Below are 144,179 nucleotides of genomic sequence, written 5' to 3'. Positions count from 1 at the left end.
TGAAAATTAGTGCCATACAAATTCAAATGAGAAACGAGGCCCACATTGTTAACAGTGATAGTGATTCACTGACTGAACAAACTACCAAGGGAAGTGGTGGATTGTCCAGCTCTTGGGGTCCTCAGATTAAGACTAGATGCCTTTCTGGAACAAATACATTAGTGCAAACACAAGTTGTTGGACTCACTACAGGAGTAACTAGATAAAATTTTGTGGTGTGTGGTATACAGGAGGTCAGACTAGACAATTTAATGGTCCATTCTGGCCTTAAAATCTACAAAAGTGGGATTTACAAAAGCGCCTGAACTGGTTAGGTGTCTAACTCCCACTGAAATTATGGGGATAATCATCAAACTGCTTAGGCAACTTTGAAAATCCCACTTAGTGCCTATCTGCATCTTTAGGTGACAAGATACATTTGAAAATCTGTCCCCTTGGCCCTGGTCCACTAAGGTACTTAGGCACCTGCATCTTAGGTTTAGGCTCCACTGCCATCCACAACTCCTGTTGAACCCTGTAGGAACCCAAACCTACTTAGCACCTAAGTTTTCAAGGTTCAAGTTTTCAAGGTGCTTATGTTTCTGCATCTGAGCATGTGCACTACTACCTGCCTTTAGGTGTCTCAGTGCATATCTCCCACCTAAGCTCCAGAGTGATTCATGAACCAGGGGAAGATAGGTATTCAGCCACCTAAATTGTGTGCAGGGCCCGATTTGGTGGCTGTTCCACTGTAGATTAATAATGAAAGAGTGATTGGAACAGGGAGAACAGACCCTGGGTCTCTCACCTCCCAGCTGGGTGCCCTAACCACCAGGCTATAGGGTCAGTCTCACCCTATCTCAGCTCTGGCTGGCTATATGGAGCAAGGCAGGCATCTAACTCATTCCTGCAAGAAACTACTTAGGTGCCAAAATCGCCTGATTCCATTCCCATTCATGTTCACTAAGCAGAGATAGGTGCCTCCCCTGCAGCCCAAATTTAGATGTCTATCTCCAAGAGTGGGGTGGGGATTAGCAAACACCCCTCCTCAGCATCTCCCATTGGCTAGTTTAGGTGGCTCCTTGCCTACCATACATTTGTGGATCGCATTCTAAGGCACCTGCCCCTCCCCATTCATTACATAGGGGGCTTAGGCACCTAACTCAGGCTTTGTGGATTGCAATGTTGTTCCTGTGATTTTTTTTTAGTGTCTGAAAATTAGGTACCATGATGCTCAGTGTTGGAATGCCTAAGTCCTTTTGTGGAGCTGGGCCCTTGTAACTAAAGATATTTCTTGTCTTTTTTATAGCAAAAAAATCATAGCTCTGTGTTTACTCTACTGATATATAAAAGCCCAATGACAAAATAGTCTAAAGTAGGAGTATTTTTTTTCAATATTTGCCAGAAAGTTTTTGGCCATATCTATATGATACAGAAAATAAATTCTATTTTATACCCATTGTAAATAATATAGAACTGCAAGAAAAGATTTATAATAAAAATGAGATATCTTAAAGTATAACAACACTGTTTGATATAGCAACGATATTACAGCACTAAGAAAAAGTGGACTACATTTTTAACATCATTGCTGTAAGTATACATTTTTCATTTCAGTCACAGTTTCTTGCTATTCCAAACATGCTATACAATCTGAAGGGATCTGGGGAATTAATTAGGTGCATTTCATTCCTCCTTTGCCTTATCCCCTCAATTCCTTTAGTTTAGGGAGCTGAACACACCAATGACTGATAAGCCATGAGGGTCCTATTTACTTTGCAGAAGGTTCTGCAAATCCTATTGAGATGCTGGCCTGTGTTTAAATTTTCTTCACTCAGTCCTTGAGATGGTAGCATTTGACTGTAGCCCTTGAAATCAAAAGTAGCATTACACTTGGAAAAACAAATAGAAGTAGATTAATAAGAACAACAACCTTGGCAACTTAATAGCAACACGCTTCTTGTATAGCCAAGTTTACTAATATTTTCTATTTAATTAGCAGTGCATCAGAAGAGACACAAAACATTAATTATGATTGGCAGTATGAATCTTACCCATTCCACTTACTATACATAATAATTATAATGAGGCATATTTGAGAAACTACCAGAGCCTTCATTTCTTAAACAGTGTAGCTTTAGGTGCTTCCTTCTAGCTCGCACAGGGATAGTGCAAAATGCAACATGGTACCATGTCTTGAGGACATAATCTATCTATAAATGGGCCAAAATCATCCTTTGTATAACTGGATTTTAATGGTCCAATCCAGTTCTCATTAAAGCCAAAGGAAAGACTCCCATTGACTTTCAGTGGAAGTTGGATTGTCCCTTGTGTGCCTAAACTGGTTCACTGTGTGAAAATTGCAAGTGAAAATCACACCCCTTTTGCAATCATTTTCACTTCTGTCATTTTAGTTTTGGAAATCAGTGGGTGAAAAAAAGAAACAAAATGGTTTTTTGGGGAGACACAAAAATGGCAGCTTTAAGCCATCATTAATCTGAAAAAGAATGAGCATATGTGTGCATCCCAACTGTGTTTTGTTATGATATTGTATTTTATGCATGCAGCATATTCCCTCTTTCATTGCTCCACGGGCAAGCTATCTAGCATATTTCCTCTAGGGTGAGTACACTGCACTACCAAAGAGACAAATAAATTTGAAAAAACATACACTTATGACTTACAATCACTGCCATAGGCTCCCCATCCAATTCAATTGACCATGGTAAATTCTCTTATGTCTTTTCCTGCAGCATCTATTGTCTCCTCCACTATGCCAAAACCTTAGTTATGTGCATCATAGGAAGTATATATTAACTGAAGATATGCATAACCATCTGGACTGATTGTGAAGAATCAGAAGGCAAATTAAATCTCCGAAAGAGTCCTCTCTGGAGGCTCCTTGCTTTAGGTGAAATTACATTCCTTGAAAATTCATCTAAAACCTTCCTTCCTCCCCCCCTCGGACTTTATTGCCGCAGTTCTGAAATGCTAGGAGCCCTCTTAACCAATGCAGAGGCATTAATATATTCACTTTCATCATCACAATGAAACATGACAAATTTTTCAATATTGTTAGATTCAGATTAGGTTGTTACTGTAGACAGTATTAGAAGAATGATTTGTAAGCAATTGACTGGCTTTTCACAATTTCTGACATTACATATGCAAAATAGGTTGCCTGATAAATGTGCAAAACAAAAGTGTCTATGAAGTGTAATGCTCTGTAAGTTGCAAGAGGCATTTCTCTAGCAAAGTTTGACCTTCATTCTTATTGCGCCAATTGACAGTTTCTCCCAGAAACAAAACTCAGAACCTGTATAACATCTTTCTCTTATTGATCTTTCCATTGAGCATGGAGAAGCATTTTTATCCGGTGGCCCATTAATGTGGCAAACACTTAGACATTTATCTAGGAAAGAGTAATGATGTCATCTGATGTGCTTTATAATCACCTATTCGATTTTCCACATTTGAAATAGTGGTCCTCCATTTCCTTCTCTTACCTCAAGTAAGGCTGGGACTAATTATGCCTTCCTAATTTCCTTAGTTTTATTACATTTAAATAGCATACTTCAAGCGTTCAATGTTATTGGTTACCAGTGTGCATAAATATTAGGCAACCGTAAAAGTACTGGTACTTTATAGGGATGAGATAGCCTACATAGACTAAAATCTGAATTGCTCTGCTATTGTATTGCATTCTCAGTAACTTTCAAATTATAGCACTCACTGATAACTTCAAGTAAGTGGTCACACATCTTTAAAACTCTGCTACTGTGCTCGAGCAATTTTTTTTGAGTATTTCAAGATTTACAGCAAGATGCAGCTACATATACTGTTTTAGCTGTAGGTCTCTGCTTATCATTCCATCTTTAGGGTTACCATGGCTAAATAATAAGACTTTCCCTATGCAATGCAAAGAAACATAGTGAGGGTCCAAGTAGGAAATAATTTAGGATGGCTTTTGCAAAGAACCCTGAGGAGATAGGCACCCAGCTCCCATTTAATGTCAGTGGAATGTGGACACCTAAGACCTTAGCTTCCAATGGAAATACCAGCCTTAGTTTATGCATAAAAAAGATCTTAGAAATTTCACAAAATATGCATTCAATCTACTACTGTTTGAGCTAAGGAGTTCCTCACACTACAACCAACATCACTGTTGACATATCATAGGTGTATGACACAAGAACAATGGAAAGAAAAGCAATTGCCAGGAGTTTTGAGACTGTATTAATTATTATCTTTTCTGTTCCTTTATGTACATATACTATATCTTGTCTCACTAGCTTTTGCAAAGGGGCAATTTTAGTAGTTATAGTCAAAGCCTGATATAAAGAAAAATGAAGTTGTTTTTTACTATAAAAAGTGGACAACACCAAATCTCCACTTAGACGTTATCCTCCTTTTAAGGCTGGATCTAAATGGAAATGCCTTTTAATTTCAATGGTGTTTGGATCAGGTCCTTACTGATGTAGGGTGAAATTCACGCTGCACAGCGAGCCAACAATAAAAAAAAAGCTGAAGGCCCACTTAATCTAGAGAAATAACCATAGGCCTTGTGCTGGTCCCTGCTGTAGTTGGTAATTTCACCTGGCATGAATAAGGGCCTGATCCAAAAGCCACTGAAGTCCTGGGTAGCGCTGCTCCAAAATTTCCCAACGGCAGTGGTGGATTTAGCGTTAGTGGGGCCCTGTGTGCAGCTTCATTTTCGGGGGCCCCCCTCGGGACCCAGCCTAGAAAAAGAACATTCTCTCTTACTCCTCCCCATTTTTCATCCTTTTTTCTTCATCCTCCTCCTATATTATAGGTAATGGGAAGTAAATGAAAATAAAGTGAGGTGTCTTGACTGGGGCAGGGGGTTGGGGTGCAGGGGGTCTTCACGAGTTGCTGCCCACAGGCGCCACCCCCACAGCTCCCATTGGCCGCAGTTCCCAGCCAATGGGAGCTGCGGAGTTGGTGCTCAAGGCGGGGGCAGCACGCGGAGACACACCCATACACCCCTCATGGGCCGCGGAGACATGCCGGCTGCTTCCGAGAGCAAAGCAGTGCAGAGGGAGGGAGGCAGAGCGGGCAGGGAGCCATCTTAGCCATGCTGCTGGCACGTCTCTGTGTGCCCCTTGGGGGGCAGAGGGGCAGCAGGGCTCTGTGCACTGCTAGGGGCAGGGGCAGCGCGTGCGGAGCTGCCTCTCCTCCCCCTTTCCTCCCCGCCCAGCCAGGGGCACGTAGAGATGGCTGCTTCTGGGAGCAGTGTGTGTCCACCGGCCACAACATGCAGGCAGCCTGCTTGCCTGAGCCCTGCTGTGCTGCCGGCCGGGACTCGGGGGCAGGTTGTCAGATATTTGTCCTGCATTTTGGGGGCCTTCCTGTCATTGGGAGCCCCGTGGCACTGCACGGTTTGTTTCATGGTAAATCCACTCCTGCCCAACGGAGCATTTTTCTGTTGGAAAATGCTGATTTGATTCAATCAAAACATTGTGTGGGAACATGTTGATTTTTGTCAAATCGTCCAACAGAAATCAGGCAGATATCCCTGACTCCTCAACAACCTGCCAGGCACACTGCTGCAGAGCTGAAAGCCTGGCAGCCTTTGGAGCCTCAGCCCCAGCTGGGACTCCCAGGGCTTCCAGAAAGGTCTCCAGGCAGCACAAGGAGCCAGATCAATTTAATTTGGAAAAGTCAAAAACAAAATATTTTGATTTTTTTTAAATGAAATTTCAGAATTCCCATTCTGTGAGAAATTTCAGAATGCTGAGCTTTGATTCTGAGGCAGAATTGTTTTATTTATTTAATTTTGGAATTTCCCATGGAACAGGAATTCCAGTTTCTCCCCAGCCCTAATCATGTGTTTCTGCCTGCGAATGGGCGCACCACTAATTGATTGCACACTTTTCAAAACTTGCATTTCTAAAATGTTAATAACTTTAAATCACATTGAGACCTGAAAATCAAGTCAAGTTTGAAATAAATGAATTCAGTAATGTTAATACATTGAATGTTTAAAACAGGCACTTGGGAGGATATAGGGACTGGAAATGTGCCTGCCCCTTGCATGGTGACTATAGGTGAGAAGATTCCTTAAGCAACTCTCCCACTTGAACACTTGTACCATAGGCCAAAAGCAATCTGGTTCTGTATTGTAGCACATAAAAACAAAGAGGTAAAGCCATACTTCTGTATTTAAGCTTAACATTTGTATTTCCAGACTTTCGGTTGTGTTACTATCTCACCTTACCATGATACTAACATGTTTTTATATATTTTTTATTCAAAATATCAGATTAAATCATCTTTTCAGATTCAAATATTTGTAAATAGCTGAGCAGAGCATTAATTCTCCCAGAAATGCCCAGCCATTACCAATTAAAATTGCATCAATTTTTTTAAAAGATCTATGCACTTCACCCTTCCACAATTTTTATTTTATAATAGCAGTAACAACCTCAGCACAAGGTGTTTCCTTAGGGTTAATGACCAGTTGAAGTTAATGGCCCTGAGCTGCACTTTGGGACATCAGCTCCTCCCAGTTGGTCATTAATTCCCAGGAAATGTCTTGTGCCTTAAATTATCATTGCTTAATTAGGTCATTATGAAATTGCATGTTAATTTCTGTATCACAGGAGGCCAGAGATGGGCAGGTGGCTGCAAAGATCAGCAGTGTCATAGCAAAATGACCCCAATTTACACAAGTTTTACTACCTGATATTTTCTTCTTAGACTCTGTGGGCCTAATTCACTATTGTATTTCTCCACTTTTATACTGGATTAAAGTGAAAAGGGGGGGGAAAGTGGGAGTCAGTGGAGTTACACAGTATAAAACTGAAGTAATGCAGAGATAAATCAGGTCCTAAGGGCTGTACCTTCTGCCTTTTTACCAGAGAACCATACTTTTCCTCAGTCACCTTTCCCACTGGATTTAAGAATAATATGGTCCTGAGACAGCACAAAATGGCCCTTTATTATATTTTGTGTGCTTAACAAACTTTTTCTTGACTTTGCAAGAACCCTTTCATGACAAGGTGGATGTAGAACTGATGGAGTCATAATTAACCTGTGGAACTATTGCCACAAGAGATCATTAAGGCTGAAAGTTAAGTAGAATTCACAGAAAATTAGCCATGTACATGAATAGTGAGGCTAGCCACCGCTACATTAGATAGTTCCTGATGCTGATGGGCATAAACCAACAACTAACTTCCTGGAATTAGCCTGAAACTTCCAGTATGGGGAGGCTGTTTCATAATTGTCAGTTATGTGTTTTCTTGCTCCTTCTTCTGAAGCATCTGGTACCTATTATGACAGGATCCCCGGGGTGCAACCTGGGACTGTGGGTCCGCTGTGCCCCCTTAACTCTCCAGCCTGGGCTGTCTCTCACGATGCTTTGCTAGTGACAAGCAGCAAACCACTCCAGGCCCTGTTATCACTCAGCACAGCAGCATGTGGAGCTCCATACCCAGCTAGATTGTATGAATGCTCCCAAAGCCACTCATGAATCACACAGAGAAAGGCACCAGCCAAATCTCCTCAGCTCCCAGCACTGTACCTCAGGAATATACCATCTTACACTGCTCAAGACAAGCCATGCAAATGTATTAATCGTTTCACCACTTCATCAATGAAAAGTGGATATACACTAGCCTTTGCAAACTTGAGCAGATTTGCCACACGCTTCATACAAACTCACTGGTAAAGATAAACAGTAAAATAAGTTTATTGACTACAAAAGATAGATTTTAAGTGATTATAAGTGATAGCAAAAAAAAAAGTCAGAGATAGTTACCAATAGAAAAGAAAATATAAGCATGCAGTCTAAACACTCAACCTTATTAGACTGGGCAACATCTAGATTAGGCAGTTTTTCTTACCCTACTGAATATTGCAGTCCTTAATATAGAGGTTTGCCCCTTAAACCTGGGCCAGTGCCTTCTGTTGGGGCCTTCAGTCTTCTTCTGAGTGTCTTTGTTGCTTGCAGCATTGGTGGAGGCAGGAAAAAGGCCAAGCAGTGGGTCCCTATGTTCTGTTTTATACCCTTAGTCCAAGTGCTTGGAGAACACAAGTCCAGGCATGTCTGGTGGTCACTGCTGAGTCACCAGGCAAGGTTGAGCAATTCCCCTGGTATGGCCTTATTCAGGTGAGTCATTGAATTGTAACTCCTCTGCTGGACAATGGCTGGTCACATCTGCTGTTCAGCACCCACCCGGGCATTGGTTACCTCCCTTGTCATTGTCTCTGAAGAGCTGGTATCTGGGTGCCTCCCAAACCCACAACATATTTTAGTGACAACCATACAACACAATTCTCATAACTGCATATGCATTAATGATATACATATTTAGCTAGAACAGATCATAACCTTTCCCCTGATACGTCACACGGCCTTCTTTATTTGCAATATCACAATTATATATAAATGAGGAATAGGGAGGTTACAGGGTGCTCCCCCAAGGTATAGAATGTCACACCTATCACCACTGGAGACAAGATACTGGACTAGATGGGCCAATGGTCAGCTCCCAACCACCAATCCATACCAACATGTCACTACGCACATGATTCCTTGAAGAGTGGTGCTTTATTTTGTTTTGTGTTCTCAGAGTGGCTAGTATAGTAATCCACCAATCAAACTCTGACCGTTTCAGCAATCAGGCCAATTAATTTTTCCCTCATGATGGTGTTAATCCCTTTCCTTTTATGACTCATTTTATTACAGAATCAGAATTGCTAGCAGCCTGCAATATGTTAAAAATCAAGACATTTCAAGCCATGTCTACAAGATGGTCTAATACTTGCAGGAATTGTATTAACATGTGTTACACAAGAATCAGTTATGCATGGTCCAGTGGTTACAGCACAGGATTGGAAGTTAGGTGGAGCCAGCTTCTCAGCTGGTGTAAACAATTTCTTAGTTGGAGCTATGCTGATTTTTACCAGCTCAGACTCTGGGCCCAGGAAATGTGAAGCACATTCATGATCTCTCACTGACTTGCTTTATGACTTTGGTCAAGTCATTTAAACTCTGTGCCAGGATCATACATTTCAAATGTGGTTGAAGGTGAAGTTCAAAAGCTTTAGAGGTTCAGTACTATTTGGGGTAAAACCAAAATTAATGACTTCTTTCCTTAAATCATATTATTATTATTACTCACCTTCCTCTTGGGGTTTTACACTTAATGCATTACTCTGGTTGAGGGCTCCGGATACAAGGTACTAGAGCACTGCAAAGTGCTAATATTATTATTACACAATTAATTATAGATTTTAATGCAAGTTATCTCTTAGACTTAAATCCAGTTTTGATATATTTAAATCAATAAAAAGGTTAAATGCACTGGTTAGTGTTAAGGGTGAGATTATGTCCAATCCAGCTCCACACCGTGTGAGCCTTTCATTCAGTGGCAACAGGATCCACTAAGTAGTGCCTTACTCTGCGAATATTCTGGTTGATTTCAATAACTCCACTGGTAGAGTAAGGTACTGCTCAGTGGGTGAAATTCACCCATGTGACGAGAGTCAGCAAAGGGCTTAAGTACCACTTACGTCTCACTAAAGTGTTCAAAATAGGGATTGAATTAGGTTTAAGTGACACATAGGCCTAGAGAATTTCACTCACTCGGAGTAAGGATGTCAAAGTCTGAACCTAAACATCTGGGCTGAGGTTCCACCCCCACCTCCCAAGCATGCCTAATTGCCCTTAAACTCAGTGGAAACTAGGCATACAGATCCCCTAGGCAGCTTTGAAAAACTTAGCCTTGCTGTATAATACTTTACCCAAAACTCACACTGGACCCAAACAAAATCTTTTCAGAGATTCATTCCTCCTCCCCCTCTCATTTTTATATCTGCACATGCTGACTTCATCTGGTAACAAAGGTCAAAAGTGCCCTATCACCTTGAGAAAGGCTGTTCTTTGAGCAGCTCTTGAGCTGGGATAGATTGTCAAAGCCCCATTGACTTTAATGACTGGAAATATCATGAAAGAACCTTTTATAACAAAATTTCTAGTTCAGTGATTAGGCCAAACTCTTTCAGATAAGCATTGAGACTGCTGGTTGTTTCTCTTAGTACTGAACCCCTGACCCTTTTGAACTTCTCCTATCACTGTAATTGAAAAGCATGATATCAGCAATACTCGTGCAATCCCGAAAATACTAGGAAAAGCTCTGTCCTGCTCAGTGTACACAATATATAGTATCCTTTATTGATTTAAATAAAGGATTTGGGCCAAATTTTAACCTTATTTAACCTAAGTAATCGCACTAACTGCAGAGTGGGCTCTTCAAGAGCTTGGCTCTATATGTGTCAAAGTTATGTGTTCAGTTTTAATAGGTAGAGGTAAAACTTGAAAATATGGCATGTACATAAAAACATAAGAATGGCCCTACTGGGTCAGACCAAAGGTCCATCTAGCCCAGTATCCTGTCTTCCGACAGTGGCCAGTGCCAGGTGCCCCAGAGGGAATGAACAGAACAGGTAATCATCAAGTGATCCATCCCCTGTTGCTCATTCCAAGCTTCCGGCAAACAGAGACTAGGGACACCATCCCTGCCCATCCTGGCTAATAGCTATTGATGGACCGATCCTCCAAGAACTTATCTAGTTCTCTTTTGAACCCTGTTATGGTCTTGGCCTTCACAACATCCTCTGGCAAGGAGTTCCACAGGTTGACTTTGCATTGTGTGAAGAGATACTTCCTTCTATTTGTTTTAAACCTGCTGCCTATTAATTTCATTTGGTGACTCCTAGTTCTTGTGTTATGAGAAGTAGTAAACAACATTTCCTTATCTACTTTGTCTACACCAGTCATGATTTTATAGACCTCAATCATATCTCCCCTTAGCCTTGTCTTTTCCAAGCTGAAAAGTTCCCGACTTATTAATCTCTCCTCATACGGAAGCCGTTTCATACCCCTAATCATTTTTATTGCCCTTTTCTGAACCTTTTCCAATTCCAATATATCTTTTTTGAGATGGGGTGACCACATCTGCACACAGTATTCAAGATGTGAGCATACCATGGATTTATATAGCGGCAACATGATATTTTCTGCCCTATTAACTATCCCTTTCTTAATTATTCCCAGCATTCTGTTCGCTTTTTTGACTTCCACTGCACATTGAGTGGATACTTTCAGAGAACTATCCACAATGACTCCAAGGTCTCTTTCTTGAGTGGTAACAGCTAAGTTAGTGCTTGAGATAAATGTGGAGAACAGCAGTTGGATTCAGGTGTGAAAAAAAAACCACTCAAATGTATGGGGCTGATATTTTCAAAGGGACCTAAGGTAAAATTTTCAAAAATGACTAAGTGAGTTAGGATCCTGAGAATCACTGATTGTTAGCAGGTGTTAGGGCCATATTATTAAAGGTTTTTAGGCACAAAAAGATGCACACAGGCACCTAGCAGGATTTTCAAAAACACCTAAGCAGGCTACATACCTAACTCCCATTGATTTAAATCAATGCCCTAACCCAGGGATAGGCAACCTTTGGCATGTGGCCGATCAGGGAAAGCCCCTGGCGAGCTGGGCTGGTTTGTTTTCCTGCCGCGTCCGCAGGTTCGGCCGATTGCATCTCCCACTGGCCGCAGTTCACCGTACCCAGCCAATAGGGGCTGCAGGAAGCGGCGCAGGCCAAGGGATGTGCCGGCCACCCTTCCCGCAGCCCCCATTGGTCTGGAGCGGTGAACCGCGGCCAGTGGGAGCTGCGATCAGCTGAACCTGTGGACACGGCAGGTAAACACATCGGCCTGGCCTGCCAGGGGCTTTCCCAGATGGCTGAATGCCAAAGGTTTCCCTCAGATTGCTACCCCTTCCTGCTTCTCCATGTGGGCACCAATGATACTACCAAGAATGACCTTAAGCAGATCACTGCAGACTATATGGCTCTGGGAAGAAGGATAAAGGAGTTTGAGGCAAAAGTGGTGTTCTCGTCCATCCTCCCTGTGCAAGGAAAAGGCCTGGGTAGAGACCGTCGACTCATGGAAGTCAATGAATGGCTATGCAGGTGGTGTTGGAGAGAAGGCTTTGGATTCTTTGACCATGGGATGATGTTCCAAGAAGGAGGAGTGCTAGGCAGAGACGGGCTCCACCTAACGAAGAGAGGGAAGAGCATCTTCGCAAGCAGGCTGGCTAACCTAGTGAGGAGGGCTTTAAACTAGGTTCACCGGGGGAAGGAGACCAAAGCCCTGAGGTAAGTGGGGAAATAGGATACCGGGAGGAAGCATGAGCAGGAGAGCACAAGAGGGGAGGACTCCTGTCTCATTCTGAGAAAGCGAGACTATCAGCGGGTTATCTTAAGTTTCTATACAAAAATGCAAGAAGCCTGGAAAACAAGCAAGGAGAACTGGAAGTCTTGGCACAGTCAAGGAACTATGATGTGATTGGAATAACAGAGACTTGGTGGGATAACTCACATGACTGGAGTACTGTCATGGATGAATATAAACTGTTCAGGAAGGACAGGCATGGCAGAAAAGGTGGGGGAGTTGCATTGTACGTAAGAGAGCAGTATGACTGCTCAGAGCTCCGGTATGAAACTGCAGAAAAACCTGAGAGTCTGTGGATTAAGTTTAGAAGTGTGAGCAACAAGGGTGATGTCGTGGTGGGAGTCTGCTATAGATCACCAGACCAGGTGGATGAGGCTTTCTTCCGGCAACTAACAGAAGTTACTAGATTGCAGGCCCTGGTTCTCATGGGAGACTTTAATCACCCTGATATCTGCTGGGAGAGCAATACAGCAGTGCACAGACAATCCAGGGAGTTTTTGGAAAGTGTAGGGGACAATTTCCTGGTGCAAGTGCTGGAGGAACCAACTAGGGGCAGAGCTCTTCTTGACCTGCTGCTCACAAACCAGGAAGAATTAGTAGGGGAAGCAAAAGTGGATGGAAACCTGAGAGGCAGTGACCATGAGATGGTCGAGTTCAGGATCCTGACACAAGGAAGAAAGGAGAGCAGCAGTATACGGATCCTCGACTTCAGAAAAGCAGACTTTGACTCCCTCAGGGAACTGATGGGCAGGATCCCCTGGGAGAATAATATGAGGGGCAAAGGAGTCCAGGAGAGCTGGCTGTATTTTAAAGAATCCTTATTGAGGTTGCAGGAACAAATCATCCCTATGTGTAGAAAGAATAGTAAATATGGCAGGCAACCAGCTTGGCTTAGCAGTGAAATCCTTGCTGATCTTAAACACAAAAAATAAGCTTACAAGAAGTGGAAGATTGGACAAATGACCAGGGAGGAGTATAAAAATATTGCTCAGGCATGCAGGAGTGAAATCAGGAAGGCCAAATAACACTTGGAGTTGCAGCTAGCAAGAGATGTTAAGAGTAACAAAAATGGTTTCTTCAGGTATGTTAGCAACAAGAAGAAAGTCAAGGAAAGTGTGGAATGAGGAGGCAACCTAGTGACAGAGGATGTGGAAAAAGTTAATGTACTCAATGCTTTTTTTGCCTCTGTCTTCACGAACAAGGTCAGCTTCCAGACCGCTGCACTGGGCAGCACAGCATAGGGAGGAGGTGACCAGCCCTCTGTGGAGAAAGAAGTGGTTAGGGACTATTTAGAAAAGCTGGATGAGCAAAAATCCATGGGACCGGATGCGCTGCATCTGAGGGTGCTAAAGGAGTTGGCGGATGTGATTGCAGAGCCATTGGTCATTATCTTTGAAAACTCATGGCGATCGGGGGAGGTCCTGGATACCTGGAAAAAGGCTAATGTAGTGCCTATCTTTAAAAAAGGGAAGAAGGAGGATCCAGGGAACTACAGGCCAGTCAGCCTCACCTCAGTCCCTGGAAAAATCATGGAGCAGGTCCTCAAGGAATCAATTCTGACGCACTTAGAGGAGAGGAAAGTGATCAGGAACAGTCAGCATGGATTCACCAAGGGCAAGTCATCCCTGACTAACCTAATTGCCTTCTATGAGGAGATAACTGGGTCTGTGGATGAGGGGAAAGCAGTGGATGTGTTATTCCTTGACTTTAGCAAAATTTTAATACGGTCTCCCACAGTATTCTTGCCAGCAAGTTAAAGAAGCATGGGCTGGATGAATGGACTATAAGGTGGATAGAAAGCTGGCTAGATCATCGGGCTCAACGGGTAGTGATCAATAGCTCCATGTCTAGTTGGCAGCCTGTATCAAGCGGAGTGCCCCAAGGGTCGGTCCTGGGGCCGTTTTTTTTCAATATCTTCATTAATGATCTGGAGGATGGCGTGGACTGCACTCTCAGCAAGTTTGCAGATAACACTAAACTGGGAGGAGTGGTAGATACGCTGGAGGGTAGGGATAGGATACAGAGGGACCCACACAAATTAGAGGATTGGGTCAAAAGAAACCTGATGAGGTTCAACAAGGACAAGTGCACAGTCCTGCAGTTAGGACGGAAGAATCCCATGCACTGCTACAGACTAGGGACCGAATGGCTAGGAAGCAGTTCTGCAGAAAATGACCTAGGGGTTACAGTGGACGAGAAGCTGGATATGAGCCAACAGTGTGCCCTTGTTGCCAAGAAGACTAACGGCATTTTGGGCTGTATAAGTAGGGGCATTGCCAGCAGATCGAGGGACGTGATCATTCCCCTCTATTCGACAATGGTGAGGCCTCATCTGGAGTGCTGTGTCCAGTTTTGGGCCCCATACTAGAAGAAGGATGTGGAAAAATTGGAAAGAGTCCAGCAGAGGGCAGCAAAAATGATTAGGGGTCTGGAGCACATGACTTATGAGGAGAGGCTGAGGGAACTGGGATTGTTTAGTCTGCAGAAGAGAAGAATGAGGGGGGATTTGATAGCTGCTTTCAACTACCTGAAAGGGGATTCCAAAGAGGATGGATCTAGACTGTTCTCAGTGGTACCAGATGACAGAACAAGGAGTAATGGTCTCAAGTTGCAGCGGGGAGGTTTAGGTTGGATATTAGGAAAATACTTTTTCACTAGGAGGGTGGTGAAGCACTGGAATGGGTTACCTAGGGAGGTGGTGGAATCTCCTTCCTTAGAGGTTTTTAAGGTCAGGCTTGACAAAGCCCTGTCTGGTATGATTTAGTTGGGAATTGGTCCTGCTTTGAGCAGGGGGTAGGACTACATGACCTCCTGAGGTCGCCTCCAACCCTGATATTCTATGATTCTATGATTCTATCCCTGTCCTAACCTGTTAAGGGATTTTTCAAAAACCCCATTAGGAGGTAATCTGCATTTTCGGCAACTAGGCCTAAATACCTTTGAAGATCTGGGCCCTATATGCCTTTGAAAATCTGGCCCTTAACTGTAGTACAGATATACCTTTGAGAGCAAGCCTCCAAGCCTGGGTAGACAGACGTGTCCTAACAGATCTCGAGTTAGTGTGCTAAAAATAACAGTGTGGATGCTGCAGCTCGGGCTGGAGCTCAGGATCTGAAACCCACCCAACCCCCTAGGCCTGAGCCACAGCATCTACACTTTTATTGTTTCAGAGTGGTAGCCATGTTAGTCTGTATCAGCAAAAAGAACAGGAGTACTTGTGGCACCTTAGAGACTAACACATTTATTTGGGCATAAGCTTTCGTGGGCTAAAACCCACTTCATCAGATGCATGCAGTGGAAAATACAGTAGGAAGATATATATACACAGAGAACATGAAAAAATGGGTGTTGCCATACCAACTCTAATGAGACTAATCAATTAAGGTGGGCTATTATCTGCAGGAGAAAAAAAAACGTTTGTAGTGATAATCAGGATGGCCCATTTCAAACAGTTCACAAGAAGGTGTGAGTAACAGTAGGGTAATTACAGACCTAAAAGTTGCAATTCTCCAACAAAAAACCTTCAAAAACAGACTCCAATGAGAAACTGCAGAACAGGAATTAATTTGCAAATTGGACACCATTAAATTAGGCTTGAATAAAGACTGGGAGTGGAAGGGTCATTACACAAAGTAAAAACTATTTCCCCACGCTAATTTTTCTCCTATGAAGTGGATTTTAGCCCATGAAAGCTTATGCCCAAATAAATTTGTTAGTCTCTAAGGTGCCACACTCTTCGTTCTTTTTACTGTTATTCTTAATGCACTAGCTCAAATCCCACATGCACTAGCCTGAGTCTCTCTACCCAGCCTGGGCTGGCTCCCAGCTGCCATTGGATTTAGGAGACTAAGTTCCACTGACTTTCAATGAGACTTAGGCTCCCAAGTAATTTAGTTGCTTTTGAAAATGTCACCTCTAGTTCCGTGACTTTGAAAATCCTAACCTTTATCATTAACCCTAGACATATTCAGATCAAACAAGGGGATGGGGGAAGGGAAGAAAAAGCCTTGATAAAACATTTTGGAACCATCTAAATGGGTCAGTTCAATTTTGGGTCAAAAATTATCAAAAATGTATAGGAACATGTTTTCTGAACTGGTTCAGCCATCCCTACCTGAAACATAAGGCTATATCTATGTATGTTAAAACTGACATCACAAGGGGAGAAGATGGTTGGTTTTAAAAGTTCAGGATGATAATGGTACCTCCCATTTTGTTTTCCTTTCAGGTTTATTGTGACTAAATAAATCCTGTTCCATTCCTGTTTGTTAGTTTAATGTTTTCCGCATCTCCATTTCCCCTAAAACCACACTCATAGCTATTAGTGGATTGTTGTTATCCAGAACTATATCAATTAACAGAGCTAATGTGCAAAGAGCAGGATGTAAATCAATCTTGTATCTAAGACAGTGGCCTTGTAGATTGAGTTTTTCATATCCCCTAAAGCCTTCTCAGTAAAGTAATTTCTGATTATCAGGAAGAGTGTTTTTTTTTAAAAAACTCACTAACAAGACACACATACCAAAATACCTCAGCTTCAGAAAGAGCACAATCCACCTTTCCATTTGGGTCAATGGAAGTTGGATCAGACTCACAGAGGATTTTTTGTTTTTAGTTTGGAGTTAGGGTTTGGTTCAGATGTTCAAATAAGCACCCCAAAGTCTGGCTGCTTTTCTGTACCTCATCAAAAAAATAATTGTATCCCAACCTAAGTCTGCAAAATTTGGCAATACACCCCATGACCACAGGTGCTGTCATGAAATTTGTAGTCTAATCCTGGGTCTAATCTGATTGGGCACATGGCAGGTGTTTTGGCTATTGAATACTTCTGGATGGTTTTAAATCAATCAAATATTTCATAACCATCAAAAAGTTTGACTAGGGGAATAACTGGAGCAGCTGGTGAATAAAAGCCTCAAATATTCTATAAGCGCTGCTGGTAATAATAATAAAAACCTAATACTAAAATTTAGTGTTTCAAATCTGGGTGAGCACTGTTAGATGGGGGAAACTGAAGCATAGAGAGATAGATGACTTGCCCAAGGTTATATACAGTAAGTCAGTGGAAGAGCTGAGAATTGAATCCATTCTGACTCCTAGTCCAATGGCCTTCCTTCTATCCAGTCTCTTTTCCTTCTGTTTTGTGTTACTGTTCTTCCTTTATGGATTGTTTTGCTGGGTCCAGGAAGAGTGGAAGTTCTGCCTCTCCAGAACTTATTACCCAAATGTTTCCAGTAAAAAAAAAATCATCAATATATCTATCCACTAGAGGTCCTCAATCTGCTAAGGCTTTGACAATACATGCTGATTGGACAGGGAGAGGAGAGGCCTGTAGCTTTTCATTCAAATAGCAGCTGTGCAGAGTGGTTACAAAGAAGTGCATGTGCATACCTCTCTCTGTGTGCTGCAATGTTCTGGCATGGAATGCTGCAGCGGTGAGGGGCTCAAGTCAAGGCAGCAAAAGGGCTCAAGATCCACATGTTTGTGCACCCAGTGCCCCTTGTACCCTGAGCTTCTGATGTAGAGGAGATGGTGGGGACGGGGGAGGAAGAAGTTGCACAACAGTGAATTATTTTCTTTGCTTCTGGATTCTTCAAATACTGGGAATTTTCAGGTTAACATTTTTATTAAATGTCATTTCTACTTTAAATTCACACTGTGTTTTACAAACATAGCTTGAGAGCATTCCTCCCCCCAAAAGCTTGAAATCTGCGTTAGACACAACAAACAGACAAGACAGGGCACAGAACAATGGTTTTAGACACAAGGTTGCAGAGAGGAAATTGGAATGGATGTACCTTGCCAAACACTGCCTCCAAGCTATCTTAAAACAAAAAGTGGGTTCTCAAGGAGAATTTAATATTGGTTAGGATATAGGACAACTTTCCATTATTACTTAAGGAAGAGATGACCACACGTGACTAGGACCAAAAGCTTTTTCTACTGAAGAGTGGATCTGAGTATAATTTGAATCAATGCATTGGAATCTTTTCAATTTATATCTATGATTGACATGTTTGTTCTTGAATAATTGTTGATACACTGTTAAAATTGGTGTTACAGTTTATTCTTATTCTAGTATAACGTAATTATTTTGACTATAATGGAAGAAATCCTGTCAGATTTATCTGGATGAAGAGCCACCGTTTCATCGCCCCTTTCTCTTATTAATTTCCATTAGGCTGTTTTTGATAATGATGTTTCAGGGTGGTTAAAGGATTTTTTACCTCTCTCAAGTAGACTTACACCAGCAATGCTGTAAATAACAGTGCAGGGATATTTTGTTTTGCTTCATTTTGAACCTTATGAATGGTCTGCAGTGGTGCCCAATGTGCATGTCAGTGGGATTTGGGCTCCTAATTCCCACAGGCTCTTTTGAAAATCCCAGCTAGTAACTTTAGTGGTAGTGGCCTTACATGCTATATAGTCTTTTTTTTTTTCTTTTTCTTAAAATGATACCAACATACTGTTTGGTTCAGTTTCACATGTTGAAATGAGCCCAGCTTTGAATAGGACATGGTATCAGTGTTGTTATATTTTTTCATACTGGTTTGTTGACTGCTAGTTTTTTTTTTATATGCAGATATTTTTTTCTAAATAACAACACTAAGGCAAATTATTTTTGTGTGTGCAGGCCAGGAAACGTGTAGATGAATTTTTTTAGATTCCATCAACTCCTGCATCAATGAACTTCAACATCTATTAGGATAGCACACAGCAGAGCAGAACCATAAACCAGTATCCATTCTTACTACACTCCACATCCTTTTTGAGAACTAGCAGTTGCTTAGGCCTGGTCTACACTGGGGGGGTGGGGGGGTGTGGGATCGATCTAAGTTACGCAACTTCAGCTATGTGAATAATATAGCTGAAGTCTACGTACTTAGATCTACTTACAGCAGTGTTTTCACTGTGATAAGTCGATGGCTGACGCTCTCCCATCGACTCTGCTTGTGCCTCTCACCCTGGTGGAGTACTGGAGTCAACGGGAGAGCGCTCAGTGGTCGATTTATCTAGACGTGATAAATCGACCCCCGCTGGATCGATTGCTGCCTGTCAATCCAGTGGGTAATGTAGACAAGCCCTTAGACTACAGTATTACTGTTGTGTGGTGAGGTCCACCAGGAAGTGAATTGAGGCCATTTAACTTAAGACCTTTCAAAGTCATCTAATGATTTCCTTTTACTCCACACAAGGCTGACTTCCAATTCAGGCCTCAGAGCCAGCTCAATATTTTAAATGTAGTACCATATCCTCCCCCACCCCATCCCCCGCATGTCTCCACAGAGGTGAAAAGGCTAGAGACTAGTTCATTGAGCTGTACTTCAGTGGATTTCAGCCTGCAGGCAAGGCCCCATTGAAAGTAAACAAAGAGTTCTGATGGGATACATAAGTTTCCTCTGACCGTATGTGGAGAAAACATTTAAAACCCAAGTCTGCTGTCACTTGCACCAGTGTAAATTGAAAGTAATTGTACTGGAGTTACATCAGTGTAAAGATGCGAATCACAGGCCCTAAGTGTATGAGTCAACTATTCTCCATGTCCGCTGAAGGTCCACCTCTACCTCGATATAACGCTATAGGTGAAACCGCGTTATATCGAACTTGCTTTGATCCACCGGAGTGCGCAGTCCGCCCCCCCCCCCGGAGCACTGCTTTACCGCGTTATATCCGAATTCGTGTTATATCGGGTCGTGTTATATCGGGGTAGAGGTGTAGCACAAGTAGTAATTAGTTTAATCTGCAGCACAGAAGATTTAGATTAGCCATTAGGAAAAACTATCCAACTATAAGGATAGTTAAACTCTGGAACAGGCTTCCAAGGGAGGTTGTAGAATCCCATCTTGGAGGTTTTTAATAACAGGTTGGATAAGCACCTGTCAGGGATGGTCTAGTTTAATTTAGCCCCGCTTCAGTGTGGGGGACTGATCTTCGTGACTTCTTGAGGTCCCTTCCACTCCTTGATTGCTATTATTCTATGAGCTCAGGACTTGGGAATATTCAAATACAGGATATATTATAGCTGTCAACTTGTGAGTGATGTATCAAAGGATGTGTTCAGCAACCATCTGCTGACAATTCGTATCTCTATAGGAAGGAATTACAAGTAAAGAACATTAGTTTTCTCCTTCTCTCCCCCAGTTATGTACTTTCAGTCCTTTGTAATAAAAAGTAACCTTTCTTCTAATAGGACTGTCATTTTGTATCTAATTCTTCCCTTTTTTTAATGTCATGCTTGTTGTTTTCTCCTTCAGCATGATAAAAGCAAAGTAACACACTTTCACTAATTACGTTGCCGCGTTCATGTTTCTTGCTCATATCACCTCTAAACATCAGTTCCTCGCATTTTAAGAAACCGAATTCATTCCACACTTTACTTCCTAATTTGTTACAAGTCCTAGGGCTGCAGGATTTATAATGTGACAAACAAAGCACTCACTCCAAAACCCCCACAGTGCGTTAATTAAAGAATGCTAAAGGGAGGTAGGAGATTATTGTTAAGGTTCAATTGATTTCATTTTGGGTGGTCCACAGACACTGAATACTTATAATCCTTCATAAACAAATGCACATGTATGCAATAAACTTGGCAATTATTGAAAAGAAAACATGATTTAGCATTTTGCATAATATCTATTCATAAAATGCCATTTCCTGTAACAAAAGAAAACCATTCCTTTTGAAGAAAAATGCAAATTTTATACTATTACATCTGAATTTTTTTCTAAAGTGGTTGTGTGTATATATGCCTATAGCTCAGGTGCTGGCAGCTGTTCTATTACCAACTGCTATTTATGGGCTTATATAACCTGGATAAAATAGGTTCATACTAAAGCTGAAATATAACACACAAGAACTCTAGAGTGGCTAACAATTATTTTTTCCTCTGTTTAAGTTTAAAACCTCGTTTCAGTGTTTGTACTAGTAAGTTATGTGACTGTTAAAAATCAAACATACTTTTTTCTCCATTCATTTTATTTTACATGTTTTTGTCTGGAAAGTATCCATGCTACTCATTCCTGGACTTTGATTCATTTCAGCAGATGCAAAACTAAGAGATAATTTTTAGTGAGACTTCCCTCCCCCCCATTATAGTAGGAACCAAGTTGAGATGTTCAGTATTGCCATATGTATATTGTTGCATTTATATTGATGTTCTCATCATATTGCTTCTTTGTTTTCCCTATGCATGCACCTGCAAATCACCATTTTTGGAGTATTATTGCTCTCAGGCAGAGGACTTTAGCCATAATCCTGCTTCCAGTGAAGTCAGTGGGAGTTTATTTATTGACTTCAGATGGAGCACTTTTGGGCCCTTTTTGAGGCTGTGAAGACAAACTGTTTGCTTGTTGAATTAGATAGAGCTTCCACCAGCTGAGGATCTGACTCTGTATATTCAGGTACAGGATGTGGCTTTTAAAACATGACCCATGTTGTGGGCCATACTGAAGGGCTTTGCTGAATGGGAGCCCCAGAAAGAAATTCTCGATAGCTCAGCCAGAATTGCTCCTCTGAAGGCAGAAGAGTAAATCCTACAACAGCAGCTCCATCTTCCTTTGAAAAGATGCAATTCCCATCCATGACTGGCCATTTGTGGTTTCATTGTCGCTCTGTCTCCTCTTGCTCCCTTTAGGAGGCTAGCTGTACTGATGACTAGCAGGAAGCAGTACCTCCCTTCCACAGTGGGATTGTGCTCAGCCTCAGCACAAAGGCAGAAGCTTCAGGGAAAAGATCCTTGCTGTCCACTCCACCCACAGCAGATCTGCTCAGGGCCAGGCACAAACTGGCTCTCCATGTTTATCTCTGGGATTATAGCTCAGTGTGTGTATATATTGCAGGGGTCGGCAACGTTTGGCAACAGTTTTATTTACCTGCACATCGCTCGCCCGCGCCGCTTCTCGCCGCCCCCATTGGCCCGGGACGGCGAACCGCGGCCAGTGGGAGCCGCGATCAGCTGAACCTGCTGCGTCAGCAGGTAAATAAACTGGCCCGGCCCGCCAGGATGCTTACCCTGGCGAGCCGCGTGCCAAACGTTGCCAACCCCTGATATATTGAATAAGCCATAAATGCATATATAAAATATTGGTTTAAAAGTGAAACATTAATGTGTTTCAGATGCCTTTGAGTTTTTTCTATTCTGGGCTGACAACTCTGCATTCCATTAAATGCAGATGGACTTTGGAATGAAGATCTTCACATGTATTGTGCTGCATTTTCTTGGTCTAACCTTCTGTTGTTTCTGATTACAAGGATGGCCTTGAACAAAGTGAACTAATCTCAGCTGAATTTACAGCTGTTCTGACTGAAGAAATAACACCAAGAAAACTTACATCAATTACTCCCTTTTATCTCAAGGAGGCACTAACGTTCCAGTTTGATTTCTATGGTTAGTGTCCATCACATTTATGGAATCAAGAACAGAATCACAGAATCTTTTTACTTTGAAGATTCTTTCTTCAATCCCCAGATCTTATCTGATTCTTTCCTTCCTTTTGAGCCAGATTCAACAAAGTATTTAAGCATGTGCCTACCTTTAAGCACATGAGTTGTCTGATTGATTGTATTTTACTGAATCGGGGTCTTTACCCTGTGTGGGGAATCTCTCTAATACCCAACTTCATCTCACATTTCTCTGAGTCCCATGAACCTCCCAGCACCTTATGCTTTCTCTCTTCTAATGGTCCTGCTTCACATTCTGCAGCTTGTACAGCCCTTATAATGCAAAATCTCTAATCTAACAACATACTTGTGACATGGAGCTGCTATCCACACCACGAAGGAGTGGTGTGTAGCTGACGGCAGAATCTGTGTGGTACAGCAGTGGAACAGCAGTGGAACATGAAGGCAGATCACCATCTGCAGGGGAAAAATAGTGGTAGATATTTGAAACAATGTGATAAATAATGAGCCAAACACTGATGACCTTACACATTTTTTATTCTTCACTCAATAGTCTTTTTGCTAAGAAATGTCTAAAGATAAACTGAGTGAGGATCTTACTTTGATCCATTATTTATTTTAGATAGTTATATGGAATATTTTTGAAATAAATTGGTTAGGAGAAATGCTAAATTGACAGAAGCAGCAAACAAAACCCAAAGAAGAGAACATCTCAGACTGATGCTGAGCTGAATTCACACTCCTCTGTCTTTTCCCTTAGAGTCAATGTTAGCCTCAATTTTCAATGTCCTGATTTCTCTCAGTTTGTGTTATAACCATAACATTTTTTCTATGTGGTTTATAACTTTATTTAAGACAAAAAAATAATACTGACTTCAGTACCACCTGCCATTTCAGATATCACCTATATTTCAAAAAGTGAGTTCAGTTGCCTATACAATATGCTGACACCATCAAGTTAAAAGGGGTAAATTAAAATCTCCCAGAAAACTAAACCTCTGTCTCCTGGAGGATTTGTATATCATTCCACGATAGTACCCTAAAGGAAAAACTACTTCTGCATGCTAGAGACCTTTCAGGGGGATGTAAGACAAACTGCACTATAAAGAAGATTAAAGATTTTGACTGGAAGGTTCGTGGCTAGAAAACAGTTCTGAACCTATTGGATCATTTTGTTTGAACCCACTGAACTATGGTAATTAGAGTTATTGGGAAAGAGCATTCATATTTTAAGAGACCAAAGTGCTGACTCTACTATGCTGTTTGCAATATGCACTGCTGATTTTTCCTTGGTTCAACAACATGCATCATCTCCTTAAGCAATGATGCTTTTTCATCTCATCTAAGGGTAAATACTGATGAAGCAAGTGATAGGTGAAGTTACCCTAATCTGCACATTGCGCTCCAAGAAATGAGCTTCATAAAACATAACACAGTGTCCACTATCTCCCTGTGAAATATCTGGCATTAACAAAGCAAGGAATTCAATTAATAAAAAGCACAGCTAAACATCACCCAAAATTTTCTCTGTGTTTTGGGTTATTTGAGATGGGGGCCGAATTCATGACATGTTGGTTTTTTTCACGTATCTTCCCATTGATCTTCTTCTAACTTGGCCCTTTTCAGCTGGTAGAGGCCCTGGTTTTAATGTCACTCAGCTAAGTGTTGTTTCCAGAACATGCTACTATCAGCCAACCAATGTTTTCTGATTCTAAGTTCTTCCTGGAACTACCTCTTTATGAGAGAGAGCTTTATGATCCTGAAACATCAGTTCCCGTGGCCATTTTAGGTTACCTTTGCCAGATCAAAATGGATGAAAAGCAGCTGGAAGGCCTCTCATGGAAAATACAGCTGAGGTAGGGCTACCCCAGCAAGCACAAGGCTGTGTGTGCTGGCTCTGAGTCCCGCTCCACACACACATAAGACGTGAGCTAAAGGAGGGAGGAACCATCACTGGGCCTCAACTCAGCACAAAGAAGACACAGCTACCTCTTTCCAATCTCAATGCCACACTCAGCACCAGTGCAGGAATGAAACACACCCAATATTTCCAAGGAAGACAACACCCAAGATGGGTCTACATACAATGTGGACATAAGTAAGTCAGGCAAAATATCTTACTTTGCCACAGGACTCTGTAAAAAACCCTTTATTTGGAGATGCAAGACATTTGCTGAATCACACTTGTGGAGCTCATCTCCAGCTTCATTAATCTAGAGCCTGGAAACCTTGAATTTCTAGCTGTCCTTCAGAAAAGGAGTTTCTCTTGTATAGGAGCTCAATATTAATCAATGGAGTCTCCTCTGCAGAGCGCAAAGTCCCATTTAGGACAGGTCAAATTTGTAGGCTCCAGAACTGTATGCCATTCTACTTGACTATGCTTTAAAAGAAGGGGGAAAAAACAACACATTTGTTTTGGATTTTTCTTTGGGGATTTTTTTCTTTAGTATATAACAGCATGGAAGGCATAGAGATCCATTTTTCTCACTAAAAGAGTCATTAAATGCTACACTTTAAAAACCACATTGCAAATTGTAGCATAGCAGGTGACGTGAGGGTAGTAAATTGTCTGTATCACGATCACATTGGGTATTGCAGTTTACCTGTGTTAACTAAAGTAACCTGTCTTCAGCACTGGTTCTCAGTATTTTTCCATCTGGGAACTACAAACAACCTGTAGCTCTTGCTGCATTCCACTTAAATCTCCTAATCCTTTGTGGCCACAAAAGGTCGTGTGATTTGTGTCAAGGCAAGAAGCCACAGACTTCTTAGATGCTGAAGTGGGGAATACTAGTGCTGCTGGGGTGTGAATGGTATGTGGATCCTGGCTTGGGTTAGTGGAGGGAGGTTGGTATTAGTATGTGTGCTTCCTGATCCTCAGTAGCACAGTGCTCGATTGCTTCTTAATGCATTGCTTCTCCCAGAGCTGGACACTGTACAGATAGAAAGGGAACAGGAAGAAGGGAAAGATGAGGAGCTGCTCAGTGACTAAGTATGAAAGAGGCCAGAACAGAGGTAGCAGCAGAGAATGGATAATGAACGCTTTCTTTTCCTCTCTTGATCATGCTACTTCTGGGTCCTAGCAACAAGCGATTTTGCAACTTCTTCCTGCTACCCAATCAGTTTGATGGTACCCAGTGGGCACACCCCTCTGACTTTGCAGCAGGTTATGACTCCCCCAGGTGAGATGCCCTGATCTGCAGCATATCAAAACTTACTTGCACAGATACTGTTAGGACTTGAGGTACCATGAGTTGCAGAGATATGCAGCACAGCCAAATGCAGCTTTAAAATGTATACGTGATTAATATTTGCACTTTTTGAAACAGGGAAATGCTTTAGAGGAAAAGGTGTTTTGTAGCTATGTTATTATCATTTCATATGCAGGCACTGCTCTGCAATAGCCAAAAATATTTTTTCCTTCTTGAAAGCAGCTTGTTGTTAACTATTCTTTTATTACTTAGATTGCAGTAGCACTGAGAGACTTAATCTGAGATCAGGGCCCCTGTATGCTAGGCACTGTACCTCTAGATAGTAAGGTACAGTCTTTAAGATGTGATAGACAAGGAGGAACCAGGACCGGCTCTAGGCACTAGCAAAGCAAGCACGTGCTTGGGGTGGCACAATTCCAGGGGTGGCATTCTGTCCACCTTTTTTTTTTTTTTTTTTTTTATTGGGCAGTTGCGCTCTTGGAGCTTGGGGAGGCAAAAAACCTAGAGCCAGCCCTGGAAGAGAGAGATGGTTATTCATCCAAGGTTGCACAGCCAGAAACTGAATCCAGACTTCTTGAATCCTGGTCCATGACCTTAACTACAAGATAATCCTTCCTCTCTAGTCTTTTTTCTGTCCTCCTTTTCAGACTGTAGGAGAGATCTGCTCTTCTACCTGAATTGACAACCTCTTTCCAATCTCTCCAAAATCAAACCAAATTGCACCATGTCATTGACATTTAACTCAGCATAGGTTTACAGGGTTTGGACATAATGCAGCACAATGTTTATCCTTTCTTTAGGGACAGACAGAAGTGTCACAGACCTTATCCAAAGTAAATTAAGGTGACCATTGACAAAAAAGATGGTAAAATTCATTAAGCTTATCTCCTTTCCTGACTATCCAAATTACTATGGGGTATGTTGACAGATTTCTGTGTGAAATGTTTGTGTTTCTCATGACTGCTTTTCCTATTTAAAATAAGATTATGCATAGAGCAGTGCAAGGTAATTCCTAATGCTTTTGAGAGCTGAGTGTGTAAGTATATAAGGTTTCCTTTAATAACACACTTTGTGAAGAAGAGCACTATGTTAACTTGAATTGTAATGCACTGTATAATAGTTTGGCCACGTGGTTGGTCACGTCACTCTAACAGGAGAGAGACTAGAACTGACCTTCACTCAAACAAAACTCCCAATGCTGTCAGTAGGTTAAAGTCAATCTGAGTGTATGCCATCATAAACCCTGGCTCCTGCAGCAGCAAACTCACCATGCAAGGAGGTTTTGCTGGCGGAAAGAGGTCGCAACTTCCCCTCTCCCAAAGTAGCCCATATTGGGTCAGTGCAGCCTCAATAGTGGGCACTGCAGGCTGGAGAGGGAGTATATATGGCCTTGTCTCTGTTCTTATGCAGTGTCCATCATCATGGTATCTGTATACCTTTTAATTAATGAACACAAAAATATCTCTGGACCTCTTTCTCCTTTCCCCATTCCATAGGGATTTTAAAAATATTCCATGTTTTTCATGGGGTTACAAAGAGAAGGATAGATTGAAGAAGTGGGGTTTACACTTTGTTCTGAAAATATTGAGATTCATGGTCTTTCTCTTCTCTTCTCTTCTCTTCTCTTCTCTTCTCTTCTCTTCTCTTCTCTTCTGGAAGTGAGTTCTCCAGTCATGGACCAGTCACCAAGAAAATGGTGGGATGCTCATGAGTCTCACCCTAAGGCCAGTAGTTTAATTGTACTGGTCTGTAGCTGTCATGGGAAGTCATGATCACACAGGGTGAGGGAATCTCTCGAGTAACTTGAACCGAGCTTAATGGAGGCTTCTGAACACAAGGGAGGATCAAAACCTTGAATTTGACCCAATATTCCATGGGAAGCCAGTGAAGAGAGCAGGACATTGGTGTGGTGGGCCTCTCAATGGCTAGTGTTGCTTCAGTCTTTTGAAGCAATTCATAGTGCCATCCCACCAGGATATGGAGCTGGTTGTCATTTGCTCATTGCTGACATTTAAGTCAGTGCTGCCTTGCCATCTCCCATAGCAGTTTCAGATACACGTCAAACAAGATGGAGGAGAGGATAGTTCCTTGTGGAATCCCATAGTAAGCAAATCCCACGCAGCCAGGGGATTCAACAACACTGCATATCCTGTCTAGTAGACTACTAGCCCAGGATGCTATCTAGCACTGACTGAGCACTAAAGCAGAAAGCCTGCAGGACGGGTAATGGCAACAGTACCTGTCCTCCCGTAGGGTGAGTTTCTCTCTAGGGCTCAGAGATTCTTGACTGCCACAAGGAAAGGGAGTTTATACCTCCTGTGCCTATGTGATGGCTGCCAGGTTAGCTTTGGAGGTGAAAGCATCTGTCTCTACAGCTTTAGTTAAAATCCAGCCTGTGTAGCTGGTTACTGTAACAGACTCACATTCTTTGTGGATGAGAGTGGGACATGAAACACACATTGACCAGAGGTTATACCAGTTTCACTCAATATGATCCAATGGGAATTTTATCTGCAGGACTGCCACCCCTGTATTCATCTCTATCAGTTTCTTAGAATTTTTGAAGCTGTATCTGTTACAATCAATCAAATAAAGTCTATTCCAAATTTCCACAAGACTTTACAAGTGTCTGCAGGAATTTTCATGAATATTTAGTTGAAGGTAGCAAAACTAATTCAATATGCTTGAAAATGTCAGATGATTTCTGTTTGTTATTCTCACCACTACCCTCAGAAGAAGCAGGTAAGCCGTCTTAACTGGCCTGCTGGCTCCTCATTGGTCCATGCAACCTTCTGGCCCTTCTAGGCCTCTGGAGGACTAAGTCTTGTTGGTAGCCCCAGCTGAGTGTGCGTGTGTGGGGGTCGGGGGGGGGGGAGAGATAGGGAGAGAATGACAGAGTGCTTATGCCTCCAGAAGAAGGCACACAAGGTCCGATAGACTGTAACACCTCCCTAAGGTAACTCTACTAGTTTCAGTGGCATTGCGCCTGGGATGGACTTCTTCAAGACGGCTAAATCTTTCAGTCCTTATTCAAGGTCACATTGACTTCAGTAGGTTATACAGAGTGAGCATTAGAGGATATATCATGTCCTCCCATGTCCAAAATTTCAGAAGGGCCAACATTAGGTAGAGAGCTCTGCTGACATAGAGCTGTGTTGTTGCATGGAATTATCCGGTTAATGGGAGTTTATGGGGCTCAGATCTGCCTCACTCTCTACAGAGTGAATGAGGTGTGTGGTCCTCCAGGGAAATCCTACCTATCTTGGATCATCCAGGGAAGGCTGGAGTATTTGTGCAAAGTCCAGGATCTCAGTGCTACTCCTGAGTGCAGAAGGGCATGCACCTAGGCTTTTTAACTGCACTTGTGCCTATCAGTTAAAGTACATGGAAACAGATTTGGTGCTCTCACTGCACCTGCCAAGGAGGAAGGAGACCTATAGAGAGAGTGCTGTTCCCCAGGCCAAAGGGAGGTGAGAGCTCTCTCTTTGCAAGCAGCAGAAGAGGAGCTGGCCTCCCTGTTACTTTAAGCCCTGCTTGACCACAACCCTCTCTCAGGATGGGGTTGATAGAGCAGAGGGGACTCCACATCAAAATGTCCACAATATGTTACATGGATAAATTCCCAAAGGTGAGCAGCAGCCCAATGCTGGTCTCCTGCCCCAATCAGCCATTTCCCTCCAACCCCTTCCCTGCTGTATACTATGCTTGGAGTCTGAGGCATGTGGAGGTAGAAGGTAGATTATTGAATGAACCCAACTACCCACATGCCTTTCCTTTGAAATTTTGGTAAAAATCCTAATCCTTTTATATCCTATTCAGCAAATCAGCAGACTAAGGACTGCAAGCTTTGCAGAATACTAATTATATCAGCTTATACTTTATAAAACAGAGCTCAGGTATAGGTGAGAACATGCTGCATGAAAATCTCAGGCACACATGACAAGCAAAGTAGACAAGCTGACACTTGGAGAAGAAATAGACAAGTCACAGCCTTGTGGGCAGAAAATGCGTGGGAGAGAGTGTGCACAAAGACTTTTTCTTGTTGTTGTTGTTATTTCACATGTATCACATCTGATTCAGTTGTTTCCACCATCTTAGAATCTGTAACATTATAAATAATGCACATAAAATAACAAAACAATGGCCACAATGTAAACATGGCCCTGAGTGAGCCTTGCCTACTCTAGTGTCAGTGGGGATTTTCATCCGATTCTTTCTATTTTACTTAGTTTAATCGATTTTAGGGGTTTATACTGCCTCTCATCCCCATAGCAGCTGAGCACCTTCCACATAAAATCGATAGAAATAACAAAGTTCCAAAGTCCCTATGGAGTCTTGGCTCTTACCTTTTGGGGTCACACTCTGCTTGTTTTAATTTAGTTAGTGTTTTGGTTGGTTGGTTTGTTAGTTACAGGTTTTTCTATTTATTTATGTATTTTTAGGGGTATGTGGGGAATTTGGGTAGATGTGGAATGCATGGGTGTCAGGTTATTCTGCTTTCTGATATGGTCGTGCATTTCCTGTTCCAATAATATGCTATACGAAGGATCTGAGTGCAGAATTTGGGCAATGATTTTTATCAAAGGTAGCCAAAATGCAGCAGTAACCTTGTATGTGCAACTCATTATATTTCATGGAGTGAAGTTCAATGTAAATCTCAAGCTGAATTCCAATATTCCTTTGGTTTTGACCAGCCCTAAATTGCCCTCTATTTGCTACATTTATTTAATTAAACCTATAAGGAGTGGCTCATCAATCTTCCCTGGCATTCACAACATGAATTGCTGAGATGAAGGATAGGTAGATAAATGTCAATGGAGCAAAGAGAAAGCAATCGAAGAACTCTTTGCTCATCTTCCTTTGTCAGAAAGGAAATATTTCTTTCTAAAAATAATAGAAGCCAAAACTGTTTGTGTTGATGCTTAAATCCCAGCCTTTGCATTTCTTGGAGTTCAATCACAAGATTACTCATTTGTATAATTAAAGTAAAATGTGGGCATTGACGTAATATGTCCTTCTAGGGGACTGACAGTGCGTATGATTAGAAGTTGGAAGTGGGCCACATATAAAATGAATGCAGGTAAGCTTAGGTGTTTTTTTCTTCCTTGTCTACTTTTCAGAAATGCCTCAAATTGACACTAATTTGATAGTTTCAACTCCCAAAGCCCCTGCAGATAGTGAGGGTGGATGTAAAGAAATTCTCCCTGGTGTCAGTCAGTAACTTTTTCTTTTCTTTATGTTACAAAAGGTGATTGATGGGAATAGAAACACTGCTCACTGCTACAATGATGTCTAAACTGCAAGCTAGATTGATAGGCAACCACTGGATTTTTTTTTCTCTTTAATTTTGAAAAGCAATGATAATGAGCAAGATGCAAAGAAGAGTTCCTTGATAGATCTGTTTAATAACATTTTTTCTTACCTGAATGATAAAGAGTACCATAGTAATATACATTCAAAATGTTAGCCCATTAACCAAAGTTTCTTTTGCTCTCTCAGTCACACATGCACACACAGAGAAAGATTTATAATCTGGCTCCATGAGTTGAAAAAAAATAGCTGACGGTGAGATATATGATTCCCAAAGCTGCAGGCTCTAAGTTCAGCTGCTACCCACTCTATTGATATTAATGTGTTAGTGTTTGTAAGGCTTTGAAGGGCTGAGGTTTGATTTGCCTCCACCAGCTCAGGGGCGTGAGTAACTTGCACTCCATTGCTCAGTGGGAGAGTGGGGCGTGCTGCCCCTCAAGGAGGAATCTCCACTGGGAGAGGTATTTTGGAGGGCAGCTTTCACTTTCAGCTATTTCTCTACAGAAGCCTCACTGGTACAACCTTTGATCAGCACATTCCTCAAGCACTCTGGCCATGCTCTCTTCTCCAGTCAGTGGTACCTTGTAACACAGGGGTTGGCACCCTTTGGCACGCGGCTTGCCAGGGTAAGCCCCCGGAGGTCCGGGCCGGTTTGTTTACCTGCTGTGTCCGCAAGTTCAGCCGATTGTGGCTCCCACTGGCCATGGTTCACTGCTCCAGGCCAATGGGGGCGGCGGGAAGCAGCGGCCAGCACATCCCTTGGCCCGCGCTGCTTCCCACAGCCCCCATTGGCCTGGAGCGGCTTACCGCAGCCAGTGGGAGTCGCAATCGGCTGAACCTGCGGACGCGGCTGGTAAACAAACCGGCCCGGCCCGGCCTGGCCCGGCCTGCCAGGGTGCTTACCCTGGCGAGCCGTGTGCCAAAGGTTGCCGATCCCTGTTGTAACAGTAACCACATTTCAGTCAGGAACAGATGCCACATGAAGATGAATAACATCTGCCATGTAGGATGCACACTTAGCAATAAAATAATTTGTCTAACCGCAGGAAGTGCTGAGGAAAACATACAAAGGGCAGATTGTCCACTCTGATCTCCAACCTAGGTGTCTATTTGTGTGATTTATTAATTGATTAGATCAGTTTGCAATGGTTATTTTTTCTCATGCTGTTGAATATTGTTATCTTCTCCCTCCCCTGAAAAAATAAATAAAACAAAGGCAAAAGTGACTTCCTTCAGAAACTCAGCAACATTAACAACCTCCTTCAAAACGCCATCCATGCCATCAGACTGGTGCCACCATGGATTTCACCTCTGTATACACCAACAACCCTCACCAAACAACAGAATTGCTGACTGTCTGAAATATTTACAAGGCATTAGACACCCCTAAGCTATCCACCCCAAACTCATTGCCGAACTCATCCTTTTCATCTTCACCCATAAGAAGCTTACATTCAACAACAAACACTTTCTCCAAACCATAGGAACAGCATGGGTACTCAGATGGGTCCCCAATATGCCAACTTGGAGGTCCTCTTGAGAAAGAATTTCTGGAAGAAAGCACCATGAAACCAACAATATTCCTGAGGTACATCAGTGACATTTTCATCATCTGGAGAGATGACCTAAACTCCCTCATAGTTTTCCACCACAACTTCAACAATCGCGGCCATTCCATCACCCTTTCTTTAGGACACTCCCGCAACAGCATCAGCTTCCTGGAAACCTCAAGATTTGGCTGTTTATTCTGAAATATGTGTGTTCTTCTATGGCTTGTGCATTACCTCCTTGCTCACAGAGTCACTACTTTAGCTTCGTAACGTTCCGCCAAATCCTGAGGTCCTCACTCAGGTCTCACTCAGTCAATATTTAGTCAAAGCTCAGTAAGACTTTGCCTGGGCAGGGGCCTCAAGATATATTAATTTACTTCAGAGATTTGTCTTAACTCATGTGAGCAAGGGTGGAGGATGAGAGTGTAAGAAACCTCCTACTCTTTGCAGCACACACACAATGATCAGCTACAATCACAGCCTATCCTAGTGCCCTCCTTAGCTACAAGTTTCCATAATGTGGGTAGGATGAGGCTGGGCTCCGGCCCTATCCCCAGTCTGCAGCAGCTAGGAGAGCAGGCCAGGCACACAGGGAGGAGCCTGGTGCACTAATTGAAGGAGTGTAGCAGCAGATGCACTCCCCTGTGTGCTGGTGAGCACAGTGCCTTCCAGTGCTCCTGTCCCTTATGCAGTAGTGTTCATAAAAGGCACAGATGAGTCCTTGTACAGTGCGCTGCAGAGCAGATTGTCTACCTCATTGCTGTCTGCATTATTTATTGATTATCATTATACTGTAGGTGAATATGTCCACATGAAAAATAGTTGCAAATATATTAATTAGGCAGCTGAATTCACATCCAGCAAGTAACTGTGAATAGAGAAAAATGATCCACATTTTCTAGTATACAGAGTCTTTGTCCCACCCCAGGGGAGATTTCAGACAGAGTCCAGCTAAAGCCTGGAAGGCCACATCCTACAGGCTTTACTCAGGCAAAGTTCCTATTGAAATCCAATGGAAGTTTGTTGGGTTAGTCATTTTATAAGGTTGTCCAGCATGGATCATGCTACTGCATGCTTTCCTCCATGGCTTCTGAGGGCCCGAATACTACCAGCAGCTCTTTTATCTCCACCTGAGAGGTCTCCCCCAAGACCTCCCTGAAATGCCAGTCTTACTAGGACTGCCTCAGGATCTGGAAGGAAGCTAATCTCAGCAAGCAGGTCAGTACTGGCCACTGAGGGGAAGGACCTCCTCACAGAACCCCTACTACACAAGCTTCATCCCCATTTGCAGGTGGCAGAGTCCCCTTTGGTGCACCAGACTTGGAGATCGCCTGGACTGTGATTGGAGGGACTGGGTAGACCCTGTGGCACTCAGACAGCACATGGGACTGTCCACCTTCCACATCCCCTGTTGTGTGCTGCAGGAAGAGAGGGTAGCCTTGCCACCTGCTTCTCTCACTTTCCTTGAATGGGCCCTGTGGGATGGTGCACCCGCTGACACCTGTCCCTCCAGAACCCATCATCAGGCTCCTGCCCCACAAGCCTCCCCACCTACCCCCAACATGCCACCTGAGCTGGCTGCATGATATCCATCCAGTCCGTCTCTGAACCGCGCCCAAAGAACGTCTGTATGTGCTAGTGCTTGACACCATCCACTTCCTTGTGTCCTGCCCTGACAGCAAGGGCCGGATCTGTTGCTACCTAAGGAGGGTGAGGAACTCCCGTGGGTCAGTCTGTACTCCATTATGATTCCATGGGTGTGTATCAGAAGTGGTTCACAAAATCCCCTGACACATGTCCCTTTTGTAGGAGGAGGGAGACTTTGGCACACATCTGTCTAGGGCAGTGGTGGGCAACCTGCAGGCCGCACGTGGCCAGTCAGGGTAATCTGCTAGCATGCCGCAAGACAGTTTGTTTACATTGACCATCCACAGGCACGGTCGCCCGCAGCTCCCAGTGGCCAGGAATGGCAAACCACAGCCACCGGGAGCTGCGGGTGGCCATGCAAATGTAAACAAAATGGTCTGGTGGCCTGCCAGCAGATTACCCTGATGGGCCGTGTGTGGCCCACGGGCCACAGGTTGCCCACCACTAGTGTGAGGTGTGTCAGGTTGCAGCCCCTCTTTTGGCACTGCCAGGACCTTTTGCTGGGTTCCGGCTGCACTTTTCCCTGCACCTCCTGAGCTATCACACCCTATCCATAGCCTCACAAAATCATAGAACGTCCCTGTCAACCTTATCCTGACACTGGCCAAGACAGTCATCCATCACACCAGGAGGAGGAAGCTACATGAGGGGTACTCTGCAACTGTGGGGCCTATTTCTGTTCCCTTGTTTGGTCACGTCTCCAAGCAAAGTTTCTCTGGGCTGTGTCCACTGACTCCTTAGATGTCTTTGAAGAACAGTGGGTGCTGTCCTAGATTCTCTTCTTAGTGTCCCCTTCCTGTTCCTTGATTTTCAACCTTAGACCGCAATCCCATTGCCATTTTCTCCTTTGTTGTCCCCCATAATCAACTGGAGCCTGGACTTAGTGGACTTTCCTTCCCTGACGCCTGGACTGGACTTTCCTTCCCCTAGTTGATGAGGAGGGCCTTTAGGTTTGGGTGGGTCTAGACCTGCCTGTTTCCAGTACTTCAAATAGTACAAACCTTCCAAATTCTCCAAAAAATGAGGCAGGGGTACTAGAGACCACAGTCTTTTTCACTACACCTCCCTGATCCATCCCTAGAGCAACTCCACCCTGTCCAGAAGCAAGGGTCCTGTGGGAAAAGTGTATGTGATGATGTAATCAAAGACTGTATCATAATGAATATGCAGAAAGGGACCAACACTGGAGGGAGATGAGACATTTTGCCAGTGGGTTTCACAAATATTTGCTGATAGCAGGGGAATGATGATGTACACTAGGATTTTATGGTTGTATTTTGTATAATTTAGAATGAAGGATTTTATGGTTGTATTTTGTATAATTTAAAATGAAGGATAAAGAATAATAATGTAGCATGTATTAAATGTATTGATGTATGATATGATTTGACCATATTTTGCCAGCCACCCTTTCTGAAAGCAGAAAGGAATGGCCTAGTGTGCCATTGGTAAAGATGCATCAGCTAGGATCTTGTGTCTGAAGCTGATTTCAAGGCAGTAATAGACCTTTAGGGTCACCGCTTTGTTGTAGGTTTAAAATTAGCATTTTGAAATAAGTAAAAGAATGCAATGATTGTTTTCTCCTGCATTGCAATTTGATATTCCTGTTCAAATGTTCTGTGTAAATCAATCCTATTTTGTGTGTGAATGAGGAATGTGTGTGTTTGAAGATAAGTGTGAAGGCCATCACTGGACCAGTTGTTCTAGGGAGGACAGACGTAAAGGTGCCAGGAGATTGCAACACGCCCCTATTGAGATGTCAAACGAGGGCAGATTGACAACTCTAAAAATGAGGCAAGCACCTATCAATTGGGACAAGATAGCTGTAATCAAAACCAGCCTGGGTAATTCCCCAAAAAACGAATTAAGAAATAAAATAAAAAATTTTAAAAAGCAATTGAAGAAACCAAGCACTCATCAAATGGCAATTAATTACAGCATGACGGTGCAAAACTCATTGGTCTCAATGAAGGAACATCACTATATAAACAGGGTACTTTGCCATGAAATTTTGGGTTCATCCTGCCAAGGCTTCCCCGGAGCATCGTGTCGCTACCGACAGAACCTGGATCCTCCCTACCTGCGATCAACCTAGCTGGCCACTAGGTTGCTCCGGACTCTGGACTGGTAACTATAATATTGACTGGCAGGACAGTGTGTGTGTGTATGTATGTGTGTGTGATTGAATGCATATGCTAATTGTTGTTTCCCAAATAAATGCGGCATATTGCCTTTTCTCCTGAAAAAGATCCCGTGTACTACTTATAAGCATAACAATGAGACATTAGAATCTTGGGTTCCATTCCAAGGTCTGGAGTGGAGTGTGCGCTGTTGGACAAAGACTCTTCTGCCCATTCCGCCAAAGCTCGGCCTCTTCTTCCCTGTTCTGTTCAACCCCCCCATCTCAGTCCTGTCTCTTCTTTATCACAGGCTTTTGTCCCAGTCTCATTTTTCTCACCTAACCAGTTCCAGTCTCCATTCCTCGGGCTTCTTATTCCAGTCCCAGACTCCTTATCCAGCACATCCTAGTCTCACCCCTTGAGACTCTTCACTCCCAGACCCAGTCTCTCCCACACTCCAAGGTTCCAGTCTCCTTTCCAAGCCATTCTCAGATTCCTCCCCCCGCACCCAACCCCACCTCCCTTGCACCTTGTCCTCAATCTATGTGCCCAGCTAGATCCAATCCCCCCTGGGCTTCTTGTCCAATCTGTCCCTCTCTACTCCTGGCCTCTAGACACCTCCACTTCCCCCACTGGTTCCCAGTCTTCCTCCCTGGGCTTATTGTCCAAATCTATTTGCCCAGCCAGTCCCAGTTCTTTCCCCTGCATCTCTGCTTCTCGGCAGGTCTGTCTGCCCTTCTCAGCACCTCCTTCCATTCAGCCTGCTGATTCACGGTTCCAGTCTTTTTTCCCAGCCTACCCCCACACCAACTCACAGTCCAAGTTTCTCTCCCTACCCTGGCTCCTTGTTCCAATGGACACCCCCCACATACACACCTTGTTCCCTGATTCAAATCAGGGAGGTTGCGCCTCCACATTGCCTGTGACCAGCCTGCAGATACCTAGCCTGGCAAATGTCAGCCCAAACAATTGAAGTGTGTTAAAGTTAAAAGCAACTGAAAACGGTCTTATAAAGGGATGTGTTGGATAACATAAATAATAGCCCCACCTATATTATGTGTGTGTACAGAAATATATACAGTGATATATATTAACATACAGTTTTCTCACCTTCTGAATTCTTAGGCCTTGAGAAAGTAGAGCTGGAATTATTTCTGCTGTATTTGTCTCAGCTGCTGTGAAGAGGCTGAGTTCATCTTTGCAGCTTCAAATCTTCTGTTAGTTGATCAGGGAGTGGTGTGTGAACCTCAGTCACAGAAGAAGCTGACTCTTCTGCTTCCCTGCAACAAAGGTGAGTGCCACACTTACACTGAGAGAGTTACTCAAAGGAGACTAAAGAACTAGAGCAACAAAGAAGAGAAAACAAAAGACTTCAACTCCTCTTTGCCCCCCGCCCCCATAGCAGCTCTGTCACTCAAAGATGAAAACCAGAGAGGAAGGAAGGGATCATGCTCTGATGCCACCAGACCATCTGCCATCAAAGCAAAACAAAGAAACAAAGCGAGATTAAAAAAACAAGCACAAAAACTTCAGGCTGGCTAGATTGTGCTGGCTGGGCCTTTTATTTTGCTCCATGTGAACAGTTTTCAGAGATGTTTGCAAAGGGAAAATTTTCATAATATTTTTCCAGTTTAATCCAAATACCTCTGAGGTAGGATTTTCCTACTGGTCACTATTAGGCCCATGCAGTTTATTGGCTGGACTGGTCCCCAAGTTCTCAAAAATGGCATTTACTCTTCATGCAGCCCACAATGGAAGTGGCAAGGGTTTCACCAACAAAATTCTCCAGATCTGGGGAAATCTGACAGAGACAGAAACACTTAGGGCCCATGCTGCCACTCTGTGACTATGACCCTCCATTCGCTGGACACCTGACTCCACACAGCCATCCTTCTTCTTCAAGTATTGTCCCTATGGGAGCTCTACTTCAGGTGCACGTTAGCAGTGTCCGTTCACACTACGCATGCTCCCTACACATCATTGTTCTTGATGCCAATTTTTTATAGAGGGCTGCATGGGCGAACCATCCTCCGTTCCTTCTCAGCTGCCTCAGCCTGGGACAGAGCTTTAGTGTGTCTGCCTTGAGCGTGCCTCAGCTAGATTATTTCTGCCTAGTTGATAGTTTTAGTTTAATCTAGTGATCAGTTAGCTTAGCTTAGAATGGTACTTTAGAGGATTTTTTTCTCCTTTCTCCTGCCTCTGGGGAGGTTTGCCTCCTTTGGAAGGGATTTAAATGGTGCCTCATTTGCCAGGAGGTTATCATTGCAGCCCCATCGTAAAAAGATCGGTGACCACAACTTCTATTGCTTTCCGGAACCTGTGCTATCAAACAGTCAAAATGTTTGATATTTAATATAACAGCACATCATTGATCTTCCCAGCCATCCGGGCATAAATCCTACCACGGTTGGATCTTGTTGTGTTTTAAATTCACCGCAGCTGGCAGTGTAAAAGCCAGTAGTGTCGAAGTCTTACTCTGGTACTGGTGAACTGTAGAGTCAAAATTGTAAATAGTGTCCATTAATTTTCTGCCCCTCATTTTCTGGGTGTCCAATTTAAGACAGGTAGGCCTGATGTTTCAGAGATGCTGTGCACTTGAAGCTTCCATTTTCTTCAGCTGGAGTCCTGAGTATACAACACCTCAGGAAATCAGGCCCAAAGCATTTCAAGTTGGGCACTCAGAATCAGTAGATGCTTTTGGAAAGTTTTGGGTCACTCTTCAAGTGAAACAGCAGGGACATTTCTGGACTGATCGGTGGATCACAGGAAGTTGCATAAAGTTTTCTTTCAGGACAAAGAAGCTCCAAAAGCTTTCTCACTCTCTGTGCAGTACCTCTTGCAGGAGGGTCTCAAAATACTTTACAAGCATTAATTAATGAAATCACATAGCTAGATGGTAATCTAATTGATTCTCTCTGCCTGATTCAATGGAGGGATTTGAATCAACATCTCTTACCTCCCAGGTGAGTGCCATAAACACCAGGCTCTAGAGTCACTCATGCTTTCTCTGTGGTCCAATAAATAGTTAAGTATTTATATAAAATAGAACAGCTTCAACAAGAGAGACTGAGAACAAAGTAGCCTAAAACCTAATGGTTAGGGCACTCACCTGGCAGAAGGGAGATTACAGTTCAACTCCCTGCTCTAGAGTGGGGCTTCAAACCTGGGTCTCCCATATCCCAGGTAAATGCCCTAACAACTGGCCTAAAGATTATAAAGGGCTCCCTTCTGTCTGCTCCAACCAGGGAACAAGCCATGAATTCATTGGATGAGCAACTCCTGCTTGTAGGTGAATGGTTTATGCAATGGAGTAGATGGTTGGCAAGACTCTGTATGGCATTTTGGGAGCATTTTCTGAAATGCAGAGGGTGGAGTAATTGGAGGACAATTTATTCATGGCAGAGCAGTCAGGAATGGCAATGGAGACCTATCTAGGGTCGAGCCCAGGCACCTGCACCTTTATTACCGCCACACTGTAAAGTGGATGGGTAGAGGGGCGGGTTACAGCACAAGTTGTGTTCTGTCCCATGCCCCCAAATGAGCAACCAGCTTGGATTCAACACATCCCTAGATGCACATTAAAGGGATGATAGGGGATTTAAGGCAGCTTCTGTTTGCCAGATTCTGGGAATGGGTGACAGGGGATGGATCACTTGATGATTACCTGTTCTGTTCATTCCCTCTGGGGCACCTGGCATTGGCCACTGACAGAAGACAGGATACTGGCCTAGATGGACCATTCGTCTGACCCAGTATGGCCATTCTTATGTTCTAACACAAGGTACAGCTACACATATTCTTAGAGCCCCAATAACCAGGGAGGTAGAGAGAAACCCAAGCTTACTCCTGTGGAGGAGGACAGATTAATTCTGTGCTCCACTCAGCATCGGTTCCCTACTGAACACAGAGTCCAGTTGAAGCTTTCTGATAACCATAGGATCAGCCATAGCCAACTGGGAGATCACCTCTCTCATCGTAACCAGGATCTCCCATATTCCAATGAAATAATGAGACCGTCAACAAGTAGGGAGGCTTGTGAGTGCAGGAAACAAAACTTTCACATGTGCTGGATCTATGGAACTCCCTTCTGCAAGAGATAAGACAGACCACAGAACTATGTGCTTTCAGAGCTCAGTGCAAAACTCCTTTCTTCAATAGCTTTTCCTTATTAATTACGTCACACATACAACACGAGAGAATTGCTATTCCTCTTTTTAAATACTTGGGGTGTACTCAGGTACCATGGTGATAAGGCCCTGTAAATAAAGAGAAAATCAGAGGGAGATAATATTTGAGTCTGCTTTTAAATGAGTACATATGGATAAGTCTTTTTATATCAATTTTACAGATTGTTAAAGTAAGGAAGAGAGAGGTTGAATGATTTGTCACAGGTCATATACCATATCAGCATATGGGTCAGAGGTGGGAATAGAACCCAAGATTCCTGGCTCTCTGCTCTAATCATTTGATAACCCGCCCCCAGAAATCTGTTTTGAATCTACAGCCTATTACAGTAGCCATGCAAAAATAGAATGGTGAAACTGCATGTCTTAGAATACAGTTAGGAATCATTCACCTGTGCAAAATAAGCAAATACATAAATATGAAGAATAAAGAAAATTATGATCTAAAACCTACTGAAGCCTGCTACTCAGCAATTTTCCCTTGAAGACCTTTCTAAGAAAACAAAACAAAAAAAGAAACAGGGTAACAGGAATATAAAAAAAAAATCCACAGCCAGTTACTAAGCAGAGCACACAGACAGCTTAGTATCTTTTCCAAAAAAAAAGCTAACCTTTTCCATTGGATACTGCAAGAGTTTTAGAAAATTGTTTGTTCATAGTGCAGAGCCAAGATTGGCTATTTTCCAGACACTCCAAGGTTGTTGATAAGCTCCGATATTGTCTTTTATTAAACCTAGAGAGAGAGATTATGTTGTATTTTACTGGTGATAATAGCAGGCAGCCATACAGAAGGTGCTGAAATATCAAAGGTTCAAACCTACAAATGACTGGATTCATCTATTGGGTGATGGGTAGGACTGACAGAGTGATTGAATACAAGTTCGGTTGGAAAAATCAGGTTAACCTGCTATCATTAGCTTTCCATTAATGTGGCATGGTTTGATTTATTACACCACCTAAAGAGCAGAGCTATTCAGCAGTGGATAACTCTAACAGTTAATGGCCAGATTAACTAATGCTGCTCCAGAGACATTACAATTTAAACCTCACTGCACCATCCTGGCCCCTTGCAGCATGGAAGGATTTATTCAATGGGAGGGCTTGTGTTGATAATGCTGTTGCCCAAACCAGTTCTCTGCTCAGGGAGGTAGCTTTGGTTTATGTCTTGGGCCGCACAGAATCATTGCTGTCAATGCTGTACAAGAGATGGGCTGAATCACCTACCCTTGCCCAGTACTAGCTTCTCTTTTGGCCAGTCCTGCTTCCCTACATGAAGTGGAATCCTGGTTGCATTGAAACCAAGGGGCATTTTGCAATTGATTTCAGTGGATCCAGGACTTCACAAATGTCCTCCCATAGAGGGGAGGTTGAGGCTGCTTTCTGCTGTTGCAAAAATGTTCCTTCCCTCCTGTAGATGTTTCAGCTTCAGAGGGGTCCTTCACTAAGGTTTAGGCTCTCAGAAGTCACCACAAACCCAGGGTGTAAGTAGCCCCAAATGATTAGTTCCCATTCAGGCTTTGCAAATATTGAAAAATGTTTTATTTTGGCTTCAGACCTAAACCCAATGTTTCTCCAACATTCTGTTGCCCTTTTTTTCAGAGACTTGAGAACAATTCCCTTGTTTTTCTGCATTTTTTAAATTTTCTGTCTAAAATGAAGAAAGTCCCAGGAAGCTACCATTGTCTCTTGGGTGCACAGTGATCTGAGCTACTACACAGATGTTTTAGATAGTCATAAAATAATGATGCATAATGAGTGTGTTTAGCATTTCATGCATGTGAAGGATCCCAATAGCTCAAAGGCAGAATTGTTCTTGATTTTCTAGGTCTTTCACACTCTTGGAATAGCCAAGCTATTACAAAGCTGTCAGACAACCTATGTAATTGTAAAAACCCACTTACAGAATGTTTCTCCCTAGACACAGTCTCTTTTTCAGATTACTTATTATTAATTTCCATAAAGAAACAATGACAAATACAAAGAGTAAATGACTTATAGTTTGTTTATGTTACCAAATATCATGTTTCACGGGATAGTCAATAAAATCAGGTAATTATGCAACTGTACAAATTGTCAAAGCTACAAATCCAGCCAAGACACAATCAGCAAATATTACACAGATATAACATGTTAGAGTGGAGGTAATAATGACAATTAAAAAAAAGACATACCCAAATATGAAAAAAAGAGAAGAGGCCTAGAGGAATGGGAGGGAAAAAGTAGAGAAGTCAGGTGAAATGGAAGTCTGGCATTATTTGAGCTATCTCAGCATTCTTTATCCAAATGTATCAATGGATCCAAATTTCCTCAAATTCATATAATCGCGCTCTACTTTGAAAAGCTACATATTCTCTTTTAAAATAAAATGTTCTTCTGTATTAAAAGGAAACACACAAGTCCAAATGAAAATTTGTTCTCTTTTTTTGGTAAGAAACATTTTCCCCAGATTTAATCTATTTACCTTACTTTATGGTAAAAAACTAGTATCTTGTAGGGAGGCTATTAGTGTCATCTTTTCCTGGACCAAACTTTTAAATCTCCATCCGTAATGGGTTTCAAACTGTCCAGCAGATTGGATATTATAATATTTGAAGTGTACAAAGTATAATTTAGACAGTTGTTATGCTTGTGTCTATAGAAATACATTACGTTGGTAGTGTAATATCCCTTGGTTTATGAAAAAGTCACTCTACTATAAACTGAAAAATATTGAGTTTCAGTGCAGTATTTGAAAGACCAGACATAATTGGTTATATGGATCAGTAAATGTACAATTCAAAGGCCTGATTCTATATTCTTAATTTACCCAAAATGCCCTTTTAAGCGACTGGCCATCTTAGGTGCATGAAGTATGCAGGATTGGATGCAAAATTATCTACCTTCCCTCTTTTCTTTGTGTGTTTACAAGCTACCTCTTAGCTTTAAAAATACTATTTAGTGCACTGGCTTCCAAATATAGCCCATTATTTTCTTGAGAAACCACACATACATCAAAAACTGACAGATGTACGTACCTGATTGTGAGCTTTTATTTTGATGAAGATATGCTATAAAATTACCTTTTATATATAATGTATATGACAAGAGCCTAAAATCAATTGTAACTGAAGAGAGAGAGGAAAGGACCAAAAAAATGAGCAAATTAGAAATAATCGTGAGCCAAAACCCCAGAACTGAACACCCTAAGAATAAATCTAATGTAGGTTCCAAATTAAATTTAGCAAATGATCCCTAGTGTTATCATAAACCAAGCTAACCCCTGGATTTGCACACGTCCAATCTCTGAGGTATTCAAAACTGAGAGCCAGAGCCAAATTTTACAACTTGAACATCTCTTTAAAAGAAATTTCAAAAGTGAGATATAGGGTCCAGTGTAACTCTCTTGCATAAGTCCTTGAAACCATGAACCAATACTTTCTAAGTAGTTGGCTTGCCTACTCAAAGACCCTTAAAGCACAAGTGATGATTTGAAGAACAGGAACTATGATGTAAATAATGCTGGCCTACTTCAGGAACTTCAGGTGAGGCACTATTTTCAGTAAACCAGGCAGTGGAATTAAAAGGGAACCCCCACCCTGCTTCATTTTACTTCAGTTTTCAACAGATCTTCAACTCTAGAAGTTTAGAGTACTGTCAAATCCATTCTACATCAACAAATAAATCAGTAAACTACTGGTGCCTGCCGGAAATCATGTAGAGTTAGTTAATTATCCTTTGACTTGAAATGGAGACAGTGCAGTAGATCAGAGCGCAGAAGAACAGTTGGGGGTATCCTAACTAGCAGTTAATAGGACTCTGTTACTTGCTGCATGCTCTATACTTGCCTTCTTATACACCTCTCATATTCATTGAGAAGCAGGAAGGTGGTGTGCAAGTGAAAGAAAAACAATCTAAAAAACAAATGCATTATGAAGTTATAATCATCATCATCATCATCATGAACAAACAAACAACAAAAACAACAACAACAAAACACCACAGTGGTAGGGACCAGACTGCTCCCGTAGATGAAGGGAAAGATCTAGTAGCATGCACAATTAATATATGCAGTCTTTCATGTAATAGTATCCACTTGGAAGCAGTGTTACAGACAGGATAGATATGTAGAAGCAGTTCTGTTTGTTGTCATGCTATATACCAGTCATGGGGCAAACATCAAAAGGTGAGCAGGTTAGTTCTGTTTGCCCATGAGCTGAAAAGTTTACATCTTTATTATAGGCAAGTCAGGTAGCACTGCCTATTACTAAGGTTGCCTGATGCTTCCCATTATAAGACACTGTTTTCAGTTGCTTATAACTATACCAAAGTTTAATCATTTGGGCTGAACGTGTTCATGCCAGGTATCTGCCTCAGGGTGAATATTTTGGAAATTTCAGACAAAACAGTTCATCTGTGTTTGAGAACGAGGCTAGCAAAAATTTCCTTGTTTTACCCAGGTTACAGGTTTGAGACCTTTTCTTTAATTCACATAGTATTTTTAGTTCCTTGACTGCCAATTAGTGGCAATTATGGTAACTGTTTTGTGATGTAGGCCTCTAAGGAATGGCCTGAGGCTACCAGTTTATTTCATATTTGCATCAGTAGTCATCACGATAGTGATTTTAATTCACTACTGAACTCTTCTAGATTCAAAGCAATGACCTATGACTGAATGTGTCCATATCTATGGCCTATTGCTACGGCAGTGCATACAATCCCCGAATACAAACACTTCTTAACTCCCAAGGCTCCATTGAATCTGAGGCCTGGTCTACACTAACCCCCCAAGTCGAAGTAAGGTACGCAACTTCAGCTACGTGAATAACGTAGCTGAAGTCGACATACCTTACTTCGAACTTACCGCGGTTCAGACGCGGTCCACACGCGGCAGGCAGGCTCCCCGTCGACTCCGCGGTACTCTTCTCGCCAAGCTGGAGTACCGCAGTCGACGGCGAGCACTTCCTGGTTCGACTTATCGGGTCCAGACCAGACGCGATAAGTCGAACCCGGAAGTTCGATCCCCAGCCGCCGAACTAGCGGCTGGGTGTAGACCAGCCCTGATATTACTCAAATCAGAAATTAGTCTGTTAAATGAGTGGAATAAAACAGATTTGAATGAAGGGCTGGGAAGAAGTGGTTGAATTACTTGTGCATGTATATATCAGATAAACATAGCCATTTTTCTGTTCATGAATAATGTGCAGATGAATCCTGATTTTAATTATTATTTTTTAATTTACAATTGTTCATAAATAATTGGTGTGAGTATATTTGAGCATTTGGCGTTTTGGTAAACTGATCACTATGGCTGGGATTTCCAAAGGAGCCAAGGGATTTAGGCATTTGGATTTGATTAGACTTCTTTGAAAATCTCAGCCTATGGGTTCTAGTTGCTTGTGCCACACAATAGGCCACTTAACTCACATAGTATGTTTCCATTCTCGGTGGATGGATGGGCCTTCTTGTGCTGTTTGGAACTTATTCATTCATAATTATTCAGTGAATCTGGCAGTTGTGATGCTGGCAAACTGGGTGTCAGCTCATGCCAAGGCCCGGGGCCTCACAGTACACTGGCAAATGCATAGCTGGCAACCAGTCTGGCTCGTCTATTTGTTAGTATTGTTAAGATCGACATTAGAGTTGTAAGAATGTTTTTGGTGTTTAGATCTTATGAACAGCTTGTATTAGTCTCACTTATCTGTACCTCATGTTATAAAACAATAGCAAATGTTTGCATTGTAAACCTCTGTAACTGTGTAACTCATAAAAGAGGAAAGAAGCCTTCTCTAATGCAAATACTGGCTATCTACAGAAGATGTTAGGGCCTGCCCAATGAGAAGGCCTTTGAAGCCAAATGAGACATCAAAAAAACTAAAGACTTTTTAATTGCACTCCTCCCCCTTTCCAAGAAGAGGAGACCTGCACATGAACTCATCCCACCAGTTTAGGGTCTGGGGACAAGGGGATAAAAAATCCCTGAAAAGGAGAAACTTGGTCTTTTTTGCAGCTTGGATTCTAAAGGGGCAAGAAACACTAAGCAAAAGCAAAAGACCCCCAACTGTTATACCTGAGTTAGCCCTAAAGGATATATGGAGTTTGCTTATTATTGAAGTTTCTGCTATCTTTTGGAATCTAAGACTGTAACTCATCCGGGTGTATATGTTATCTGCTTTAACCTTGTAAATAACTATCTTATGTCCTTTTCCTAGTTAATAAATCTTTAGTTAGCTTATTACAGGATTTGCTACAAGTGTTGTCTTTGGTGAGAGATCTAGGGTACAATTTATCTGGGATGAGTGAATGCTCCTTTGGGACTGGGAGAAACCTGAATATTGTTGTGATTTTTGGCGTAAGGAACCATCTGTCACAAAGACAAGCTTGCCAAGGTGACAAAATAGACCAGAGTGCCCAAGGGCCCTGTCTGTGACTCCAAGTTAAAGCTGTTCTTGTGCTTTAGGAATTCATACTTGTTACTTGGTTGGTGAAATGTAATTATAGAACATACAACCAGTTTGGGGTTTGTGCCACTCCGGACAGCATGGTAGTAGTGAATAATGACAAGAACTTTTCATTAGTGGCCATGTAAAGTACACCCAGTGAGAAATATTTGTAGGGCAGAAGCAGTCAAAGCAGGGACTGTGGCACTGGGGGTGGTACGGGGAATAGGGCCCCGCCAGGGCCAACCCTACCCCCGGCATGCCCTGGACCCAAACTATACAGGGGAGAACACCACACACATTCTGGGGGCACTTCAACCCAGGTGTTGTCTCCCCTCACCCCCCACCCCCCGCCATGTGGGCTTGGGAAAAAGCTGCAAAGAGGAGCCAGCCCGAGATTCCAGCAGGTAGGGGGTAGAAGCAGCCAAAGAAAGGACTGTGGCACTAGGGATGTGTGGGGGGAATGGGGCCTAACCAGGGCCACCTCATCCTCCAGCACCTCCCGGGACCCAAACTGTGCAGGAGATACCCGCCCCCGTACACATACACATATATACACTCTGGGGGCACTAGGATCCAAGTGGTGTCTCCCTTCCTCCCCCACCATGTGGGCTTGGGAGAAAGCTGAAGAGAGAAGCCTGCCAGAAACTCCAGCAGAAGCAGCCAAAGCAGGGTCCTCTGGTCCTTTGGAGAGTTTTCTACAGTTTTGACTGGACTTCCTCTGCCCTTTGCTCCAACCCTCTCCTCCATTACAGTCCCTTTACCTCAGCGTCTATCCCCTTCTCTGTCTTCCTCACCCCTTTCCCCACAATACCCCTTCTTCTTTCCCTTTGGCTGATCCCCTCCTAACTGAACCCACCCACATATCAGAAAATAAATTGTAGAACTAACATGCCATTTGCTGTCATCCCATTGTTCACTCTGCTTGTGTGTTCTCCTCCTCCTCCTCACCCTGTGTCTGCTTTGTCCATTTAGACCAGTGGTGGGCAACCTGCGGCCCACAGGCCGCATGCGGCCCATCAAGGTAATCTGATTGCAGGCCGCAAGACATTTTGCGGATGTTGACTATCCGTAGGCACGGCCCCCCGCAGCTCCCAGTGGCTGCGGTTCGCCATTCCTGGCCAATGGGAGCTGCGGGAAGTGGTACAGGTGTGCACCACTTCCCACAGGGAGCTGTGGGCAGCCATGCAAATGTAAACAAACGGTCTGGCAGCCCACCAGCAGCTTGCCCTGATGGGCCGCATGCAGCCCGCAGGCCGCAGGTTGCCCACCACTGGCCTAAGACTTTCCTAAAATCTGACCCTTTTTCTCCATTTTCACTCACCATACTACAGACCCTACAGGAGGATGGATCAGGATCAAATCCTGGAATGGGAGAACCAAGGGACTGGGCACTTTTTGCATCAGGTATCCTGCCCAGCAGCTGGACTTCCACATGGAAGTAAGGAAGTAAAATAGGTAAAACTGGGACAATTTTGTGGCTTGTACTAAGAAACTGCACAGGGACACAGCCAATGTGGCTTGGCTCCTGCAAATACAACAGAGCAGCATGGAGGCATAAGTCCTCCCTACAGAATAGCTCTGGTCTTCACTAATCTGGAGTGTCCTTTCCCCAGAGATTCCGAAGGCCCTCAGGATTGAAAAGTCTTGACATCTGTGAACTTCATAGGGCCTCAAACTATTATGCCACGAGGGGATGCTTGATAGGTGCTGGAGATCTTCATATCATTTTCCTTCCCTGTGGGTCCTCTCAGTAGCTCAGACCATGATACTAATGGGGGACAGGTTTGTTTTTGTTCTTTTTTTTCTCACAGGTTTTTCTGCTTGTGGGATAGGGAAGAAGGGGTCTAGTTTCAAGCTGAAGTTTTGTGTGCATTGTGTATGTCCTAAAAATACTTTATTTACAAAAAAATTACTGTCAACTTGCAAATAGTAGTTAGTATTTGTAAAGATTATAATAATTCATATCTGTATACTTATCAATTTACATTTAATACATTATGCTATAAGTATTTACTTTTTGCAAGTTATTCATTTTGGATACTACTTGCTAAACTAGTTAGTTAGTGTTCCTATTCACAATCAGTTTCACTTCAAGTTCCCAGGGACTAGCACAAGGCATTGTGATTGGGTTTCCAGCACTGCTGGGGAGTTCTTATTTATTTATTTATTTATTTAAAATTGGAAACAAATATGGAAATGTTTCTGTTTCTATTGGCTTGCAAAACTCTTTAAACAATTTACAGTTTGGGCCTAACTACATTACATTGCTGTGACTGAACTTATAAGGAGGGACAATGTTCTGCGGAGCATGTTTAACAATATATGGGGACAGTAAGAGTAAGTTGTTTTTTATAACATAGACAATTAAAAAGCATTGATCATGTCACCTGCAGAGAATCTGGTTGCCTCGTATAGTTTGAGGTGTGGTCCCCCACAAAAGTTATTGGTGCAAGTCTTCAGTGAGGAAAGCATGATGAGGTTGTCCGACTGCGTTTAAGGCTTGTCTGCATGCTGAAGAACAGCACAGCACATCCTTGCAGCTTTAGAGAGTGGTGTGGTGCACTGGTGGAGGGCTTTGTCTTTATTCACAACACATTCCTGTGCCTCGGCAGGGGATGAAACGGCACAATTCTCTATCAGCTTGTCCTCTCCCACCGTCTGCAGAATAAACTGAATGCTAACTCACCGTTAGAGAGAGAGGGGGAGAGGTAAAGAGAGAGGGATGCTCTCCGACTCATTCATACATTAGATTTCTCTGCAAAAGCAGAAGGAACAGCATCAGCAACCTTGCAAGCAGTGACTGTAACTGTTCCCATTAATATGGTCTGAGATACTTTGAGGAGCCAATTTATTACTTTGCATGTAACACTTGAGCTTTGCTGAAAACTGGAAGTGCTAAGCGCACCTTTGCTTCTAATTTATTTATAAAGACTTGCATCTTTCACAGAACAAACCTTTTCAAGCAAGGCTCACCCAAGGCAGGTAAGAAATTTATACATCTATGACACCTTTATAAAGTGATGTACCTTAATGATGATTACTTTTTAATTCAAGGTCTGGCTGTTATTGAACACTTAGAAGAACTGTGGATGCTTATGTCATGCTACATTTGAATAAGTTCATTTCCAAGAAAATCTGCAATATACTTTGAAGATGATTTAAATCTTTGCTAAGCACTAAAGAAGATGATTATTTGTTTATCTTAAAACTTAAACATCACAGTTAAGGAACTTGAGCTCAGAATGTGACCTGAGATGCATTGCTTAATGTTTATGTTCAGTATCTATGGCTTTACTTATGACAGTGTTTATAACCATTAATTTCATAAATACGGTACCCTAATGTAAAATATAATGGCAGAGTGGTGACTTTCGCTTTTTGAACTCCTACTCCACCGCAACCACTAATGGTCCACTTAACCATGATAGTTTTGAGAGTTTAGTCATACTCATCCCATTTGCAGAAATGTGTGTTCTCATCATGTACACATGACAGAAGTGATTTTTACTATGCATAATGAGCTGTTTCTTTAACATCATCGATTGCAGGTGGGCAGTTTTTAAAAATATTGAATTAACAAGTTAAGAATTTATAATATTGTATCTTTGAAATATTTCAAACAAGAAGTAACTTGGTTATAATTGGCACTCAGATGATTATGCTGTTAGTTAGCAGGTTAAATGGTAACTTTTTTTTTTGCACAAACTTTAACAAACTTCCAATAAATGAATAATATTGAGCATTTTCTACTTTGAAGCTAAGAGTAAATGAGTGAAACAATTGGCAAAGGTTTTGACTTTCTGAAGTTTATAAGGGTGATAATATCTAATACTTTAGCTACTGGCTGGATATATCCTTGAATGTCACACCATTCTGGGAATTCTTTGTGCTTAATATAAAAAAGAGTTCAAATGAATCACTATTGTATGACAAGAAAAGAGAGCTAAGGAAAGTGGAAGAGGATGGATAATTAAATCTGCTCTAGGGACATTGAACATTAAATTTAAACGTCACTTATTCCAGTAAGTGTCTAAATAAGTCTTTTCTCAGTTACTTGCTGCCAATCTGTAACTTTCCTATTTCCAGCACTTCCTAGTAACACACCTTTCACTTAAGTGCTGTTCCTGTCTAGTTACTTCACACAAGACTCTCAGATATACCAATCTAAAGACATTGTGGTGACACTTTTATGCTTTCTGGGTTTAACTTTGACACACCATTAATAACGATGACAGGATTAAAGCAAACTCTAGTAACGCACATGTTTGGAGATTGTATCCAGCACTGAGTTACTGTAAGAACATAAGGATTCTTGCATGGAAGAATTTTCTGATACATATGCTGTCTTTTGACCCTCTTTTTTACTAGCTTTCGTTTCATAATTGTGTTGAACAGGTTTCACTCCATGGGCAGTCTCCATAGTGTACCATAGGGCTTCACAGGAGGTAGGCTGTGATGCTTTTGGGATTGGAGGGATTCCAGTGACTTTCTCCAGCATGCTGTCACATGTCCTAAAGGAATGTCCTATTAGAGAGAGTAAACTTGGAAGCTGTGGTGAGAAATGCTCAGCTTCAGCTTTTCAACGAAGCTGAGAGAAAGGTATGAGCAGAGTAATTGTAGTGATTGGAATAAATCAGGGGCCCAATCCTCTCCCATTTAAGTCACTTCAGCCCACAGTACAAACGAAAGGTGGTTTAAAAAGATAAAGTTTGCAAGTTCACAAGGGTTTCCTTCCCACTCCCCAGAGCTCTGTGTGGGAGGCAGTGATAACGGTGCAGCCAACACTTGAATGAGCACCTTTAGCAGGTGCAAGTTGGTGTAGCTCCATTGACTTCAGTGGAACTATGCCAATTAACCCCAGCTGAGGATCTGTTCCCATAGTGCAGAGTGTGTGGATGAGGGTTTGCACATGTGAATGGGGTGCTAGAGTTCCTAGTAGTGCTGAACGCCTCAGTAGGATTGTATTGGAGTAGGTTAGGGATATACTCATGGAGTCCGGACACTAGTATCTGTGAGGAATACAGGCTAAATGAGGAGCAAGGCAAGGACTGGTCAGTAAGTGCACTTTTCAGGAGCCTCTGGACACATGTCTGATTCTCAGTTACTCTGGTCCTGCACTTGGGGTGTGGATGGAGAGGGAGCACAGGAGGCCTATGCACACCCCAGGACAGAGGCTAAGGTAGTGTAAATTGTCCTAGATCCATTGAAATTAATGGCTGTAACCTCACACTATGTGGGGCCATGCAGGAAGCTACAGCCTATGCAGGAGGCTATAACAGGCTATACTGCTCCTGGAAATGCTGTTCAAACTTTTACTCTGCTTCCCATGGCTCCCTATGACCCCTGAGAAGCGGAGCATAGCCAAAAAAGTGCCATGTACTTTGGCTCCTCCCCTCAACACATCCCTGATCGATCCCCAGTGCTGGGTGCAGGGCTAATGCACAATCCTTATGGCAGCTCTGTACTGCCCAAGAAGGCCCATGAATAGGGGGTATTTTCAGGGGGCCATTTCTGCCCACTTTACACCACTCTGGCAGCATAAAGGCATCTTAAAGGATCTTTAGTGTGACCGAAGATCAGTGTGCCATCTCCTGCCCTACTATGTTACAGCAGAAATAATGCTTCCTGTCCATCTCCAGGATAATACACTTTCCTCAGCCACCCCAGCCTGGTTCAGGTTCTAGGAGCTCTACTTCAGTCTGTCTCATTATGGCGTTTTCCCCCCAAAGTGCTGTGGTAGACTGGTTAGTCAGCAGTGACTTGGCCCTTACAAATTCCTGTCACTTCAAGGTTGGCACTGAACAGCCTGAGAACAAATTTCCTCCCCCTCCCTATATAAAGAAAGTCCAAAGGATTTATCCTTTTTAGTTGAATGTATTCTCCTGGTAGAAGCAATAGTTTTCCTTACCAATACATAGCAACACGTGCAGAGAAAACCGAATTACTTTGAATGTACTGGTGATACTGAAGGTTTCTCATTATGATTATAAGAATATCTGTTTCCTATTCTCTTGTTTGGAAGATAGGCGAGTTGTGTGAGATTTTTGCAAACTGTTTTACAACATGTCTGTTACAGTCTGCTGTTCAATGTCACCTGATTGTCTGTCTGCAGTGGTACTCTGAATTTGTAACTCATATACACACTGAATTCTGCAATCAAAATATCTGTCCCTTCATTTCCAGGTTATAGGAAGGAAAATAACAAATGCTCTGACTTTCCAGTTAGCTTTGCACTCCAGTTGAAATGTGAAGCCCTTTAGGAATGGTCAGCCAATCAGAATGTTTGATTGGAAAGAGTGCCACATTTTTCACTCAAAAGACTTCTCTCTCAAAGTGTAGATCTGCCACTTCACCCAGAATGTATAGTTTATTGAAGACAAATCCAATCTTTTATTTTATTGAGTTGTTTATTGAAGACCAATACAATCAATTCCCTTCTGTCAATGATATTTTCATCAACAATACTCTTAACATATTTGATTAAAAAAAAAACTGAAAGGGCAAGCTTGCTCTGCTCATGCATAAGAGTAGTCTCGTATAAAGATGAGAGGATGTCTCCTGAAAGAAAACAAACTGGATTTATACCAAATGACCAAATTCAGAGGGGCATTTAAATTCAAATAACTTAAACCTAAAAGGCTCTCTTAAGCAGCCTTCTTTAACTTACTCTCTTGTTAGCTGCGTTCCCTGCTGCTCCCCGTTATTTCAGTGCCTCAGGATGTAATTAAACCAATCTAGATACCAACAGACTCAGTGGGCCAAATGTAGAAGTGATGTAAGTTGCATGCTTGTAAGCAGGTGCATGACTAAATGAGTCAAATTGAATGTGAGTCTTAGTATAATGCAATGGTGAAGTGGCCAGAAGATGCAAATGTATTAGTTCAGACTATCTCAGATTCATTATAAATTTAGCTTCACAGCTGTAGTTGATCTCAAATGGTTACAATACGAGTCTTCTGGTTGGTCCTCAGGATCCTTTTAGTCTCAGAGTGGACCCTAACGAACTCTAACAGTGACCATAAGCAGCAGAACTGAACTCGGCAAAGGAATTATGTATATTCCAAGTCATTTTAAGTCTTGTTACACCAGAAGGGGTGCTATTTTTGTGTGCTATTAAAAAGAGGCTGCATTATTACTCTTGGTGCTGTCAGAAATAAAGTTTTAAAGCAGAGAGGTGAAATAGTAAAAAGCAATGGTTGTGTGTGTACTAACTACTGTTCATACTGACTTTCATTATACAGTCAGTAAATATGGATCTGTAGCACATGTTCCTTACTCTTGCTATTAAGCGTTCACTCCATACACTTGATGGTACTGAATAAGCTGTTGTAGTGAATGTTGTGAATATGTATTAAGCATTGCCAACCTGAAGCAATGGGAAAATGAGCCAGGCACCCCCCAAAATCATAAGATTGGCGTAAAAATCAGGATTTTTTAGAAAGTTTTGACTTTTATTTAGTTTGTCTCTCTTTGTTTTCTTTTTTTTTCCTTTGCGGTGTATTTGCAAGCTTTTCTCCTGTCATGAGGGCAAGAGACTTTTTTTAAAAAAGAGATGATATTTTTCACCTAATCACTAATAACTTCTTGAGCTGTGGATTTTAGAAATGTATTAACTATCAAGAGAGTTGGCAATATTGTGGATTAAGAAATAATACATAAGACTCAGACATCTTACCAGGTTTCGTCATGGAACTGGTGCAATGAAGCTTTTGTCCTTATTGCATGTTTGGAGTCCACAAAGACTTCTCTGTTACATACTTCTATAAATTAAAGGAAAATAAGCCACAAAAACTTTAAACTCTTATCTTATCCCAAGGGATGGAGCAAAACTTATGGGGGGAAATTTGGCAGTTCAGAGTTTTGAGTGCATCCTCTACTGCAGGAAGAAAGGGATTCGTAGCCATGAAAAGGATGTACACCTTATACTGATGCAGTGTAGCTGTAACCATGTTGGTCCCAGAATCTTAGAGAGACAAGCTGGATGAGGTAATATCTTTTATTGGACCAACTTCTGTTGGTGAGAGAAAGTAGCTTTCAAGCCACGCAGAGCTGAAGAAGAGCTCTTTGTGGCGCGAAAGCTCATCTCTCCAACAGAAATTAAGTCTTCTACATGCACCTTGTCAAAGGAAATGAAAGACCCTTGGGGCAGCCAGATAGAATCCCCTTTTCCACTCTGTTCCATATCCCTACTCCAGGCTCCACTCAGAAGCCATACTGATATTGGAGAGCAGCTTGTGGCTTCATAATTCTCTTCTGTCTGAATGTGGAGTACAAGCCACCACATGGGAGTTAATACTGTTATGACTTTGTTGGGAAATGCAGAGAGCCTCAACCCCCGTTGACTCCAGTGCAAATTAAAAACACACACAGGAGGAAATTAGCACTTGGTAGGATAAGATGCATAGTTTCCTAGATGAGACTAGTATATAGGGTGGCCACATCCCAGCTACTCCCCCTTCCAATGTGATACAGAGATCTGAATATGGATGTTGACTCCGGAGACTTCTGTGGGATTGGAGCTCATGGATGACAACTCTGTATTGGCTCATCTCTCTGCTCTCCGCTACTGGTGAAGGGTTTGGTTCAGAAATTAAAGTTTGCTGCTTTGATTCTATGCATGCCACAGAATGGAAGGATTACTTGACTTTGCTTTCTTACAGCAGTAATAAATGCACATGCCCCAATATGAGAGAGATGAGTCAGAGGAACCTAAAATACAAATATTTGCAAAAAAAATATTAAACTCTGTGTGTTCAGAGATGATGGGAATGAGTGTGGTATAAAAATGACAGATGGCACCCGATGTTGGCATTATATTAAGGGCTTTAATCTCAAACACAAGGCAATTAAGGCACAGTTACATCAGATGGGGATCTAACCATAGCTCCACTGAAGCCAATTTTCACCACCCGAGTATCTGGTCCTGAAAGGGACGGCTAAAATGTAATAATTATTTATTGTTTTCATTGGTGCCAAATGAAATAGGTATCAGTCTGTTTATGCACTGATACCCCCAATGCAGCACTATCTGAGCCTATCCCAAGTGTGATCATATTGCAACTGGTCACCTAGAGCTGCATGCATGTCTTCACAGAATTGAAGTATCATTCTGCAACCAATAAAATGTCAGCGAATAAAGAGTTTTTTTTTTTTCTGTCATGAACTTTCTTTATTTGATTAAAGGGTTCCTGACATTTTAGAAAAGTTCTTTTCAAATTAACTCTCCGTGTTTTCCTTTAATCTGCACAGGGAAATATTACTGGCTTTAAGGTTGTTCTGAGACTGAGACAGACTCCAATTAATTAGTTGCTGCTGACAGATAGATATACTGTAAATAAAACCCATAGGGTTCCTATATGAAGATTAATTCATTTCCCACAAAAGAGATGTAGAATCACTATTTCTCTGTGTGTGCATGTGCATGTGTGCACACACGCACATGTACGTATATAGAACTTGAATCCCAGGTAGTCATTTAGGGAAGTAAAAATTACTAGTTGTAATTAAATTGTATTTTAATACTGCAGTACATGTCAAGCAGCTTGATACTATTATAATATGCATTATGATAAACAATTGGCTTTGTACCGTGATTAATCTTAATAAGCAATTACACCTTTCTCTAATCTTCTGAATGGAAATATTTCTGCTTTATTATAAAAATTTTAGGGCCATATCCTCAGCTCTGTTGGGACCCCTTTGCACTGCTCTGGCCTGCATGGTTTCTCTCTGTGTGCACTGAATGCCCAGGTAATGCAGAACTGATGTAGTGGGTCTTCAATGATCCTCCTAGCTCCTTGTGTGGGAAGCGTGGTCTAGGAAAGGGGCGAGTGCCCAGTTTCAGTGAGTCTGAGCTGCTGGAATGGTCTTTTGGGGTCCATAGTCATCCAGGCACAATTTTAGAGCTGAGTTGGAGGCTGAATTGGCCCTCAGATGGCCCCAGGATCAGGGTCATGGGTGGAAGTAGGTATGGAATAAAGGTCACATTACGGCATTTTTATACCTCTGTCTTCCTCCCCACCAGACTGGCACATGCCTTTAGTTTGTAAATTGGAACTATTTGAAATAACTATACAGGTTAAACAATAATATTAGCTAAACTGTTATTTAAACTAGGGTTGGATTAAACTGATACCATATATAAAGCTATTTTGTTGGAGGTTCTAATAAGCAGCTCATCTCCAATTCACTCCATAAACTTCTAAAACCCAAACTTTTGTGTATACTTATCTTAGAATGCACTAAACAGATGGAGGCTCATCTTCATTTCCCCCCTTTTTAATACTCATCACAACTTATAAATGATGATTTTCTTCCAGTAAGAAACATGTGGTGAGTCCAGATGTTCAAACAAAATGACTCCCAACAGGCCTGCAATACAGGTTAATTCAAGAATGGATATGTCTAAATACACAGAACAAAACTTAACATAATTTTAAATGAGGATGTAGGGTGTGAATTGCAGTAAAAGGAGAAAAAAAGAGCTGGAAACAATAATTAACTGCTTTCTGGTGTTGGTTTAAAGTCTGAGGACCAGATTCTGTGCCTTTTGTATAACACGTTATGGTTCTGAGTGAATCACACATTGTATAATGCAGGTGATACAAGTAATCGAACAGCAAATCATTAATATGACCGAATCCAAGAAAATCCTTATATGCAACATTAATTTTGTTCACTTCTTTCAAAAAGAACGTTTATTTAAGATTTCCCAAGATTGTATGTAAATGCTTTCCAGTTGAAAGTTTTGGAGTCCAAAGCAATTTCATCAAATTTATTCTGGTAGCAGTCAACAACTATGGCTAAAAGCAGAAACTGGGATCTAACATTCTTAGTTTGATTGGTTTGATATCCTATGGCAAAGGCAGACTGCAAGTGCGTTACTTGTCCTTCAAAAAACTTAAAACTGTTTATTTTCTGGCAGCTACTACGAGACAGTGGATGGAGAAGCTTGATCCCTCCTCCACCTGTGCCATTTCTTTATTAGTAGACTTCTTGTAATATATATCTTTATTTATTTTGATTTACATAATGCAAACCTTATATATTTGCAGCTGCAAATGATTGTGGTATGTGGCCATTAAAAAATTGGCTAGATACTACCATCCATATGAGAAGCATGCCTACCTCCATTATGCTAGTCAGGCTATCATAATGGCTGACTAGTTAGTTACTGCTCATTCATCTGTTTTTAGCCTGAGCACTTAGGCCGAGATTTGTAAAGGTATTTTGACCTAAATCTAATTTTAAAAGGAATTTAGGCACTTAGGAGGCATACCATCCACCGTCAATGGGATTTTGGCACCTAAGTGCCTACATTTGTTTTGAAAATGAGATTTCGGCTCCTGAATCAGTTAAGTGTTGCAATACTGAGCACAGCAATGCCAAAATACCTTTACAAATCTGGACCTTACTGCTGGCAACTCACTAGACTGGCACATTATCTTTGTCAACTCCACAGAGTTTGGTACCAAAATATTCTATTGAAGAGTTAATCCTCATTTCAGCTGGAGCCTGGTTTAGTCTTTGTAAATCGGCTTCACACAATATTGCCATTAATTAACTGAATCATGTCTATTGTCTGAGAGCCTAATCCTGGGAGCCATTGTGTCCTTGTGCTTAGGACCCTCGATTCCCATTAAATTCAATGAGAGCTTATGGTGCTTAGCATCTTGCAGGTTTAGGCCCTAAGTAAAGCAAATAATTACAAACAATAAAAAAGATACAGTACAAAATGTGTTCAGGCACTCATCTATAACCATCTCCACTTACATCATAGTTCCTTTTCCTTAACCATAAAACTGTAAATAATAGCTCAATTTTTTTTACAGCCAACCAAGCTTTTATGAGACATACAATATTTTGAAGGTCTTTCATTTTCCATATCTTTTTTTATAATGTTTGAAGGTCTGCTATTGATAAAACATGCATCACAGAAGTCCTGGTACCTTTATTTTGTTTTCATGAGGCCCATAGGAGGCAACAAGACTTGGTCATGCTGCAGGAAACTGTAAGAGATCTCAGAGGCGTTACAGCCAAGAACAGTAAAACCAATCAGGAAAAAGTAATTGTTATCCCAAATCTTAAACTGACCCAATTCTGTAATACTCAATTATATCTTCTGTGAGATTGAGTTGCCCTGGGGATGTGGAGGAGACGCACCACTCAAAAGGAGATAACTGGAGGCACTAGAGAGAGTGTGCTGAGAAGTAACACTTGTATGTAACCAGTCCCTCTCTCAGTACAACTAGCTATCATGCAAGCAGCTATGGCCATGTATCCACCTATCCCGCTCTCACATAACAGCTAACATCCACTAATAAGGAAGAGTAGGTTGCATTAATTGTCATATTAGCCTACAAAACACATGCTGGTTATTTTTTAAAGAGTTTTATGTGGTATCAAACCCCAAAGAAAGAGGTTGAATGTATTCATTGGGAGCCCTGTGTGTATACAAGTACACTTCCATGCCATATTTTCAGTATTATTCCTATTGTCAGTTATAGTTCTGAGGGCAAGAAGTGCCTGTGCAACACACATCATTGTGTGCAATCTCAAAAAAAATGTAGAAAGTTAAGCCATTTTCAACACCTGGTGATCTGACATGAACCACAGACATCTTAAGCCTGCATGTGAGGGATCCAAAAACTCATTCGCACGGTTTCCTGTGAAAGAGGTTTGCTCTCTGATCTAAGGAAACAACTTTTTAAAATTCCAGGATAGGCCCAAGAGTTTCCCAAAGTAAATTTAAACTCTAACAGTCTGAAATGAGAAATCTGATTAATAAGGATGTTTTTGAAAAGAGCAAGAAAAGAGAAATATTTGCTTTGAATTTATGGCAAGTGAGAGTGTCTGGGGAATGTGGATTTGGATAAACTATGATAGAAGTCAAAGAAACAAAAGGTGACTTTGAAATATTTTTACGACTAGGCTATTTTTAGCATGCACAAATCACTCTCTGATTCCAAATAAGACTGAGTAATGTTTGCAGGTTGGGAGAAGCAATCAGAAAAGGTGGTGAAGGTGAAATGTGCACTCTTGATGCAGGAAATTCATCTGCCATTTGCAATTCAGGGTCACATCCTTGGAGTTCTGTTGGGTCCTGAGATTTTCTTGGGAGCTCAAAGATTGTAGCAAAAACATAACATGTTCTCATCTTCATTTGCTTATAAGAGTAAGCTTCCTCTCTATGGAAGAGGGGGCCTTTCTACCATCCAGGGTGGATTGATAAAAATCATGATTTAAATCACTGAGAGAAATACTTTGATTTTAATTAACTTTTTTCTATTTGTACTTCAGTTATCTTCTAAAGAGATCTGCATTCTCATTGGCTAATATGACCATTAAAACATGCTGACTTACAGGTAAATAGAGCCTTTACATGAGATTTGGTATGTCTTTTTGCTACCTAGGAAGGTACACTATAACTATATACATTTATTTAATCAATTATAGAACTTAATATTTCCAGATTCTTATTAAATGTACATTTGTAGTATGTTTAGAAAATGGTGAATGATATATTGCTTATTTACTAAACTTTTTGCTCATGATTTGTCAAGCTGCATTAGGATTGTAACAAACTGGAATTTAATTAACACACAAAAAAGCATATAAAATGTATTTTTATTAAAAAAAAAACCTAACCCTTAATACGGTACTTGACCTACTGTGCCATGTTTATAGAGCTTGACCTCAAAAGTTAGATGTGTTTCCTCTGATTCTTTCTCTGTACCAAAGTAGCCTTTTAATGAAAAGTTTTGATAGAGGCTTACAGATTCACCATATTCATTTTTTATTTAAGTGTTTTAAGATATTATAAGTTTAGGCCTTTACATATTATGCATTAAATTTGGATTTTATTTTAAACAGGTTTATTTCTTAAACAGTAAACTTACTATAATTTAAACAGCAAAATAAAACAATTTTTTTATTGTTTTTAAAAATCACCAATTTCTTTATCCACTAACATCCCTGTTGCCTTTGCCACCTCAAGATTGGACAAGTGTAATGTGTCTTATGTGTTGGGACCACCCAAAGTGAAACCAGTGCAGAAAGAGGCTATGCTTGCAGTAAATATTGTTATAATTTTATGTACCTATGTTAGGTACTTCTATGGCCCATTATCATAGTATCTGAGCCCATCATGATATTTAATGTATTTATTCTCAGAGCAGTCCCCATAATGTAAGGAAAACTGATCCACAGCGGTACTAAGAGACTTACCCAAGGTCCCACAGGAAATCTGTTGTGAAGCAGGACATTGAATCAGGGTCTTCTGGGTCCCAGGTTAGTGCTGTAATCGCTAGTCCAGCCTTTCCCTCAGTAACAACAATCCTTTACCACTGAAATCCACCATTTCATTAAAATAACCTGAAAGGCTGCATAACAGCACTATTGCTGAATTGCATGGGACACAATCAAACCCTCAGCAAACACTGATTGCCATTGAGGGATGGAAAACCACAATCATCTCAAAATGTACATAAATAGGCGATGGGGGAGTCCTTCATTGGTTCTGTTGTATACTTCAGAGTGCATGTGATGGCTGGAAGGGGGATCGTGTATTAAAATAGTAATTTCAAGCACAAGTGGTAGGGATGCTGAAGGTGACACATGGTATGTGATCTATATGTACCAAGAAATCTCAGCCTTGAAAGTGCCCTTCAATAAATTCAGCTCCACAAAGCGGTGATGATGAGACTCCAACAAGAAAAAAAAAATCCATGAATCCATCCATTGATGCTGAAATTCTTATTGTTTGCAGCCTGACTTACAATGGCAAAAAACATGTGCAGTCACTACAGTTCATGTATTAGCCAATGGTTAGGGAAGACACTAGTCTTGGATTGGATTACTTGTCAGTGAAGCTACATAAACTTCCAGTATTAGAATATTAAATGCATAGTGAGAAAATATTGTTAAATGTCTTCAGAGACAACAGGGTAGGATGCAGGGACAAGCCCAATAGGACTAGTTTCTGAATACACCTAATTACAAATGCAATAACCTATTTGTATGCCAAAGCTCCAGCGGGAAGTGTGTGAACTAGACATTTCTCCCTCTTGCCGCTGTTATTTCTAGATTTATATTAATAGTTACATGTGTAAACAGCTGAATAACTAAAAATATACCTGCCAACTTACAGTATCAATAGCCAACAGATGCAAAATGTTGAGAATTTATCAATTTGGGGAGACTATCAGTACAATAAGGAAATATCACCTGTAACTGGAAGGAAAAGAGCTGTCAATCAGTGGAAGTACTGGAAGGCATGCATGTGTGGGAATTCCACAGGACTCTAGCTTTTTGTATGATGTAGCAGGGGAGCTTCTGCCATGTTCTAGCTATGTGGTGGGTCAATGAGGAACACTTTATTAGAAGTGCTCCCTACCTAGGCTGATGCCTCAGCTTTGTATTTTCCACTGAAAAATGTCTACATATTTTGCTGTACAGAAGGTCCTAGTTACAGGATCTCTAAAGACTCCCTACAGCTTTGCACCATAAATACCCATTGTCTATGAAACACGCTATCAGTGATTATATACATCATACATATCCTTGGTTCTGAGTGACTTTGATTTAAAAAGTAATTCCTGCTTTCCACAAAGGATGGTAAGAAATAATGCTGCCTAGGATAAGGCATATAATCGAAAAGATAGTCATTTCATTTAGCAATCTATTTATCACATCTGTCACTTTCATCATAATTATAATCTAATTTCTGTAAAACAAGCAACTTCAGAAGAACAACAATACAATAACTTGTTAGATTGTGCCATTTGGGAAAAAATGTTTAAATGGCTAACATGAATTATGACTTGTGTATGAGTGTACTGCTCCTGGGTTCTAAGATTTAATATGAATAGCCTTTCAGAAATTGAAAGCTATATTTCAGAGGCTCAGAATATGGGCTGTGTGTGTGTGTGTGTGTGTGTGTGTATGCGAGAGAGCGAGATTCGTGATCAGATTATTAACTTAATGAGCTATGCTCACCAATGTGATTGGTGAAGACACAGTTCAATAGTTTTCTGTTGATTAACTGTTTCTCCATGCCAATACCATATTTACCTTGAAATATCAAGGTAGTTGTGTACTGACCAATTGCTCAGCTGAACTTCAGATTCTTCCTATGAATCCAATAAATTAACTGGATTTTATGGCAGCTATTCTTTCAGACAGGGCAGACTTGAACAAAAGATGATTTTCCAATAAAGCTAGTTCTCATTTGGACACTTAACTACACAACTAGTGTTATCTAATATGAGTAGATATTTTTTTATATGAAACTACAGATAATCTACAATAAATTTCAGAAGCAAACAACTGGGACATTTCTAACACTGCCTACAACTGTAGCAAGACCTTAACAACATACTGAAATAGTTGGGGCTTGTTCCTGATCTAGCATGCTGATGTAGCTGGAATATGTTCCTAATACAAGTGAGGCAGGTAGGAACATAGGAATTGCTATACTGATGCACCACAGCTGAGGCAGGTAGGAACATAGGAATTGCTATACTGATGCATCCACTGTCCTGCCTCTGACAGAGTCTGATGGAGTCAGATACTTCTAGGGAAGATACACTGCACCCTGTAATGGACAACTGTGGAATTACCTGCCTGTAGGGGAAATTTTGTTCCTAATTCCCAGCAGTTAGTAGTTCTTTCATGTACACTAATGCAACCTCATTGATCTCACTGGAACTCTGGATTAACCCTTAGTGCCATTATGAATTACTAGTTATGCAGCTGGGGAATCTGACATCCTATCAAAATATTCATCACTTCCAGCTAAAAACATCAAATTAATAATGATTGTCAAAGCCCAGTGAATTCCACAGCTCACTGCCCCCAAATTCTGCAGCAAAGCTTTTCCTGTGGCAGTCTGCAAAATCTCTGGCAGTTCCAGGTGACTTTTTTTAATAATGGAGATTTTTACTGAATTAAACATGAAGATGAATAATTTATTACTCCTGAGGGACTTCTGCGCCAAAAATTTAAAAATTCTGCAGCAAAAAATTAAAAATTCTGTGCACAATATTTTCAAATTCTGCAAAATTCTGCATATTTTATTTGTCAAAATAACACAATATAATCACACCAGTTTCAATTTTTGGTCATTTATTTCAAAATACCTGTCAGCAAGTATGTCTGTAACAATACAGACAACAAAAAAGATTCAGAAAATGTTTTTTTGACAAATAGGTTCCTTACTAGGCATACTACTACAGAACTCTGAGTAATAATTAATTTAAACTACAATACAGAACCATATTTCCTGCACACCGCAGAGGCAGTGCAAAGTTTTGGGGGAATCAGCGATGAGGGAGAGGAAAATAATTGCTCAGAAGGAGCCTGGGTGTGAACTTGAAGGGTTGTTGGATATGGGTCGGAAAAGTATGGAACAGGTTTTTTTGGAGGGTGAGGGCCTGTTAGGGAGCTTCCCCAATGCAGACCCTGGCTGACCCCTAGATTCTCCCATTCAGTCAGGCACATGTGTCCCTCCATCCTCACTCAGACACCCACACTCCCCATCCCCATGTGGTCCTGCACCACCTCACCTCATCCCCATGTGTCTCTGTGCCCCCACTCAGCCACCCCCTATCCCTATGTGGCCCTGCACCCCCTCTCCCGTCCCTATGTGGCCCTGCGTGCCCTACCCCATCACCATGTGGCCCTGAGCCTCCACTCCCATTCAGCCCCTACCCCAGTCTTTCCTCCCCCACTATCCCTTATGAGCCCCTGTCTGACCCCCCCAACACCCCACACTGTCTGTCTCCCCATGTCCCCTGTCTCCCGACCTGGCCCTACGGGTGCTGTGAAGAAGGCTCTGCAGGCTCTTTCTCTTCCCTAGCTGGCTGTGAGCAGCTGATATGTTCTATCACCACAGCACCCTCTGGTGGGAAAAAGGCACAACTGCAGCAACTTTTCAGCAGAAGCTTTTTTCTGTGCAAAAAAATTAAAAATATGCATGTCTCATTAATTATGAGCACGCACAGTGGCACAGAATTCCCCCAGGAGTAAATAATGCAATCTGTAAAGCATCCCTTGTGTTTATTTTTATATTAAAATCAATTTTACTCTGCCCCTAAATTTTCAGATTTCAGAGTGCCACAGATTTTTCTATTGACATTGCAGAAGTGGTCGGAGGAAGATGAAGATTCTGGTAACTAAGTAGGGAACAGCTGGGCCTTTTGCCACATTGGAAGACAATTCGGGGCTCTGGGATGAGCATATTGGCTGGATATTTTTGCTAAATGTATCAGTAGTAAATAGTTAAACTTTGAAATGTAAAGATGACTTAAATATAAAGTTTAAAATCCCCACTGAGATGAGTGGAACTGTTAATGTCTTTTCACAGAGCTATAGTTTCAGGCAATCTGCCGACTCAGGTGGACATTACTGGTTACGCTCTGTTTACATTTAGAAAGTTTTCTTAAGTGGCCACATTCTGCCCTTGATTACACACACTAACTTGCATACATAACTGGTGTAGAAATCTGGGCCCTCTCATCTGAGGACTTGCTGTTCTTAACCAAAATAGGTTTAAAACCAACAAAAAACTAATTGAAAATAAAGTGCTTTGCTTATTTTGTGACAGTACTGAAGGTAATATTAGTTTTTCTTTCTGACAGAAACATAAATTGTCCACTGAATGACAAGGAACAGCACCCTTTCCTGATCCTTATCACTAAATATAGATGTTTCAACTGGAAGTTAGACTAGTTAATTTGTCTGTAATAGCTGGATTTAAACCAGAGTTGCTTGTATTGATGAGTTCAGCAGCTATTAAAAATTACTCCAGTGTGTTGGCTGTTTTGAGAGCCTATGTGAAATAAGATGGTTGTCTCAGCCAGTTAAAAGTGAACAGGCAGTCACATGACAAAAATACCACAACTTGGGACACCTTTGTTGGAAGTCTCAGGTGAGACTCAGGTCAGGGAGGCCAAATGACCCCCTTCACCCTTCTAGAGGGTCCCTTTCGGTCAGAGTTGTGATCCATTAGCAGGACAGTGTGGGGAAGCTTATACCACCAATCTTGTATCACACAGCATGCCATTCTGTGCTAGGTCAGATCATGCAATGCTTCTGCAGGCAAATTTTTTTGATGAGAGTTTTTTTGGCCATAATACACACTATGGGGATCTCTGAGTGAAACTTCATCCTTTTTCTGAGGGCTAGACCACATTAGTCCTATTTAAACATTAGAATTTCACCTTTTGTGAATAATCAATAGAGTTGACTCATAACTTTCTGTCAAAAGTTTTCCCCCCCTATAGAAAATGGCTTTTTGACAAAACCAATATTGTCATCAAAATCTTTCCATTTTGGTCAAATATTTTCAGTTTTTGGTGAAAACCCTGCCCAAAAAAGTAATTTCCAGACTAGTGTTATTAAAAAGGGATTGTCCATTTCCATGGATGTTGGTTTGGCAGCTATGCCCATTTGTGGTCACTGCTAAGTGTCCCCTACTGGCACCTTATGACACATGATTCCTTCCTGCTTTTCATTTTTGTCCCCCATAATTAGTTCATCCCCATTTCTTTCTGGTCTTTCCCCTCTGAGGGAACCAAATATGCTGGCAACTATTACTCATCAACATTCACTGCTTGGTGTCCCCTTCTGGTTCCCTCATTCTAACCCTATGACTTTCAGCTCCATCCCTGTTCATGTGTGGTGTCTGGTTTTGTTTGTTTGTTTGTTTTTGTTTTTGTCCCCTGTATTTAGTAAAATCCTGTTCCTGTTATTCCTCATCCTTCCGCTAATCCGAGGATACAAAGAAGCTGACAGCTATGCTCATCTGGGTTTCTCTGCTTGGTGTTCCTCACTTGCACTCTCCCACTATGCCTCTCATATTGCAGTGTCCCCTCCATGCTACCAGCTTCTTTTTTCTCGTCTCGTCACTTGTCTGACCCTAATTTCTCTGTGGTCCCTCTCCTCCATTTGAAGTGGCAACTCTTGTGTCCCTATTGTGGGACCTTTGTCAAGGGCCTTTGTGTTTTCCCAAAGGAGGCTAAATAAGTTGGCAATTTTTGCAGACATTTAATTCACTCTTATTTAAAAAATAACAACAAATAAATCACAGATTAAGCCCAAAGCTGATTATGTTTGTCCTCCCTGGCAGTGGTTAACATTGAGACAAGGGAAAGATTGAAGCACTTAAACCTTATTTGGTGCCTAAGAGACTTCATACATAACCACCAACCACTCGCATTCTTATTTATCTTGTTAAGAAGGAAAATGAACAGGGGCTGTAAACAAAGAAAAGTGTGCGCGTGTGTGTGTGATATTTTTCCATAAAGAGTCACATGGAGAATTAACTCAGGAGAGTGCAATAACTGAATAGCAGTGGCTATCTATCACGGTGAAATTAATTACTTATTAATTATTACCCAGAGTTTCTAATATTTTATCTTGGATTCAAAGTTTATTTTTTCCAAGGCCTAATTACTTTTTTCTCCCCACTAGTTTAATTAACTGAGCTGTTGGATTTTCCTTGACAGTAAAACCCTATTCCCTGAGATTTATTCCACTGTGTCCCTGGGTCCTGTGAAAGTGCATGAGCTTGGGAGGGGACAAGGAGCCAGCTGCTAAACCAGTGCTTCCACTCCTCTGAGTGAAAGACAAGTGCACCTGTGTGTGTGTCACCTCCCAAAAGGACTGAGAAGGAAGGGACCACAGAGATTTGTGTCCACAAAAGGAGGAGCACCTTGCACTTTCCTAAGAGATGGCAAAGTAGCTGTGCTCTGCAGGAGCACTGTACAGTGTCTGAAGCATAATGCCTCCTATCCATCCCTTTGGGATGCTATAGATCTATCTGCTTCATTCTCTGGGCTGGAATTTAATGGCACAATCAGGCCCTTATCTTCTGCACATTTTCTAAATAGTAGCCTCCGCAATGGACCACATTGCAATCTTATTTACCCAAGTGTAAATGGAGATACTTCAAATTTATACATGTATAATAAATCCAGTCCATTTAATCAGGGCCGGATTAACCTTTTTTGGGCCCGGCACCAAACATATGTGTGGGTCCCTATGGGGGCAATGGAGCATGGCGCAGGGATGTTGGTCCCCGGAGCTAGGGGATGGCCAAGGGAAATGAGACATGGCATGGGGGTGGGGGGTGGCCCTGCTCCGCCCAGCCCAGTGCGAAGGCACTGTTTACAAACTGGCAGACACTGACCTGCCTGGCCCTGTGCTGCCAGCGTGGCCCATCCTTTGTCTTTGTTAGTAACAAAAGGGGGAAAAAAATCACCACAAACAATGAACATAAACAAATATAGCTCATCATTTTACTCATAGGTCAGATCATCCTGGTCACCTCCTGTCATGTTTTGGCACAGTCTCATGTCACTTAAATGTAAGTGCTGCCTTTATAAATTAATAAGTACACTTGCTAATTTTTGTCCTTTTGTGTGAAGACAAAAGGCCATTAAATGTTTTAAGCCAATCAAACAAATTAACATCTTGAATTGTTAATAGGGTTTTTGACAATGACTGATTTGATTGCCCTTCTTTCATTAGATACAGGAAGGATTGGAGGTTTTCAGGAGAATAATTTCATAAGTATCAATCTTTACTTTTTAATCTACTGCTTTTCATTAAACATGCTTGGACAGTATATCTGATTAGCAGTCCTTCAAATGAGTATTCAGGCAGAAATGAACATTGTTTTTACACAGAACGGGATCTTCCAAACAATGGCTTTATTCAGAAGTTCAAGATTTGATTTTTTTCCCCCGTTGGTGATAGGAAAAGAGCAAGGATTGGTATGAGGGTGAGAGTGTAACAGAGAGGATGGGAAAACAAAATCTTCTGAAAGTGATCATTTTCTGGCAGAAAGAAGATGAGGTGCTGGTCCTGACTGGAGCTTCTAGGCCGCATTGGAATATAAATGTTCAATAATAACTCGAGCTGAGTTTGAGTCAGCTTGCTGGTTGCATCGGAACTACCATCACCTCAAAGCTCCTGAGTGGCTCTGAACTTCATTCCATTTGGTTAGTAGGATTTTAGAGAAAGTATTAGCTCTATTTCTTAAAATAAATAGGAATTTTCTGTGCTTTCTTCAGAGTATGTTCCCAAATCTGGTTTAACAGTATTTCCAATTTCACGTTGTTGAAGATGCTTTATGTACAATTACATTCTCTCACTTTAAATTTTAATTAGCTTTTAAAAGTATCAGCACATGACAAATGTTCTAATCAGTAATTTGTCTTTCACATGAAACAACCTCATCATTCCCATTTGGGAAAATATATTAGCAGTGAGTTGCATATAAGCACTTTGATCCAAACAATGTGACTTAGAATCAGCTTGAATTCACTCTATATGCATATGCTAAACTAGAATGTGTGCAGACTTAGTTAAAAATCTTCTCTCCTATCTGCACAGTTCTCAACTCCCATGGTCTGCTCTGCCTGTAGGCTTTCTCATCTAAGTGTGGAGCCCCCCTTGTGGAACTAAGAGAAGAAGGTTGTTCTTGGTGACTAAAAGAACTACAGAAACTTTGGATTTTATTAAGAACAAGAAAACTGTGTGAGAAGTTGCATTGAACAAATGTGTCAAGACACTAAACTCACTTTTCTAGCACATTGGGATGGCAATGTACGACTCTGCTAGTACAAACTGATTTAACCAGTTATTTAAGTATTCCCTGGTAATAAGGAGTCCTCTGGTGATTCAGCTATGGGAAAGATGACATGGTCCAACTTCCTTATGGCTGGCCAATCCCCAATTGCCATAATATCATCTTGAGAGGGATGGCAGATAGCCTAAACCAGAACGGATTTTGGGCTGCAGTAAACTACACTGAGGACTGGGCTGGTATCACCATAGCTCCAGAATAACAGCAATGCAAAAGTTCTTTGTAGTTACCATGATGCCAGTCACTTTTGCTTTTTAAAATATATATAAATATATAAAAATGAAGTATCCCAAGAGCAGGATGTGTATATATATATATATATAAATCCTGCTCTTGGGATACTTCATTTTGAAGTGTAGAATATAATTCATCAGTTAGCCAGCCACTTGGCATGAGCATTTTCTTTTATTTCAAAACATTTTGGTAATTTGCCATAACTATGCTTTCTGTGTTTTTGGTTTTTTTTCTGTAGTGATGTTACTGACTTGAGAAATGCACGGTTCACAGAAAGAAAAGACAGATTAGCGCAGTGCAAACAACCATGTGGGTAAAATTTCATTAAGTCTATTATTTCCAATTAAAGCACTTAAGCATGTGCTTAACTTTAAGTATCTGTGTAAATGGGACTTTAGCACATGCTTAAATGCTTTGCTGAATCAAGACTGGGGTTTACAAAACATTTTTTCCACTTTCCTATGATTTTTACTGAGATCTGTATTTTCCCTTTGACACAAAGTAAAGTTAAAATGCTACAAATGAAAAAAAAAAAGTTGGAGTGGAGGACAGCAGACTGGCAAAGACACGTTCATTAAAAACAGATTAGCTAAAAACAGACTCTGATAATCCTGTAATCAAAACTTGATACACAAACCCAGGCAAATGCTAAGTGAGTGCTGTAAATAAATAGATGATTAATTTCTTTTTTCTTCAAAATGCTGTGTCTTAGTGAGAAATTACATTTATCATAAAAGATGATTTTCTTATTATTTTAACTGTCTCCTTTGCACCTGCACAGTATGTAGAAAATACAGAGATAATTGATAGTATGAAGATACAGCTAGTCCCCTGAGATAGAGAACCTCACAACGCAAACCACACGTCTGTTAGCAAATATTGCTACAACCAGCAGATATTAATGCTCATTGATGAAACATTCCTTTACCCCTCTAAATGGCTAAAATATTGCGGGGGTAATCATGGATTTGCCTGTGCTAACTGAATGCCCATGTAGAATACACATTGATATTTTATATCACAGTGGGAATCTTTTTATTCCTCCTGCTTAATAAATTTGACTGAGCTTCTCAAACATCTGAGGTGGAATGAAGAGGGAGGGAGGCGTGTCTTGTCTGAAAAATTTGCTAAGATTCATTACTAGGGATTACATTTAATGAAATACAATCCAGAGCGTGAAGCTATGTGATTGGTGTGCTTAATATGTACAAATTAAATTTCCTTCTGGAAATATACTAATAAAAACAATGAATTAAACATCAGGGCCAGATATGTTGGTTTATTAATACAGTGTAACCCTATGTAGTGAACTCCAATTTGCTGAACACAGATGGTGCCAGTAAAATAATTAGTATAGAAAAAGTGTATCCACCAGAATATCAACTGTATTAAATATTGAAGTTTAACAAAGATTTAATATCTTATTAAAAGTTAGGTAAAAGGATTGTGGTGAGAAATGTTAGCCAATGTTATGGTATTTCACATGGTTAAACTCTGGAGAATGAAACTTACTGTACAGCAACAGGTATCAGAGGGGTATCCGTGTTAGTCTGAATCTGTAAAAAGCAACAGAGGGTCCTGTGGCACCTTTAAGACTAACAGAAGTATTGGGAGCATAAGCTTTAATGGGTAAGAACCTCACTTCTTCAGATGCAAATAATTGCACAAATACAGACAGAGCCATTACTTGCATCTGAAGAAGTGAGGTTCTTACCCACGAAAGCTTATGCTCCCAATACTTCTGTTACTCTTAAAGGTGCCACAGGACCCTCTGTTGCTTTGTACAGCAACAGTGCATGTAAAGGTGTATATTGAGGAAGAACATGCCTTCACCTTCATTGTATTATGTTTATTCGTTTGATTTTTTTTTCAAGAAACTACCCTTTACATTCAGGAATCCTGCAGTCAAAGGGGGAACTGTGAGAGGACACTCTGGCATCTCCAAAATCTATTGGAGCAACAAAAGCACCTTGGAATAGTGGACCACATCTTAATAGAAAGGTATTCTTGTAGATCTAGTTGTGGTCACACAGACCACCTCTCCTCCCAGTCACGGGCACACAGATCAGTTCCCCTCCAATATAAAATCTCTGTGGCAACTGCTGACATGGAAGAGTGATATTAAGAAAGTACTGAGTGTATTTTTAAGAGTCTTAAAGATTGTTGCATCCTTTTGGAAGGAAGTTAAGCTCCTTGCTGATTCCTAACTGAGCTTTGAGAGTGGTGCAACTCAAAGGGAGTAGCCTGTGGGATGCTTGTGGTAAAGGTAGCAGTATGCTACTGCTGCCTCTGAGGTTACCTATATTAACCTTATGCTGTCTTGGGGAATTCTGTCTTGGTTCTGGCCCCTTTAGGTCATGACAAGGATCCAGCATGAGGGCCATTGATTTTTTTAATCATCATTTTGTCTTCCATTCTTACCTGTTCTGCTTCTCTCTTTCCTCCTGATCCCTGGCAGATGCTTCTCTGCTGCCTGGAACAATTCCCCTTTCTTCTCTGAATATATGTCCTGTTTTCTGATCCTCTTCTCCCCCTGAATATGTTTCCCAGCCCATGGTTCCCTTTCTCCTGGACATGCTGCCAAGGCACTTGGTCCTCTGTTCCCTAGGACACATTATCTGACTGGTTTATTCCCTTCTCCCTGGGATATTCCTTTCTTCATGGTGCTAGCACTTCCCATTCACTTTAGCTTCTACTGTCTGAGGTCACCTCCTGTTTTCTCCTCTTTTCTTCTTATGCAGCGGCAAATCCCAGCAGAACCACTTCAGCTGGCTCTGCTTTGTTTCCAAATACCTTTTACAGATCTTCAGTGTCTTTGCAATGAAGAGCCAGGAAATCTATAAGAGTAACTAAAACACAGAAAAGGGGCCTAAGCAGCCTCTGTGAACTCATGAAACACCAGTATGTGTCTTCAGACCAACGTTTGGAAAACACTGCTCTGGCCTCTTCTGTCTTAACCCATCTATGAATTAATTCCTAATAATCTTTTCATCTCACACATTTCACTGGTCAGCCAGCCTGTCTGTACAGAGCAGACTCTATTAATCAATAGCTGTTGGTGACTTTGCCTATATTTAAGGTGATGAGGCTATTGTCGAAGTAGCAATAATTATGAATGGTGACAAGTGTGTGTGTTGGGATGGGACATAGAATGTGACTCTATGGAAAGGATATATTATCTTAACATATCTCTTTTAAAACTCTGGCAGATTTGCAGGCCAAAGTGATGGGATCCAAACAAGTCCTTGCTAACATTGTGGGGGCGAATGTCACAAAGGCCCAGTGTATTTAGCCAGAAGTATTGCCCAGGGGAGAGGTTAACAGGTATGAGCATTAGCACCAGCAAGCATTAAAAGAGGAAGATGAGAAAAGTTATAGATGATAGGAGGATGCAGATGTAAAGTTTAAAAAAGATGTAGAAGGAAATAGATGGTTAGAGAGAAGCCTTAGAAGAAAAGATGTGTTAGAATACAGTAAACAGAGAGAAGAGGGATGACTCTGTGGGAAGCTGGGGGTGGAAGGTTGGGAGAATGGAGGCAAGACCTAAATTATGATAGAGAAGGAAAGAGATAAACATTATTTAGGAATCATGCTACAAAATGTGATCTTCTTACACTGAAATAGACATTTTTCTTATTCTGAGCAATGTTTCATCTACTTTATTTTAATTTTAGAATATGGTTTTCATCTTGGGAAACATCTGAACTTTTAGTCTGATTCTAAGGCATGAATCTCATCCATATGACTTTAGACTCTAAGCTGTCACTCCTCTGAAGCTTTTATCAGCAAGTCGTAATGCTAATTTGGTCATTTTATATATCATGGATGACAAAGAATTGCTATGGAGAGGTAGTTTCAAAAAATATGCCAAACCTGAGACTGCCCAGGCGAGAATGAAATAGAGGGAATAAACTTAGATCCAGTCAAGGTAAAGCCATAGCCAAAACCTTGCAATTTGGCTAGGTGGTCTGGAGTGCACAGAAACAGCTGCAAGGAATTGGCCCTAAAACAGCACATTCAACTCTGAGAAATCCCAGGACAGAGATTTAGGAAAGGAAAAATTTATTGCTGGCAGGAATACTCATCAACTTGGAATTAAGATGCATTGTTGTAAGTATGGAAAATGAGCCTCTGAAAGAAAGCACCTGTGGAGTTTCAGCCTTGTACTGTGTCTACTTACCGGGTCAAGAAATTCTCAGATGAAATTCCATAAATTGTCCAGGTGCCAACTCTATTGCAGCATTTTGAATAAACCTAGCATGTCAGTTTCCAAATACTTTCTTGTAAGCTTTTGTTTCCATTACTGCTTCCTAGTCTTAGTAGCATCAGTATTTTCATCAGCTAGTAATAGGTGACACAACTGGAATCCCACTTCTAGGCGAGATACTCTGTTCTAGCTTCATATTACAGACAATGGGTTAGTTTGCTAACTTTTGATAATTCCAGCTCATTTCGCATGCTATTAGCAAATTTGGATTGAAAGTTAAGGGTCACTGATCAGTATTACATATGTTTTACAGATGCTTCCTGTTTTTAAAGATAGAAAAAAGCATTTGATTTATATTTTTATGACAGTTTTTAAAAAAAAATACTTTAACAATGCAGGAAAATTAACCTCTGAAAACATTGTTAAAAGCTTGCCTAATTCCTGTGCTTCCATGTTCTCAGCGGCATTCTAGGTTTAACTGGGTTAGCAGAAGCAAACGTGTGGACTGCAAGAGGGGCGGGAGGAAAGGTAGATGGAAGGATAGACACATCATCAGATTGTGCTTGCACCTCTAGCTGTTCTGGAGTTCTCAGAAATGGTACGGCTTAGTTTATCATTTCCATATCCTTGTTGAACAGCCCAATTAGCTTAAAATATTCCAAAAGGGATCCCTTCCCCTGTCCCTCTTTTCTGCCCCACTGAGCTTCAATGCTTCAGACTTCCACAAGGCCTTCTACTGAGCAAGTTAATACATGAATTTTGTTTTTTTAAATGATGTTCTCACACTGCTGTTTTCTGCAATAGGCTGTAAAATGCAATGGCTGGAATTCTGTGCTGTACAGCACACAAGGGTATGTCTGGATTCCTCCCTGCTGCAAGGGTCACTGTAGTCCGACCTGTGGCCCACCCATGCCACAGCAGCAGTGAACAGGAGCGATCCCTCCCCTTGTCTATATGGTAGTCAAGCATAATTCTGACTCTTTTTATATTAAATTTTGAAGCATGTGGATTTGTAATATACTTAGGGTATGCTGTATATAGCACTGCATTTATAAATACCTCAAGCCTACGACCTCTTTTAGGTCGTAGGCTTGAGGTACTGGTATTGGCCTTTTAAATCTGGCAGAACCAAGCAGCTCTAGCCCTACAGTAGATGTTCTGTGGTTGACCGTTGCTTGTTGCCTCTCCCTGTATTCCAGTTGGTTAATATTGAACTCCTGTTGTGAAGCTCTCCTCCCCTCCCCCGCCTCCATCATGAGGAGATGACACATTCTCACAAGAATCAAAAGAACCTTTGCTTCATGTGACAGTTTAGTCAGTCCTAATAAAACCATTCTGAGGCTCAAAAGGGCCCTATTCTTCCCAAGTTTTTGTGCAAAATGAATTGGAGATCTGAATGTGGAACAAGGGTAGAGTTTAAAACTTCTGGGGCAAAGGAAGGTAAGGTGAAACACTGCCACACTTGAGTTACAGCCTGAAGTTAAAGATTCAAGCCTGTTTCTAGCCACAGTTTAAAATAATCCTAACATTGTACTGTCCTGACAGCAACCAAGCATGGCCCCTATCCCCCCAGAAATCAAAATTTTTTGCAATGAGCCCTCCCTTTTAATGTATCTTCTCTAAATTGCCACATGCCTTAGCTAGGATTTGTTCTAACTGCACTTCTTGTGGGAGGAGGAAAAGGTGATGGAAACAATTGTTGCTTTTTGAGAGGAGATCTGTAACATTCTACCCTTTTGAGACCTTGTTTGCAGCCCAACAGTAGTGTTCACTGTCTTTCCAATAAGGTCATTATTATGTTTGATCAGGTACTTGCTGCATATTTTGCATAAAAGTCAGCCGCAAGAATCTCCTAGTCAGTTGTTTGTGGAACATTTTACAGATTCCGGAGCTCAGTGTTAATCTGAATGACATTACACAGGTTTGATGGCCATTCAGAAGTTTTAGGAAAGGTTTTCCTTGCTAACTACAAACTCAGATGGTTGTGTTTTAAAATATAAATAAATAGAAACCCACACAGCTCATTAAATAGATCTATTGACATTTAAGATGCTACTTCTAATTGTCCTTTCATTTTCAAAGCAACAACCTTAGCTTCTAAATGTACACAATTTAGGGATTTAGTGCCCAATCCTGCAGATCATTCCAGTAGTCCTGCTGCATTACTCCAACCTAACATTGGTGCAACTCTATGTAAATGAATGGAGTTATATTGTCATAAAATTATTGTATCCCTGTAACCTTTATTTGTATCCATGCACAGTTGTTTCTAGGACAGAGTTACTTACTACTTTCAGTAATGACAACAAAGCAACACAGATGTGTGGAAGTCAGTCCACTGAACAGGTTCTCCTGTAATATCTCTACACTTAGTAGCCATTATCAAGTTGTCTGTCTTTTTCCCCCCAAGGCATTGTACATAAGTCAGCTGATGGAAGCTACTTAGAAATCCTTTTTATTTATGCATATGCTGAAGGTAACTTGTACTTTATATAATTGGGATTGCATGAGCTCCACTATATGGAGAAATGTAGGAGATATACAGATCTTGGACCTTCAAGCTGCTCTCTGTGGGTGGACCATTGTGCCCCTGCAGAGAGCAACTGCCTTCCCTGGAGCTCAAGAAGGGTGCAGAGATCCTCCACAGGATCTTGCAGGATTAGGGCCATGGAGAATAGTTGGTAATAATAATACCTAGCTCTTTTATAGCACTTTTCATCAGTAGGTCTCAAATTGCTCTACAAAGTAAGTCAGTAGCATTATCTTTGATTTTACTGATGTGGAAACTGAGGCACAGAGAGGGGAAGTGACTTGCCTAAGGTGACCCAGAAGGCCAGTGGCAGAGCCAGGAATAGAACCCAGTTCTCTTGAGTTCCACTCCAGTGCTTTAGCCATTAGATCAATATGCAAAAGTCTAACAGAAGTAAGAATGGCAGAGAATGCAGTGACTGTGGCTGGTACAGCACCCAAAGCCAGTTATCATTGAGGGATGAAATGCCACCTGTCTAGGCACAATGGCAGCTGCACAGTTAGCTAGAAGGCAGCCTTCCTATACAATATTTTTATTACTATTTTTAAAGTTCTTTTTCTTCTAAATGAAGACAGCTGTCTCTTAAAGGCAGAACTGAACCAATTGTCAGTGGGGATCTACAAAGGTAGGGGTTTTTTTAGTGAAATTGTACTCTCATCAGGTGCTCTCCACATATTGAGCTGTAATGAAGAGGCAAAAATGATGACATTATTTTTAAAATTGCTGCTTCAGCTCTAGTGAGATGTTATAGTTTAGCTAATAAGTGCTAGGAATAATGTTTTGCATAAATATTCCACAATATTGAGCAGATTTTGTGTCTATAATTAGAGCTTTGATTTACACACAGACAGAATTAATTAGGGAGTAATAATTGTACTGTAATTCTTCTATTATAATCCAAGATGAATGATCCAGTCCCTTGTTAAAATCAAAGGTGCACAAATTATTTTATTTGCTTTCCTTAAAACATAATAAAATAAACCAATTGGGGAATGTTTTACATGTTCTCATATGCTAGGATGGGCATGCTTTACTTCTTATAATCCAGATACTATAGTTCATCTAAGTACAGGTAGAGAATTTTGCAAAATCAAGGCCACCAAAACTTTTGAATGTGGGTGTTGTTTTGATTCACCTGTAGAATGACCAAGGAAATCCTCACTAGCCTATTGGAGGCCATTTCTTTCACTGTTTTCAATGCTCAAAGGGTTAAATTCACCTCTGTGAAGAGGGCCTACATGAAGTCTAAGAAGCATGTAAGTCTGACTTAAATGTTCAGAACATAAGTGGTATATAGGCCCTACGCTGACCCGCAGTAGAAGGGTGAATTTCACCCACAATGAACAGGAACTTCCAGGAAATGTTTTGCCAGCACATTCTGGCTAAGGAGAACAAAGAAAAACTGAAACAAAATTTGACAGAACTAAATAGAAAGTTAAGGGGAACCCTTGTTGAAAAGATGATTGATGAAACAAAAGCCAACACCATGACAATCATGGTCATGAAAGATCCCATTAAACTACTTGTAAGAGTCAGGGTTTCCCCCACTTCCCCCATGTTACTGGCCAAAGTTTAATGGCCTGCCTAAATTTCCCCTTGCAGATTCAAATGATTACAATTGCTTTCCTCACAGCCTTCCCTTCTGGAAGTATTGTATAGTGTTGCTATGCCTTCTTACTCATCAGTTGTGTACACCCAGGAAATAAGTGTACTTAACTGGATAGTGGAAGTGAATCCTAGATATAGAAGATGAGCTGAATTTTGAGTAAAACTTCAAATAAACTTGGGTAATTTTGGTTTTGGAGAAGCATTTGGAAGATGGAAAATCATCTTTTGTCCATCTAGTTGTATAGCTTATATTAGTCTGTTAATTAATGACACGAAGTTTGGTTATATTCAAAATATGGCTGTGTCTGAAATTCAGGCATATGAAACTCAGAGGAAAGAAAAACAAGTACAATGAAAAATGGTAAAATTGAGTGAATCTTTAATCACACTGATATTCCATGTATTCCCTCTCATGCATGCACTCACAGATCTAAAAGCAAAATTCTGACTTTGATCCTATAACTCAGGGGTGGGCAAACTTTTTGGCCTGAGGGCCACATCAGGGTTCTGAAACTGTATGGAGGGCCGGGTAGGGAAGACTGTGCCTCCCCAAACAGCCTGACCTCTGCCCCCTATCCACCCCCTCCCACTTCCCACCCCCTGACTGCTCCCTGCAGAACCCCTGACCCATCCAACCTCCCCTGCTCCTTGTCCCCTGACCGCCCCCTCCCAGGATGCCCCGCCCCTAACCTCCCCCCGGGACCCCACCCCTACCCAACCCCCCCTGCTCCCTGTCCCCTGACTGCCCCCCGGAATCCCCTGCCCCTTATCCAATCCCGCCTCCCCCCACTCCCTGCCCCCTTACCATGCCGCTCAGAGCACCAGGACTGGCAGCCGTCCCACCCAGCTGGAGCCAGCCACACTGCTGCGCTGCCCGGCAGGAGCTCGCAGCCTCGCTGCCCAGAGTTCTGGTGGCACAGTGAGCTGAGGCTGCAGGGGAGGGGACAGAAGGGAGAGGCCAGGGGCTAGCCTCCCCGGCTGGGAGCTCAAGGGCCGGGCAGGAAGGTCCCGTAGGCTGGATGTGGCCCGCGGGCTGTAGTTTGCCCACCTCTGCTATAAGCCATGTTCAGTGCAAGGCATGGAGTGCTTATGGCTGAGTGGAAGATGCTTTTGCCACTCATCCTGCACAGTGCAGGATGGCTTTGGTAGGGAGGAGTCAGCATGTTCAACAACAAACCTGATTCCTATTTCAAAAAAGTATGATGCACACCCCAGCAGGTGTTGAGACAGTAGTGTGGGTGCAGGGGAAACTGCAAATTAAAGTGCTGCTGGATAAAACAACTTGCCAAAGGAGCATTAGATCCATAGCTTGCTCTCTGACAACATGGGTGCACTGGGAGGGTGGAGAGAAGTTCTCTGTGACTTCTTTCTTTCCAGTACAGTCATGCAAGATGGGGCAGAGCTTTGCCAATAGTTGGTTCAGGAATAAAGGTGTTTATATAAACGTAAGAGATTATTATGTAATATAGTAAATGTAAGGCACAAAGACTGGAGGGAAGGAGTGGTTCATACAAGAGTCTTATCTGACCTGTTCTTCAGTGCTCACTCTTAAGGGGGGTAACTGGGCCTGATGGAGAAACACTAGAAGTTGTAATTGCAGAACCTCCAACCCCTTTGTCTGAGGGGTTGAAAGAACTTTCCCATCTCTCAGGACTCTAGCTTTAAGGATGGTGGTGGGTAACCTGAATGAGTTCCTGATCACTGCCATACACCTCTTTTGTCCTTTCCCTACATGCCTTTGCCTCTCCAGTCCCATGCTGCACAAGGTAGTAAACAAATGAAAATCCATGCATTGGCATTTTACATATAGGAATGCACCTTTGCCAATTTTTTTCAACTTCATTGAGTGTGTTCTTTACAATCACTTATTAGTGAAGTAACATAGAACTACTGTCCTATTTAATATCAATTCAGTTATCTGGGAGACACAATTCAAAGTGTTGATCATAATTCAAGTAACTTTGATTTTTCTAATCTGCCTTCTGGAGACTTTAGTAAAAAGCTGTTAAAATTTCTGTGCTTGATGATGATTGTGGCCTGGGTGGAATTATCTTTGTTACTAACATTTGCCAGTTTCTGTTTGATCAGAACAATCACTTAATAGTTCATTCCTGACTCCCTCACCATCCAGTGCCAGGAAGCTCAATGCAGATGCTCTAGGCCCTGATCCAATATCTTAGCACTGAAACTTTAGATCTCTGGAGGGTCTCTGCCTTTCACCATAGGACAAAAAGTAGAATTATATCTCAGAGAGGAAAAACTAGAACAGTATAAAAATGTCCAGGTCTAGCCATCTGACCATCCACCCCTCTTCAGGGGTGGTGAGTGCAATGCATTTTAATGTGATGGTGCATCGGTATAACAAATGGATACATAATCCTCATTCATACCCAGAGCAGTTTGCTTAGCAGAAGCCCCATTTTCAAAGTCTGGTGCCTAAACTGAACACACAATTACACATGCATTCCATACCCTTTGAAAAGCTGAATGTAATAAATATTTGCATGCAGTTACCCACTTCATGCAGCTATTTTGGGAAGTGCACATGTTGTGTGTGGATGCAAGTTCTGCAAGGGAAGCAAACATAGTGCAAACCTTTCAAAATCTGCCTTAGATGTCCATCCTTTCCTTCTTCTACCCACTTTTCTCTTCACCCTGCCACATTATTGTTTTCCTAAACTACAGATCCTGCCATGCATTGTTACGCTGGTCGCCATTACAATCTTGACAATTGCTACTTGCAAGTAATTCATGTTACTGTGATGTGTATGGTCAGCTAAGCATATGGATATACTGGGTGCTCCTTGCTAATGCTAACAAGGCTAGAGGCCAAATTGTAAAGACATTAATGGTGACCACTCTCTTTCTACATTTTTTGCACACCCAAGATTTCCATTTAGATGAACAGAGGCATGATCCAAACACTACTGAAGTAAATGAGCTTTGACCTAGATGTCTTGGGTGGGAGAAAGGAATGCAGGAGCAAGCCCTTTATTATGTAATTATGTACTTAACCTTATTAATGATGCACCTTTTCAAAGGTTGCTGCAGCAGTCAGACTCCCTGTAATTCACAATTCAGCCGTTTACATTTAAAAAAAATATGCCAATGAGAGGCACTTCCATTTAATCAAGTATTCATTACTTGATACATTTGGAGGTAGCATGCTGCTTGCCTGGTAATGGAACCCATATCCCAGTCCCTGCATTGCAATGGTGAAAGGTGACATATGAGAATTATTCTAATGGGTCAAAAGTTTTTCAGTTTGACTTTAATAGAAAAATTGCTAGCAAGTACTTGAGATATGACTGTGTGAGCGTCTAAGAATGCATGCGTGTGGTTTCTGTACTTCACGCTTAATTCAGGTTTTGAGAACTGAATGTAGTACTAGAAATATGGACATAATTTACAAGTTGCTTCAAAACAGTGATGAAAATGCATGTGGTATAAGAGCGATATATTGGGCGAGTCAGTCATAAATAATAAGGAACTCCTCTGAAGGTCATACAGATTGCACTTGGAGCTCAAATAGTTGATGATATTATGAAAGCTGTTTAAGTTTGGATTTAAGAATGGATATAAAATTATTTTTTTTAAATATAATTAACCATACCTACTTATGGAATTCCTTTTTATTTCTTAAAAGTGAATTTAGTGCTGACGTAACGTGTCAGACTGACAGCACTGAAAACAGTCATGTTCCATCTCCAGATATACTGCCAACCTCCTAACATTCCACAAATGACATGCCTGAGGAATAGAGAGGACTATATCAATTGTCCTTGGCTTCTGTGCTGAGATTGCTAACAATGGCCAAGATTTTCTAAAACAATTAGTGAGTAAGGCACTCACCCTCAGGAAATAAGATAGCATTAAAGGTGTCTTAAGATGGACAACCAAAAATCGAGGCAGCCATCATCACTAGTTACTTTTGAGAACCAGTTAATGTTTGTTTTTATGGCAGTGGATTCAGGACACAAGAAACAAACCTGGATTTTGAGGAGCTCCAGATATATGTGTTGTATTTGATGTATTTAGATCTGGGGTTTTGTTTCAGCCCATTCCAAAATGGGACTGTTCCCATGGTTGGAATTAACTGCGTTGTTAAAGACCAGATTTTCAGGGGTACTTTGGCACCTAAAGATGCAGGTAGACACCAAGTGGGATTTTCAAAAACACCTAGCCACCTAACTGCAGCATCTTTAGGTTCCTAAATCCCTTTCAAAATCTGGCCCGAAGTGCTTCGCAGGATCAGAGACTGCAGGCTAAGCATTTTGTGAGCACTCCATAGTGACAGACAGTCCCTACTCTGAAAAGAGCTTACAAACTAAATAATGTAGTTAACTACCTTCTAGGCACGTCTGTCCCAAACAGGATTGTGGGATATAAGAAAACAGTTTGGGGAACCCGATGTTCCAGCAGCCAGTGTTGCTTCAATTCTTCAGATAGGCTGGGCTATCAATCTGGCATAGTTTATAAGAAGTTAATGCAGATATTAATTTCACTCTAGACATGCGAGATAGCTAAACAGTAAAGATTTTAGGTTACTACTGATGTGAGTTGAATTAAGTCCAGTGACATAACGCTGAAAGGGCATAGCTCTCATGGTAAAGTATATATCCTGTGATCTTTGTCTACTTTTTGATTATTTTAATGAGTCTAAACTGTAAAAAACCTTTCCTAGATGAGCACCTTCTAAGAATCCATCCCCTTGCATAGCCAAGGTTGTGTTTCACTGTGTGCGCTATACATTATATCAAATTTTAAAAAATCAAGTTTTATTGATTCACCAAAACTTTTTGCTATGCAGTAAAATATATTTTAAGTCATTATATGGAAGATAAAAGGTAGCTACAGGCATAAATATAATGTACTCTTCACTGACATGGAAATGGTAATACACTTATGGAACTTAGAGTAATCAAATCATTACATAGCAGAATGGGCCAGATTCTTAGGCCTTGTTATGTCCCTTTTGCGTTTTCAGAGAGTATAAAAGGGCCATAATCCAGCTGCAAATCACAAGCTCAGGATTCACCTGGAGTAGGGAAACTCCCTGCTGGCCCAGCTGTACTCTGATTGCGCCCTTCCAATACAGGATACGTGTGTCGGGCATGGTGGAGCTATGCTATATCACATCAATCCTCCAGTGGTGTAAGGCCCATTAAAGAACCTATACCAATGGCATACATTAGTGCTCCCTGGCAATATGTCTAAGTGGCATCAGTTTGGGTTAAATATTCATTGACTCCTGGATGCCCCAATGGGTCATAGGTTCCAAACAGGGCTCTGGCAGAGTACAGAATCTACCCCAATATGTATATAGCAACAATCATGCAGTGATATGGCAAATGCATGGTTTAGTGCCATCATCTGATCTAGGAGCAGGATAAACTCTACTTTTTGTTTTTGTTTTTACAGAAAGTAATTACCCAGTAATTGGGAGGTAAATTATTAGCTCATACTTCACTTACCTGGTATTTTATGGAGTAATGGAAAATTGGTAAAATTATTTATTTAAATGTATATTTAGACTAATCTTTTCAGGCCACAGAAGCTTGGCTCCACACAGGCTTTAGAAGCCTGAGTTGGATACCTAGGCTCCATATATAGTGCATGGGGGGGAAATAGGCAGCTGAGAGATGCCGATGAGAGAGATGCATCCTAAGTCCTGCCCTTCTGTGACATTCCCCAGGGTGCAACCTGGACTGCTGTTCCTCCTTAGCTCTCCAGCCAGGGATGCCCTTTACACTGCTGTGCTGACGAACAGCAGCCCTTCCAAGTTCTCCTCGCTGACAGCCACCAGCATGCAGAGTCAATCCCAGCTGAGTAAATGAATGCTATGCCCAGCCATTCATGAATTACATACAGGGCAACACCCATATATCCCTCAGCCCCAGCCTTGCTCTCCAGAAATGTGTGTCTTGTACTGCACAGTAGCCCACTGGACAGTACAAGCTCATCATTCCAACAATGTGCAATGATTACACACCAGGCTAAGTAGAGATTCCCAAGCACTTCAACCAAAACACACTGGTTTAGATAAAATAAAACAAGTTTATTAACTAGAGAAAGATAGATTATAAATGATTACAAGTGATAAGGCAGAGAAGTCAGAATTGGTTACAAAAGAAATAAAAGGATAGCCAGTTAAGTAAGTGATAGCCCACTTGACTTTGTTGATACCTGTCTGGTGTTGCCAGTGTGTCTTTGTCTCTGAAATATAGTTTGAGGGTATTACCCAGACTTACAACATATTTCAGTAGTAATCATACAGTAAAATCTCATAGCTTTACACATAGTGTTGCACATATCTTAACAGGACAATGATATTCAGCAGATTATGAGTTTTCAAATGATTACCCCCCCCCCCACAAGGCATACTTTGTACAAAATATAACACAACCATAGAAAAGTGAGATACATGGTGTCACACCCTCTCATGGAGTTTGTCTCCTAATTCTGAGCTTCAGGGATATACCTCTCTTTGCTTGTGACCCACAACTGGGAACCAGTCCTGGAGGGGAGGTGGTTTAGGTACCTAAGCAATTTCTTGCCCAAAAAAAAGCATAGGCACGTACCTAACTCCACATGAAAGGGAGTCCAGCCTCCCTTATAATCATTAGCCCAATGACTATCAGACAGAAGGGGGAATTGAACCTAGGTCTCCCACATCTCAAGTGAATATCCTTAGCACTGGGCTACAGGTTCATTTGTTTGTTTTTTGGGGGTGGGGTGGTCATGAAGTAGAAGCAGCGATATCAGGAGGTAGTGGGTGGAAGTTTTGTGAATGTGGGACTTAGATACTTAAATTCCTTTTCTGGATCTGGGCCAGACTGTCTACTACTCTGTTTGTAAAGCACCTAGCATACTGGAGCCCTGTCCTTGGTTGGTCCCTAGGCAATGCTCTTAAAAACATGATAAATAATAGTGTGATGTCATATTCCTAATATTTTTGGAGAGAGGCATTGGAGGTTTAGGAAATTTTTGAAAATGAAAATGATCAATGAAACGTGAAAAATTGATCCCATTTTACAACTAGGAAATTGAGGCTTAGAGGAATTATATCACATTATGATATGGCAAGTTAGGGTCAGTAAGACTTGAATCCCTGCTTCATTGTGCCAAGGCCCATATTTAAGCCATTAGACCATGGTGCCTGTCAGGCCAGGTGTGTTATGCTTCTGATTCTATTTCCTTACTTGTAAAATGAAAACAATGATATCTACCTGTATCAGTTCTTATCTGAGACTTCATCACTATGCTATTGGAATACATGCGGCCTAGGCTCTTGTGAAGTTTAATTAGTTAAGGTATATGAAGTGCTTCACATGGGGTTCATCATTAAAAGTCTGCATTTATCCATTTACCACACAGTGATATGTGAGAGAATTATGAATGTTCCCGCATTTAAACCATAACCATGACGACATCAGAGCTACTCCTGTGTTGGGACAAGTGGGCTTTTAAATAGCAACCAATGAACATACAGAAATATTACAGCCGGATAGTGGTCCAGCTGAGATGAGAATAGAGTACCACCTGGTACTTAAGATAGTACTCATTCCTTTAGTCTGTGCAGCTTTTCAGTAGCTTCATCTGCACAGGCACACAACACCTCACACATTTTCAACATTTATAAGTGTGAACGTTGGAGAGACAAGGGGGGGGGTAGTTCTCCTAAGGTTTGCACTCATCCAAGTGATGAAATAGTATAAAATTGTGTCAGTACTACAGGTTTGCAAACTGAGAAATAGGCAAACTTCATTGAAAATCCTTTCACAATGAGTATTTAACCCAGGTCTAATAGTTCATCATCTCTCTTTGATAAGGTAAAATGTGACTATGTGGGAACTGAAATTCTGCAGCACTTGATGTAATTAATGAGATGTCAAACTCCATTAAGGAACTTTATTACTTCTAGCTGAGAGGAGAAATTGAGGCAAACTTTCTGCTGCAGTGTGTACTTGGTAAGCAAACTCTACTGCAACTGAATTGGGACATATTTATTGTACACCTTAATTCCTGAGGAGCTACAAAAAATCTTAAATCTCCTAAAAAAAGCTGAGTTGTCAAAGTGCCTTCTTCCGTAACATAACCTGAGAGTGTCCAAAGTTATGAAGACAGACAGAGCTTGAGCTGAGACCAAATTTTCTGAACCTTCTTTGGCCTTATACAAGCTTTTCCAGAAGTAAAAAACCCAAACTGTTCATGCTCAGAAAGACAAAAGCTCTTCTCAGCTTTAATTCAAAACAAGCTAAGCTCTTTGGCATAAAACAAGCCTTTTGTGATTTACTGTAACAATGAAAGATGCTCATCTCATAGGTTTACTCTAATCACAATTCTCCAGAGGATTTGACAAAGCTTGATCTGTTTCTGAGCTTTCCCAGAGCACAGCTTTCACAGCCTTTTGGTTATCATCCATGTAGTGTTCCAGTTTGGCTTAAGATCTGGACATTGCAAAAAAGTCTTGTTGGTGTTTTCTTTGACTTGGGTTAAGAACTATATTATTATGAAAATAAAATTGTCTGAATTTTCAGACTCAGTTGATCCTTCAAGTTTTTGTACATGCAAAACTTGCCTGCAGTTCTCATAATTGTGTTGCATAGGTATGTATTTGTGTTTCTTTACTGAATTTGATTCTGCAGTAGTATGTTTTTATTTGTGCAATTAACAGAGCACACATGCTGGCCCAGTTTTTGCGAGTGTATATTGGAGACTCAGTTTTTAAAATGTGGCCTGCAAAATCTAAATTTATCAGAATGTTCAAATGCATCTGTTCTTAGTTTTAAAGGCTCTGAACCTTTTTACAGTATATCCAATTTCAAAGATGAGCACCCTGGTTATTTATAGTGTATGTGGAGCAGCTATGATAACTCTTCTACTGGAAAGATCCTAATAGATCTGCAGAAAATGTCAAGATGAACAATTGAGGAGGAGAGAGAGCTAGGAGACCTTTTTCTGGGCTCAAATTTGTTCTGTGTCTTCAGTTAAAAAAGTGCGTGCTTAAGTGAAAAGGTAACAACAAATATACGCAAAAATTCTCATAAATCTTATCCTGACCCAAAAAAAAAAAAAGTTTCTTCCATTCAAATGTGATTGTGCCAATCAGATTTGTTGTATTTCAGCTATGGTTATGAGATTGGCAACCTGCTGTTTTTTAGCGGATTAATCACCTTGTAGTTAAAATCCCTCATCAAGATTGCATGCCAATATCTGCAATTAAAACCACCCTGAAGAGACTGCAGCAAACCATAACAACTAAGAATGTTCACAGTAAATCAATAAACTTCCCTAGCTAGGTAATAAAGGAGTTTAGATACTTGTATGAATATCCAGTCATCTCTACACCACCAATCTACTGTATCCTCGCAATAATGCCATGAGGTAAGGATATTTTACAGCCTCGTAACAAGGTATATAGTGACTTGCCCAGGGTCACACAAAAGTCTGTGGCAGAGCTAGGAACTGAAGCCACGCCTCTTGCATCTCAGTCTTATGTGTTAACCCCTCCCCCGCAAGATGATTCTATTTTATCCATTGCTGCAGGCTAACTAAAGTAGTTAATCCTTGTAGTGTTTGGAGCTGTGATTATTCAGTGGGATTTTGGCAGTGGAGATTGCATTATGGATATCCACTTGAGTAATAAAAAATTCTCTTAATTTCTATTTATTTTTAATTTGAATTTATCTAAGTAATTTTGTCAGCTATTGAGTAATATACATTTATTTAGCAATTCTCTTAAATGGCATACTGTTTAGTAATCGCTATAGATTTATCTAATGTCCAATTAGTGTAAATGCATATAACACTGTCATAACAATATAAAAAGGAAGTAGAAAGTGAGAGAAATCTATCATAAGGCTGTTTGGTTAATTTATAGAATCATTTTGTAGACCTAAGGGAATTTTGATAAGGTTTGAGTAGCTACCCATTTTTGGGGTGATTATCCAGACAACTGCATGGACTTGATCCTTCAAAAGGATCCATGCAGGTGTAAAGGCCGATGTGGATCCAATTGCAGGAACAGGCATAAACAAACCTTCAGCCTCTTGGAAGTTCTTCCACCAATAATATAAACTCCTGAAAATATGAACTAACAATGGGAATGTTGATAGACCAGGAAGGAAAATGTTGCTGTTAGAGCAAAAATTGCATAGCTGCAATTTATTGGTTGCAGAAGGCTAAGACTTCAGTTTTAACTTTCTAGAGGAAGTTAGAATATTATTTGAAGTGTCCTAATGTAGGTGCTTTGCAGGCAAATAGAAGAACACAATAAAATAGGTACCATTAATAAAGAAGGGGAGATTAGATGCTGCAAAATATAAATCTGCGTGTAGTGAAATTTAATAGGTATTTTGTTAGTTCCACTTTCTTTCCTCCTCTATCTGATGATGCTTCAGTGAGGGGAGAAGTGGGATTTAAAGGCCTCATTGAAGAAGGGTGTTCTGGCAAGGAACTTGAAGACTGTACAGAGGCGTGTCAGGTTCAGTTGGGAAGGCATTCTTGGCTTAAGAATCTACCTGGAAGAAGGCACAGAGGCTGGGAGTTTCAAAGGAGCCCAAGGGAATTAACAACCAGCTACTATAGAATTTCAATTGTATTTGAATGCCCTACTCCAGTGTTTCCCAAACTTGGGATGCTGCTTGTGTAGGAAAAGTCCCGGGTGGGCCGGGACGATTTGTTTACCTGCCGCGTCCGCAGGTCCGGCCGATCGCGGCTCCCACTGGCCGCGGTTCGCCGTTCCAGGCCAATGGGAGCTGCGGGAAGCGGTGTGGGCCGAGGGACATAAGGGCCGCCGTTTCCAGCAGCTCCCATTGCCCTGGAGCAGCGAACCACAGCCAGTGGGAGCCGCGATCGGGCGGACCTGCGGACACGGCAGGTAAACAAACCAGCCTGGCCTGCCAGGGGCTTTCCCTAAACAAGTGGTGTCCCAAGTTTGGGAAACACTGCCCTACTCCCTTAGGATTTGAAAATCCGAGCCAGAGACATCAATGGGAGAAATGCACAGAAGTGGAAGAGTCATTAGCCAAATTATACACGAATTTGAAAACTAAACCTTAAAATCATTAGCCAAAGAGCAGACATTAAAGAGTTTCCTTTCTTCCATGCACAGAAAGAAGGGCCATTTTCTGTTTCTGAGGTTAATGAAAAAGATACAAAGACCCTGAAATCACACTTTCTCTGGTTTAAGATTTAAATTGATCCAACCCCGATATGAGCTTGTCAACTGAAAAGAAAATATTACTGCAGCTTACTCAGAAGTATGATACTAGTTTTGAATGGTTTCCAGAAACTTGCCACTCACTTAAATAAAAGTAAAGGAGACAGAGAAAAAGGGTTGCTTGGTATCCATTTTGTGTGTCTGGAAGCAGATCACTTTCTTTACTTAGATGCACTGTTTCAAGCTATAGTGAAACACACACTTCACCCCTCCATGTTATATAATTCCAAACTTTGCTGGAGAAGAGGCCTTATTTAACTGAAGTCTTCATGGCTGGAAGGTTTTGGATATCATCAGAGACCTTTTGGATATTAAGATAATATAAAGTGCCCTGAGATCCAGGTTTTCCTTCTACAGACTGTGCTGTTCCTGTGATTTCTGCAACCAGGAACAAAATATATGGTTCAAGTTGATGTGTGTCCCATTTATAGCTATTGCAGTGAAAGAAGAACGTCATCTGCAATCCATACTAGTGGCCTGTTTCTGCAGGTAGTATGAAGAGTATTTTGAAGGCTAAGGAACCAACTCACCTCTGCATGCATGCTGAGACTGGTACAAGAATTAAGATGATTTTGCACCTTGCTTATATAGGGATAGTAGGGAGATTGTCCTGACCTGTGCTAGGGGCTGAACAATCTTGAGTGCTGTTCCAGCATCTGACAATGGCCTGGTGAACAGTTCCACAACCATCCCCCAGCTCTCCTGGGTATTAGAGGACTGGCCATCCACTGGGAGAATGCCTTCTTGGATCATTAAGTAGTGGCTTTGTGTTCCACCAGCCTAAAGTGGTAGCAATGCCCCCAATTAATTTGGCTCTATGATTACACTTATGAAGGCAGCTTACAGAGTTAAATCAGAATGCTGTATATGCAAACACTTGTCTGGCTTCTCTAAATTGCACAGAAATATTGAAGTTAGATTCACTTATCTTGTCTAGCTTACTGCAGCACGTCTGTCCTGAATTAGCTCTCAGCCAAGGAGGCCAACATTAATTTGTTGACAGGTACGGGGGTGTCAGTCTATGATGAAATACCTACTATACTGCGTTGATCAAAAGATTACAGCTTTCATTTATAAATACAAGGGAATGAATATATTGATGGCATTGTAGCTTACTTACCATCTCTTGATTTCACACTGCATACTGGCTGTATGTTTTAGATGTTTATTTTCCTCATCACTCAGAGGGAGATAAAATAGCAAATGCAAGGCTGGAATCAAGTGGGCATGTAGCACTAGTCTTTTGTATTCATAAGAAGAGCTACTTTGTGCATTCACCTATTCCCTCTGGATTCTATCTGCTCCTTTAATATAAATATTATCCCAACATATATATGTTGTTTGTGTACCTACATGTATACATATGCTGGGATAAATTCAATATTAGAAACATAACTGATGGCATGGCAACAATGAGAAGGGGAATCCTAATGCATTTTGATGGCTGTGCTCTGTTACATAGTAACTTTGGAGTGAAATAAGGACTTGTATTAACATGACCGTAGGAAAAATAAATAGATCAGACAGCAGCCACCTTACCCATAAAGAAAGAGAGAAAAGCAGCAACATACACTATGTATACCTCTTAGTAATGATATTTTGCACTTTTAAACTGCACTCCTCCAAGGTGCAAATAACTTACAAATAGAGCTGGCGAATAACTGATTTTTCAGTTTGGTGGCCATTTGGGATGACATAACAATAAATTATCTTACTGACAAATATTGGATAAACTCCCTTGAGTAGAAAGCATTGTGCGCCCTCAAGGTCTATGCTGCCTACATGCAGCTCGCTCGATATGCATAGAATGCAAGAAGCAGCGTGGAAAATCATTGCATTTTGAGACTGAACTCTGGTGTCCTACATTCAGACTGTACCAGCTTTTAGATAAATATGTGCTGAAAATGGAAACTCTGTGCACTTTGGAGATGTTGTCCTGTTTTTACCTCTTCTCTGACCTCTGCGTGTTCATATAAAATTAATCTCAGTGCAGTTTCCAAAGGACAGATGTGTCCACCATAATCACCAACCACCAGAATTTGGCAATAATTGGCAACCTTAGTCCAAATCTTAAACTGGTGTAAATCACCATACCTACATTGCGTTCAGTCAAGCTATGCTGATTTACACTAGCTGAGGATCTGGCCCTAGCTGTCAGTCTGAGCACAGAGGCCCAGAAGAAGAGGGCTGTGAAAATCAGTAACATCACTTTGGTGGGCTTTGCTTTAGTTTCAGTCAGGACCACCGAGAGCGGGTTCGGGCCACGGTGAAAAAAAAATTTCGGGCCCCCTAGCAAGGGTGGACCGGCTAAACAGGGCCGACGAGAGGGCAGGGGGAGCTGGGGAAGCTGGGCCCCGGGCCCCCTTCAGGACTGCTGGGCCCCAGTAATTTGTACCGGCTTCTCCCCCCTCTCCCCCCTCGTCGGCCCTGGTTTCAGTCTGCTGGAAAATGAAAAGGTTTGTGAGCCACTTAATTCCTCCACGTCCCTTTAGGATTTTAAGATGAAATTCGTTCTGATAGTGTGTCTATAATACCCTCTGCACAATACAAACTCCTCAGCAAGGCTTCATTTGTGGACAGTGGCCACACAGGAAAAGGCCTCTAACTTTTGTGTGCCATGGAGATAGTCTCTGAATCAACCCACATATGCTGGCTTAGAAAGCAGTATTTGGGGGTGAGGGGGAGGAAGCAGGGGGGAATGGGCCAAATGATCTGTGATCACACCAATCCAATAGATCTAATGCCGCATGTAAGTGGTATGAAGAGTAGAAGCCATTATTCCTGACAGATGGGAGTGGAAATTGTGCTTTGTGTTGGTAGATTTCAAACCTCCAGCCCCCACATCCTCCACACTTGAGCCTTAGTGCTTAGACATAACTTTCACTTTTTAGGAGAATAAATAATAAAAAAAAATGAGGCTGGAATCTGTGGCACCTTCAATACCAAGATGTTCCTCTCTGTGTGATTATATAATAACCCCCCAGGATATTGATTCCCCAACCACTGTGGTACATTTTATTTACACTCCACAGTTATGATTTTGTGTTAAATCTACACTCATCTTGCCACTGATATATTTGAACTCCTACTCAGGGGATTTCAGAGGTTGTTGTTATGCAGTATAACCTCTATTGACATAATTTTTTTCCTACAGATTATTGATTTTCCAGTTATTGTTATGTCATCCCACATGGGTTTTTCAGAGACCTAGGGCATGATCCAATTCCCATTGAAGTAAATAGAAGAGCTCTTATTAATTCTATGATTCTATGAACTTCAAAGGGGAGTTGGATTGGGTCAGTAAGGAATGTTGTCATTTTCTTCTGAGCAAAATATCATTTAGACCCAGACATTATTAACCAAGATCCTGCGTGTCCTACCCATGCAGTCTGAGGATGCCATGGCTGAAGCCAGATAGACATATTTAAGGGAAAAGTGGAAAGGTAGGGGTTGCTGTTGTTATCCCAGCAGAGTTGAGAATAGAGAATGACACTGAAACTAACACTCACACTGGCATGTGATTTTTATTACTCCTGCCTTTTTTCTTCTTTTTCAAATTCTGATGGTAACCTAACTTACCCTGGTGGAGGGAGGGGAGCTATTTTGTAAGATGGATTCATGCTAGCTCCTGTTGGTAACTTGCTGGAATGGAAGCCATTGCAGAAGAGATTAGCTTGGTTGAAAGCATCGGAGTTCTGTGATGAGCCTGACCAGAGTTAGGTTGTCCACTGAGGGTATGTCTACACTACGACATTAGATCGAATTAATAGAAGCCGGTTTTATAGAAATCGGTTGTATACAGCCGATTGTGTGTGTCCCCACATAAAATGCTCTAAGTGCATAACGTCGGCGGACCACGTCCACAGTAACGAGGCTAGCGTCGACTTCCGGCGCATTGCACTATGGGTAGCTATCCCACAGTTCCCGCAGTCTCCGCTGCCCATTGGAATTATGGGTTGAGATCCCAATGCCCGGATGATGCAAAACAGTGCCGCGGGGGGTTCTGGGTACATGTCGTCAGGTCCCTCCCCCTACGTCACAACAACGGCAGACATTAGATTCGCGCCTTTTTACTTGGGTTACCTGTGCAGACAACATACCATGGCAAGCATGGAGCCCGCTCAGCTCAGCTCACCGTCACCATATGTCATCTAGGTGCCGGCAGAGTTGGGACTGCATTGCTACACAGCAGCAGCAGCTAACTGCCTTTTGGCGGTAGACGGTGCAGCATGACTGGTAGCCTTCATCGGCGATCTGGGTGCGGGCAGCTGTGGGGCTGGCAGCCGTAGGGCTGCATTGCACCAGCCCCTTGCCTTTTGGTAGAAGATGGTATATTACGATTGGTATCCATCATCATCGTACTGCAGTGGCTGTCGATCATGGGCACCTGGGCAGACAATGATGGTTATCAGTCGTAGTATGCCATTTTCTGCCATGCGCCCTGTTGGCTCATCGCACGTTAGCAGAGTCGTAGTATGCTATTTTCTGCCAAGTGCCCAGTATTGTCTGCTAAGCACCCAGAAGAGGCCGAGGGCGATCTGGGTGCTGGCAGACATGGGGCTGGTAGACGTGGGGCTAGATTGCTACACAGCAGCAACCCCTTGCCTTTTGGGCAGTAGATAGTATATTACGACTGGTATCCATCGTTGTCATACTGCAGTGGGTATCAGATGGTGCAATAGACCTGAAGGCTTACTGCCAAGCGCCCAGTATTTGCTGCCAAGCACCCAGAAAATGCCGAGGGCTATCAGTCATGCTGCACCGTCGTCTTAAGATGTAAAAAATAGATTTATTCTGTATTCATTTGCTTCCCCCCTCCCTCCTGCTAAACCCTGGCTTTTGAGTTCAATCTTTGGGGGGGGGGCATTCTGTGTGACAGTTGTTTGTGTTTCTCCCTGATGCAAAGCCACCTTTCTTGATTTTAATTCCCTGTACCTGTACGCCATGTCGTCACTCGCCCCTCCCTCCCTCCCTCCCTTCTTCCCCTGGTCCGTCAGATACTACTTTTGCGCCTTTTTTCAGACCAGACGCCATAGCTAGCACTGGGATCATGGAGCCCGCTCAGATCACCGCGGCAATTATGAGCACTATGAACACCACGCATATTGTCCTGGAGTATATGCAGAGCCAGGACATGCCAAAGCAAAACCGGAACCAGCCGAGGAGGTGGCGGTTAGAGCGCGGCAACGAGAGTGAGGAGGAAATGGACATGGACCTAGACCTCTCACAAGGCACAGGCCCCAGCAATGTGGAAATCATGGTGTTCCTGGGGCAGGTTGATGCCGTGGAACGCTGATTCTGGGCCCGGGAAACAAGCACAGACTGGTGGGACCGCATCGTGCTGCAGGTGTGGGACGATTCCCAGTGGCTGCGAAACTTTCGCATGCGTAAGGGCACTTTCATGGAACTTTGTGACTTGCTTTCCCCTGCCCTGAAGCGCCAGAATACCAGGATGAGAGCAGCCCTCACAGTTGAGAAGCGAGTGGCGATAGCCCTGTGGAAGCTTGCAACGCCAGACAGCTACCGGTCAGTCGGGAATCAATTTGGAGTGGGCAAATCTACTGTGGGGGCTGCTGTGATCCAAGTTGCCAGGGCAATGAGAGACCTGGTGATATCAAGGGTAGTGACTCTGGGAAACGTGCAGACCATAGTGGATGGCTTTGCTGCAATGGGATTCCCAAACTGTGGTGGGGTGATAGATGGAACCCATATCCCTATCTTGGCACTGGAGCACCAAGCCACCGAGTACATAAACCGCAAGGGGTAATTTTCAATGCTGCTGCAAGCCCTGGTGGATCACAAGGGACGTTTCACCGACATCAACGTGGGCTGGCCGGGAAGGGTACATGATGCTCGCGTCTTCAGGCACTCTGCTCTGTTTCGAAAGCTGGAGGAAGGGACTTTCTTCCCGGACCAGAAAATAACCGTTGGGGATGTTGAAATGCCTATCGTGATCCTTGGGGACCCAGCCTACCCCTTAATGCCATGGCTCATGAAGCCGTACACAGGCAGCCTGGACAGGAGTCAGGACCTGTTCAACTACAGGCTGAGCAAGTGCCGAATGGTGGTGGAATGTGCATTTGGGCATTTAAAAGCGCGCTGGCGCAGCTTACTGACTTGCTCAGACCTTAGCGAAAAGAATATCCCCATTGTTATTGCTGCTTGCTGTGCGCTCCACAATCTCTGTGAGAGTAAGGAGGAGACATTTATGGCTGGGTGGGAGGTAGAGGCAAATCGCCTGGCTGCTGATTACGCGCAGCCAGACACCAGGGCGGTTAGAGGAGCACAGCATGGCGCGGTGCGCATCAGAGAAGCTTTGAAAACCAGTTTTGTGACTGGCCAGGCTACGGTTTGAAACTTCTGTTTGTTTCTCCTTGATGAAATCTCCGCCCCCCCCACCCGGTTAACTCTACTTCCCTGTAAACCAACAACCCCACCCTCCCCTACTACCCTCCCCCCTTCAAGCACCACTTGCAGAGGCAATAAAGTCATTGTTACTTCACATTCATGCATTCTTTATTACTTCATCACACAACTAGGGGGATAATTGCAAAGGTAGCCCGGGATGGGTGGGGGAGGAGGGAAGGAAAAGGACACACTGCAGTTTAAAACTTTAAAACTTTAACACTTATTGCTCGGGAAATCATCTGGGCTGGAGTGACTGTGTGGCCGGAGGCCCCCCCACCGTGTTCTTGGGCGTCTGGGTGAGGAGGCAGTGGGACTTGGGGAGGAGGGCTGTTGGATACACAGGGGCTGTAGCGGCGGTCTGTGCTCCTGCTGCCTTTCCTGCAGCTCAACCATACGCTGTAGCATTGGGGAGGAGGGCTGTTGGTTACACAGGGGCTGTAGCGGTGATCTGTGCTCCTGCTGCCTTTCCTGCAGCTCAACCATATGCTGTAGCATTGGGGAGGAGGGCTGTTGGTTACAAAGGGGCTGTAGCGGCGGTCTGTGCTCCTGCTGCCTTTCCTGCAGCTCAACTATACGCTGTAGCATATCAGTTTGATGCTCCAGCAGCCGGAGCATGGACTCTTGCTTTCTGTGTGCAAGCTGACGCCACCTCTCATCTTCAGCCCGCAACTTCCTCTGTTCCTCCCGCGATTCAGCCCGCCACCTCTCCTCCTCAGCCCGCGATTCAGCCCGCCACCTCTCCTCTCGCTCATATTGGGCTTTTCGGTAATCAGTCATTGACTGCCTCCACGCATTCTGCTGGGCTCTGTCAGCGTGGGAGGCAGTCTGAAGTTCTGTAAACATTTCATCACGCGTCCTTCACTTCCTTTTTCGAATATTCACTAGCCTCTGTGAAGGAGAACGATTTGCAGCTGGTGGATGAGAAGGGAGAGGTGGTTAAAAAAGATACATTTTAGAGAACAATGTGTACACTCTTTCACGTTACATTTTGCTGTTCACACTACACAGCAGATGTGCTTTCGTTACAAGGTCGCATTTTTCCTCTTATATTGAGGGCCTGCCTGTTTGGTGTGAGAGATCACTCACGCAGTGCCGGGTCACAGATTTCAGCTTGCAGGCAGCCATGGTAAGACATAGTCTTTTGCCTTTTTTAACCTTCTTAACATGTGGGGATGGTTTCAAAGAGTACTGCTATCATTAACCATACCAAGCACCCATTGGGTTGGCCATTTAAAATGGGTTTGCAATGTAAAAGGAGGGGCTGCGGTTTCAGGGTTAACATGCAGCACAAACCCAACTAATAACCCTCCCCCACACACCCAATTCTCTGGGATGATCACTTCACCCCTCCCCCCACCGCGTGGCTAACAGCGGGGAATATTTCTGTTCAGCAGACCAGGAAGGGGCACCTCTGAATGTCCCCTTAATAAAATTGCCCCATTTTAACCAGGTGACCATGAATGATATCACTCTCCTGAGGATAACAAAGAGAGATAAGGAATGGATGTTGTCTGCATGCCAGCAAACACCGGGACCATACGCTGCCATGCTTTGTTATGCAATGATTCCAGACTACGTGCTACTGGCCTGGCGTGGTAAAGTGTCCTACCATGGCGGACGGGATAAGGCAGCCCTCCCCAGAAACCTTTTGCAAAGGCTTTGGGAGTACATGAAGGAGAGCTTTCTGGAGATGTCCCTGGAGGATTTCCGCTCCATCCCCATACACGTTAACAGACTTTTCCAGTAGCTGTACTGGCCGCGATTGCCAGGGCAAATTAATCATTAATCATTAAACATGCTTGCTTTTAAACCATGTGTAATATTTACAAAGGTACACTCACCAGAGGTCCCCTGTGTGCCCACAGGGTCTTGGGTGAGTTCGGGGGTTACTGGTTCCAGGTCCAGGGTGATAAACATATCCTGGCTGTTGGGGAAACTGGTTTCTCCGCTTCCTTGCTGCTGTGAGCTATTTACATTATCTTCAGGGTCATCTTCCTCGTCCCCAGAACCCGCTTCCCTGTGTGTTTCTCCAGTGAGGGACTCATAGCACACGGTTGGGGTAGTGGTGGCTGCACCCCCTAGAATGGCATGCAGCTCTGCGTAGTAGCGGCATGTTTGCGGCTCAGCCCCGGACCTTCCGTTTGTCTCTCTGGCTTTGTGGTAGGCTTGCCTTAGCTCCTTAATTTTCACGCGGCACTGCTGTGCGTCCCTGTTATGGCCTCTGTCCTTCATGGCCCTGGAGACCTTTTCTAATATTTTGCCATTTCGTTTACTGCTTCGGAGTTCGGCCAGCACTGATTCATCTCCCCATATGGCGATCAGATCCCGAACCTCCCGTTCTGTCCATGCTGGAGCTCTTTTGCAATCCTGGGACTCCATCATGGCTACCTGTGCTGATGAGCGACCTGTGCTCTCCACGCTCAGCAAACAGGAAATGAAATTCAAACGTTCGCGGGGCTTTTCCTGTCTACCTGGCCAGTGCATCTGAGTTGAGAGTGCTGTCCAGAGCGGTCACAATGAAGCACTGTGGGATAGCTCCCGGAGGCCAATAACATCGAATTCCGTCCACACACACCCAATTCCGACCCCCTAAGGCCGATTTTATCGCTAATCCCCTCGTCGGAGGTGGTGTTAAGAAACCGGTTTAAAGGGCCCTTTAAGTCGAAAGAAAGGCCTTCGTCGTGTGAACGTGTCCAGGCTTAATTCGATTTAACGTGGCTAAAGTCGACCTAAACTCGTAGTGTAGACCAGGCCTAAGAGTAGGACAAGTAGGGGTGCCTGACAAGAGGAGGTCAGACTAGACCACTGCCATCCTGAGGCAAGTGGAATCAGTGTAACTACTGTGATGACAATACTTTAGATAGATGGATAAACTTACTTTGAGAAAGTTACAGGGTAATGGGTTTCAGTGTAGCAGTCGTGTTAGTCTGTATCCTCAAAAAGAATGAGGAGTACTTGTGGCACCTTAGAGACTAACAAATTTGTTTGAGCATAAGCTTTTGTGGGCTACAGACCACTTCATCAGATGCATAGAATGGAACATATAGCAAGAAGATATACATACATACAGAGAACATGAAAAGGTGGAAGTTGCCATACCAACTCTAAGAGGCTAATTAATTAAGATGAGCTATTATCAACAGGAGAAAAAAATGTTTGTAGTGATAATCAAGATGGCCCATTCCAGACAGTTGACAAGAAGGTGTGAGGATACTTAACATGGGGCAATAGATACAATTTGTGTAATGACCCAGCCACTCCCAGTCTCTATTCAAGCCCAAGTTAATGGTATCTAGTTTGCAAATTAATTCTAGTTCAACAGTTTCTCATTGGAGTCTGTTTTTGAAGCTTCAAAAATCTATTCTCCATGGTAAGTATCCTCACACCTTCTTGTCAATTGTCTGGAATGGGCCATCTTGATTATCACTACAAAAGTTTTTTTTTCTCCTGCTGATAATAACTCATCTTAATTAATTAGCCTCTTAGAGTAGATATGGCAACTTCCACCTTTTCATGTTCTCTGTATGTATATATATATATTCTTACTATATGTTCCATTCTATGCATCTGATGAAGTGGTCTGTAGCCCACGAAAGCTTATGCTCAAATAAATTTGTTAGTCTCTAAGGTGCCACAAGTACTCCTGTTCTTTTTACAGGCTAATAACACTTATCAATAAATGATTCATCCAGAACCCCTCATAATACCAGTAAAGCATTACATAACATACTGTCTTTGTTTCTATACACTTCTCAAGTGTGAATGGTCTCTGTCCCATAACTTGAGGGCCAAAGCATGTTCACCTTACCTGTACAAATAATTACACTGTAGTTCTTACCTCCAGTTATATTATATACTCATGTAGCTGGAAACTTCTTCCCCCAAGTAAATTCACACTTTCATAACACTTATGTGTTAAACTCACTGCAAAGAATTATTTTGAATGTGTGTTTCTCTGTCTAGGTATAGGTATTACTGACATTACAATTATAAAATACCATTTCTTTACACTGTAAAAGTATATTTGCCTCCTGAGAGGTCATATACAGCATTGGATTATGGCTAACACTAACTCTTCCGTAAAGCATGTGCTTTATAGGGTAATAAAATATACTGTAGCTATTTTAGAAAAGGAAAGAAAAACATTTTTATGGTTAGCAAGTGCTTATCGAGTGTGATTATTATTCCTTTGTTACATTCTATATGCTACAAGAAGTCTCAAAATGACAAGTACAAATGTGGGGGAAAATACATACGTTCCATATGTGCGTGCATGTATGTATGTATGTACACACACAACATACATCATACCACTTGGGTTGCTAATTTTTAAAACAAGCTGAGAGTCATATGAATGCCTTTAACTTGGAATGTCACAGCCAAAACAAAATTCCTGTTGATTAGAGCTGGGAAGGAAAAAAAATTGTCAAAAGTTTTTGGACAAAAAGTAGCTTTTTGCAGAAGTTGAAATTTTCACAAAAAAATCAGTTTTCCTCAAAATGTTTCAGGTTTTTGGCAAAATGTTTTAATTTACATTGAAATTGGCCATGAGGGGAAAAAATTCCAGACCAGCTCTAATGTTGAACAGCTTTTCCCTCTCTTATGCCTGTAATAGCAGAATAAAGCAATTTGGCTGAAAAACTGGGAGCCACTGTATGCCTGCAGTCTATTCATAATTCCAAATGTGCATGCAGGTATAAAATGGGGTTACAGCAGTATCCAAAAAGGATCCATTTCCTACCTGCTGCATGCCTACAGCCACCATAACTCTCTGCTGATGAAAAGTATCAGTCAAAGAGCTGTTTATTTAGTTTGATAAAGAGATGATTAAGAGGTGATTTGATCACAGTCTACAAGAACCTACATGGGGAACAAATATTTGATAATGAGCTCTTCAGTCTAGTAGACTGTCAGTGAACTAGAATGAGGGTGGTCTAGACTAATGGTCGGAACAGACATCGGCCGCAAGGACTGGATCAGAGTTGGAGTCAGTAGTTGGAAGCTGGAGCCAAAGGGCAAACCAGAAGCTAGATACAAGAGCTGAGGGTCAAGCTGGAGATGGTAGTCAGAAGCTGGAGCCAAGGGTCAAATCAGAGGTCTGTAACTGGCGTAAGCAGGGTAGCAGGCAAGGAGGGGTTCAAGGAAGGGGCAGAACCAAAGCAAGGCTGGATGTAAGACAGGAGCAGCAGGAACAAGGTAACATAGGAGCAGTCACAGAGGTGGGCATGAGCATCATGAGCTGCTGCTGGCTTAAGAGCCGGCCTGCTGGCCTCTTCAGTCAATTAGGTGGCATGGTCAATCAGGCAGCCTGTTGCAGGCCAGCTGTACTGATGAGGGTGCCAGGAGACTAGCTCTGTTGCAGGCCTTGGTTCCTGATACAGATAAAGACATAACAAGATCCAGTGACTGGAAGATAGGTTGAGACTGAAATAAGTGCAAATTTTTCTCAGTGAGAGTGGACAGTTGGAAATATTTACCAAGGGTCATGGTGGATTTGCCATCATTGACAATTTTAAAATCAAGATTCGATTTTTTTAAAAGATATGTTCTAGTTCAAAAAGAATAATTTTGGGGAAGTTCTATGGCCTGTGTTATACAGGAGGTCAGATTATATGATCACATTGGTCCCTTCTGGTCTTAGAACCTATGAATCTGGACAAGCATGGCTCTAGAGAAAAGTGCAGCACTCCAGGGTGTTAGAAGCTCACTTTCCCTCACAGCAGCAGCTCCCTATCCCCTGTCAGCAGCGATGGATCAAGTGAGGACAATAGATCTCTCTAGAGATTCTCCTACATGTTTTAAAGTGGGTAAAGAACTTTACAATCCTCCTGAATAAATGATCCTGTATAAACATAAGTTACTGTCCTTCCACAGTAAGAGTGCTAGGAGAAACTTCATATTTTAATTTCCAGTTTTTATATAATGCTTAAATGAGGAGTTGCTAGCTTTGATTTTAAATGTGACATTTGAATACCTGTGGAAGGCAAAAGCTGTTATTCTTGTGAGTAGGAAATTGTGTGTTCATGGAGGAATGCACTGTACACAGGGGCGGCTCCAGGCACCAGCGCACCAAGTGCGTGCCTGGGGTGGCAAGCTGCGGGGGGCGGCCTGCCGGTCGCCATGAGGGCGGCAGTCAGGGAGCCTTCGGCGGCATGCCTGCAGGAGGTCCACTGGTCCTGCGGCTTCGGCGGCAATTTGGCGGCGGGTACACCGAAGGCGCGGGACAGGAGGACCTCCCGCAGACATGCCGTCGAATCCGCGTTACCAGCGACCGCCCTCAGGCGCACCGCCGAAAGCCTCCTGACTGCCATGCTTGGGGCGGCAAAATACATAGAGCCGCCCCTGACTGTACACACATCTTTACTTGTGTGTGCTGAGGTACAAAGCACTATGGGTGTCCCACCAGCCCAGTGCTGCTTTGCTCTGAAGAGCTAAAGACTTACTTTTAAAGAATAAATTGCAGTTTATTTTTACTTATGCTGTAGGAAAATCAGATCAATAGAGCTGGTTGGGAACTGAAGTCATTCCATGGGAAATTCTGGCAGGGGAAGCGGGGGGTTGTAATTGAGGTAAAAAAGCTAAAATTTCAAAAATTCCCACAAAACAAAAAAATTCTGAAAAATGTCAGTTTGGGACCACTGAAACATTTTATTTCCAATGTGTCAATCTTTGGTTTTTATTAGTTTCATTTTTATATTATACTAAATATTAAATATTCTAATGAACATATATAAATAAAATGTATCAAATTCATATTTTAATACAATATAAAAGTTTAAACAAAATTAATCATAATGATAAATTTGAAACAATGTCTCTACTCTTTCCCACTGAAAAAAATGTCAAAATTGACATGCTCCATGAAACATTTCAATTTCAATGAAATGATTTTTCAATAGAAACTTGTTCCATCAATTTTTTTTACCAGCTCTACACCTCAGTATTTCAGCACTCCGTGACAGGTGGATGTGCTCACACTGAGACTTGTGCAGTGTTTTGGGGATAGGGCTGCTTACCACAAAAGAGAAAGGAGTAATAGGGGAAGATGGGAAGGAAGCAAGAGAACAGCAGACTGGGAGGTCTTGGCTATTTAACAAAATCTGCTATAGACCTTCCTCTTCTTTTGGACATTAGCAGCCTCTCAGGAACCTGTGCAGCACAGTATATTTTAAAGATTTAAAATATTGTAAAAGGCCTTTCTTATGCCTAGAAGCAGATTCCTGAATTACATGTAGATGAGTGAATATACATTCACCTCCTACTGGCACTAATCTGGCTCTCTACAGATGTGTATAGACACATCTGACATTCCCAAAGCAAATCTGAAAAAGTGCTAGCATAGAATGAAACTCCTTGGGGCTTCAATCTGGCCCCCTTGACTCTGACAGAACAAGGAGTAATGGTCTCAAGTAGCAGGGGGGAGGGGGGGGCTTAGGTTGGACATTAGGAAAAACTTTTTCGCTAGGAGGGTGATGAAGCACTGGAATGGGTTACCTAGGGAGGTGGTGGAATCTCCTTCCTTAGAGGTTTTTAAGGTCAGGCTTGACAAAGCCCTGGCTGGGATGATTTAGTTGGGAATTGGTCCTGATTTGACCAAGGGGTTGGACTAGATGACCTCCTGAGGTCCCTTTCAACTCTGATATTCTATGATTCTATGATTTCCATTGACTTTATTGGGCTTTGGATCAGACCCTTAGTACTGGTTTTGCTTATGCCTACCAGTTGCTCCTAACCTAGCTGGCCATTCCCAGTCACTTTTCTGTTTGGCCAGAATGATTAAGATGAGCCCTGACCTTGCCCACAGCTCACACAGGCCTGCAACACTAAAAGATGGTGGAGGCATCCTGTCTCCCTTGTTCTTGTTGCTGGATCATTTGGTTTTTCAGGCTGCTGTCTCCCAAGCTCCCCTTACTTCCCAGCACCCTGCCAAGCAACTTTTCTTGTCCCCTCCTTCTTTACTGAGCCCCATCCTCAAGTGCTCTCCCAAATGCCAAAGCTTCACCAGGAGCCCAGAATTGCTTCTCCATCTCAGTTGACAGATTCACTGAGTTTCTCTTGCATTCACAGCAGCTGACTCAGTATAAAGAAAGGACAATCTGTTTGCAGACAATTCCTGAACAATGAAAGGGACAAAATGTCTTTAATACGTTATCCTTTATGAAATATTTACCTTGGTCTAATTGTGAAGTGGAGAGTAAGAAAATTTGAAAGCTATTCGCATTCTGCACCTTTACCCATGGCATGAGGACAACATTTATAAGTTTCAGTGGCACTAATGCTCTTTATGAGGGGAGAATAAAATTTAGATTTGTCTGTTTCTTTAATTCATTTTGGATACAAATTCTTAATATTTTAGTTAGGTGGTGGCTCCATCATGTTGCTCATAGTTATTGTGTGTTGATAGCTGGTATTTATTATGGTAGTGGCTAGGGGCCAACTGAGAATGGGGGTCCATTGTGCTGGATGCTGTAGAGACAGAGTAAAAGACAGTCCCTGCCCCAAAGACCTTACAGTTTAAATATTTCAACAGTGTCCCTTCTCTTCTAAGAGACATCACATTGTGATATCATCAGCTTTGTTAGCAGCTATTAATTGGTATATTAAGTATATTTATATATTTACACTTTACAGATGTCATTTTGCAGTGTCTTGCTGGAAACAATTGTGTTTATTGCTGAGTTGATATCCTGGCAATTTGATTATTCCTGGCATGATTTTCTTTCTTACAGTTACATTTTCACAAAATAATGTCTATTTCTTTTTATGAGCAGAGCAAGAGAAAGCAAACGGAAACGCCATTCCATAAGCTAAGAATGACATAATGCAGAATGTGGTAATTTTAAACAAAAGATGCCATGCTGGAGAGTTAACTTCATACTGTCAAGGCTGATTCCCCACTCTGGCACTTCGAGTGCAGAAGGTGGGGGCCTGCAAGGATTCTAAAAATTAATACTGGCCACTCCAGTCTTGTATTAAACTCCCAAGGTTACAGCTTCTCTCTGACCTTGGATGCGTAGATGCTGCTACCACCCAAGTGCAAAAAACCCCCTTTGGACCCAGGAAGGCACACTTGGGAATTCTTCCCTGTGGGGTACCCTCAAGCCCTTTCACCCCACCCCCTCCAGGGAAGAACTGAGAAAGAAAACAAAGGAAATCAGCTGTTGCCACCAGCTAATTAAGCAACATATGCACAACCCTCTTAGGACACAAAAACCCAATCCTGTTCTTTAAAAAGGTAAATTTTATTAAAAACAAAAAGAAAGAAAATACATCTGGAACTTAGGCTATTCCTAGATTTAAAAAGAGCAAATATAATAATTAAGCATCAAGAATGGTTTTCTTGAGGTCCAGCTTAATGGTTACAAGCAAAACAAAAGCACTTGGGGGTTAGTACAGAGGAGTCTACAAGCCATAAAGAAATAAAAGAGATCAACCTAATCGCGTCTTCCTAGACATTTCCTGATCTACTTACATATCTGGGGGTTTCAAATGAGTAGTTTCTAGGTATGATCTGGTGATTTTCATACCTGTCCCACAGCTTTTTACAGCATAGCTCCAGCCCTGTCTCTGCTCTGTCCCCTCTCTCCAGAGAAGAACAACAGACAGACAAAAGTGGGGTCTTGTTTCAATTTTAAAATGTTCTAGCCTTCCCATTGGCTCTTTTGGCCATGTGCTCACTCACTTCCTTTTACCTATGCACGCAGTCAGACTTTTAAACCCTTTCCAGGTAAAGTAAGTAGACAACAGCTACCAAGAGGGATTTTATAGCTAACTGGCTGGCTGGGTGTCCATAAAAGGGAGCTACCCCTCCCCCTCTTCATTTATGACACATACTATCATCTATGGAAATACCTGCACCAACATTACAGAAATTCATTGCATAAGCATATTACTTTTCTAGTGTGATAAAAGACTTTTAATATATGAATTCAATATCCAGCAGCCCCATTCATCTATGCAGATTTGCAAAAGATATGCAGCTTTTCCCAGGGTTTTAAATCTGAATGTTTCACATAAGTACCTGACAGGGTTATCACTTTTCAAAACATCATAAACTTGATTTCTTAGATTTTGATGAAACAAAATGTGGTGCAAGCTAACTAATCATCTCCCTCTATAACAGGAGTATAGCTGGTTCACCCTTTAATTCAGGATCTTGATTCTCAACAGTTTCTCTTTTTGTTTAAGACTGTGAACACCAAATATGAAAATATCTGAGTATCAGCATCTATGCTTTTAAAAAAGTTACTTTTAAAATAAACATTTTATTTGTGTCTGTTGCTCAGAGAGACACAAAAAAGTAAGTGAATAAATATTGAATAGTTACTTATATCTTCTTACTGAAACAAGTCATGCAGACTAGTAGGATTAAAACATTTTTTCAAAGAGTCCAAAAGTAACTACTGGGTTGCAATATTTTAAAATCAGCTACTGGATTTTTAAATGATTAAATATAAATTAAATGACAATCAAACTACTGTGCTGTAGGAATCTGCAATACATTTACTGAATTTCCTAATGCTGCATCACTTTATTAAATCTTGAGATCAATTAAGGAGTAAACTTATGCTTTAAAACTTTTAAAGATCCATTGAAACAACATATGTATGGGCATAAATGAGAATTCGTACCAAAACAAAATAGTTAGCAGGGATTTCCTTCTTTACTTAGCTGCCAAGATCTGAGTTCAATGTTTCCTTCTCCCTACTGCAGTTGAAATTTATTAAACCCAAAAGCTGTGTAAAGAATGCAGCTCTCTTCCCTGCTTTCGGTGCTTGTGATGTCCATCGTGTGTTGCAGAAGAATATCCATAGACACCTGGTTCCAGAATATTTGAATGTTCCTTCTTCAGTAAAGAGCTAAAAAAGCTGTTGCTGTTGAGCTCTGTAGAAATCACCACTAGATTCCCTTCTTATAGCATGTTATGGGCCTGATCATGATCCAAGGCCTATTCAAAGACTTCTGTTGATTTCAGTGGACCTTAGGGTGACAAGACAGGAAATATGAAAAATTGGGATGGGGGTGGAGGGTAATAGGAGCCTATGTAAGGAAAAGACCCAAAAATCGGGACTGTCCCTATTAAATCAGGACATCTGGTCACCCTGGTGGACCTTGAATGTAATAGAAACCAGTGGTAAATCAATCCAGGAGATAGATGAACTACCCTCCATATCTGCAGATCACCACTGCCATCCCCAAGTTTCCCAGGTCTGTAGTTAGCCAGTATTTGGCTTGTGTCACTGAGTTCTCCTCCTTTTCCTGGAACTCAGCCATCTCAACAAATTGAATGGCTAGGGTCCCATCAGTGACAAAGAATTTGGATAATCCAACCTCCTGCTATATTTCATTCATTTGGAATTGTGATGAGAAAGAGACATAGGGTTGAATCCAAAGTCCAATGAAATTAATGAGAGTCTTTCCATTGACTTCAGTGGGCTTTGGATCAGGCCCATAAGTCTAATATTAAAGCTGTTCGAAATGTTGGTTGGGACTCTCATAAGTCCTTGCAAACATTTTCGGTGGCTTTCACCTGAGCAGATTCACACCCAGAACATCCACTCTCAGATATAAAGGTGATGAGTGCAAGCCGGATAAGAACCTGAACAGATTAGGTTAGCACTTAAGTAAAAGTGCTCATTCCAGACTCTTGAGTTTCACCTGGTTTTAACACAAACCATAACCAGCTAAAATTTGCTCAAAAATGGGTCCGTGTTTCTTTTGATGGTTTTCAAATCTTGGGAAAGATCTGGACCATATGAAGTTCGATACTAAACCTGAAACCTGGTGTCTTTCGTATGTGTTCTTTCCACCAGGACCCACACCTCTAATACTGTATTTGACATTATGAAGGGTTTCACAGGCAAAAAATTAATCTTCTGTAAACTAAAAATATAGTCAAAAGTCAGATAGGATGACAGGCTTTTAGAAAAGGAAACCTCTCTATAACTGAAAGGGGAAAATGTTTGCAGTGTTGTAGCCATGCTTGGTCGCAGAATATGAGAGACAAGGGGTGGGGGTGTGTGAGGTAGTATCACTTATTGGATCAACTTCGGTTGGTGGAAGTTACAAGTTTTCGAGCTACACAGAGCTCTTCTTCAGGTCTGGGAAAGAAAATCAGAATGTCTGAGATTCTGGTGAGTGTTCCTTCCCCAGACCTGAGGAAGAGCTTTGTGGAGCTCAAAGCTTGTCTCTTTCACCAACAGAAGTTGGTCCAATAACAGATATTAACTCACCTTGTCTCTCTGAAAGGGGAAAAATCACTTAGGTCAATTTAGTATTTTCAGTTTATTGAAAATTTCTTGTCTATGTTCTACTTATCTGAAAAGAACATTAATTATTGAAAGGATCGCCTTTTGTTGTACTGCTGCTAACTCTGCTAGTCAAAGAAAACTGAATGCCATAAAGATAAAAAATAGATAAATAATCCCACTTCTAGAGGGGCAGTAGAAAGAAAAACTTCTGTACTGAAGTTGCATTTGTTCCTTATTTTTTCATCACTTCTTCTTTCTTGGCTAGTAGACTTGTGAAAAATTCATTGCTGTGGAACATAGTCTTCAGTTTCCTTTCCCTGTCTCCAAAATATGATTTGGGTATCATTTGTGATTGTGAATCTGAGTAGGGTTAGGGCATAACAGGGGAAGTAGTACTTCTGGAGTAGCAAGAGTTCAACACTGGGGTGGGGATACCTTTCTTTTAGGTCCTTGATTCCTGTGGTAATGGGTTAGGCTAAGGCAACGCAGAAAAAGATGTTAGAGAAAATCTTGAAAGACAACGAATATCAGTTCCAAAGGCATTGTCTGTTATATCTCAGGTTTTCACTTTCTGTTGGTTAATGCAAGATTAGTGGCTTAGTATGGTATCAATATCCATGCACTAGTTAAGGATGAGATATTTCTCGTAGGATCTCAAGGTGAATAATGTGCTTCCAACAGACCTCTCTGCTGATGGATTGATAGGACTTTGGGGTAATCTCTTGTCCTCCCTGGCAGATAGTATGGTTCCCTCTTCCATGATTTCATCCTCAAAAATTTTCTGGTTGGCTGGTGATCTGCAACAGATGAAAGAAGATGAGTGGAGTACCAGCAGTAAGAAGTCTTGGTTTGAAGATGACTGAGACAAAAGGTTTTTTAAGATTTTATTCCATGTCTGTGAAACCTCCTGAGATATCAATCTGCCTCTCTCTCCATGCAACGCTGTCACAATTCCATTCAGCAGAGACACTTGAGCTGAATTTCCCTTGGTATGTAGAGGAGAGAGCACTGCTGGCAAGGAATTCTCCCTGAGGGTCTCGCAGCTATGGATTTCACTCTTGATCTGAAGTACTCTGACTTAGTAGACTTTGAGATCCTGCTGCAAAGCCTCTCTCTTTAGATAGGCAAAACAATTGATGGTAGGAAAGTGAATGTTTGTGGGGGAGGGTATTTTATCTGGGGTGTTTGGGTTTTGTGGAAACTGAGATGAGGAAATTTTTCATTTTGTGGAATAGCTTCTTTGTGTGGAACAAGGCTGCTATTTGGCTACTGTCTGTCTTAACTGCATTGCATTTTTAATGTTATGTCAAGTGCACCTAGAAGTTGGGGTAGAGAGAAAAGATGGTCCAGTGGTTAAGGCACTTGCCTCAGACTTAAGGGACTTGGGTTTAAGTCTCTGCTCTAGCACAGACTTCCTATGTGACCTTGAACGTGCCTCTTGGTTCCCCCAACTGTGAAATGAGAATAATAGCATTTCCCTACCTCACAGGGGTGTGATGAGGATAAATATATTGAGGGCTGGGAGGCAGTCCAATACTATTGTAATGCAGTCATATAAAACATTAGATAGGGTTATTTTTATGTTGAAATTGAAATTAAACTGTCATCTTGGAACAGTGTAAACACCACAAAAATAAACATTTCCCTATATATACTTACTGTGGCTGGTCTTGATATTGTCTGTAAGGTTTATTATTATGTGTCAAACTCCATTACCAGTATTTTATCCCCGTATTTATTGTGGCCATCTATTATGTTAGCGGACATTGTCCTGTTGAATTATTAACATACCGTAAGCATTGATATGCCAAGGCATTCCCTTAAGGACTTGTAGAAATCATTGTTTCTTTTAAATAATTTACTAATATAATGGAATGGTTGCCCTATGTTTAAAGGGAGATACAATGGGTCCATTTTTATATAGCACTTCAATCAAACTAACATGGAGAGAGATTAATTATATGTGTCATGTAGATCTCAGTCTAACACTGCATCTTATATCTTCACTAACCTCCACTACCCCAGCTACTTCAAGAAGCATATGAGTCTACAAAAAATGGAAGCTCAGTCCTTGCATTTCTCAGACACCAATCTTCAGTTTATCCAAACACTGTTATCATTTTTCAGGTATAAGCTTGTCCAAGCCATTCTGCATAGCAAATTGGATTGGACAATATATGTAATAATTTGCATGCATCCAAGGATATTTCCAAGGAGAGATACTTCTACTTCTACTTACTGGATGGGCCCTTTGATAATTCTTGAAGGTCCTGATACAACTCATATTTAAATGGGTCTTTCCATTGACAATAATAACATTCAGATCTTGACTTAGGTGAATTTTACTGCTCATTGTGACTGACATCCTTGTAAACTCCCATTAATCTCTGAATAAGCAGAGGTGAGTGAGAATAAGAGCTTTGCTATACTGCTTCATGCCTGATATCTAAGATAGGGCTGAAATTGTCTAGTGATTAAAGCCCAAGAATAGGTGGCAGGAGATTTGGGTTGTACTCCTAACTCTGTTACAGAATTTCTGTGTGACCTTGGAGAAATAATTTAATCTCTCTGCACCTCAGATTTCCCATCTACAAAATGGGGATAATAATACTTCCTCGCCTCACAAAAATGATAGGCTAAATTCATTTATGTCTTTAAGGAACTCCAAATACATAGTTAAGAGCACCAGGCAAGTTACTATAAATAAATCATAGTGGTTTTGTTTTCAATTCTCATGTACATTAAATCCTTGAACTCTCTTGGGGCTTGTAGCAATACATTTCATATAGGCCACCCAACAGACACCAGATGATGGTGATTTTAAGTCACTATGCAGCTGATGTGGATTTGAATCAGTGACCCTGAAGGCTGAATTCATCCAGTTCTCTATTCCTTTGTTTCCCATTTTTTTTTAGGTAGTTTGGTAGTTTGATTTTTCTCTCTTCTTTCCACACCACAATCATTATGCATAGAGTTCAGTTAAATACTAATGTGGTCATGAAAAATATTCGTTACAAAGCCGACACTATTGGTCTGGGTTATTTATCTTTAACTATCAGGGGGTAGCTGTGTTAGTCTGTATGCACAAAAACAACGAGGAGTCCAGTGGCACCTTAAAGACTACCAGATTTATTTGGGCATAAGCTTTTGTGGGTAAAAAACCACTTCTTCAGATGAATGGAGTGAAAGTTACAGATACAAGCATACTGGCACATGAAGAGAAGGGAGTTACCTTACAAGTGGAGAACCAGTAATGACAAGGCCAATTCAATCAGGGAGGATGTGGTCCACTCCCAATAACCGATGAGGAGGTGTCAATACCAAGAGAGAGAAAATTGCTTTTGTAGTGAGCCAGCCACTCCCAGTCCCTGTTCAAGCCCAAATTAATGGTGTTAAGTTTGCAAATGAATTGTAGCTCTGCAGTTTCTCTTTGAAGTCTGTTTCTGAAGTTTTTTTTGTTGCAGGATGGCTACTTTTAAATTTGTTATAGAATGTCCAGGGAGATTGAAATGTTCTCCTACTGGCTTTTGTATGTTACCATTCCTGATGTCTGATTTGTGTCCATTTATTCTTTTATGTAGAGACTGTCTGGTTTGGCCAATGTACATGGCAGAGGGGTATTGCTGGCACATGATGGCATATATCAAATTAGTAGATGTGCAGGTGAATGAGCCCCTGATGGTGTGGCTGATGTGGTTGGGTCCTATGATAGTGTCACTGGAGTAGATATGGGGACAGAGTAGGCAACGGGGTTTGTTACAGGGATTGGTTCCTGGGTTAGTGTTTCTGTGGTGTGGTGTGTAGTTGCTGGTGAGTATTTGCTTTAGGTTGGGGGGCTGTCTGTAAGTGAGGACTGACCTGTCTTCCAAGGTCTGTGAGAGTTAGGGATCATTTTCCAGGATAGGTTGTAGATCATTGATGATGTGCTGGAGAGGTTTTAGCTGGGGGCTGTACGTGATGGCCAATGGTGTTCTGTTATTTTCCTTGTTGGGCCTGTCCTGTAGTAGGTGACTTCTGGATACCCGTCTCGCTCTGTCAATCCATTTCCTCACTCCCCCAGGTGGGTACTGTAGTTTTAAGAATGTTTGATAAAGATCATGTAGGTGTTTGTCTCTGTCTGAGAGATAGGAGCAAATTAGGTTGTACCTTAGGGCTTGGCTGTAGACAATGGATCGTGTGATGTATCCTGGATGGAAACTGGAGGCATGTAGGTAAGAATAGCGGTCAGTAGGTTTCTGGTATAGGGTGGTGTTTATGTGACCGTCACTTATTTGCACTGTAGTGTCCAGGAAGTGGATCTCTTGTGTGGACTGGTCCAGGCTAAGGTTGATGATGGGGTGGAAATTGTTGAAATCCAGGTGGAATTCTTCAAAGGCCTCCTCCCTGTGGGTCCATATGATGAAGATGTCATCAATGTAGCGCAAGTAGAGTAGGGGCGCTAGAGGATGAGAGCTGAGGAAGAGTTGTTCTAAGTCAGTCATACAAATTTTGGCATACCGTGGGGCCATGCAGGTACCCATAGCAGTGCTGCTGACTTGAAGTTATCCCCAAATCTAAAATGGCTGTGGGGGTGAGGACAAAGTTACAAAGCTCAGCCAGCAGATGTGCCATGGCCTCATCAGGGATACTGTTCCTGACAGCTTGTAGTCCATCCTCATGTGGAATATTGGTATAAAGAGCTTCTACATTCATGCTGGCCAGGATGGTGTTTTCAGGTAGATCACCAATGCATTGTAGTTTCCTCAGGAAGTCAGTGGTATCTCAAAGATAACTAGGAGTACTGGTAGCGTAGGGTCTGAGGAGAGAGTCCAAATAGCCAGATAATCCTGCTGTAAGAGTGCCAATGCCTGATGGGGTGTCCAGGATTTCCAGGTTTATGGATCTTGGGTAGCAGATAGAATACTTCTGGTCAGGTTATGTTTAACTGTGTTTTAAAATAGTATCATATTGATGTATGTACCTTTCTTTATCCGACTGATAGTTTGTTGCTTACGCAACAGAATGTGCCTTGATTCCAGAATGTAACTATTTGGGGGTGGGTGGGAAACCTTATCATATTCACTAGTTACCTGCAACCTAGATTTTTTTCTAATTCATCATTTCACAAAGTGTGTTACATTGGATAGAATAATATGACCCTGTAAGTATGTAGGTGTGCATGCCCATCCCTCACTGTCAGTCTCCGAAGGTGGCCACACCTCTTTGTTGTCACACACCCAGAATTGCAGTCTTCACAAGGGGGAAAATTATCTGGCTATAAGGCTCAGGCAGTTACCTGCAGGCAGGGTAGAGCAGCAAACAGTTCAGGGGCCTAGGCCCTTAGGCAGGGCGGGGCACCTTGCAGTCTAGTGCTCCAGCCCTCGGGCAGGTGAGAGCACCAAGCAGTCAAGGGGCCCACCCAAGGGGTGGAGCGCCATCCACAGTCTAGGGCGCTCAGGCACAGGGTGCAAATGGAGCACAGGCCTCCTGACCTCAGGAGGGAGAGTACTGCCACCCCAGGGTGGGATGGCAGGGGGGACATAGCCCGTCCAACTCCACTGCATCCCAGCCGAGGGCCCTAACAGCAGCAGAGTGGTCTGCCACTGGGTCAGTGAAGAATACACCCACAACACGCTGACCACGTCTCCGGCGGCAGCACAGCTAGACCGTAGTTTGGTTCTCCTGGGCTGCTTCCCATACTCTCCTGCTTCCAAAAGTTGTCCTCTGTTTTTCCAGGGTATACTGCGAGCGGCAGTCCCAGCAACTCCTCAGCATCCGGTGTGTCTGGCCGTTCGGGTAGTTCGGGGCCCTTCTTGGGACAGCAGAAGCCTTCTGTGGGCTCCTGCATCAGCAGTGGGGAGAACACCTCTGTCTCCTTTGGCAGCTGCCTCCCAACTGAGCTACAGGGCTCACCTTTCATACTTCCTTGTCCTGTCCTGCCCCTCTGCTTCCAGCGTGAAGAGCGTGGCCTTCCTGGTTCCGCCACTAGGGGGCGTCTGGCCATCCCTCACTGTCAATCTCTGAGGGTGGCCACGCTTCTTTGCTACGGACAATAATAATAATGGCATTTTATTGTCAAATACACGTCTCTGGCCCTCTGCACACCTGATAAAAAATACAACTATAAGCATAACAATCATGGGATAGGTAGTTAGTTAACTGTTATTGTTGCAACAGGACCTAAGGCAACACATTTTTTTCATAGTCTCCACCTATACTAAACTTTAGATGATAATTATATGATTTTTTTAAAAGGCACTTGCTGGACAGTAGGTAACCAAAGCACATTGGGGATACCACCAAGTCTAGCAGGTTGCAGCACTGCCATACCATATCTTCTCCCATAGCTGTAGCCCATTAATTATTAGTGGATATCCCCAAACAAGGCCTTACAGTATTTACACATGATAATGAAACCATTTTGACCCCCACACCCCACATGGCTCCCTGAAGTCAAGAGAAAAATGTCCATTGACTTCAGTGGGAATTTTGCTCTAGGTTTTCAGGGGCAGTGGCATGTATTAGTGTATAATCCTTAGCTGGGAATTAAAGGAATAAAGTTAATTATGTATATCAGGAGGGAAAAAAGAAGTCTGTTAGTGTGCCTCAGTTGTACTAGTGTCCCTCTATTTGAAATTTTGTGCACTACAAACAGCAGTAAATATAATTATGCTATTCCTTATGGTAGTGATTTTCCAAAACATGCACATCTGCTACTTTGGAGTGATCTGCCAGCTCTGGGGAAATATCACTTAGCAAAACATGTAGTGCATACCGAGCAATTTCCAGCAAAGTTGTTTGCTAAACTAAATCCAACATTCTGGGGCTAAGAAAGCTGTAATGAGAAAACCCTAGCAGCAGTAAGAACGGATGTATCTTGGGAGATGGCAGATATTGTTCTACATTAGAGTGTGTGCCATTCCAGTGGGGAGAGATTTTAAAAATAAAATAAAAACATCCAAGAGATTTTGGGCAGGTAAGGCCAGAAAATATGCTACAGGAGATGCCATAAATGGCAATATTTGGTTAACTGTACAATCTATAATCATAGCATCCAGTGTTGCCACAGCTGGTATTATAAGAACTGCCATCTTCTTCAAAATAACAGCAAAGCTAATTCCTGATGCATTTAATCATTACCAGAAACATAATAAAACCTTAACTATTTGATTTGGCTTATAGATATAACTGCACACCACTTCCTATTTTGTGTAAGGTAGCATCAAGGCTAAGCTTTACTGTTCTTATATGATCTCTGAAGATTTGGGATTCTGATTCTTTTTAACTATTTCAAATCTACAGTGTAATTTAATGACGTCAGTGGGCTCTGCCCTTGCTTAAAATTAAGCATATGCTTAAGAGCTTTGTTGTAATGGGGCCAGAGTTCTCAGCACCTTGCTGGATTAAGACTTAATGCTAAAGCAACTCCAGGAATAGTGTGTAACTGGGTGTTTGTAGGTCAGAGAACACTGATAAAGTCATTAATCCTAGTGAAAGTCTATTCTTTCCTGAGTACGTGCTATTCAGAAGTAAGTAATGTTTCCCATTTGCTATGTATTATACCTATAGCATTAGAGCCAGTAGTTCAGTAAGTATTATGGATGGGCAATATCCCCTCCATAGTTAAGGATGCAGCCAGCTTCTGTATAAGCCCTATTTTAGTTCCTCTCTAACTTTGGCTTGGAAAACACATTTGACCTAAAAATTGCCATATTTACACCAAAGTCAAAAGAGAAAGTTTCTACAAAATTTGAAATGCACTGTTCAAACTTTGTTGAGTTGTGTAGCATTAACTGTTACCTTGATTTGAAATGTTTTGACACTTGTCTAACATTTGTCTCCTACTTGTTCATGAACAGCTCATTAATTATCCATCCAACTTTCAATATAATTAAATCTCCTTGAAAACGAATGTGCCAGTTGCAAATGAAAAAAAAAATAGGTGGTAATAATTAAGAAGAGTTTGCAGTGTTGTATGGGGAATTTGTGGCCAAATACTCCTATCATTGATTTCAATTGGAGTTATGGGCCCAGTCCTGTTTCTATTGATATCAATAACATTTTTTTTTTTGCCATTGAAGATCAATCAGATTATGTTTCCACAAGGAAATTGATTATCAAGGACATAATAAAACTGGCCCTTCCTATATTATACACAGACACACATTGTTCTTACCATGAACAAGGAAAGACATATTTCATACAACATAGTACCCTTCATTTTCACCCAGAATAAGCTATTTTTCTACAGTAAACTCAGAATATAAATATATATACATATTTTCAAGTTAATGATACACATACTATCTTCTAATGCAAATTCATATTTTGTAATGTTATAATTTATTGACATGCTATTAATTTTTCCTGTTGAATTACACATACAACATGCGCAAGAAGCAGCAACTATAAGTACTTAGCCAGAAACAAATCTACTGTCAATTGATAAATATATACCCTGATAACAGTTTTCAAGTACATAAAAGGTTGTCACAAGGAGGCGGGAGAAAAACTGTTTTTTCTTAACCTCTGAGGATAGGACAAGAAGCAATGGGCTTAAATTGCAGCAAGGGAGGATTAGGTTGGACATTAGGAAAAACTGGAATAAATTGCTTTGGGAGATTGTGGAATCTTCATCATTGGATATTTTTAAGAGCAGGCTAGACAAACACATGTCAGGAATGATCTAGATAATAGAGTCCTGCCATAAGTGCAGGGGACTGGACTAGATGACCTCTCGAGGTCCCTTCCAGGCCTATGATTCTATGATTTGTTCATATCTACTGTATATTTCACATTTAACAGTAGTCCTTAAAATAAATTATTTAGATATAAAAATCAAGATAACAAGAATAATGTTTTAAAAGAGCAATTCATAGACCATAATTAAGGACTGTGTCGCCTTCGTAAGAATAATGTCTTTACTATCAGTAGGATTATAAGAAGCATTCAGCACTGGCATAATTCTGTTCCTGTTGAAGTCCAGGGTAAAACCCCCACACACTTTAATGAATGTTGGTCTGATGCTAAACCCATTTGAAAATCCCATTAAGGCACTTGGTGAAATCCCAGCCCTACTGAGTTTTCCTATTGATTTCCATGGGGCTGGGATTTCACCCATTAATTTCTCAAGAACACACCTTTATAGCTCTAGATTTGATTTTCTTGCTTATTCATTCCTTTCTTCTACTTTTGGGGGGTGGGGGTTGGAATTCTAGAGTTTGCAATGGCACTGCCATCATGAGATTGAGGGAAAAAGCTGAAATGGAAAGCAGTGTTGTCTGATGATTATTAGACCAAAGGACTGAGATTCAGGACTCCTGAATTCTTTGTCCATGGTGTTGCTGAATCACTGTGGATCTGTCTGTCTCAGTTTACTCATCTGTTTACCCTCTTACTTTCCTATCTTGAAGACTTAATTATTTATTGTTTGTTAAATGGTTTGAGACTTTTGCATGAATGTTACAACAAGTGTAAAGTGGTGTTAATACTAATGACAATGTCGTAACTGTAACAATGTCAGAAGCAGGGTAATTTCCTTTTACTAGAACAGGAGTTAAAACCTGAAGCCATTCAGATTCATGATAAACAAGGCCCCACCCAATATGGTAAGTTGTTTCATGTGGATGGATTCCTGCAGAGTGCTGTTGTCTGGCACAGGTGTCTGCCCAGGCAAAACAATCTTCAGGATCAAGATCTAGCACAGTAATATTGCTATGGGGGGGGGCGGGGTGAGGGGGAGGAGGAAAAAAAAACCCTACTTCCCTGTTGATGCAAGACAAGGGAAGGAATGTTACATCTTAGCCATGCCTTGTGGACTTGTTCCATGATTAGATATCATGTCTGTCATAAAACTTTCACTTTTTTCCCTCCATATGGCAGTTCAAGACTCATCAAATGACCTTATTAGTGCAAAGATTGCCAAAAACCCTAATCCAACAGCAAGATAATGTTATACGACAGTGACAATTCAGCACAATAAAAACTGATGGCCTTATATCAATGTGTCTGCTGTGTAAGAGGGGAAAATGCTTTTTTCCCTAAATGAAGCAGCCATTATATTAATTTTTTTCAGATTCACCTCATGTTAATCATTATGAAAGCTTATGCCCAAATAAATTTGTTAGTCTCTAAGGTGCCACAAGGACTCCTCATTGTTCTTGTATGAACAGTGTAACTTTCAAAGCAAACAAAATCCTATGACCAGAGAACCAAAGGGAAAAGGATTTCATCAGGAACTTTTGCAAAATAAGGATCAAATTCTGATCTCCATTGTAAATTTCAGTGCAATAACTGCAGATCGATAACAGTGTGAATGAGAACAGCATTTGGCCCAAATGACAGAGAACATAATTTGTTCTTAGGGTCCATCACTGAGTTGCACACTACACCATACTCCAGTCTCCTGATAAGCAGGGCCGGCTCCAGGCACCAGCTGAGCAAGCTGGTGCTTGGGGCGGCAAATTGAACGAGGCGGCATTCTGCCCAATCCTAGGGCGGCCTGGCCGATTTTTTGTTGTTGTTGTTCCACTCCGGCTGCCCTGTAGGGGGCGGCGACGCGGAGGACGGGAGCGCCCTGCAGCAAGCCCGGCAGGGCAGTCCTCGTCCTTCCCTCCCCTCCGACCGGAGCGGAGCCCTTCCGGCAGGTGGCAGGTGGCAGGCGGCGCGGCGGGAGGGGCCTCGTGGCAGCGCCCCGCTGTAGTCCTGGCCGCCCCCCTTCTCTCTCTCTCCCCCGCCTGCTTCCTCCCCCTCCCCCCCCCGCTAGCTGGTCCCCCTGCACCCGTGCTCCAGCCGCTTGGGGCGGCCAAAAAGCCAGAGCCGGCCCTGCTGATAAGCCTCAGAAGGCATTTCTGCCAGAACACCTATTGGCCTCTGCAGCATCACTGATGTATAATAAATGGCCCAAGAGAGTTTTAAGCTGGGGATAGTCAGTGTCTATACCTAGGGACACTGCACTGACTTAAATCAACAAATTCTCTTGTTCCACTAAAGTAGCGATATTTAATTAATGTATTTTATTATTCTTTATTGCTTCATCGATAAAAGCCTACTGTATCTATTGGCCATGCTGTGTAATGTGATTATGTTGTATGTGACCTGGTCAGTATATTGATGTTACGAAAACACTAATGCAGGTTCATCTGGGGATGTTGAGGTTGTTAAAGGTGGTAGAAAGTCAGAGGGCTTCATCTTAAGGTTATTGAAGTCTATGGAAAGACTTACACTGATTTCAGTGGGCTTTGAATCAGGTTCAGAATGACCACAGATCTGGGAGTGAGAAACAAACAAACTCTAATCACAGCTCTACCATAAGTCACCAACAGGGTTTTTTGGTTTTTTTTTTAAAGCAAGTCACTTAAACTCTGTCACTTTTCCTTTTTTAAAAAGAATGAAGAGATTGTGAGAGTTAATTATTTAAAATTTCTATATAAACTGCTTATACAACACTGAAATTGTAAATGCTCATATAAGTGTCAGATATTTTTTATATATATTAAAATTTTTCATGGGATTTTTTAATGCATCAGGGGCCAAAATAACTTTTAATAGTATTTCAGTTCCTGGAAATACGATGAAAAACTTCACATTACTTTGCCCCATAAATGATTTTGCATTAAAACAAAAAACTGCTAAAGAAAAAGCCAATGAAATACAAATAATGATATATTCCATACTATTTGGCTCTGTAGAACCTTAATATATAGTGCTTGCTTTAATATATTTTATGAGAAATAGCCCAGCACAGTAAACTTTTATCTGGCCACTAGGGAGAAGTTAAGACATCTCATTAAAGAATCAGGGCAGATCTCTGTAAACGCCTTTCTTTGTTGAGAGAAAAGATTAAAAAGAGAACATTAGTAATATACAAACCACCAAAACAAAAGTGGTTTGTATCCAGCACATTACAAATGAATGCCTAAAGCTTCTACATAAGATCTCACTGCTAGAACTCGACTTCTTCTTCCCATACTCTCCACAGCAGTGTCTGAGTTCTACTGGGTAACCCCACTACCTCAGATGTTCAATTAAGCTCATTTTATAGGTGGAGCTTCTTCATGATGATCTGTTTAAGGGATGAAAGCTTCCTATTAATTCAGAAACAAACAGATTATCAGTCTTTATTATTATATTATGATAGCACCCACAAAGTGCTAGGTGCTGTTCAAATGCATAGGAAGATAGACCTTGACCCAGCAAAGTTTACAATCTAAGGCCCTGAATCCTACAAAGCAAAACATTTAACAAAGAGAAGGTTAAGAGGTGACTTGATCATGGTCTATATGTACCTACATGGGGAGAAGCTTTCTAATAGTAGAGGGATCCTTAATGTTGCACAGAAAGGCATAGCAAGATTCAATGTATGGATGTGCAAGCTAAACAAATTTGGACTACAAATAAAGTGAATATTTTAACTGATGGTAGATTAAGCATTTGCACAACTTTCTTAGGGGTGTGTTAGATTCTCCATCACTTGAAGGCTTTAACTCAAGACTGGCTGCCTTTCTAAAAGATAGGCTATAGCTAAGGCCCTTCATTTTAGTTTTTTATTTTTACTTGTTTTAATGTCCTGGGAATTCACTGGTGTTCATTGAAAGAGGATGACAATCAGTAAAAAAAAAGGGCAGCAGGTGAAGGGTATCGTGTACTCCTGGGGACTGGGGCTGGCAGATAGGGAAGATTACCTAGTTCTCAGGGGGATGTGTGTGCACACGTGTGTGTGCATGCGTGTGTGCGTGCAGGGCAGGGAGGAAGAGGGAGTACTCATCAACTAGCCTTTAGGAAGCCTTTTGCACCTTGCGGTGGTTGGGTGGTCTCAACTCCTGGGACGTGGCTCCCTGACTTCCTCGCTCCCCCTCTGTGCAGAGAAAGTGGACAGGGCTGTGCTGTAAGGCAGTTGTCAGGAGGGGTGCAGAAGGTTGCAACCTCTGAGTACTGATCTTATCTCCTGGACTGAGCATCCTGCTGACCCTGGTCCTGGGGTCACACTGAAGGGCCAGGGTCAGAAGGGGGCTGAGTCCTTAAGGGGGGCAGTATTCAAGGAATGCAGCCTTCCACTCCCTGCAGGCCTGTCATTGCAGCTATCAAGTGGTATCAGCTGCTAGGACCTGGCTCCCTGCCCTTCTCTCTCAGAAACATTCCTGGCTCCCAAAAAAACCCAAAATTCGGATGAAAACCGGTAAAGTCTAGATAACAGCTTTTCAAAAACCCAGAATATTTTGGAGAAAATTGGTAAATACTGAGAATGAATGTTCTTAGCTATAGCTCAAACAGGAATTATGGGCTTGATTCTGGAATCACATGATAAAATTCTGTGGAGTTTCTGAACTCCTGTATTTTCCGGGGGGTCAGACTAGACGATCATAATAGTACCTGCTGACCTTCAAATCTATGAAAGATTAACACAGCAGGAGCAGGGCCTAAGATCCCCATCACGCAGCTCTTAGGAAAATAAATAACGTTGCCCTTAGGCTACATCTACATTTGGAGCTCAGGGTGTGATTCCCTGCTCAATACTCACGCCAACTCTCATTGAGCTAGCATGCTCAAAATAGAAATGTAGCTGTGGTAGCACATGCAGCAGTGAACAGGCTAGCTGCCCTGAGTACATACCCACGGGGTCCAAGTGGGTTTGTACTGAGGGTGGCTAGCCCGTGTCACCTCTCACCACTGCCTATGATCCCCTGACTATACATCTATTTTTAGCATGCTAACTTGATGATACCACGAGTACGTCTGCTTGAGATGGGAATCACACCCCTAGCTCCAAGTTAGATGTAGCCTTAGAGCAGTCAGACTGACTGTACAATGCACAATATCACACAAAATCTGACTATCCATGCAAATACTCATGTAGCCAAATTCCTATCTTCCCCAAGCCCCTCCCTCAAACAAATAGCAATTTAAAAAAAGATAGCAAATAGAGTCTAGAACTCTGACAATGTAAAACTATAGCTTTATGCCTGACTGCATCTGTATCCTGAAATAACTAGAAGTAATTATTGAAACTAGCTGCTTGTTAATAATAATTACACTCATTCCAGTGGCAGCAAGAACAAACAACAATTATCTATAATTTTTCATTTGCGAAACACTCTTAGGGCTTGTCTACACAGCACCAGAGTGCAGTCTATGGGGGTGTGATTTGTAGAACGTTGGGCTCTAACTGTCCCATGTGGACCCTGCTGGCGCAAACTAACAGGTACTTAGTTTGTGTTGATGTAGTCTTGTATCAAGCAGGACTATATTAATACCTGCTAGGTGCCTTTTAGTTCATGCCACCAGGGCCTACGTGGGGCAGTTAGAGCACAACATGTTAGAGTGCTCAACAATTCATACCCCTGAAGACCATACTGCAGCACCATATAGACAAGCCTTTACTAAGCTAAGATAATCGTTTCTGTTTAACAACAAACAAACAAAAACAATTGCCTCACTTTCTCTTGCAAAAAACCCTCTCTCTATAAGGATTATAATGGCAATAAAGTTATGGGATTGTAGGCATCTATAGAATTGTTATCAGTACGCTATAAAATACTGGAATGGAACTGTTTGAGTTCAGAGATGCAGTACAGTTACTGATACATATTCTACCCCCTTTGCACCCTCCACACACAACCACTATATAATTCCCTGCACTCTGGTTTGATTGATGGTGTCTGATTTGCATAATCAGTTTATGATTATCTAAATAACTGTACAGCATGCAAATCCCTATGCAGTGATTGGCTGACAGCCATTATTAGCCATTCAAGGCACATGGATTTGCATAATACCTTTGTGCTTGTTTCTCAGTAACTGTACTGGAAATATGCTGATTATCTACTCTGGCTACCCCAATCTTCCTGCCCTGATTGGCTCCTGCATTCAAAATATCAAGCTACTTGCCAACAACAAATGCACTACTTTAACTTCTCCTCTCTGTAGTTAAAGCAGAAAAACTCCAAAACTGATATGAAAAAAGAAAAATCCAGAAAGTAAAAGGTGGGGTTGTTAAACGGTTAAAATAGTCTGCTTGTTTTCTAAGTTTAAAAGATTTATGGCTCACTTTTCTCTATTTTCTACTTCCTCGGTCTCCTTCAAGAGGTCAGCAAGGCTCTCGTGCCCAGATTCACTGCCATATATATATTTTCATTGACTATATTTGGAGAAGCCCAGCTCCTCTGTCCCTACTCAGTGTTGCAAGATTATGTGTCCAAGAAAATCAGTTATTCTTTCGCTTCAATTCAGAGAAATCAGGGCCTGTGTGGGTTACCAGTGTCCCATACAGGGAGCACACCTCATAAAAAGTTAATTTCTCTTTTAGAGATGTCACAACAATATTTTCTATACTGAAAATAAGGAATATCACTAGAACTGGTAACAGAGAGAGAACCAGAAAGAACTGGTGTAAGTCTGGAACAGAGTGGAATAGAAGCCAGGTGATGTCAAATACAGTCCTGCACTTTCTTTCCTGTATGTTGTTTGCTCAGTTTTTGAATGGATAATGGATCTCCAGTAGATAAGTTTATTTTTTGATTCTTCCTTTGCACTAAAACAATTTAATTGAGTATTGGGATTGCTTGTATCAACACATTAAGTTTTAATTTCTTTGATTTCATTGTTTTTTTTAAATCATGCAAATATTTATATTTGTATTTATTTTAACACAGTCTGCTGACCACCTACAATAAATTAATGGCATCCCTATTTACTGCTACAGTATGTTCTTGTGAGTGTACTAAGGGCAAGTCTACACTACAAAATTAAATCAACCTAACTTACATCGACTTTACGGCCACCGCAGTAAACTGCTTTTGCATGTTCATACTACCCTCCTTGTGTCCTCCCCAGGAGCGTTTGCACTGATTTAACTGTCAGTGTGGGGCACTGTGGGATGGCTTCTGAGAGGCAGCACAATTGATGTAAGCAACGCAGTGTCTACACTGACACTGCATCAACCAAAGTACATAGAATTAAGAGCTACGCCTCTCGTGTAGGTGGAGTTATTAAGTCGGTGTAATGGGTGTGTTACATCAGTGGGAGCTGTAGACACTTACAGAATTAGGTTGATGCAAGCTGCCTTATGTCAGCCTAACTCTGTAGCATAGACCAGGGCTAAGAACTTACATTAGCTAATTCCATAAAGAAAGAAGGGATCAAAGCTTCTAAGAAAACCTGAATAATTTAAAATATGAAACATAATACGACCTATAGGTCTGTGTTTGTTCCCCTCTCCACATTCAACATATACAATAAAACATAAGAAGTACAAGAAGTTTAGGATGAAAGATAGGACCTGACTTGCATTCCTTGCACATATTATTTAATGCAGGATCAGCCTGTAAATAAAACTTGGAAGAGTGTCCCACAACAGCTAGGTTACACTGCATGAATACTATAAGTCACACTCTGCCCTCAGCACACGCTCAACAACTACAGAAGACAAAACAAATTGTATGCAAAAATGCAAGAGCAGCGTGTGATTCCGGAATAATCCCTACGTGGTGTCTGCATATATTTACCCTGAACAAATGTGTTGCTAAAGAGAGGAGGTGATATTAGCTCTATATTATATGCAAAGTCAGAAAAGAAGTATTGACCAAATGTTGAAAAATGTTCTGTCTCTCCTCTTCAGCATGTATGTTAGCTTTTCTCATTACAGCTGTTGTCTGTATCTTCTTCTACCATTTTCACTCAGAAGACAGGAAAGGCTGATTTTATTTTCTAATAACATACCTGACTGGAAGCACTGAAGTTGGGTCTCCATCACGTGTCATTTGTTTTGTAATTCTCTGATCCCTCCAACCACATTCTCCGCCACTCTTCTGTTTACAGTCTCCCTGAAGCTTTTAGCTAAAAAACAAAACAAACCCACTTTGATGGGGAGCAGAATGGGTGCAGTGAGGCTGGCAGGGAAGGCCTGACCTGCTGGGAGGATAGCAGTGAGCATGCAAGCTAAAACTCTAGGGTTTTGAGTCAGGTTCACTCACTGACACTGTAGTTTGAATTCCTAAGGCTGGCAGCTCATGTTTAGTGATTCTATGTGAGCCTGCTGCCCGTAGTCTTACACATAACTCAGATGTCAAAGCGACTGTAAGTCTTGCTGTTCCTCTTCGGAAAAAACTTCACTCTCTTAAGCGGCATCTCTGGCTAGCCTTTCAGATCTATATAATCCATTAGCCCCTGAGGTTACAGTGACAAAGTGTTACCTTTCCTTAAAAATAAAATGGGCTCTCTTTGGCTGCTTTCTATTTTTCAGGAAGGCAGCGTGGTCTAAAATCCCTTTAAAGCCCATGTTTGGGATTAGCCAAAGAGAGCACAGGCTGACTTACATAATGTATGGGTCAGTGGCCTCCAGGGGGTATTATTTCAAGCACATCATTTTTCAGGAATTCCAGAACACTATTTATTGATATTTTAGAGATGTGCAAAGGCTTGAAACTCTGCCTATTTTGCAGCTAATTTATTCCCTTGCTGAATGTTAGCCTAGCAACCAAACTGACTGAACTGGTGATATTTCTCACCATGGATGAATCTCAGCTTTAGGAAGGGTTCATTCTGAAGGGCCTGCTCTGAAATTCACTGTGAACGCAATTAAACTGCTATTCATAGGAGGAAACCTCTCCTAAAACCATCACCAGGCTGATGCTTTAACAGACCAAATATCAAATGCACGTTGGAGGAAACTGGGGGAAAGTACAATAGGTCGAAAGGTATTTGGAATTGCTGAACTGCTGCTTTAAAAAAAATGCACGCATCACTCTCACACCCTGTCCACACAGAAGCTAGAGGCATTGGTCTCCTTTTTAGAGTGGAGATATAGTTCCATATAATTCAAACACTAGTGCTTTGATAAAAAACAGATAGACCATGTAAATGAACTTCATTTCTAATACTTTTCCCAGAGAGAAAGAAGTGGAGGTACATAGGCAGAAAGGGTACACAATTAATTGGAATGCTTAAATTGTACTCTATCATCTAGTTCTGGGTAATCATTTAGTTACAATGCCTCACACAATAGGCTCCTGGTCCATGACCAGGGCTCTTAGCTGCTCTTGCAATATCAATTATATATAATAATTATTATCTTAATGGTGACTACTAAATAACTCTCCATCTCTTGTTCCTCCCTTAAGTTAGAAAATACAAAGTAATTGCCATTAAGCCCAGTGGCCTTATCCAAACAATCCTTTGTAACCTTCCAAACCAATACCTTCCTTTCAAACTCCTCCCCGCCATTCAGCCCAAACGCTCTGAGGCTCTCTGATTTAACAAGGTAGTTAAGCACATGCCTGAATGTAAGGGTGAGTAGAAGCCATTGAAGCCATGTGATTAAGTACCTTAGGGGACTGGGCTCTAAGAAAGCTGGGGAGGCTAGAAAGTCCTTGCCATATGCCCTGAAAGTCAACAGATTCAAACTCACTTCAACTAGTGAAGGGATTCCAGAGCCCAGGGTCCTTCAGTGACTATCCTTTATCTTCAGCCTCTCACATTGATTGCACATCTGAGGGTTGATAGCTTGAGCATCTCAGTTGCCACAATATCACATAATGAAAGAGGTGGTCCTTCCATATATTACATGTATATAAAGGTATACAAGCAGTTGCAATGACAACTAGTATATATGGTTTAGTTTTTCAGAATAACACTGATGCATCTACTTTGTATCTTACTCACAATGAAATCAGTAAGACTTGTACATATGTACAATGGGGTCTTTTCCTTACTTTGCACTCATCCATACATTTCTGTGCATTTTAGAAAGGAAGGTAGATATTGTTATCCCCAGTTCACAAGTAGGGGAATTGAGGCAGTGAAGTGACTTGCCTATGGTCATACGAGTCAGTAATAGGACCCAAGTCTCCTGATTCCCAATCCTGTGCCCTATCCATTGCATGTCACTGCCTCCCTATCATTTGACCCTATCATTCCAAATAAAGGCAATCAAAATACTGGCAAAACTGAATACAGCTAATACTTAATGTAGCTTACATAAAGGATGACTATTTTTTAAGAACAAAATTGTTTGTACAATAATGTAGCTGACAATTATCCTATAACTCTTTCACTTTTATCACTATTGCCAACAAACTACATCTGTGAAACATCAATTAAACTTTTCCATCAAAATGTGTTTGGCTGAAAGAAGAGTGAGGGTTTTTACCTTTGAATCAACAAGGTAGGCAGTGGTGAAAACGTATGAGCAAAATACTTCAAATTGTAACTTACAAAACATAAACAACTCTTCTAAGAAACAATGTGCATAGATTTCCAAGTCTAGAATAAAGAACGAGGAGCACTTGTGGCACCTTAGAGACTAACAAATTTATTTGAGCATAAGCTTTCATGGGCTAAAACCCACTTCATCGGCTGCATGCAGTGGAAAATACAGTAGGAAGATATGTATACACAGAGGACAAGAAAAAATGGGTGTTGCCGTACTAACTATAACGAGAGTAATCAGTTAAGGTGGGCTATTATCAGCAGGAGAAAAAAAACTTTTGTAGTGATAATCAGGATGGCCCATTTCCAACAGTTGACAAGAAGGTGTGAGTAACAGTAGGGGAAAAAATTAGCCTGGGGAAATAGGTTTTACTTTGTGTAATGACCTATCCACTCCCAGTCTTTATTCAAGCCTAATTTAATGGTGTCAGGTTTGCAAATTAATTCCAATCCTGCAGTTTCTCGTTGGAGTCAGTTTTTGAAGTTTTTTTGTTGTAGTATTGCGACTTTGAGGTCTGTAATCGAGTGACCAGGGAGGCTGAAGTGTTCTCCAACTGGTTTTTGAATGTTATAATTCTTGACGTCTGATTTGTGTCCATTTATTCTTTTGCATAGAGACTGTCCGGTTTGGCCAATGTACATGGCAGAGGGGCATTATTGGCACATGATGGCATATATCACATTGGTAGATGTGCAGGTGAACGAGCCTCTGATAGTGTGGCTGATGTGATTAGGTCCTATGATGGTGTCCCTTGAATAGATATGTGGACAGAGTTGGCAACGGGCTTTGTTGCAAGGATAGGTTCCTGGGTTAGTGTTTTTGTTGTGTGGTGTGTGGTCGCGGGTGAGTATTTGCTTCAGGGTGGCGGGGGTTGTCTGTAAGTGAGGACCGGCCTGTCTCCCAAGATCTGGGAGAGTGAGGGATCGGCCTTCAGGATAGGTTGTAGATCCTTGATGATGCGCTGTAGAGGTTTTAGTTGGGAGCTGAAGGTGACGGCTAGTGGCGTTCTGTTACTTTCTTTGTTGGGCCTGTCTACAGGACCTACTACAGGACAGGGAGAATGAACTCTGCCTTTCCCCCCTTCCCTCCTCTTTTCCTGCCCTTTTCATTACGGTTCAGGTGACCACAGCAAGGAGGGAAGCAAGGAACAGAGGGACTTTTGAGATGCTGGAGGAGGGGTGATTGGCATGAAAGACATCTTTGTTGCATGATGAGAATGAAACAGGGATGTCTGGGACATTTTTGATCAATAGGGCAATATGACTTGGAAAAAATTGTAGTTATGAGCAAAAAGCAGCAAAACAAAGAAAAACCAATAATGTTTTCCATGATGTCAGGAAAAGCCGGGCCATTTCAGGCATCCCAAATGAAGTTCCCAGGAACCAGGACACCATATGAAAAACTGGGACTGTCCAAGTGACACGTAGACACTCTAGTTTCTTTAATCTGATCACGCAATGTAATTTGATGAAGAGTGGAGAGGTAGAGTGCAGTAAGTGATAAGACTGCATGCTGATTTCAGTAGTGCATCACAAAGAATTGTGTGTGGTTTTTATATAAAGAACAGACAGAGATGTGGAAACACTAAGGCCTGGTCTACACTTACCCCCCAATTTGAACTAAGGTACGCAACTTCAGCTACGTGAATAACGTAGCTGAAGTCAAAGTACCTTAGTTCGAAGTTACCTCGGTCCACACGCGGCAGGCAGGCTCCCCCGTCGACGCCGCGGTACTCCTCTCGTATAGCTGGAGTACCGCAGTCGACGGCGATCACTTCCTGGTTCGACTTATCGCGTCCAGACAAGATGCGATAAGTCGAACCCAGAACTTCGATTTCCAGCCGCCAAACTAGCGACTGGGTGTAACATACCCTAAGAGTGAGCAGTGGGCGAGTACTTTATTGTAAAAACATCCGCTTTTTTCCTCATTGCAAAAGAATAAATTATAACATACTGTACTCAAATTTGCTCATGATTTGAATTTATTTGTGAATTTCTTCTCTCAATAGAGACAAAGAGGGGAACTTTAAAACCCTTAAACCTGGTCCCTATCATATAGTCATTAAGGCTAAATGTTAAAATCAGGCAAGAGAGATGGATTCCATGATCCATAATGGGTCCTATCCTGCTCTAGCCATATTCTGATGTAGGGTCTTCTCATACAGATCTTTTAAAGAAATGAGTTAGAATTTAATCTTAAAGTCCATTGAATAGAACAATATTTGATAGTACCAAAGCGGATGAATAATCAGGAAGAAATGGCACCATTTTTTAAAAGATCAGTTTAATGCTTGAGCATTTGGATTACATAAAGGATAGAAAAGGAACTAAGTGACATTGACCCTGAACATTCTGTCCTAAATGTAAAACTCTGAGATATCTGTTCAATACAAAAGAATGTCACAAATCTCACCTGACTTAAGGGCATTATTAGTCTCCCTAATATGTCAACTGTTAGTAACAAAAAGGGATGCTCAGTGTAGCACAAGGGAGGTATATGGACTAATGCCTGTTTTGTGTGGATTATCATACATGCACCTCATGCTGGCTGCTTGGAAAATGCTTCCCATTATGCAGTCTACCTGTACAGTTATTCAATTTAAAATTTTAAATACATCTGCCATCAGCATTATTTTTGATTCCAGGAATAGGCAGATTAAAAGCTTTTAGTTACTCATGGTATTCTCAGAAATGCTAAATTAGTACAGGGAAGTAAAAGGCCAGGGATTCTGTAGAATGTATGTTTTCAAATATTTAAAAGTACGACGATAGCCTGTATAATTTTGTAAAACCTGATGTAATCCTTAGTATATTTGTCCTACCTTTAAATGGTGGACAAATCATAATCTCCTCTTTGGCCAATTTCTGAACATTCTAAAGCGCTGCAATATTGCTGAGATTTCCCTCTTTAACCTGCTTCTCTGAACACTGAGGATGAGATTTCCATGGAATATTCCATTATAGCAGGGCACTTTTCATTTACAAATGTACGGTAAAATACTCTGGTTATGGTCTATAGATTTAGGCCCAGATCCTGCAAAGGCAGGTGAAATCCTGGCTACTTTAAAGTCAGTAGAAATTTTGGGAGCATTGACTGCAATGGAACTACTTACTTACAATGGGATATAAGCCTTTGCAAAATTGGGGCATTAGTTACCAACACTGACAACTATTTATAAAATAATAATATGTGTTTGCTGCATATGGCTTAAGAATATCATCTCTTTGGTATGGGCACCAGAACTTCTCAGGGCTTGGCTACACTTGCAAGTTACAGCACATTAAAGCAGCCCCGGGCGCACTAGCTCACTCCCCGTCCACACTGGCAAGGCACGTAGAGCGCTCTGACTCCGCAGCTAGAGCACTCCTGGTACTCCACCTTGGCAAGAGGAATAACGTTTGCTGCGCCTTGGCTACAACACCCAGGTGTCAGTGTGGACGAGGTGTTGCATTACTGCGCTCTGATCAGCCTCCGGAAACGTCCCATAATCCCCTTAAGTCAAGGGGCCACTCTTGTCATTGTTTTGAATCACTGTAGGAATGTGGATATGCCCTCTGAAAGCTCCGTTTCTCACAGCCAGCTGCCAGAGGCGGGGCGGGGAAGGGGGAGGTCTGCTGCTGTCTGAACTTACATGCTGACATGCTCTCAGCCCCCCCAAAACCCACTCTCTCTCCCCCCACATACACACAACACACTCCCTGTCACACTCCCCCTCCCACTCCCCCCCCATTTGAAAAGCACGTTGCAGCCACTTGCATGCTTGGATAGCTGCCCATAATGCAACACTCCCAATGCCGCTGCAAGTGCCGCAAATATGGCCACGCCAGTGCGCTTGAAGCTGTCAGTGTGGACAGACTGCAGCGCTTTCCCTCCTGCGCTCTACGAAGGCTGGTTTAACTCAAAGAGCTCTACAGATGTAAGTGTAGCCATGCCCTCAGTGTTGGTTTAGCATTCATAAGTAACTGTGACTGCTATATGAAGTAATTTGGCATACAGTCATTTATTGTTCTTCCTGACATTTCATCTGTAAAAATGCTCTTCAGTGAAGAGGAATAAAATAATTCATCCTTCCCAAGTAGACTGTGATTGATAAATATATCTGGATATATGATTTATATGTCAGTATTAAGCATTTGAGATTATTTAATTCATATGACCTAAATTGAGGTCATGAATCTGTTTTACCTAGGGCTTGTCTACACTTGAAATGCTACAGTGGCACATCTGCAGTGTAGACACTATCTTTGTTAACGGGAGGGGTAATCCACCTTCTCTACTGCTGGCTGTACTGGGGGTTAGGTCAGTTTAAGTATGACGCTCTGAGGTGAATTTTTCACATCCCTGAGCGACGTAGTTAAGCCAATTTAATTTTCTAATGTAGACCAGGCCTTACTTTTCACTTTCACCTTACTTAGACAACCATAAAGAAATATGAAAACATTGTTATTGCCTGAACAGAGTTTTTATTGTTTCCAACATACATTTAGTAGCAGACTGAATTACTTTTATTTTGACTAAGGTAAACAAGAAAGAACAAAAGTTATGTCTCTAAGACAGAGAGAGATCATGGTGTGTTTGCCCACTGTGTGCAAGCTGTAGCAACTCAAATAGCGAGAGATGCAATTTTATTTCATCTAAGACATTGATATAGCCCAGGGGTCGGCAATGTTCGGCTCGCCGCTCGCCAGAGTAAGCACCCTAGCGGGCCGGGCCAGTTTATTTACCTGCTGATGTGGCAGGTTCGGCCGATCGTGGCCCCCACTGGCCACGGTTCGCCGTCCCGGGCCAATGGGGGTGGTGGGAAGCCACGGCCAGCACATCCCTTGGCCCACGCCACTTCCCGCCGCCCCCATTGGCCCGGGACGGCGAACCGCGGCCAGTGGGGGCCGCGATCGGCCGAACCTGCCACGTCAGCAGGTAAATAAACTGGCCTGGCCCGCTAGGGTGCTTATCCTGGCGAGCCGCGTGCCGAACGTTGCCGACCGCTGATATAGACCTTACCACCATAGTGTCTAAGCACCTCACAACCTTTAATGTGTATATCCTCATAATACTCCTGTGACATATGGAAGTATTATTATCCCCTTTTAACAGATGGACACAAAGAGGCCGAAACACTTGCTTAAGGTCACACAGAAAGTCTGTTGGGCAGAGCAAGGAATTGAAACTGGGACTCCCAAAGCCTAAGCTACTGGCCTAACCATTGGACCATCCTTCCTCTCTAGAGAAGGTTGTTCATTGTACATGGCTAATATGATGTTGCTGTTGGAAATTTAACTGATATTTTTACTGTGATGTCTAAGGCTCTACCTACATTAAGTAGAAAAAGTTTTGCAATAGATAGTTGTTTGAAACTATGGAGAATGTTAGGTAATGTATTGAGTTAATGTTATTTTATGTGTGGGGTTGTGGGAAGTAACATGTGGTTGGACATGAGACAGGGATTTAAAAATCTGAGGAATCTGTCAAAGCCCATTTGGTTACTAGCATCCACCAGGGAATGTTCATTCAAATCCCAGCATTTGGGGTTGTCGGAGGAGAGACTTGAGGCTTGATGGTGAGAGGTTGTTGGGTTCTCGATGAAGGTGCCAGGAATGGACTCTCAAGGTGCCAGAAACTAGTCTATGGGGATCTTTTGGGGTACATCTACACTGCAGCTGGGAGCATGCTTCCCAGCCCAGACAGATAGAATTGCACTAGCTCTGCTCAGCCTAGCACTCTAGAAAATAGCAGTGCAGCTCAGGCTAGCCACTTGAGCTCAGACCCAGGGATTTGGATGTGCTTGGACTTGGGTGGCTACCCTGAGCCACAGCATGTGCTCAACCTAGCATGTGTCTGTCTACCCAGGCTGTGAGGCACACACTCAGCTGCAGTGCAGACATACCCTTAGAGTTCGGGTACCAGGAAGGTGACCTTGAGACCAAGTTTGGGGGATATCGGAAACAGCAGGTTCTGAGAAGGAAGTGTTAACTGTGTTCCTTAATATGATGTTTCCATGCTTGAGAGAGTAAAGAGGGCCCCTTTAGATGAATAGTAACTGAGTTCATTCATGGGTTTACTTGTATGTAATAAAGTAAAAGTTGGTTAACCAAGTCTGGAGTAGAGCTATGGAGACTGGTTATTCCTGCAGTGGCCTTTGAGGGGCACCTACCATAGTTCCCAGCTATCATGCTGCTCCTGGGGAAAGGGTCCTTGGAATAAGGGAGCAGAGTGAGAGGGGCGACACAATACAGAATCTCCAAGTTTGAAGCCTCAGGGTGGTCGCAGTTACTTGAGCCTGTGGCATATCAAACTGGGGGTCATGACAGCAGCACACTGAGTTACAGCATAATAATAGCTAATTAGCCACTTGTACACAAAAATACCCTTGTATGTATGCACAGTGAAGGTAATTACATGTACCTAGTTCAGTGTGCACTTTATCTGTTAAAGTGAAGAACAGGTACTATTATTAAGAAAAAATAGTATTTTTTATAATTAACATTGCAACCAGTTTTAATTATAAGCCCTGGCCAAAAAAAATTAAACTTGAAAGCCTGAAGTGAAGCACCAAAGTCCATAAATAGGCACTTAAATAAATGATTTGCTTTTCAGAGGTCTTTGATATGTGTATATAATAGCAACCTTAACTTTAAATGAACAAAGAGTTTTATATATTCATGTGTGTGTCTCTGTGTATGTACTTTTACCACATAATGTGTTGGTGATAGTCATGTGAAAGTTCATGGATCCATGTGATGAACAGCATTTATTTTGTTCATGTGAGTACATCATGTGTACTATGTGCATCAGTGCATTTTCTATTGGGACTATTTCTAATATTCCAAACTGCCGAGCAGCTTTCCAATAGAATCTAGGATTTTATTTATTTTTCCAAGTAGGATGCTGCAGTTGTTTCTAGACCTGTTAGGCTGTGAAGATATTTAAACCCCTATAGTACATAATAAGTAGCATATTTATTTTAAATGAGTTGCATACATTTCTAATCAACAAAAAGGTAACTTGTCTATCACTTTTAAGTTCTGTTGGATTCAGTGTTATAAAGGCACCATGGTTTGACAGTGCACAAGAAGAGTAACACATATTGAAAAGGGAAGGGGCAGAAACAAGGCATAGCTGTAGCTCTTGACTCCGATTTCCCTGTCTCCCCCCAAAAACCAGGAATATATCAGAGCAAACCTGTAATAACAACATCATTAAATACATTTTGTAAGTATCTAAAACATTTTAAAAATAGCCTTCTATGAAATATGTTTAATAAAATAATACATGGGGTATAATATAAAATGCTGTTAGTGTCCAGGGTTGACTGCCTAGCTTATTCACAGCTTTGCTACTTGCGAGTAGTATGATTAGCCCAATGAAGGAAGCAGATTTTCAAAGGCACAAAAGGCAGTGAGATGCCCAGTTCCCACTGAGAGTCAATGGGACATGAGCTTTTAACTCCCATTTGTGCCTTTGAAAATCAACCCCAAACACCTTTACACAGCATCGTGTATTCTATTTTCTTTATCCAGGCATAACCACCACCTCAATGTATTCTCACATATATTCTAGGAGTTCTTGGGTCTGTGCATTATGTCTCAAGGGCTTGAGATTATCTCTAGATTCACATTTGTTACATCTGATCCTGACTCATTTCAGGTACCCTTATTGTTTTGCATTGTAAGAGGATTCCTTACGAGTCATCAAGCTCAGTCTCCAGATACAGTTGCTGCTTCTGATAAAACAATGTCATTCAAGGGAAGATGAAACTGTAATTATAATCAGAGTTCAAGCTGGAGAGGAGATGGAGCAAAAATTAAAAGTGCTAAATCTGTGGCATTTTGATTATCTGAAAACTCCCCAAATCTTGCAGATGACTGCATTTAAATATGTAGCCAAGTGGCTCCTTGTAAATCAAGTCATAATTGTTCAGAGCTAGGTTGCAGAAGCCGTTGTCAATTTTCCACTTTTGGGTGAAATTCGAGGCTTTGATTAAGAACTGAGATATGAATAATAGACTCCCCCCGCAACCTCCCCCACCTTAAATACTTAGTCCATTAGGAAAAAACAAAATTTCCAAGATGTATTTTACAAGGAGATAAGATATTCACAGCATTTATTTTAAATAGGACATTGAATTCCAGTCCTCAACATACAAGATCTCACTTAGAAAAGTGCCAAAGTGATAAGTATAATTACTTTCTGTAATATCCCTGCCCCCCTGAATTAGTGTCCATTGTCTTCAAAATATATCAGTATTCACCAAAGGGCACTTTCTGATGTTTTAGACTGAGATAATTTAGTAGCCTATTTCCCACTCTCTATTGTATATGTAACTGATATTTGTGGGGGTTTTCTGTGCATATGGGGAAGGTAAAGGACAACTTAGACTTTTTTCTATTAATAAGAAAGCCTTTTTTTTTATTGGCATGTAAATTGCATTAGGGTAGGTTGTCAGTATTTTGACAGGGTCCTTGCCAAAATGTTTGCTTTTAGAAATAGCAACCTAAAAACAGGTAGCTCCAGAACAGTAGACAGAGTACGTTCTATATCAGAGGTTCTCAAACTCTGGTAGTCTGTGAGCTTCATTCAGGTGGTCCACGGATAGTTCCTTCTAAGGTGCGCACCTAGGTGGCCGCACATGAGAGAATGAAGGGCCACCCACCTAATTAGTGGAGCTGCGCAGGCATGACTCCACCAATTAGGTGCCTGAACCCTGGAGAAGATGCACATGTAAGGTGAGGTGGTGGCCTTGGGAGGAATAGAGGGTAGGTGGGAGGGGGCAGTGGGGTGAGAAGAGGGGGTGGAGGGAATTTGGGATGTGCAGGGCAGCGGCAGCCAGAGAAAGAGGTGACTTTCCGCAGCTCCAGGGCCATGGCTGCCAGGAAGAGACCCCCCCTCCTTCCCAGCCCCAGCTCGGGGGCTGCCGCGGCAGGGGAGAGAGGGCACATCTATCACATTAGAACGGTAAGACTACTGATATTAAAATATGAGTTGTGTGCTTTTATGTGTAGAACAAAAAAAGTTAATTATTATTAAGGTTTTTTTTTATATAGCGCTTTTATCCAAAGTGCTTTACAATAGTTAGCTAACAGTACAAACAACATTTGGAAAGATCATTAAGTGGTCCGTCGAGACCCTCAACAATTTTCAACTTGTCCGTGAAAAAAAAAAGTTTGAGAACCACTGCTATATATGCAATTGTGTTGCATTGGAGTGTTAACAACTCCAAAGATCTCTTTGACTGATTACCATTACTTGTTTTGAATCCCATTTTCATAGCATATCAGAAGAGAATTGGGGGGGGATCATGTATCTACTTAGACCATGGAGGTTTTGCCATAAACTCATACTACTACAGAGGAATGTTCAGAAGTAGCCAATTTTAAACTTGGATAGGGAAGGTGTTTCAGTCTCAGTTGGGCAATGCTGCTTGGAAAGTATCTGTTTTTATTCAAGATTCTGTATGAAGCACAAATACAATAAAGTATGTGGTAACAGAACTATATAAATGTCCAATTCTTGGATGTGCATTACACTAAAGATGATCAGGGTTAAAATAGCCAGGTAATTTGTTTCATTATTATGATAATGATGAGTTCCAACTTCTCTTTAGCTTCTCAGTATAAAGTAACTTTTTATTTCCTTTAAATAATGAATACTTTCAATACCAAAAAAAAAAAAAAAAAGATAAGATATATAACAATTTAATAAAATGACCAGAGGAATAACTGTTCAGAAAGTAGTTATTCTTTGAATCCACTGGTTATTCATAGTCATCCATTGAATAATTAATAAGATTATTTTTCTTTTACTGAGTGTTATTTAAAGGTTTTCATTTTCAAGCACTACAAAATATCTTTGAAAATATGATAAATAAATACAGCTTGGATTTCAATTATTAAGAGGACAAGGTGATGTATTCAATAGTCATATTTAATTGTCATGGTACACTAGTTTGTTTATATTACTTCACTTAGCTCAAGAAAAGCAATTTTGTCTATTATTATGCAACAATACAGTCCCACTGGCTAAATATCTGCTTAAAAAATGATCCACATGTAATTGACTGCCCAAACAAAGCAATGATCCCCACAGACAGCTTCCCCTTCCACCCAATCTAAATAAATTATTCCTTCTCAGAGCAGGAAGATAATTTGCAAAAGGGTTGTGAATTGATTGGTCTCAGGTGGTAAATTAAGGCAACTTTTGTGCAGTACACAGTGGACATCATTAAAAATTCTGTTTGCACAGAATGATATCTGGTGGCAGTTTTTCTTCACACTTGAGGTTTGGGAAACCTAGCACAAACTCCAAAGCTAGCATAGTTTCTATGTTCTGGATTTAGGAGGCTTACACCACAATGAAGCATACAATTAACGTCTGAGGGACATAACCCGGCTTCAGTTAGCCTAGAGTTTGGGGATAAAGCAGATTAAACAATAACAGTGATCTGAAAAGGAATATGATGATGATTCTTAGATGTATGATGAGCTATATGTATAGTGAGAAATTGAAGAGACTAAGAAAGAAGGGTCAGAACGGACTTGAATGAATTTTTTCAGATTTTGAAGGGCATCATTGCAAAAACTGTTGTTTGATATTTAGAAAGTGCTGAAGAATTTTATGGCCATCTTTAACAACATTTGTAGCTATTCATATTAAAACAAAAATAAGCTATCTAAGCTCATAAATCAGCCTGAAAATGATTACCCATAAGAATCAGGAAGGGATACTTTGCCATTTGTGTACAGAACTATACATTATGTGTACAGCAAGGCACATGATAAGAAGCTTTGCCTGCAGACAGAATATAATAGTTGACTAGGTGGAACAATAGTGTGGCAATTCCTAAGATCCTACAAAATGTTCAAAATAATTGATTCTTTTTTCAAATAGTGGTGCGTGGGGAATTTAGCTGCTTGATTCCCATAAAAGCCAACTAAGAATGTTTCACTAATTGTAATGTTATAGGGATTTGCAATTGATTTGATTGAGTTTAACTGATTTACTTGTTGCATGGATAGGCTTTAAAAGGAGAACCTGAATGTGCCTTGGAAGCGGAGAGAATAATAAGAGACTTTGTATAAAGTGCTGGGCATTTTGCTGCAAAGCGAGATTGTTTTCTTTCGTTTTTTTAAAAGAAGGATTATTTTTTATCTCTTATAAGAATGACTTTACTTAAGAACATTGTTTAATTAGAAATATTTAATACTTTTTTTACATTGTCTTAATTAATGTAGGTGCTATTTTAAAAAATGAGGAAAAGGCTGGTTTCTTTGTAACTTTGAAAGCCAGGAAAACATAAAACCCAGATACAAGAGGCAGGATTTTACAACATCGTATCTACATTTGTATTCGAGCAAATAAACCAATGGTTACTTTTTGAATATTTCCCATGCAACTCAGTTGATATGAACTGTAATATGTATATCAAGTGCCATTAGGTTAAACAATATTTAATAGCTTGTTGTTTCCTTAAATAGCAAGCTATAGAAAGAAGGTAGCAAAATGCATCACTTTCTTAAAAAATGAAATCAGTTCAAAACAAAACTTATTTGGATTGGATTTTTGCAATGAGCTCTTTTTGGAGCATCACCTAAAAACCACCTGGGAACGTCAATTGATGATAAATAAAATGGTGAACTTATTTAGTGGTGCTGCTTTCCACAGGATGTGTATTCTACCCATTGCTCTGCAGCCCTCACTGGCTTCCAGGTCATTTCTGGGTGCACTTCAAAATGCTGTTTTAAACCTATAAAGCGCTAAGATTTGGATTGTCCCATCTGCTAAGTTATTTTGTGATAAATTTAAACTGTCCAGAAAAATTCCCTGGAGAATTTCTCCCATGAAGAGGGAATGATGGTACGAAGCAGGTGAAGGTGGCTACAGCATTTGCTCTGCTACCTGTGGCCAGAGCAGCAGTGCCAGATCTAAGAGGTGAGTTGGGGTGATGTCAGGAGGCAGTAGCACTGGGGGCAGTGATAGGAGGGGTCAGTAGTGGGCATGATTGAGTGTGTTTTTGCTCTGCTTGAGTCTCTGGTGGGGAAAAGAAGGTAAGTTAAATTTGGCTCCCGTTAGCTCTGTCATGACAGTGCCAGATAGAGCAGAATCAGGGAGCTGTGATCCACTCCTTGACAGCTCTTCCTGCACTCTCCTCGACTGTACCTGAAGTCTGTACAAGCACCGTAGAGAATTGTGTCTGAATTGTTTCAGTCCTACCCATCTTAGGGCCTTATCTGAAAGACTCTCATTGACTTCAGTGGGACTCAGATCAAGGCCTTAGAAGACTGTTTCTCCTTGTATGATTACATCCATCAGCTGAGATCATGTGAGATTCACAAGGTAACAGCCTCAGGTTACAAAGAGCTAAGAGGCTGAAGACAGGACATTTTCAGTAAGTGGTCATTGCATCTGGAAATCACTTCTCTCCTTCATCAGATATAGCCTGAACTTGTTAACCTTATGGTCCTTTTTTTTTATTAAGCCTGTATAAAATTTCTTAATAAACAATGAATCTTTCAACAGCAACAAAAGTACAGGAAAGAAATATTCTTAACTAAGTAGATATCCTGAGATCTCCCATTAGGATTTCCCAGTGCATTCAAATGGACCAATAATTTCTTCAGCCTATTGGTATAGTATTTAGCAGTAGTGTGTTCTCGGTCTTGTGTGAATCAGTGCACCCTCTATCCATGCTATTGAACTGAACATTCTTTTTGACATAATTGTACAATATTTGTTTCTTTATGTTCTAATCAATCTGAACTGGCCAAAACTGCAATTAGAATCAATGTTTGTATTGACAGCAACAAGACAATATTGAGAAAGTACAGATCAGTAATAAACATGTTTTGGCATTCTTTTTAACAGCTTGCAATAAAAAGGGGCTGAGTCTATTGACTATCTCATCAACTATTTGGAAGTTATTTCCAAACTTTAGACAGCCAGGAGTATTCAAAAACAAACAAACTAGCTATCTCATTTCCCACAAAACAGTCTATCAAATAGCTGGATCAAGGAGTAGATCTTTATGATACTGGTGGTTTGTACCCATGCTACCTTGTTCTGTGATCCTGGCACATCTTGCAAGCTAGGCAGTGTCAGGATTGGCCAGTTCTTGGATAAGAGACTTTGAAGAATATCTAGATTGATGCAAGAACTGGTGTTGGTGATTCAGTAGATAGCAATCTATCTTTTGTGTCAATATTGAAATAATGCTGCAGTACAGTGTTAGAAGGTTCTGTGGTCTTGTTTTGAATTATGCACCCTGAGTTAGGAATAGTTGTGCTGGTTATGGTTTTGCAGTTGCGATGGTGGTGAAGAAGCAGGTTCTCTTTGCCTATTTACTGTGGTGCATAGTTGTCCCTGAAATCTTTCTGCTGTTGGTGGAGGGATGCTGAGTGGGTTTTGTGCCTTTTAATGTTCTAGTTTTCTGCATATTGGCACTTAGATCATGAGATGCTTGGTGCTGGAATACCACAAACTAAATATAGTGAATGGAGAAGTAGAATAGATTGGGAAAACACCTCCCTTTTCTGAAGATGCATCATACCATTGAGGTTCTTCACAAATGGTGTGCACCCATCTTAGTACTATAGCAATCCCTGTACAAGTATTTTCAAACCATTCTGAGAGTCAACCTTGAGACACTTGGGCTGCAAACACTAATAAATTGTAATTTGAATATTTTTTTGTTAAATCTAGTGATGTCCTGTATAGTAATTCTTTTAAATGAAACATATTTGATGTGATAACATCCAATATATCAAAGTTATATTTTTGATTCTACAGGAGACATATTTGAATCAGATGGTGAGTTTGATTTACTATAGGAGGTATCTGTTTTGATAGATTATGCATCTTATTCAATATTCAACAAGTAATGATTCAGTAGGGGATGTTTCTGATTTGATAAGTGAAGTATTAGATTAGATTTTGATCTATTTTCCCAGTAAGATATACATTTATTTTAATAGTTGATGTATTTATTTTACTGTGAAGTGTGTCAAATTCATAATACAATGTTCTTTCTTCTGTGGGTGTGATTTATGGATTTCACAAGAAATATATATATTTCAACTAAAGGTGATATAAGACATTCATTACACTCTATCATGCATTCACAGTATTTCTAAATCTGTCTCAAATGTCACCTCTGCTGGAGTGTTTGCAGTGGGTCAAACATTAAGGTCTTTCTTTGCATGAGAAATTAAAGCATACCTTCGGCAACAGCCAGTTAAACACAACTATTATGAAGGCAAAACCTCCTTTCAAAAAGGGACAGGCTTTGCTTGTACTGTGCCTAGCACAGTGGGGTTATAGATGCAACAGCAATATACATAAATAATACAATAATAATAAACCAAGCACTGATCCTGGTCACAGTGATTTCAATGGGCGTTTTGCCATTGACTTAAATGGGAGCAGGATTTAGGGCCTACCATTGTTGTTCTATCATTGCTCAATTTTTTTTTTTTTTTTTTTTGCTTTTGTTTTGTTTCTTTGTTCCTTTCCTGTCTAGGAACAGAGTGATTTATAGAGCCTATGATGACCTGTAATCCCAACCTGATCAACCAGGCACACAATGCAATTTGGTGCATCTTTGCAATAGAGGCCAAAATAAATTAGGTTTTAGATGGCACCAAATAACCCTTATTTTAAATGTTTAAACCGTATCAGGCTAAAGGTCTTTCCCCTAGATGCTTGTTATTATATTTAGTAGTAAGCTATGAAAACAATCATGTTAGATTCCACCCCTCCTTGCCTTTTTTGTATAACAACTCTTGTGTAATATAAACCAATGGCCAAAAGGAAGGGGAAAACTAACAGATAAAAAAATAACAACTTTATTAACTATCTCTAATAATGGTGTCAGGCTATATACAAATATCCAAAATAGAAATGAGAAGCTGAAGAAGGCTTAAAAGCATCTGAAACAGAAATTACTATAAGAACCAACCCTTTTATTATATTTAGTAGTATGCTATGAAAACAATCATGTTAGGCTCAGCCCTTGCTGTTTTTGTGTATATTACTACTCTAGTGGACAGAGTTCTAGACCAGAACTCACAACACCTGTGTTCTCTTCCCTGCTCTACCACTTGCTGCTGGATGACCTCAGACATGTCACTTTGCCTCTGTTTCTCCATCTGTAAAGTGGGGATAATAATACTCATCTCTTTTGTAAAGCAGTTGAGAGCTTCTGGTAAAAAAAAGCACTATATAAGAGCCAGTATTTATTATTTAATAGAAAACATTTGCTACAAGGATGGGGGAAAACATAACATATTACATTTATTAATGGTTTCTAGCACTGGTACTGGGTTATATATAAATATCCAAAATAGAAATGAAAAGCTGAAACAGGCTTGAAAGAATCTGAAACAAAAATTATTATAAGAACCAACACTTCAGTCTACGCAGGACCAATCTAAAAGTGTGTTGAATTGTAAATAACCACACCCCTCGCTAAACTCAGAAGCTAGGTTTCTCTTGCCGTTGATTTACATATTGGGGATGGGAAAAGTTTTGTGGCTTTAGCAGTTAATTTAGTTGAACCTACATCCTGACCTGCTGTTCACTCCTTGGGAAGGGCAACTGGGTCCAGATCCCGATATCTGGCTGGGCTGTGCTTAGCAGAAAACATGGGAGAAGTATAAGAAGAAGGTTGTTTTAAGTGCCCCTGATCCTTGCCCTAACTAGCCTTGGGGTAACCTAAAGGCTTTTGTTAGTTAAGCCAGCTAGAACTGCACCCTTGGGACTGCGCCACAGACCTGGGTTCAGAGAGTGCTTATTGCACTCTGGCTCTCACCACAGCCCTCCCGGGAAAGCCCCTTACACTGGCAATGGGGGGAAGCAGATGGTGTATGTCTACACTACGAGAGTAGTTCGATTTTAGTTAAATCGAATATGTGCAATCGATATTAGAAAGTCGAACGTGTGTGTCCACACTAAGGACAGTAATTCGACTTTGTCAGTCCACACTACCAGGGAAAGCGTCGACATTGGAAGCAGTGCACTGTGGGCAGCTATCCCACAGTTCCCGCAGTCCCCGCTGCCCATTGGAATTCTGGGTCGAGCCCCCAATGCCTTCTGGGTAAAAAAATGTGGCGAGGGTGCTTTTGGGTAACTGTCGGCATCCGTCAGTCACTACCGCCCTGCCTCCCTCCCTGAAAGCGCCGGCGGGAAATCAGTTCGCGCACTTTTTGATCAGTGACAGCGCGGACGCCACAGCACTGCGATCATGGATCCCGCTGCGACCATCGCTGCAGTTGTGGCCGTTCTCAACACCTCGCAGCTTATCATACACCTTTCCCTGAGGCAGATGCAGAGAAATCAGGCGAGGAGGCTACGGCACCGCTGTGAGGGCCTGAAGTCGGAGAGTAGCACAGAGCTGTCAGAAACCACGAGCCCCAGTGCCCAGGACATCACGGTGGCAATGGGGCATGTGGATTTTGTTGAACGGCGATTCTGGGCCCGGGAAACAAGCACGGACTGGTGGGACCGCATAGTGCTTCAGGTCTGGGATGAATCCCAGTGGCTGCGAAACTTTCGCATGCGGAAGGGGACTTTCCTGGAACTTTGTGACTTGCTGTCCCCTGCCCTGAAGCGCAAGGACACCCGCATGCGAGCAGCCCTGACTGTCCAGAAGCGAGTGGCCATAGCCCTCTGGAAGCTTGCAACGCCGGACAGCTACCGGTCAGTCGCGAACCACTTTGGCGTGGGCAAATCTACCGTGGGGGTTGTTGTCATGCAAGTAGCCAAGGCAATCGTCAAGGTACTGCTGTCAAAGGTAGTGACCCTGGG

The sequence above is a fragment of the Terrapene carolina genome, unplaced genomic scaffold (genome assembly GCF_002925995.2).
Source record: "Terrapene carolina triunguis isolate 2854851 unplaced genomic scaffold, T_m_triunguis-2.0 Scaffold838, whole genome shotgun sequence".
Classification (NCBI taxonomy): Eukaryota; Metazoa; Chordata; order Testudines; family Emydidae; genus Terrapene; species Terrapene triunguis.
This window is presented reverse-complemented; position numbering follows the sequence as displayed.